Source organism: Pseudopodoces humilis, chromosome 8 (assembly GCF_049639895.1).
Source record: "Pseudopodoces humilis isolate 2021_Gansu_Grassland_sample_001 chromosome 8, ASM4963989v1, whole genome shotgun sequence".
Taxonomy (NCBI): domain Eukaryota; kingdom Metazoa; phylum Chordata; class Aves; order Passeriformes; family Paridae; genus Pseudopodoces; species Pseudopodoces humilis.
In genome coordinates, this window is record NC_142207.1 from 10,502,832 (window position 1) to 10,606,802 (window position 103,971).

The 103,971-nt window shown below is 41.9% G+C and overlaps 1 protein-coding gene across 2 annotated transcripts; it reads right to left on the bottom strand.

Moving 5' to 3' along the window:
• Positions 1-1,907: 1,907 nt before the first annotated feature.
• Positions 1,908-100,876, bottom strand: PDIA5 (protein disulfide isomerase family A member 5). 2 transcript variants are annotated; one of them, XM_088058508.1, is made up of 17 exons: positions 100,820-100,876; positions 88,308-88,434; positions 85,248-85,335; positions 71,784-71,867; positions 70,980-71,025; positions 65,295-65,387; positions 63,953-64,013; positions 60,340-60,407; positions 55,830-55,921; positions 55,654-55,725; positions 51,175-51,311; positions 34,229-34,299; positions 32,772-32,935; positions 29,505-29,635; positions 14,633-14,703; positions 5,623-5,757; positions 1,908-3,203 (listed from the first exon to the last, which is right to left on the bottom strand). In XM_088058508.1, exons 1-17 carry the CDS (start codon positions 100,859-100,861, stop codon positions 3,123-3,125), a joined length of 1,563 nt encoding a protein of 520 aa, XP_087914634.1. In that variant the 5' UTR covers positions 100,862-100,876; the 3' UTR covers positions 1,908-3,122. The 2 variants fall into 2 exon arrangements, with proteins under 2 accessions (XP_087914634.1, XP_005519706.1); XM_005519649.3 differs by lacking the exon at positions 100,820-100,876 and adding an exon at positions 99,901-100,024.
• Between the last annotated feature and the right edge of the window lie 3,095 nt (positions 100,877-103,971).

Consider the following 103,971-nt stretch of genomic DNA (forward strand, 5'->3'; position numbering starts at 1 on the left):
CGTTTTACTCTTCCTCGACAAGATTTAATCTTTTTAGGGTTAACTATGTAGCGGATGTCCAAGACCTTTGAATCACACCTTAAAAAGACTGAAAGAGCAAACGCGTAATTGCAAAAGCAGAATCTCTGATTCACTGCAAACCATTTGTTATCAGCAATTAAGTTTCTTGCTGATAAATGATTCATGACTTGAAAGCCCAGATTACTCACTTTTAACCACAGCAGAAATTCCTGTGTGATTATGAACGCCTGGGCTACGCATCTACTGTGACAGGCTAGGAAGTCTGGATGTGTGAAATGACCAACCATTTAAATACAGAAAATAAGAGCTCTTACATATATTTTCCATTCACAGTTTGTAGAAAATAACAACATACTTCAATTTCAAGGTAACTGATGTGAATATAAACATAAAGTGACTTCACTAGCAAATATAAACAGCAGCTTTTGCTTTACTGGAGGCAACAGAACTAAAACAGTGTGACTGATATCCAGACCTGGCCCACTAATTAAAAAGGCTTGAAAGCAGAGCTCCGAGCTCCTGGTACACTCTAGTTCACAGTAACTAAGGCTTTTGTCAGCCATTTGATGTAATCACTTATGGTGTTCAGAACTGCATTTTTCAAAAACCATTCAGACCATAAACCAGATGAGTCATGACCCTGTAACAGAAGGTAAATTATTCTCAAATATTTTATATTTGTGCATTAACACATGCACAACACATTTTTAATTTAGCCAAGAAAAAAACGAATGCCCAAGTCCAAGAAGTAACTGACAAAAGTTTGAAGGGAAAAATGAGAATTCCTAATTTTATTATGGTGTAACCAACTGTAAGGAATTACTGGTCTGAAGCACAGTGTGCAATTGTCTTATCCTAAACATTTACTAAAGCCTATAATTCAGAATGATCCTGACTAGTGAAGTCACCATTGGCAAGCTATCATTTTTTCTTTCTTATTTTTGAAGAAGTCTAGATTTCTCACCAATTAGCACAAACATAGGCACAGCCTATGCACAGAAATGCTCAACATTTTCTGGAGGCTGTATTCCATTAGTGCCAGCTGCTTTGACTCTGAGATCAAAAGAGATGCAGCAAGTTCTGGACTGATCATATTTGATAGTTTGCTAAAAGCAGAATTCCTGTTTGAGATCAAATGGCATCAATATGTATTGTTTCCTATAAGCAGGGCGGAGTGCCTGCTACTTACGTGAGGATAGCTTGAAATAAAGAATTATCATGATCTTCTGCAAAAGTGCTATACACAACCTAAGTAACCATGCTAAACGAAAGGGAAAAAAAGAGTAAGAGTCTTCATAAATTAAGCCACATTTGCTCTATGATATTATGTATTATTGGGCAGCTGATTTTTTTGGGTGAAGAGGCTCATCAGGTGCCTAATAAGAGAGGATACTTGGCACAGCTCCATGGCCATTCCAACTGATGTCCTGGTTAACAAGCTGGCTACCATACAAGGCCAATCAGGCTACTGGTATTCCACAATACTCACTAATGGCTTCAGCAACTTAACGCTGCCAAACATACAGTCCCATTAATTAGACAAGAGAGAGAAGGAAGAAAACCCAGGAAGGAGGTAAGATGCCATTCACCTCCTGAGAAGCCCCTGAGCACAGCCTGCATATCCAAACTAGAAGAAAACGAGACGGGCAGACTGAGGAGCAAGAGGAATGTTTCAGACCCAGGTCACAGCTCTCTACTGTGAGAAGCTGTTTCGGGCCCCTGGAATGCCAGGGCAGAGGGAATTTGACGCTCACACCACCACATACCTGCAATGCTGCCCAGCACTCCCAAGGCTGGGATGTGCCAGCCACGAGCGGTGGGAACTCATCCTGCGTGTGCTGGCTCTTCCCAAGTCACCACCAGCTGTGGTCATTCACCCAGTGGGGAAGAAGCTGAACAAGGCTCATTAATGATAAAAATACTTGTCCTTTTTAAAATTTATTTTTAGTTCAAAGTGAATCACAACTTCCTGCCCCTCCCTCTCCCCTCCTGTGAAGACAGAAGTACCTCCAGATCAACTTTTTTTGTTGTTTTAGGCATCAAAAGTGTAACACATTTCAGCTGCTGCTGATACAGGTTTTATAGGGATGACTGTCAGAGAGAGATTGTTTGTGCAACTCCTTATGGAGCAAAAAGGAAAAATCCCTTCTACAAATGCAGATAAACTTTTGGAATGTAAACAGGTAATACACACAATTACTGCATTACCAGAAGTATTATGCATTTAGTATTATGCATTTCTCAGAACAGTTGAACATAACACTTTACAACACATATTTGAAATGACCCAATTGTAACTTGAAGGGAAACTGTGTACCCTATAAGAGTAACCATGTACCCCTATAAGACAGTCATTCCTGCCATAACTTACAGATACATTGACAGTATTGATGCCAAAGGAGGGTTTCGTCTGATTTCACTCATGCTCTGCTGATTTTTAATGTGTGGCTTAATTAATTCAATACATTTTATAAAGGTATGTAAACAGTTCTGATTTAAAGACCAGAGAGGTTTAAATGAAATTAACAGATCTGGACTGGTCAATGTTAATGTCTTCATTAACTCAGATAACCTTATTTATCCCTGAGCACCTTAAAATTATTCCCCCCAAATCTCAGTCAAGAACATGTAACTATTTCACAAGAATGTAAAACTTCATTTGAATAAATCTGTGTCTTATAAATCCCATTTTCCTGCACTGATTTAAACAAAACATAACAAAGGAAACCCAAACCAAACCGTGTCCCCTCCCCTTCGTTTTTCACATGTACTGCAATACCGGAACAAAAATTCCACCCTAACAAACAACACCACCTACAGACACATTACAGACTACAAAAATATTGCATAGGAGTGTCAGTGGGCATAGTCTCCCAACATGAGAGAAAATGCTAAGTTTTCTTTAAAACATTATGGCAACATTCTAATTTATTTTCCTTTTAAAAATCAAGTGGTTTCACTTTATTTCAAAATTGTACAAAATGGCCATGGCTGTTTATAAAAAAAAGTCTCTGTCTTGAGAATACGTGAAGTCTCAGGTGCATCAACTAAAGACCTGGAACCATTCACAGTGCAGCGGAAAGCTTCTTTTGAGGCAGAAACTACAATTCATCCTTCTTCTTTCCTACTCTTTCATGATCTCTTTCTCTCAGGGTTCGCATGAAAGCAGTGAATCCAGACTCCTGGTTTTGAAGGAAGAAAAATATGGGTCATATTTTTACCAACAAAGCAAAACAATGCATCAAGAACACTTTGAGCTTCTGTTTCCCAGCAGAATATAAACTAGGGAGCAGTTATTTAGTTTCTGTACCCCACAGCAGAACAGAAACTACTGCTTCTGCATTGCCTCATCGTGCCATGCTCGGGTCCAGTGCTGCTCCACCGCAAGGGGAAAATATCCATGCACATCCCACATGTTAAACTTTGAAGAGATGGGACACAGAGAAGAAGGTCTCTAAAACTCAGAGGACAAGGTAAAATCTGTCACTAGAAGTGCCATTGATACCTTTTTGTTGGAAACACTCAAAAACCATTTTCAAGCTGCCTTTGTATGCTATTTGTGTCCTTTTAAAAGCTGCATTCTTTGTTGACTATACACACATTTGCCACCCTCTAATAGTTTTGATCACAATTGTCCTCCTCCAAACATTCCAAAGATGGAAATTACAGTTTTTTTCAAGTTACTATTAAAATTATTATCAAAAATTTCAAACCTAGTTGTCTAGATGCCAACCTCTGTATTTCAACAACTTATGATTTAAGGCTGTTGAATGCCAACAGTTTCCTTTTCCAAGAAAAGCTGTGAACAGAGCTCTCGGGCATTTCAGAAGGCTCAGATGGGTGGAGGTTGTTGGGATACCTGCGTACTGGTACCCTAACACTGATGTTTTTTGGGTGACTCTGCTCCCACCCAGTCTGAGCATTTTTGCATTTAAACAATCACAGAACACACCACTCAAAACTGGTGATGAAGACAGAAAATACCAAAGGTAGAGAGGAACTAACAGAAGTTAAAGACGAAAAACAATACTGTGGAACAACAAAACCAAATAAACCCAAATGAAACCACAAGGCTGGAAAGCTTTTAGGAGGCTGAACAACCAAAATCTTTTCTAAAACTATTTGCTATTCTTCCACTGAAAATAAATGAAATGGCAATCTTCAGCCGTTTGTCACCTGGAGACATCTGGCAATCAACAGCCCCCATGACAGACACTGTGCTAAGCACTGCCTCCAGCAGAACCATGATAAGAGGTAACAAACCCCAATTCAGTGCTGCACAAGCAGAAGACCCCAGGCCCTCAGAGAGGTGGAAGGGGAACAGAGCTGCCATCAGCAGAGAGACTGGGATGTTACCCAAGAAAGGGTTGGCTGCATAAAGGGGATTTGTTAGTCCACTTTCAACAATATGGATAAACATCTCCTAACTCCTGTGGCCTCAGAGCACTCCTGTGTTCGATATAAATTTTTTTAATCAGCCACCACAGATCCTTTCTTTCAGATATCATTTCTCTAGGAATGGGTTAGAGATGCAAAAACTGCGGCTGAAGTCTTACTTCAAGCGTTGGCTACTGCACCTATCTTAAGAAAAGATCCAGAATTCGAACTAAACACAGTATCCATAACAACAGCTGGATCAGCACCATGAAATGGTAATTACTGGAGTCCAAGGATGCTGAAGAAAAATGGAAGGCAAGGCTGCATGAAGACTTCCCCAAGATCCTGACTAACAGACAACCTCAAAACCTTGCTTTTTAATTCATGCTTTTATATAATTTTCTGAGCTCTAATGGCAGCAATAACTTTCAGGCAACAATCTTTTTTTCAAAATCACTGCATGGCTCAAAGACCCCAAGTTTTTCTTGCAGACCCCAGGCAATCAATGGCTGCTGAGAAGTAACCTCCCTCTAGGAGGTTACGACAAAGGTGGCCCACAAATAATTGAATTGCTTCCTTATTTTCAGGCACTTTACAACCACTGAAGGCATTATGCCATTTCTGCCCCCAATTCTTGCACTCATGGCATATAATTAGCTGGCCACAGCAGGACAAAAGAATGAAACTTCAGCCCAGGGGGTAGATGGCACGATTTGTCTTCCCATTCTGAGTGCCAGGAGTGAATCTGATTTAGGGCAAATGAGATATTTACTTTCCTCTAGTCTCCAAAGGACAGCTTTGTCCTGACTATAAAACCAATGGTCTGTCACCATTTGGCAGCCTGGCAGACCTGTAACACATTTGCAGAGTCCATGCGATCCAGAACTGACAGGAGTTAAGTCCTGTATATTCTGGCATTTCTGCCAGCAGCACATGCAATAAACCCTTCCCTTTCACTCAGTCCAAACTCACTCACAGACTTCAGCTTAAAGAATAAAATATACAAAGAGTATTACCAAATCTAATCCTTTTTCCCCTTCTCATGTTCCTAAAAATAGACCAAGAGTGTTCCTAATGCAGAGATGTACAGGGGTGTGGTACACTATGATTCATCCATGTAAGACAGCATGGTAAAAATTCACTCAGCAGTTTTCATTTGCCAGGCAGGACAGGCAAAGGAGACTTTCCTCCCAGTACCAGGTGATGACTCTTGCTTTCACTTACCCCTCGATCTCCAGTATATTTTTCCACAAATTTCCCGTAGTTGTAATAGTTGAAGGTGGGGTAGCCATCGACCCCCTCCTGCTTACACAGGTCGTGATTCTGTCCTTTGGCACAGTCCACTGCAGCGTAGGCAATCTGAAACACAAGAGATCACACTGAGGCAGGAGAAGAAGAAGAGATGAAGAGATGAAGCAAGAGCCCATTTCATGGTGATGCTGCTGCAGCTTAGCCTTAGCACTGAGAGAGAGCCAAGTCTTCTTGCATGCTTCTGAAATGGCTCAGCTGTGCAGGGAGAGCAGAGCACGGTCATCACCTGGGCTGTGCAGCTGCACAGCATGTTCAACTCACAGAGCAGAAAATCACCTTCACAGCATTCCCACTGAGCTCTGCGTTAGACTCCGAACGGGAATATCCACAGGCTGGATTAATAAAACCAAATCCAGGCACGGTGGTCACAGCTCTGTCAAGCTGCAAGATTTTTTTGTAGCTACAATGCTACAAGATTTTTCCTCTACTTTGGTTTTAAGTGATGAACAGTGACAGTGGCTTTGGTGACAGTAATGACCCACCTAACCCAACCTCATTCCTGTGGCACGGGTAACACTCGGAAAAGTTACCAAACGTGGCTGGTCACTTACACAGCCTATTCATAGATCAACGATTTCTACTCCAAATAGCTTTTCTAAACTCCATGCAGTTCTTCCAAGGTCAGATGGGGATGGGTGAGAGGCCAGAGCATCATCTATCAAGTACTGCACATAGAGGAAAAGGGTGCTTGCTTACAATCTCAGCCTGGGTTTGTATTTCCTTTCCTTTCTTCTTCCAGGACTGTACATTATATGCAGCCATTAGCAAAGTGGGCTTTAATTCCTTCTGAAACCTCTAGATGCTACTGTCACACAGACAAACCCTGAGTAGGAAAGAGCCTGCCACACTTGCAGCCTATTGACAGTGGAACAACACCCTCAGTCCCTGCCTGCTTCCACAGGCGAGGAAACACAGCCTCACAGCCCCAGAGCAGCACCTCCGAACATTCACATCCTCTGTGAAGTATTGAGGAGGGGCTGCCCTTAACAGTTCTGATGCTGAAACAAAATGTAATTCATAGGCTTTTAATCAAAGCAACTGAGCCCTGTGCTGTGATTTCATCCTGACTATTCCTGTGAGCAGCAGTTTTGGCCCTGAGTGCAGGCTGCTCACATGAGCTCTGCCTTCACAGCCCAAGCCAGGCCCTGCTGAAGGGCAAGCATGGTAAAGTACAACCTCTGTAAAGAAAACAGACAAATTAGAGGAACAACTTTTTGCAATTTTTTTGTGGATTACAATTTATCAAGTGCTAATTTCATAGCAGACACATCTTAATTTGAAATTTCCGTTCCACAAGCCTCCTTCAAACAACTGATCAAAATACCTTTTGCTTGCATGACTTTAGAGTTATGGTTGAACTGTTCTTCCATAATTAAAAGATCACTTAATATTCCACAAAGCCCTCCTGTTTCATGGTGACACTGTCAAAATGAGAAAACCTGATCTCATTATCCTAGCAGTAATTAAAGAGATTGGCAAAGCCAACTTCAGTTAATTTGCTTGTTTTGTTTTGGCTTTGAAAGCCTGACAAGACAACACTCGGTATGATCTCGCTTGGTCTTCAAGTGGGAAGTACTAGATAAAGTGAACAGTGTTCTTACCTTAAATATGTGGTTTCTGATTTTAAACATTAATAAGGCTATTACAGAGCCAGGACTCTTGAGAGCCATTAAAAACATATATGATGCCATTTTTTTTTCCTTTTTGTAAACACAAAGACTCCTACACATTCAGGGCAAATTTAAATAAAAGGTTAGGACTAATAAATTGCAAAAGAGTTTCATTTAAGTATTTCTGCCTTCCTGACCTTAGCAGCCAGCTAAAATTTAGGGCTCTATTGGCTACTTCTGTGTAAGGAAATGCTTAGAATGGAGACAAACATTTATTTCACGACACAGCATGAAGGTAGAAGTCCTGATTTCCTAAAAACTAGAAGAATAAATAAAATAATCTTTTTTCTCACTGCTCTAAATATCACACAGGGAGATATTACAGCCAGAAAAAAGGGAAGGTATGCATGTGCTCATCCAGATCTAAGTAGCTGGTTTGAGACATGAAACTGTTGTGACTGATGACCCATCTGGTCTTAGTGTCTTGGAGATTAAGAAAATTAGTTTTTAGTACACTGGAAGGAAAAGAGAAGAAGGAAGAGAAACTCTCTTTATCTGTACCTCTGGAAATATCTAAACTTGTACTGGCTGGAGCAAAGAGTCAAATTTAATTTGCAAAAGGCTTTTGTGAAAACAGCCCCCAGTGAGGAGAGAGTGCAGTGCAGGAATGCAATGCTGTAAGCTGCTGTTAACCTTGTTCAGAACATCTTCACCTGTTGCCTCGGAACAGACTGATGGATGTTAAAGAGATGCCTTCTGACAGAAATGCTCAGTAGTGTCCTTGAGACACAGCCCTCCTCTTCAGCACATAAGCTGGCACATCTGTGCATTAGTTGTGCACACAAAGATCCCAGTCTAAGTCTGTCCACAGCAGCCACATGAGCCCAGTGCTGTGTCTAATACAAGTCTAATGGTGCATCTGGAATAGCATTTGGGGGTCTGTCCTCCCTGCAATGCCCCTAAAGCAAGCTCCCACACAGTCCCGCCACTGCAAACACTATTTTGAGCCCAGCTCTTCAGAACACACACGTTTGGTTATTTTTACAGCCAGTGAGAGAAGAGGAACGGTGATTTTCAAAAGCCTTGTAACTCATACAGACGTGAGCAAAATTTCATAGAGGAACATCTAATTCCCAAGACTGTATCTGAGGCTGCATTTCAATGCCTGCTGCCAACAGTGGCTGAGTAAGAGTACTTAGGAGAGCTTGAGTGATTACTTTAGAGTGGAAATGTTAAGGCAGCCTAAATATAGAGGTTGCTACCATCTCTGTGCATTCATTATCATAGCATCACAGTCCTAATTGTCTTGCGTGTCTCACAGCGGAAGATCAAATATAGTGCACTGAGAGAAAAGTGATGCTAGAAAACACTTGTAGCAAAACACACTTTTGGACTGAGGACCAATTCTCATCTCCATTCCATCAACTCCAGACTGCTGAACTCTGAGACACACCAGAATTTCAGCAAATAGCACTGATGCCCTTCGCTTCTTTCTGTTTGCATTTTCATGGACTGTGAATAAGGAGCTCCATTGCTGACAGAGGTCTGTCCTACCAGAGTGAATTCCTGCATGGCTGTACTGAACAAAAAAAGATTCAGAATCCTGGCTCAAGAGAGCCACTGTACACTGTACACTATAGGTACACACTGTAGGGAAACGTCATTCTCAACCCTCTTAGCAACAGTCAGCTTTTCTCCTTCACTAAAGAAGGAAACTGAAAAAAACCCCAAAAAACTACTCCCAAAATGTGGTTAAAGGCTTCTGGAGAATATTCCTCTCAGAACTGATCTTCACATTCAACTACCAGCAACACAGAAGTGCACTGGAGGTTAGAAAGAACTACATGCTTTGACCTGAGAACCTACTAAGTTTATTCAATCCAAAACTGCAGACATATTAAGCATAAGACATCCATAATAGGTGCCCAGGAGCCAAGACACTTGGCATCATCTCTCACAAATTCCCTCTCATCAAGGGAGTAAAAACCTGTGAGAGAAAGTAACTCTGCTAACACTGGTCTAACATTTATTGTCTGTGTGTATATATATATACGTCCATTATGGAAAAATCCAGTGTAACAGCTTTCAGAAGGCAAGATTGATTTTACAGAGATTTTGATTGTTAGGGCTAAAATTTAATTTCTTGATCTTTCCTCTAACCAGAGGGGAAAATCCACTGAAAAAATATTTCAGGGAGAAAAAGCTGTAAGTGCTGTATCTGCAACATGCACAAAACTCCACGGGATTATGGATTCTGTATAACCCAAAGCTCTGCTGCCTTAGATATTGACAATACATCATTATATACACGTCCTTTCTTCAGAGCCAATGCTGCTCAGTAGCTGTAGCAGGAATAGAAATGTTATCAAATGAAAAGATAATCAGGGACTGTGAACCCCAAAGGAAGTTTCTTGGAGTACATCCAACTTTTTTAATTTTACAAGTAGTTCCTCACAAATGGTATGCACTCTATAATAATTAATAGTATCAGGTGAGGATGTACAGTAATGCACAATAATGATAACAGCAACAACAATAACCCACCAAATAAGTATGCATTTCTTCATAGTCAGCATAGGTTAATATGAGTCTAGAAACACCTGGGTCTGAAAAATATCTTTACTTGAAGAAGGAATCCCACATTTCATGGTTCTACCAAAAAATCAGGAGCATAACTACAGAGTTGCAAACTTAACTCAGCATGGCAATAGACTGTGAGCAGTGTACGAGCAGCTCGGGGGAAACAGAGCATGGCATATTTTTCAGATGAAGAGGACTGATGACAAAAGCTGAACAGTTGCAAAAACCAGAACTTTTCATTTAGGTGCTTCAGTAGAAGTGGAGCTATGCTGAAAATGTGATCACTGATCTCCAGGTGCCCCAACTGTAACAGAAGGGTGATGCCTTATTTTGTTAATAAGTGTTAGAAGGAAAAAGAAGTACTGGCAGTATAATCTAATCATACATCAGAAATCACTGTTCCCTTCCAACAGAATTATGAAACAACTTTTTGGTCTACAGGGATCTTACAGGTAAGAAACACAATTACATTCAACGGTTCAAAAAGATGTGTAGAAAATTGAAAGTGGGATCCCTTGACCTTCCAGGTAACTCCTCCTTTCTGTTCTTAAAGCTTTCTTTTTAACAGTTTGCCACCCAGTCACCACGTGATGATACAGTAAAAATAACCCCCTGCAATCCTAGCTGCTCTTCTGTTAAAATATGTACTGCCACACACTGGTTTATTGATTCAAGAAAATAAATCTCTGCTAGAGCTAATATTGACTTTTGTTATGAAAATGGAAGTGAACAGCTAACTGAATATTGATTTGAGAGAGGAATGATATTTGATAAGCTTAAAAAAAAAGTAAAAACAAAATTGCAGCATGGAAATAAATGCTTCCAAACAACATTTTAAAAATATAATCAATTCCAGATGACAATTACCTGATTACTAGTAAAAAAGTCTGTTCTTGCCAAATGTCTTAAAAGCACCTATAAATAAGACAGATGTGCATTCTTCCCTATGATTACTCCATAGGTTTCTATTTATATCACCTGTTCCGGATCCTAACAGCAGTTAGGGACTGGTCTGCTAAAACTTGTTGCAATTTAGCTACTGTTCTTGAAATGAAAGGCCTTGCAAATGGGAGATTCATTATTGCCCAGATGTGGCATGGCATCATTACAGGAGGTGCAGTTCATCAGCTGTTCTCAAAGCAGGCCTATTTACAAAGGGGACAAACATTAGTACAACATGATGGACAGTGCTAATATCACCATATTTAATGAGTCTAATTAAAAAGAAATTAAACACTTAATTTTTAAGCAAACAGGGATCAAATTCCTTGCCAAACTAAAATATTAACTCATTTGAATAATGCTGTACACTCATTTGGTTGGTATAGTAATTTTAAACTGTGATTCACAGTACACACTGAGGACCCAGCAGTTTCACTGCTGACTGACCCACTAACACCCCAGCTCACCCCATTTGCTGCACCCTTTCCAGCAATTGCTGCCACAGCTGTTTCTCTGGGAACTCACTAGAATCCAGCTGTGGTGCTCTGACTTGGGTCAATGCATTTGTACAGGAGCAGTCTCCTGTGAAAATAGGAAGATTGGTCAAAGTGCAGCCCCTTTGCAGGAGTGCCAGAGATTTGTTACTGAGAAGCCTTGAAGAGTCAAGAGCTTTCCTTCAGCAAATCCAACCTGGAACATCACAAATCAGTTCCCTCAAGCTGAGCTTTAGGATCAGCCAAAGGGCAGAATGCAGATTTTTTAAAAAGATTCAGTTTTCAAGAGAGACTGTGGAGAAGTTACTGAACATGCTTCCCTGCTCTTCAATCTGTTCAGCTAATTTGCATTTTCTGACGTTCACTGGTCACTGCCAGAACTCGAGCTGTGGGTCACTGGCCAAAGGCTTTCACCTGGCAGCTGTGTGCTAAGGCCAAGCACCCCAAGCTAAGAATGCTCTAGATGGCTTTCCTCCCCCACTTTTTTTCCCTTTTAAATAACAGAAACAATATGCTCACTGCCACTGGTGTAGCCTCTCTACTGATCTGGTCCTACTGGCACTGAATTTGTCTGGGAAGATGGAAAGACTGGAGGTTTGTGGGTCTCAGCCTGAGCCATGTTTTGCAGCAGCCACAGGACTGTCCCAGGCCAGTGAGCAGGTTGGGGATTCTGGCTAAAACCACCAGCAGTGACGTGGCCAACGAGAGCTGACATTTGGGACCAATGTTCTGAGCAGTGCATTTTTAAACTCCAACTCCAGCAGTGCAGATGATGAAAAAGTACAGAGCATTACACACAGCCCCAGGGGAGACGGGGGTTCTGCGCCAAAACCACCCCCTTGCAGTCAATCTGCAGAGCCAGAGACACGTATTTAACAGCTTCAAGCTCTGTTCATCTTCAAAATTCCAATGTAAAGACTCAAAGTCTCCCAAAGGATACCTTTTAAGATACCATTTATAACCAATTCAAGGCTGGAATGTTTTGGATTGTTCTTCAGCTTCTGCAGGATTAAATGTTTAATTAAAATAATTTTCTTTTAAGAAAAAGATACAGTTTAAATGCTAAAATACTCTGTTAAGTGAAAAACCTTTCTCCAGGGGAAAAAAAAAAAAAGGACACTAGTATAGAAATGAAGTAGTGAAAAGAATCTACTACCTAAAATGAAAATTTGTAATCTTGCCCTGTTCTTGAAGGAATAAATACTTCTTTCTCTTAAGCAGTGATTTTACCAAAGTTTGAAACCCTGCAGAACTACAAATTAGTTTGAAGGCTCAGTCTAGTTTGAAACATGGGAATATGACCTGTGCTGCTTGTGGGAACAGCGAAGTGCCCTTCTAAAGTCTATACTAGGTTTGTTTTCTTTTCCACAATGGCACAAACTGGCAGCTGGAAGCACCTTGGCAGGTTATAGCTGTACACAATTAAATAGGGGCTCCCAACATAATCAATCCCTGGCACTTTCATAAGTCATTGGGGTGGAATAACATCATTTTCCCTAACTGCACACACCTTTTTAAAACTGTACCAGCCTTAATATTCCCTACTGGCTCTCTTGTTCCAACTCATTACATTTTATATCTCCCCACTTCAGCCTTAAACTGAAGTCAAGAGTTACAACCGTCAATCACTGCTCTGCTCTTGGAGTCCTTTCATAACCTGCAGTCTGAAGGAAAAGCTTCCCAGGCCTGCATTTCCCACCAGCACCCTGTCCAACTAATTGTGCCATGATTCAGATTGCTTGTTAATACATCCTCGGGCTCTAATAAGCAAGTTTCACATTGTTTGGTACATTTGTTTCACATCCTCTGACTGAAATGTTAATGAGTTCAGGAAAGAGAGGCTTCTAGTTGGGAACTACCAGAGAAGTGGGAAAACAAGGATACTTTCTCAGAGATCTTGGAAACAAAGAAGTAACCAAAAGGCATCTGAGCAAACTAATTAACAGCAGGAGAACTAAAAGCTGCATGCCTGTGATCCTTCTGTGTGCCAGAAGGCAGAAGCGATGGACTCCTAATTTATGCAGTCCATGATACAAGAATGATTTGTTTCTTGTCAATCGGACACATTTTCTATAAGTTACAGAACAGATGAGAGGAAAAGAAAAAAAATTACAAAAATTCTTCTGTTACAGAGTACAACTGTTACAAAATTACCTCTTCATTTAGAACATGGAAGAGGATAAACCATTTCAGCTGTATGGAACCTACAAGGATTATCTAGTTCAGCTGCCTGACAAGTTCAGAGCTGATCAAAAGTTAAAGCCTGTTGTTAAGATGTTGTCCAAATGTCCCTTAAACACTGACAGGCTCAGGGCACTGACCACCTCTCTAAGGAAACTTGTACCAGGAACAGATCACTCTCTTGGTAAAGAAGTGTCTCCTACTGTACAGTCAGAACCTCCCCTGGCACAGCTTTGAATTATTCCCACATGTCCTGTCACCGGATTCCAAGGAGAAGAGCTCGGCATCTCCCGCTCTGTTTCCCCTCCTGAGGAAGGTGTAGAGAGCAATTTCCATATTAAATTGCCAAATCTTTTTCTTGGCACACCTAAACACAAAGCAGTTCTGAAGTTGGAATAAATTCAGAGATCAGAATGAAATACGTTCACTGAAAGATATCAAACAGGTTCCTAGCTAGTTATCTGGTTAAATGCAGGGAAATACAGGGGCTTAAGTGTTTTTTGTTGCTTTTTTTTGTTTTTGTTTTTGTTTTTTTAATCCTAGATCTGCATGTGCTCAGTTAAAAAATGGTTCAGCTGATGCAAGGAAATTACATAGTATGATTCAGCCATCAGATACATTTTCAAGGCCAAAGCACCAGGGTCCTAGAAGAGCATCTGGGGCTCAAGTCAGCCAGCTTACAGAAAGATATTATATTTTGTGCTATGCAAGCAAGGATTAGTTAGTTATATGATTAAGGTCTTCAGGACTATCACACAACTTGTGGTTTCTCTACATGCACTCCAACAGCTGACAAAAGTTGAAGGGGAATGGAGATTATATGAATTATCTTTATTTAATCCCTCGATGAGAAAGAATTGTGTTTTACTTCATACAAAGTAACTCTTACACAAAGACTTAAACATAAAAGACAGCAAATTAAGGAAAACAGAACAGGTTGGAAGTATAACTCAATTTGACCATAAAAGATACAACCCCTATGATACAGATACATTTCTTTTAGTCTAACAGCAATTTTATCTACAAATCTATTACCTTATCAATAAGCAAAGCCTAAAAAGTTCAAATTATGGAAAACATTCTTAAATATCACAGAAATAATTAACAGCAAGTTACCTTGCGATCTTCTTTAAAGACTTCAGCAGCAGTTGTGAAATGTGGAATGGCATTTTTACAGTGAGGACACCCTGTTTGACACAGAAAGAAAAAGACAAACTTAAGTTGTAGGAAAGATACTGGGACAAACTAAGACACAAGGTGAATCAGTGGAAAATTTGAATTAAAAATCGCTCTAGACAGGAGCTCTCCAATTCTGGAATGAGCAGGACAAAGCATGTGTAGACCACGTGTCAGCTACATGAAAGTAAGCACATGTTTTAAATCCCTGTGACTTCAAGGAGTTTAGGTGTACATTTACAGTACATGACATCCCATAATAGGGGGCCATAGTGCAGGGGGCTTTCCCCCATCACAAGCCCCCAAAGGGCACTTCAAGAGCACCAGTCACAGGCAGACCACTGCCCTGCTCTGTACCTCCTGGTATTGCCAGGTAGGTTGTTGCTGCTGTTGCCACAGATACCAGCTACATTTGGGCATGAGAATAAAGACAGCACAGCTGGGAACAGAAGGAGGTTGGAAGTTGGAAAGGAAATTCCTGGGAGCATTTATAAGTATTTGGGAATGGCCTGTGTTAAAGCCAAGCCACTAGGAACATAAGGGAGGGGAAGAGAAGCAAGTCCAATAGGCCAGACATCTTTCATGGATGGAGAGCAGATGTCCAGTCCCAGGTTAGGATGACTGCAGCTGGCTTCCCGGGGGACCTTCCTGCTGTTCACCACAACTGGGCAACCCCTGAAGAGTTTTACAGCACACAGGAACCCCAGAACTTTGTATGGGAGATACTTCTTTGTACCACTGCATCATTGAACAAAAGGCCAGCTGTTCCCTTGCTTAAATACACACTGATTTTACTCAAACATTTCACAAGGAGTCACAGAAGGGAAAGTAGAACTGTTCCCTTGATTCAAGGTTCAGATATGAGTGCTCTTAATTCAGAAGAAATGTCTACAAATTATTGTCTATGAATAATCTAAACTACTCTCAACTCATCATCACTATACTAAATAAGGCTTTGAAAAGGAAGGTACCTACATATGTGTAATAAATTACTTTTTTTCAAACCCAGCACAGAGATCCCAAGCAAAGACTCAGGACACTATTTTTTGTTTTGATGCACATTAAAAAAGCAATGGACGCACTTCAGTCAAGCCTGTGTAATGCTGGCAAAAGAGTTCATCTTGCTATTATTTCTGGATAGGAACCGAAAAATCACAAATTAGTTGCTCACAAGCACCAATTACAGCTTATGCTACTGTTGTTTACCAGTATTTTACATGATGAACAAGTGTCTGTGTTACTTTAGAATCAGGACTGAACAAATGCCCTTAGGAGACTTGCAGCCACCCTCCTAAGCTACTCTCACTCAGCTGACAAGAAAAATAGTGTCTGTGCATAAACACTGCACACCCCTTTCCATAAAGCAAAGGCTGAATACCCCTTCCAGCTTCACCAAAATGTAATTTCATTGCTTACATGCACTGCATTGAATTTTAGAGCATTTCTTTCTTCAGAGTAGGATTCTGAAAGCACTGCAGTGACACACCTGTGTAAATACACTGAGAGTCTATGCAGTAGCTGAGAATACCAGAAAGTCAAGGGGATGTTTCCTGCGAAACTGAGGCACTTCTGTAAATCCATCTTAATGGCTTCAAACTCTTTCTTTATGCAGCACGATGGCAGCTGTGTTTTAGTGGAAGATAGCACAGTGTCCTACAGTTTGCAAATTATTAACCTTGTTAAGTCTTCCAGCATTTGCCTGAAAGAAAATGGTTAAGAAAGAAAAGGAGGAAGAAGAAGAAGAGAAGAAAGAGGAGGAAGCTAGGGTTTCAGGCTGCTCCCATGTCCATCAGCCCACTTTGGTGACCCATTTTCTCTCTTACCACTTGTCTGGCTTGACACTGAAGAGCCTGCAGGTCAAGCCTGCCTCTTAACAAATCCTGGGTAGTTTCCTGTACTGTGGGGGGACTGCCTCGGTTGACTTGTTAACACTGCTCTACACAAATAAATCAGAACTGGTAACAACATCTAAAAAGAATTTCAGAAACAGAAAATGGATAAAAACCAGGCACCTCTAAAACAGGAACACTTGTTCTTAACTACATGCTGCAGTTTTTCTGGAAAGCACTTCCTTCCAACTGTAACACTAAAACATAAAGGCTCCTGAAAGCTTAAACATTTCAGGTTCCCTGTTTTGCTTATGATCTTGAGCTTGAAATTTAGATTTCACCAAAGAACATCTTTTAAACCCTCAATAAAAGATATTTCAGGACAGTAAGGCCTCTCTCAAAGCCCCTAGTGAAGTTGTAGCAGGTAAGAGCTCTTCATGAGCCACATTCCACAAGAAATTGAAAACACAAATAAGAAGCAAATTCTTCCACACAAAAATACCAAATCCATTACCAAATCACGAGAAGTTACCTTCATTTACCCATCTGAAGCTCCATCCCTCCTCCCTCTTCACTTCTCTCTTGGCCCAACGTTCTTTCTTTACTGCACCGTGCTCACAAAACTAAAACACAACCATATGGCTTTTGGCAGAGCTGCCTCCAAGTCCAGTAGGCATTTTGTTAGCCTTGGACATCCATCCACGGAACAGATGTGAATGCTACACTGAATTCCCAAGGAGTTTCAAGGAGTCACAGAAAAAGGGGGAAGGAGCACATCATATGGAACAGCAGAACTTCATCTGTTACAACTTAGAAGGATTGCCAAATGCAGCAAACACTTGGAAGTCACCCAATCCAGTCATTCTATTTAAAGCACACATGCCAAAAAAAATAAAAGCAGAGGTTGATGTCTTCATTTTGACAGACGGAAAACTTGTTCTCCTCATTCCCTCTTCACACCCACTATCACACGTTTATTTTAAGTGTTAACACTATCTTCTAGATTCGAAAGTGCAAGGAAAGGAAATGTACTGAGCACAGTACATGAGGATAGGAAGTGTGCAGCCTCCTTACAAAGGATTTTTCAGATGGGCTGCAATGGAAAGAGATTAAACCTGTGGCATATGAAGGTGTGGGTAAAGTGTAAAGAACCAAAAGGTCCTGCCCCTTCTCAGTCACTATGGACTAAACAAGTAGGAAAATTCATTTTAGTTGAATAATTTGGATCCTATGGTAATCACAGACTTCCTGCAAGGACAAGAAGTGAAGTTTTAACTAAGCAGCAGTGAAAGCAGCACTTCTGGGAGCAGAGCTTTCTAACACAGACGCAGGGCTTTGCTTTAACAATTTTCTTTTTTCATTTTTACAACAGTGTCAAATTTGATCTCAACAGGGTTAAGAGCAGATGTGAACTGAACAGTAATTTCCTGTGCCTGACTTGAGAAATGTGAAAGAAACCTGCTTCTGAAACATACAGCCTTACCACAGTATCCCAATACTGGCACTCAAAACCTTTATCATTCCTGCACATCTCAAGGATAACTCCATTTCCTAATGCAGAAACACAGTTGCATCACCTGGTAGGAAAACAAGAGAACTTGACATCTCAGGCATGTGCAGTAGCATGTGCTGAGGCCATTCCCTATTCACAATCAGCAAACAATACAGCTTTAATAGAGCTCTGGCCAGGCACCCAGCTTTGTGCTCAGAATTTGGCCCTCTGGAAGACCCGCCATACAGTCCATGGAGGCATCTGCTCCCCCTGACCTGCCAGGGCACAAGGGCTGCCTGCTTAAATCACAGGTCCCTGGATCCACGTGAAACACCTGCAACAGAGGAGTTCTGAAGTTCTCTTTGCCATTGTACTGCAAATTTAAAAATTTACACAAAACCAGTATTTTCTACAAGGTTTTTCTCCACCATTCATATTGTAAAGTTGGTAGGAGATGTGGTACAGTCACAGCAGGCACCATCACATTCCTCACCTTGAAAACCAAGTAGCTCTCAACTGAGCCAGTAGATGAGAAATATGGTTTCTGTGGGAAAAATTCAAGAGCAATGGCTGATGAACAGCAGATGAGGGAAATCAAGCAAGCAAGCAGGCTTCACTCAGAGCCATTATCACTGAGAGGAGAGAGAGTCAGATTAAATCTCCTCTAATTAGAGAGGCATTTAAAGGAAAGCTAGTGGGTCTTTAGGGAGATGAAGTGGCGGAAAATATATAACCCAGATTATTTTCCATGGACTGCATTTACTGATAGCAGGAACAATCTCAAGGTACATAACCTTTACAGGTTATCTTTGAGGAAAGACCCAAGGATTTGCATTGGTCAGCATTGGTTTGAGCACAGAAAGGGGCTGGAACTTCGTTCTCGTGGAAAAACTGCTTTGAAGACTGTGAAGAAGTAAAGAACTGCAGGGTTGAGCTGGATGTGATTTCCAAAATGATGCCACAACACATTTGTTACATGATGTACAATGAAGATAGTACACGGGGAAATAGAAAAACTTAAGTAAGTGTTCACATCACCTTGTAAACTGATTTGTTTTTTAAACAAAAAGCAAACTGAGGAAAAAAATAATATAAACACATCTTCCAAGTAAGGTTAAGAATGACACAAGACTGATATGATGTCATAGCATTTGATAAATTTTCAGACATAATAATACCCTGTGAAAACATTTTCCATAATTGCAGGATCCCATGGGATGCAGAAGGGATGCAAAGAGGATTCTGAAGCAGTGGAACAACCTCTTGAATAACCTACATGTCTTTATTACATTCAAATGGAGGATTTTTCATTGAACAGTGCTTCCTTTCTTTATCAATTGTTAAGAGGTAACAGCGAGTCAAAAGTAAAACTTAAGAGATTCTTAAAACTTCAGTGTACTAAGGTATTAGGACCAGATGGCAATTCTAAAGATGTCTTGAGAGTAGTGCATGAAACAGATGCACCCTGTTGTACAACAGTCACCTCATTACATTTAAAATAAAATTGTGGCAAATTTTCAAAACTGCCGAAAGGAATCAAGTCCTCTTTCCAAAAACATAGGTTTCTATTTGCTTAAATATGAAAAAAAGATCCTTTAAGTTACTTCATGCTTTGTTTAATTTGAAACTACAAAGCTCAACGATATAATATAACCTCTCTACAGCTGAACAGTATAAGGTTAATTCAGTTTCTTTAGAAGAGTGGAAGCTGTATTAGCATAGCACATAGAAGAAAGGTGAAGCTGTTTTTTAATGAATATAAATCAAAGGCTAACAATTTGTACAAAATAGATAAAGGAAGCAAATGGACATCAAAGCAGTATCTACAGTCAGCAGAGGTAATAATGATTTAAGTATAATTTAAGTTGATGTTTTAAGTATATAAGGGGCTTTAAATGTATTAGAAGCAAAAGAAATCCAAACAATGCTAGCAATATAGCTTTGAAAGAAAATGATGAAGTTGTCAAAAAGAACTTCACTGAATATATAAATTAAGATAGTAAGCAGATGTGGAGAGGGCCTCTATGCCTGGCACCTCTGAAATGCTCTTTGTAGTTCTGGGCTCACAAATCAACAGTGAGTTCAAACTGGAGGGGATTCAGAAGACCCATAAGAAAAACAATAGAACTGAAAGACGTGTTTCATGGCAAAGGGAGTCAGGAAGCTCAGTGTGTCAACAGGTTAAATCCAAAGATTAAGAAGTGGTAGAAATCGAGAAAAGTCAGTTTCTAAATTTCATTATAACGAGCTATTCAAGCTGGCAGCCAGAGGCTGAGTAAGCTCCAGAGCTGGCTGCATGCTGCAGCAAGTCAAATTTAGATGGAAATTCACATTCCCATCACTAGTGATTTTTAGTCTGAAAGGAAATGGTTTTCTAAAAGAGAAGCTTTCACACAGTGGCTCTCTACCTGATCAGAAGACAGCTGTCCTTGACTTGCATCGCTGAGCTGAGACTGCTACAGCAGTGACATGGTCTGGCTGTCCTCGTGTCACCATCTCCGAGCGGCCAGAGCTGCAGGAGCCCAGCACTGCCTGTGGGTCAGGCAAGGACAACAGCCCCTGCCACCCCTAACCTGAGCATCCCAACTAGAACACTACAGCAGCACAGATCAGGCATTTTGACTTCAGAAAGCACTACCTTATACCTTCTGCCCATCATTAATACATAATGATTTATAACCCTACTGTGTTGTTGCCGGGCATACATTTAGCATCTCGTACATAATAAAATCTTGATAAATAAAGTAACAAAGTCGTATGCATATATTTTACATGAGATTTTTTTTTCAAGGAGATGGTTTAAACACACACACATTTTAATGCAGACTGCTTTCATATTAAATACACTAACTTAAACTGTCAGTACTTTCATAATGAAGTCCTGGCCAAGTCCTTGGAGGAGATCTGAAAGCCCAGTGATTTGTGAGACTGTGGCATTTGTGCTGTCTGTACTCTACCCTCAGCATGAGAAAGGGCTCTGCTCCCCCCTCAGCCCCCAGCTTCCTTTAGTACCTCTCGATGGGTGATCTCAAATGCTTTAACTAATATCAATTAATTACGCTTCAAATTGCCCCTAAGAGAGACAGACATGATTATCCCCCTCTGTCATTACATCCAAGGTTAAATAGAGTCAGGAAGAGGTTAAGTGACTCACAGGGTTCACAATCCTGCCTGACAGGGAGCCGAGCTGCAAGGTGCTGACTCCATTTGTTCAGCTGTGAAACCATCAGGGCCTCAGAGGGCTCAGCACGTGGCAGGATGGAGCCCTCAGCGTGCAAAGTGCAGAGCAGAGAATGACTGTCCAATTCCCCATCTCTGCTTGAAATCATCACCGTTTAAATAACAGGGGTAGATAGTGCCCTCTGTTATTGGTTTTTAAATGACTGCAATTCTAAGCAAGTGCAAGCAGCAACTCTGCACAGCTATCAAAGCTCAGCTTGTACACTGCAGAGTCAAGCAAAGCCTGTTTCCACTTCAAAAAGTTCCAAGCTATTAACTAGAATTAAAACAAGAATATTACTTGGTCAATCAAGGAAAGACAGGCCACAGACATTAATTGCACAGATAAGAGCTGAAAAAGGGTATACTGCTTAAACCAATGCAATTTGTGTGGCTACAGGAGTTACTGAATCCACAGGCAGATTTGAGAAAGGCATTTGGAGATGTAAGTGAAAGGTTAATTCACTTTGTTTTACCAGTAGAGAACTGGAGAGCCTTTTTATTGCATATCTGGACCCAAAGCTCATTTGATGACATGACCTGACACTGTAGTATAATCATATCTGTAAGACATGAGATACTAGTAATTGAAAGATGGTGACGTGTCCTGTGATTTGAAAAATGTTATGAGGTTTTTAGTTAAGCATAAGGTCAACCAAGGCTTGTTTGACTACTCTTAACAACAGGCAAACTACTCCAGATTTTACAGCCTGCTGGTGGATTGTGATGAGTTTTTTCCCAAGCTATCTGAACTCTTATTTTGTAACACCTTGGAGGTACACAAATGAGACAAAACATACAAAACCCAAATTATTGGGAAAACATAGCCATGAGACATGAACAATTGCAACAGCAGCAACAAAGTCATCAGAATCAGGTCAATTTGCAAAGTGAGGAGAGTAAAAAGACTCAGCACAAAATTCCCGGACACTGTAGTGGATGATGTAGCTTCATCCACTACAAAAAGGAAAGATATGACTGACTGCACTGAATTACAAATGACATGCCAACACTTGGCATTTGGGAACAAGCAATCCTTTGAGATGGAAAGCTGCACAGCAAGTCACCTCTGGACACAAAGGGTATAAAGGTCAACAGATGCACCCAGAGCAAGCCTGGGTGCCAGTTCCAGCAGACCTGCATTTTCCACTGTCTCACTGGCCTGCGTAGCTCGAACAAAGCTGGCAGCAGCAGTTAACCAAGCCAGCATCAGCCCTGGTTAACTGCAAACATAGTTATAGAGCAAACAAAATAATTTGGCCATCTGACATGCCAGTGGACACTACTAATAGAAAACACACTGCTGAGTTAGCAACAGCCAGCAGAGCATTGGAATTTCAGCTGCACTGATGCTTAAAAGCAGCTCCTGTCAAGACAATGTTATACATCACCAAAAAAAAGCATTTGTCTTATTGGTAATGGGTTTTGTGACAATGCATAAGGATGGGTGGCATATTCATAATCTCTTAATGTACCCACAGTGACACTGCACCAACATAGCTGTGTGTCTGTGAGGAAAGAATTCCACAGGGCAAGAGCACACACTTTCCCTCCTCTTCCCTTCTCACAAGCTGGAGCTGTTTATATACAGGCAGTATTCTGCACACCACATCAAGCAGCTGTAGCATTTTAGGGTTACAAAACAAGAGGAGCTGGATCACCCCAACAACTTTTAGTTCAATGTCACCACTCCAACACAGCCACTGTGAGCACTGTGATGGTTGTGCACAGTCTGGGAAGTGCCTCAACTTCTGAGCTGAGAGCAGTTCAAACTGTTCTCTCAGCGCTAATTATTCTCCTCGGCACAAACACTGGGGCTAAGAGCAGTTCTGCCAGCCTGACTGCAGAGACCACTCTATAAATTCATCCTTTATCAAATGCAGCCTGTTAAGGGACTCTGTGGCATCAGCACTATTTACAGCGACAGGAACACACCTTGGTAATGCGCCCGTAACAAGAGCACCACTGATGCAGGAGAGAAAGCAGTTAGTGGCAGAGCTAACATATCAAAATTCTGCAGTGCCAGCCCACACAGGATTTAAAGCCTCATTATCAGAGGGTCCATACCTTGCCTCTGCCTCAGTCAACAACCAGAAAATCCTTCCTGCAAGGGTTTTTGCCTTGAAAGGGATTCTTTCTGTTCAGCATGTTTTTAATAATTTTTTGATAGCATAAGCTTCATTTACAAACATGCACATTTTGTTCAGGCTCTTTGATACAGCCATCTAATCAAAACTTAATAAGATGTGCTTGCAAGTGACAGGAAAACCTCTTGGTGGGAGCCAACCTGAGGCCATTGTGGGACACTAAATTAATCTCTGCTGCTGCTTTGCTCCACACATCTGAACTCATGAACTCAATTGTCGAGTATGTTCTCCCCCTCTGTGCATACTTCACACAGAATTATGTCACCCAAGTCTGCTGAGTGACCCAGCAGAGACCCAGACTGCTCATCTCAGGCCCAGTAGCCACAGGCTGAGGCCTCACAGCCAATAGAATTTGTCATGTTTTCCTACAGCAATGCAGCTTAACCAAAACACGGCATTAACTCCCCAAACCTGCCTACACAAAGGCTGAGGTATGGTGCAACCAGCTTTGTCCAAGCTTGCTCCAAAAAATAGGAATGATGAAAAGGAAACAGTAGTGCTTCCTTCAGAACATCCTTTTGATGACAGCTTGGGTCCCAGGGTGGGAGGAGCACACTGCCCTCCTGGCTGTCAGCATTTACAGCTAAAAGCCATGTGCACCTGTGTGTTCAGTGTGACCCAAGCTGGCCAGGACTCTCAGTCAAGTGCTTTTTGTCATTGGATATTCCTTGATGTGTAACTTGGACAGAAGAAACCAAGCAGTTTTTGTTGTGAAAACACAAAAAAGTAGCACACCAGGATACAGAATAATTAATATTTTGAACAAACTTTGTGAGTAAAATGAATGCAGGTTTGCTTAGCTCTCAGTATTTTATGCACTCCTGATGAAACACACAGGGATGGGCATGACTCATTTAGTCAGATCCCTGTCTGTTTTCTTACAGCTGAGGAAAGTCCTACCTGATTTCCCACTTACTTCTTAATGGTAGCCAGGAGTTGACTCATCAGACAGCAATGATGTCAATATTCCTGCTCCACTCTCTCTGTTTTACATCAGAACGATACCCAGCTACTATCTCCCACAAACACCTTAGATCAACACCCAGCCTTTTAATGGCTCCAAAAACATCCCAAAGTCGTCTGGGACTTTATCAGATGCAACACAGATTTGGCATCTGTATTCATTTCTTCCAGCCCTGAAAGAAAAACCCTACAACAAAGTTTAAGTGAAGAACCAAGGAAGTCCATGTCTCCAACTGCACATCCTCTTGCAGCAGTACAGCCACTTGCTCCATCCAAAAATACCTCATTAAAACCATCCTCAGGATGGTTTACTTCTGGTTGTTCTCTGGGTAACCCCTGTGGGTCAGGCTTCACCAGAAAGTAACTTTTTCCAGCTGATGAAGTTCATTTCCAGTGAAGTGAAAGTTTCAGTGCTGAACACAGAACAGGAAATCAGCTCCCAGCAAAGCATTTATTAAAAATACCCATTCTGTGAACCCTGTTGAGTCCCACAAATTAAGGCCATTTGGCAAGTCAATAACATTGGCAACTGCCCCCCTTATGAACCATTAAAAGGGAGCACTTTCCCCATTGCTGCTGAAAGTCTTAATTTTTTTAAAAGTGCTTATTAACCCATGTTTTGACACTAAAAGTAGAAACAGAATGAATTTTATAAGTGCTGAGTCCTGCCATTAAAAGTGACTGATCTAAAACCAGAGTGCCCTCCCCCCCATCATTTGGACCTGTTAATGACTGGTGTATTATATATAATTCCTTTCTGACACAGTTGATTCATTTGTAGTCTCCTTGGAAGCAGCAATCTCAACCAAAAAATGACATTCTTGTAACTCAAAAGAGGACATTTTCTGTTTCTGTGCAAGAATTAGCAGGGGCTGTTATTAAGCCTTTCCTGTTTAGGGAAAATCAGAACTGGATGAGAAGGGGAAAAAACAACCCAAACCAAAGTCAACAAAACCAAACCCCAAACCAAATAAAAACCCACTGTATCTCAAACTCCAGTATAACTATTCCTAGAAATACAGTATTGCTGTGTTGGAAGGAACTTCTGGAGATCATCTGGTCTAACTCCCTTGCTCAAAACAGGGTCAACTATAGCTAGTTGCCCAGCACTGTCTCCAGCTGGGTTTTGAATATCTCCAAGGATGGAGCTTCTTGGGTCAACTTGTTCAAGTATTCAACCACAACCACAGTAAAAAAAACACCACTTCCTCTAAATGTTTAATCAAACTTTCCTGTGTTTCAATTTGAGCCCTTTGCCTCTTGTCCTGTCCCTGGGCACTGCAGAGAAGAGTTTCACCTAGCTTCAATCATTCTTTTTTTACCTCTTAATTCTGTTTGAGTAACACAGAAAAACATCTCCAACCACAAAGACATTATTTACTGGAATTTTTGTTTCCCTTTGTGATTCTGACAACTAATCACAACCAACTGCTTCTATTTTGCACAGTTTTAAGTGCTACAGTAGTAGGAGGTTAAAATTTAATGCATTGTCAAAGTCAAATCTCAATTATCTGGAATAACGGAGTGGAGAGAGCACATAAAAGTAAAAATGCAAATAAAACACATCCAGATAAGCTATATGAATAGGGAGGACATAAGAGAAAGAAGAAAGAAAAGACAGGGCACTGATCCCAGAAGAGGCACCGATGCAAACGGGTCGGCCCAGGACACTTCGCTTTAGTGCTGCAAGTGTTGAACCAAGCTCTCGGTGTAGAGCACAGACCTACAGCCACTGCCCTCCCAACCCTGCCTGGTTCAGCACTGCAGTCCACCTGCTCTTGTGCATTTGGCTCACTTCCCAATACAGTCTGTAGCCCCCAAATCCTGATCATCCATGCACCAGGCTCCGTGTGCACACCAAACCATACTCAGACTAGTTGTCTCCTCCCCACATTTCTGGACAAAACCAAACAGTTATAAAAGTCAACCTGAAGCAGCTGATGGAACCCAGTACTCCAAGGACTGGAGGATGGAAAAAGTACCTTCACAACTCCCATAAACTCTCCCCAAAAGCTTCTCAAATGCTGGTGCATTAATCCTACTGCATTCAAATACTCCTCCAACCCCTCACAGTAGTTCCCACACACACCTGAGGCTTCATGCTTCCCTTCTGAAGATGGTATCATTTTCCCTTTATTTTAGGCATTTTGAACTTAAAGGTACATGAGTGGGATGACAATTACATCTTCACAAGAGCTGCACAAGAGTCCAGAGAAGAGCTGGGCCAGGAGCTGTGCAGTAGAAATGCCAGCAGTCTGCCCCAAGTCCTATCCCTGAGTAGCTCTAATACATGCCAGCCCACACTCCAGCCTGTGTCGCATGGTACAGACCTACCCAAGGGACATCTGGATTAAGATCTGGTCCCATTATTGTCTCAAGAAGCACTGGGTTTTCTGCAGCAGGCACTTTTTCCCACGTCAGTGTTTGGAACCTGCCTCCTGCCCTAAATCAGTCATTACAGCATACACAGATGCCACCAGGCAGGAATGTGAATGTGAAATCAAGTCCACAGGAGTGGACATTTTCCCTCAGTAATTTCCAGAGTCTTAATTCTGATTCTCAGTCCTTAAAATATTCCACAGGCATGAGGAATAACCTTTACGCTTCACCAATATTCCAGGAGACGGAGTAATGAGTTCCCTATCTTTTCCACGTGGATGTAGCAGTCTCCTCCAGAGTTAAATCACTGTGAAGCACTGTTCAGTACCACTAAGGCCCTGCTCAGCTTAGCCCTGAGTTATCGGCACAGCAGCAGATTGGTGGCTCTCCTATACATATTAAGTAATTTGGACTGGAAGCTGCCACAGGAAAGACAGATCTCATTTTAATTTGCATCTAAGATATATATCTGTGGCCTTTGCCTAAAGGTTTGTCACTCTAGCTGAAAGCTTGACAAAGGTCAGAATACTCCACTTTCTGCTTTAAATTCTAATGACAGATGAGAGATACATTTCTTAGCATAAATATTTATATATAAACATACTTTATATATGCATGTATACACACCCCCCCAATTCTAAAATATCTCAGCATATGTGTAAGTGTAACAAATACTGCCACGGAGTCACAAGTGAATTGAGTAGCATACTGTAAGTCTGCCCTGACCCAAGATGAGGATTTGAATAGAAAAAGAAAATTATTTGAGGTAATGGGACCTTGAAATTTTAGCAGTGTTCCTTCTGCACTAAAATAAACAAGATTAATTGGAAATGTAGGCTCCAAGAAGTCTCAAGACTGAGAAGATGGTAAACAAAAGCTAATCTATCAAATTTATCAGGAAGCACATTATCACTTCACAAAAGCCGAAAAAATATAGTGACTTGAGTCATTGTAATTATTCTACTGCATTAAAGTTTATTTCAGAGAAAACAGAGGTCTAGAATACTCATCTGGTACTTTCCCTTGCACTCAACAAAGTGCAGGCTCGTTGCACTCCCTATGTGTGCCTGCTTTGTGCTTTGCTCACAGACATTTCCACATTTAGAGAGAACAAATCTGACAAATCAGAAACTGTGCGTGACCCATGTCCTGACACCATAACAGCAATGCTGTCTGAGGAGTCACGAGAAGGCCAGACAGGATTCCAGTTAACACTTCTCTGGCCTGTATATAGGTGGTCTCATGCAGCACTGCGTCAAAAACAGTGCAAAAATGTGTCTGAAGTGCAACCTCAAAAGACCAAACAGTTTTACATCATGCAAGCCTTGCTTTTACAGCCTGCTTATACAGAAAGGGCCAGGCTGATCTTTACTCACCCCTTCTGAAGTAAAGGGTGGAAGTCAAACGGCAAAAAATTAGCCCATCAGGCAAGTTGCCTCACACTTTCAACTCTGGGAGCTGGATACTCATCACAAACAGAGTCTTTGCTTTAAATGTGGCCATAAAAAGAATCAAGAATCTAACTGCCTTAAAAAGATGCAGCTAAAAACCAAAAGTGAAATAAATCCCTCTTACGCAGGAAGTCACTAATCGGGTAAAGAGAACTCAAGAGACAGTGAACTCCTAAATCTCACCAATTCATGTGCAGTCATTTGATTTTAAAATTACAATTTGCTCTTAACCAGCTGAGGTCCATGAATCAGAAACTCCTGGCACACGGGCAATTTTTAGTCAATAGGTGGTGGGAGCTGGACTGGAAAAGGGATTACGTCCCCTTCTGTTTTCTTTTACAAGCTTCCAGAAATCTCCCTCCTGAACTGCACCCCTGCTTTCTCCCACATCCCTTCGTATGAGCCCCAAAGCATTCATGCTTAATTCTCTAACAGAAAAGCAAAATAAGGGGCTGCCTGATTAAACATTAGGGAACTTTTTCCTCTCTTTATGGAAAATACCTTTCATTTAACGGGAACAAGTTGGTAACTGTTTATCTGAAGGTTATCCACTAATTGCTGGCTATGTGATATGGAAGAAATATTTTTGCATCTGTGGGGGCTGAGTCATGGTACCATAAAGGCACATTAATGGTATATAATATTAAATTCCTGGATTATCTTCTCCCTTGGATAAACCCCTCAAAAGTTAAGAACTTGTACCTAGTCTGCTTGTCTCTGGGACAGCACAGGAAAACAGAAGAGGTCCCTCTCATTCACCTTATTTATAAAAGGCCTGATTCTAAACTTCTCCAGAAATACTCTCAGGAGCTTCAAATACAAAGTGATTATGTGATGCATGCAAAACAATCTGGGAGGAGGAAGCTATGCCCCTATTCCCAGTGGAGACATAAATGCAGATTTATTACAGACAGGATTTATTCCATCAAAATTTGTTCACCACCTCGTGGACTGATTCCTCCTACACTACTGCATTGATTTCACTACTGAAGTGTTGCACTAATGAATCAGACTCTCCATGTCCACTGTGCTACTATAAAGGATCACATTTTGTTATATGGACCATAAAATGCAGCAGAGGAAAATAAATCTGTTTTGTTTTTGTACTGCTGCCTGCTTTGGTGTCTGCATTAAATAATATAACCATTATATACTGCTTTGTTTCCATTTATAAAGTTACAAATTATGATCCCAATGATGCTCCCATGCACTTATATTCAGAATCAGCTCTTTATCCTTAAAAGTCTGAGGCCAGTGAGGGAATTAATTCAGGATTTCACAGTAAATGTAGGGCTTATAAAACCCATCCTTGTAGAGAGGTTATTTACTCACATGGTGCATAGAACATGACAAGGGTGTGCTTCTTCTTCTTCAAGGACTCCCTGAAGTCTTCTCCAGCAAGGTGGATAACACTGGTCTGTTTTTCTTCCCATGCAGGCTCAGGTGGAGGTGGTGCTTCGGGACTAGAAAAGACAGACAATTAAATTGGTTTGAAAATGTTTCTGGAAGCAGATAAAGGGACAGCATCATCCTGGTCATAATTAGCTTGAGAGAACTGATGTGAAAAATCCTTCAGGGTGCCTGTGCAGTAGAAAGACATACTTGGTATTTCCAACACCAGGCAACAGCAAAAAAGATGCAAGTTGATTTCTGGAACTCATTAAAAATATAATTTAAGTGACTGTAGTCAGGCATATGAGTAGAAATGTCAAATAAAGACTTCATACATTGCATCCAACATCTGGGTGGAAAAAACATTGATACAAACCACTGTATCATCCACAGGCATGAACTGAGAACAGCAAGCAGGTGGAATCAAAGGGCTACTGATACAGAACAGCATCTTCTATTCAAACATCCTTTTTATACTCTTTATCACTATCATTCAAACTTCTATAAAGAATTTCATGACCTTCTCTAGAATTCAGATATTAAAGCCAGGATGCAAAAATCAGCATCGTTCCACTTAGAATACTGGGGGTGACTGAACCGGAATATTTTACTTTGGTAAAGTGAATGTCAGGTTTCAATTATGACTGCACATACTGGCTAGATCAGAGCAATCCCGCACACCTAGAGCGCCTCTAAAAAAATTCTGCTATTCACTAGCTCACAGACCTCTCTCAGACTCATTAAATTCATTCCTGCTGTACCTTAAACAGTGATTACTTACATAAAATCATCAGAATGGTGCCACAGTATGAAGACCTTCATATGTCGCCTTGGTAATAAATTAGCTTTTCAGACTTTCCTGACACTTTGAATGACACCATTTTAAGTTGTATCAGGTACATAAAAACCAAATGGAGAAAAACTCAATTTTTAAAGTCCTTCTCAAGGTCACTTGGTGGACATTCATTGTATTTCCACCATTACTGATTTTCCAGTTTTTAGAGAAAGATGTGTTTCAGAAAAAGAGTTAGAATCTGAGTTACACAATGTGTCCTTTAGCTGAAACATGAACACTGTTGTTGTGAGTTATCATTGATTACAGTTACAGAGGTGTGCCTTACTGTCACACAAACTTTTCCACGCTGACCTGGAATAAGCTACCCTGCAACTGGTAACAACCCAGTGTGGCAGCACAATCACCAGAGAGGAACCACAGCCAAAACTTACATGGCTGCAACCACCCATTGAGACAGGTCTCCACAAGCTGTATTTTTATCACCAGCCTGCAGCCCAGATGCATCCCTATTTCCACCAGCTTCAGTGCATCTGTGTCAATTCTATCTCTGGTCAGAAAATAAGAATGTTATTGTACTGCATCTCTAGCTGGGAGAACATCCAGGAGCCAAGAGTAGGAGACAAACAGGTGGGCTTCACCTGTATTACTGACTAGCTGAGGCTGCAGACAGAAGTCTTCAAGATGCACAGCAGGATCCAGAAGAATTAACACCACTTCCCTGTTCCTCATTGCTAATTCACCTACCAGTATGTACAGGCAGCACCAGCCTGACTGTTTAACTCACTACAAATTACACAATGCTCAAAAGAGTCGAGCAAAGCAGTGAAATGAGGACAATGACTTCATGTACAATATGGATACAGCAGCCTGCGTGGGCAGGGAGGCCAAGGGAGTACCATGTCTCAAAGTAAAATACAGATAAATCTTCTCAAGATGCAACAACGATGCTGCCAGACCATATCTATTACCTGCTTCACGGCAGTCAGAGATGTATTGAGAAAAGGGAAGGTGCGGGAAGGTGCGGGAAGGTGCGGGAAGGTGCGGGAAGGGAAGGTGCGGGAAGGTGCGGGAAGGTGCGGGAAGGGAAGGTGCGGGAAGGGAAGGGAAGGTGCGGGAAGGGAAGGGAAGGTGCGGGAAGGTGCGGGAAGGTGCGGGAAGGTGCGGGAAGGGAAGGGAAGGTGCGGGAAGGGAAGGTGCGGGAAGGGAAGGGAAGGGAAGGGAAGGGAAGGGAAGGGAAGGTGCGGGAAGGTGCGGGAAGGTGCGGGAAGGTGCGGGAAGGGAAGGGAAGGGAAGGGAAGGGAAGGGAAGGGAAGGGAAGGGAAGGGAAGGGAAGAGAAGGGAAGGGAAGGGAAGGGAAGGGAAGGGAAGGGAAGGGAGGGGAAGAGAAGGGAAGGGAAGGGAAGGGGAGGGAAGGGAAGGGAAGGGAAGGGTAGGGAGGGGAAGGGAAGGGAAGGGAAGGGAAGGGAAGGGAAGGGAAGGGAAGGGAAGGAAGGGAAGGGAAGGGAAGGGAAGGGAAGGGAAGGAAGGGAAGGGAAGGGAAGGGAAGGGAAGGGAAGGGAAGGGAAGGGAAGGGAAGGGAGAAACCAAAAACCCACCACACAACCTCCTCCCCCACCCAATAAGAAGGGGAAAATAAAGATTAAATTCCTCATGCCAACTGCATGTAATAGTTAAATGATTAAAATATTCACAAAACTCTGGCAGGTTTTCTTCCCCTTGACTAATGCAGAAAATACATTAGGCTTACAGTACCTAAAGAAAATGCATATTTTATATATATATATGCATACTTTTACATATATGCATATATAATACAAACTTAAAGAGAGAATTGTACCACAAATTTAATTTGAAATGGAATTGCTGTAATAATTTTCATATCAAACTTAATTCTGCATATTTCAGCACACCACCCAAGAAATGTTTGTTAGTGCACTCAAAGGTGCTAGTTTTCTTGGTCTCACTGGCTTTCCTTCAGCCCCACGTGGGTGGAATTCTAGGCATTGGCTCTGAAATGTTGGAAAGAGAAAAGTACAACTGTAGAAATTCAGTTACTAACACTGAGATCTGTTGCTTTGTATAAAGAGGGAACAACAAATGCTCTGTTTATTTTTCAGAGCCATTGCTATTCCTTCTCCAGGGAAAAGCTTAAGGTGTATTTGAAAAATATTTATTTTGGGAAAGAAATAATGGGGCAGCCATGAAAAACCCCACACCAAATAAAGGATTTGGTGTATTAGAGGCCATAATTAACATACATGTTTCTGTGGGTTTGAATACTGGAATTCAATGTAATTTTGTTAGCAAAGGACTTAGGCAGTGTTGAAACTTCACTTAGTTCCTCACCAAAGCCATCTGAAGGAGTAACTAACCAGGAACCCAAATACTATCTTACAACCCCCAAACCTTACTTTTGCAGCCAGTCAATGATCTTCTTCTTTGTTCTGAGGTGCGGCAGAGTGTATTTCTCCTCTCCATCCTTAAAATACTTCAAAGTAGGAAACCCTGAGATGTGGTATCTTTCTGCCAGCACCTTGTTGACAGTAGCATCGACTGCCGCAAGGACCCCTGGACTCTGAAACAGAGATCACCTCCTGTAAATCCCAGCCTCATACACACACCCCTTCAGCAGGACACAGTGGGCCTGGGGGCAATCATTCGTGGTCTAGGTGTCTTTGCTGCCTCTAGGAACAAGAGGACATAGTCTTAAGCTGTCCCAGGGGAGGCTCAGGTTGGACATGAGTAAGAATTTTTTCACATAAAATGGAATGGGGTGCCCAGGGAGATGGTGGAGTCACCATCCCTGGAGGTGTTTAAGGTAAGACTGGATGTGGCACTTGGTGCCATGGTCTAGTTGACATGGTACTGCCCAGTCATGGGTTGGACTTGGTTTCAGTGTTCTTTTCCAACCTGATTAATTCCGTGATTTTGTGCACAGACATACAGAAAGACACAGAGGATTGACACAAAACCAGAAAGGGACATACTATGGACTAAATGTTACCAGAATTTTACCCGTTCCCCTCCCATTTCTGATGGATTCTCTTTATATAATCCACTTTATAATGCTTAAGAGCCATTCCCAGATATTGCATTTCCTCCCACAAATCCCTGTTTTTCCCAGAAGAAACAAGCACTGCTGAAGATAAGTTTACTTTAAGGCAAATTCATCTTTCCCTAACTTGTGGGCATCTTTTCATGGACCACCTTTAGACATACAGAAGAACAGGCATTTGTAGAGTGTGATTCATCGGATCTTTGTTCTTCTCATCTCCTCCCTCTCCAACAGCAACAAAGGAACTCTAGATGTCTCCACAGAAGATGCTTAAAGCATGGGGCAGACCAATTCCACTTCTCCTACACGGCATATACAGCATGAGACTGAATCAATAACACTAATACTTGTATTATTGGATCTCTCTTCTCCAGCCATGCTGATGGAGCACTTATGATGAAGCTAATGGAGTGGTGCAACCATTAAAAACAGGGTATTTGAAACAGGGATCAGCCCCTTTTGTTTTTTTCCAAATCTAATTCATAAATAAAAGCCTATGTTTCTTTCACATTCAATGCCTTTAAGTAAGGGGGAAAAAAATCCATTTTTGGATTTGATCATATTATGTATAAGGCCTACAGCAGAATACATAAACATTTTTCGATTTTGTTTTCGTTCAAGACAGAATGTTCTTTCTCAGACTTTGGCAGGGCTCATGCATTAGCGATGAGACTGTACTTTGGAAGCACATTTTGAAGGGTCCTGTGGGAGGATGAGAACAGCTGAATTTGTTGTAGGGAGAAAAGTCACTTTTATTACTCTAGTTATTTATTACTGATTATTTGAAGGATATAATAAAGGAAATTAGCTTACATCACTGGTCACATGGAGAAACTCTGCAGCCTTCTCATATTCTGGCTTCATTTTCTTACAATGCCCACACCCTGCCAAAAAAAAAAAAACAATTAACTTGTATACACCATGGTTATTCATTGACCCATCCAGCCATTATCAAAATCCAAAACCATGTGGTAAAGATTTACTAGAATTTTATATGCATTTTACTTCATATATTTGTAAAGCCTTAGTAAGATACAGGATTTTTTCCAAAATGGCCACAATAGTTTAAACAAAGAATTTAATCTATTAAAAATAGTAGTAATAATACAGCCCCACTTTCATATCCACACTTCTATCCTTACAAGAAGTATGGAAAGTATATACAAAATACAAATACAAATAGTATAAACATTTGTCAAGCCCATTGCTTCTAGCATACACTTGAGCAAGGCACAACCTCACCCATTTCAGTTTCCAAATCTTTATCTACTTTAGAAAGAAACAACACAGCTTCTCACGACTTTGTGACTTTCAGTGGAGGCTTACACTAGCACAGCTTCATAGAGTAATATAATTTGAATTCAACTGCACTAAGCCCCATTTTACAGTGGTGCAGCATGTCCCTCCAGCAAGGATTTGCACTGATTTAATCACATCAGTGTAATTACACCACCACATATGTTCCCAACATAAGCAGGATCTGTAAAACTGAGATAATGGTGCTTTCTCGCTTGTGCGAAGTTCTCCAGAGATATGCCATTACTTCACTGCTAAGTGCTGACATTACAATAAAGTAAAATGAATGCATGAGTGAGAAAAGCAGACTTAGAATAAATTATTTGGGTGTAAATTAAACTGCTTTCAGCTGGTGCAGTTGCTTGCAGGCAGGGCTTTCAGGCCCAAGCGAGGGTCCTGCACCTCTGGTGCGATGCTGGGCCTCAGTGACAGCCCCTTCCCTGTCCCCAAGGGCCTGGCACAACGGCAGCCCCTGTGGGACAGTGCACAGGGAGGAGAGGCTGGGGTGAACACCCAGCATGGGGAGGGTCAGGTCTGACTGACCTGAGGTGCAGGCAGCTGGGACAAGGCGCTGGCACGGTCCCGGCACCCCACAATCCCCGTGCAGTGCCTTACTGCACCTCTCCCTCGGTCTGCAGCAGCAGCCAGCTCGCTTTCCTGAGCTGTTATTGTTGGAATGGGCACTTGAAAGCCCAGACTTTGCTGAGCTTTTGAAAGCTGTATCAGAAGATACAGCTAGAAATGTGTTTCAATGCATGCCAGCAAAAGCTGACTATGAGGTGTTCGGGTAACAGGGCTGGGGCTATTTTTACACCATTGTCCAAAAGAAAATAAACCAAAGACTCTGAACCTCACTGCTGCTTTGTTTCCCTCTAATGGGATGACTGCTGAAGCCAGCAGACACAAACCTGGGCCTGAACTCAACCAGACAAGCATGTTTTATACAGCACAAGTCAAAGAGTGTTTGCAGCCAAGAAGCAATAAGACATCCAGGTATAAGTAACTTCACCAGAGCAAAAGAGCTTCAGCCACCACAGCACATCATGGAACACTTACAGGGCATGTTTATAGAACAGGCTGAATACATTTGAACAACTGCAAATCCCAGCTAAGAATTACAGCAAATACCAAAGCGGTTGATCTCAGACCAACTCCTGTTCAAACACCAGCTACAGTCCATACTGCTTAGTCATCTCCACAGAGACCACAGCACTGAACCGCCCCATGCCATTCTTTTAAGCAAAAAACAATAATGTGGTAGGAGCAGCAGAACAAGGGGAGCTCAGCTGGTGGAGAAAGCTTTGCCTGAATTTTACTCCGTGGTGTGACAATGCTGGGAACCTGATGCAACAGCTTCGCAGGTGAATTCAGGAAGAAGCTGGGACAGGCTGAGGAAGAATTACTGTCTCAGCACTGCTTATCTTGGTTAAAAGCACAAAAGAGGCTGGCAAAATGATTTATTTGCCACCCACAGAAAACTTGCAGGCATATGGCTTTGTGTAAGGGGCTGACAGATCCCTCTTACACCTGCCCAAGTTGATTTATTTCTCCTTTTAGAAGCAGGGAACTTTATTCATTTTGTGCTCTTCCTCACTTTTAACCAAAGGGCACCTCAACTCCCAGTTCAGATACCTGGGAACCCCTCTGAATTAGGTAGCTTAAATATGTACAAACAATGAATTTCTCCAGGGCTAACTTCACCTTGGTGGGCTTTACACAGTGTGTCCCTTAGCCACAGCAAGATTCATGCTGTGCTGTAGCTACAGTATCCACATAATCTACACTATATTCCAATTATATTACAATCATTAACGAGATCTGATCAACCAAAGGCATAAAAGAACCAGACTTTTCACAAAGCTATACAGAGGGGAAAAAAACCCAAACCAATAATGCAGGCACATTTTGCCCAGGAAATGAAAAAATATGCAAAGCATCTGAAATTCATGTAAGTAATATTTTGGATCAAGACATCCAGACCATGGAATGTCACTGTTCCAGGTTCTTTCATGAACATCACACATACATAGCACTACTGACTGCCACAAAGCTAACTCACTCAGGCTTAAAACAAAGGGAAGCAACATCAGATCCTTTAAAAGGCACTTAAATGCAAACTGAAGTCTTCAAATCTTTATCGTGAATGCTTGTTCTACCCCTGACAGAGGACAGCATGATGTATCAGTCTGGAAAAAAGTCACAATATTGAACTGAACCTGAGAGAAGAACAACAAATTTTAAGAGCTTCTCCCACAATAAACGATGCTTTTCTGGCTGTCTTCATGAGAATTTTGCTATTGTGAGCTACAGCCTGCTTTCACCTACCATTGCAGAAAAGGGAAGATACAAATTACAAGTCAGACCTACAAATTGCAAATCAATTAATCTCTCCTATGATTATTTATCCTATCTTTGAATAATCCTGTGAAGATTGCCATTAAATTTTTGAGGCCAACGAAAAGTTATTTAAATTAATTCCAAGGTCACTTCCTCTCCTTTGATTGCTACATTAGGTTGCTCAGCAGCAGCTTCATCCCTCTGTGCTAAGGTCCTCTAGTTTTAGATGCTTTCTGTTCCTAAAATGAGTGGGGAAAATAACAACAACCCGACAGGCCCTGAGCCCAGATGCTCCTGTGTGCTGCTGCAACAATGGAAGGAGCCCATAAGTCTGCAGTGGGCATCTGTGACAGATTGGCTTCTAGAAGATGCACTGTCCTGTTAAGTGTTTAATGACATTAAGAGACTAAGCAAGGGAAGAGACCTGTTCAATCCCAGGTGAGAAGAAAGGCTGCAGTCAACACAAGGATGTCTTGTGCCTACTCCCAAGCACTGCCATCCTCTGAGCCTTCAAGGGTCATGCCTGGTGGGAACACCCAAGGGTCTATCCAAGGGGACTTCCACAGGCTCAGTCTTTTCTTGCAGAAGACAAGAAGCTACTCTGGAGGTGCAAGACAGAGTTACTCTCCATCTGGCAGCAGAAACCAGTCCAAGTTCAGTGTCTGGTTCTGCTGATCAGTTCAGGACAACTCCTCTGACCTCTCACACCTCATCTTGCTCCTCTTGCACAAAAGAAGCCCCAGGCTGCTAGGGCCAAGGCTTGGATAAAAAGAGCACACAGGTAAACAAAAAGGAAGTGCTACAAGATGGGGAAAAGAAGTCAAAACTTACAACAATCAGTGCTAGGACATCTGGTATGCACCCTTGCTTTCGCACCATTGGTATGAAAGCAAGGTACGCACTGGACATCTGGTACGCACCATTTTTAAAACAGATGTCTAAATGAAGCAAGAATTCTGCTTTCACAGTTTATTTATAATCAATCTTCCCATTTGCACTGCACAGATGGGCAGATAAGCAGCTCCTTCCTTTGGTGCAATCATTGTCACACAGCTTAGCTGAGCTGCACCCCAGACAATGGTGATCAAAGGTCCCCATGTCACCTCGGTGCAGAAAAGTCACCTCCCTCCAGGATCCCACTGCAGGGCAGAGGACAACACTTGCTCAGCACTTTGTCCTCTGTAGAGTGTGACCATATGCAAATGTAGAGGCAAAGGCCGAGTGTGGCAGAGCAATGCTGAAGTGGAAGGGTGAGCAGCACATGGATAAAGGAAAGCCTAACAAACATACCAAACAACTTTTCCAAGGAAGTATCTGTATTTGTTTATAGCAGCCTGTTTGCCACCATGACAGAGACTTTCAACACAATTGCTCCAACCTTTTCAGAAATGAATTAATACAAGTACTTCTACTGTTGAAACCAAGCTTTATAAGCAGAAAATCAGTCAAGCAGCTCCTGCATATACTGTCTTAGTGATGTCCCAAGAATATAAATCTCAGTTTCTCTCTGTCATTCAGTTTGCTTCTTTCAGGTTATTATGACTATATAAATAGATGCCATGCTTTTGACCATGTCTCTCATTTCAAGACAACATTGTCTGAGGATCTGAAGTGTGCGTGACAAGCAAGAGATAAAAGACAACATCCAGGCAGTTGTGAAGAAGCAATTTCTGACATCAAGAACCCCAGAGGTAAACTAAATTGCAAATAAAGATTTTAAAGAATCATTACATTTCTGTCATCAACAGACTGCTCAAATACTGTTATCATGTACCAGCTATTTATTGTATCATGCCAGCTCTATATCCATCTATAGCTGCATACCAAAAATACCTCCATTAGCCTGATGAGAAAACAAATTTGAAGCACAAAACATGTCCTGCTTTCAGCAAGTGGGCCACTGGCAGTTCAGAATACACTCATAGAAGATTTACAGACAACTTCAGGAAGAGAAAAAGTAAGTCAAAAATTTCCAATGCGCCTTTGCTCCCTAAATATTTAACACATGTGGTAACACCATTGGTTTCTCCATTCTTAATCCCAGAGGAGTGGTGACCTCTGAAAAAAACACAATGGCCAGTTCTTACAAGTTAACATTGTTAACTTTGAGCTTGCATCCCTACATATAAAAGCAGGAGTTTCTACATGGAGCAGGAGAGACACAGTCCTTGCAGCCACAGGCAGGACACACAAATCCAAGCCAGCCCTCTTACCATCCATGCAATAACACAAATGTATTCTCTTCTGCCATGCAAGTCTGTAACATGCAAAGACTTCTCATGCATCACATAAAAGAGGATTTCTCAGGTCTGACATGAGGCAGTTTTCAGTTCCTTCACCGGTGTAGGAGAGCATAAACTACAACAGCTGCAGACTCCCTTGCATAATTTAGCCATCTGCATTGCAGACATCTGATGGAAAATCATCCACAAATTTGGCAGGGAGGGAGGATGACAAAAGCAGCTGTTTCTCTGTGTAATCACAGGTATGAATTTGCAATTGTGTTGGTTGCATGTTCACTTAATAGTCACAATGGTCAGAGCAGTCAGGCCATGCCACGATCTCCATGCATAAAAATCCTCCCCCCCCAAAAAAAATGAAACAAAACCCAAAAACATCTTAAGAAGGATCAGGACTACAAGGAATTTTGCACAACCTTTTCCCTCTGAGTACTTACTCCCTCCAAACTATGCATCTTCTCACCAGCAGCACTACACACCCAGGTAAAATTCCAGATACTTAAAAGACAATGATGTTTCAAGTCTTGATGCTTTCTTATAAGAGGCGCATCTTCAACATCTTTAACATGATATTGAATTCAGATTTCCAACAGCTAGAAATGTGTGCACACATACACAGATCCAGACACCTCACCCCCAATACTGTATTTGTAAAGGCAGGTTTGATTCCAGCAGGCATTACATTGCTTAGAGATCAGTGACAAGCAAACAGCTTTACGGAAGACAAAGCCTATGAAAGGTCAGTCTGGAAAAGACTCTGAGGAACTAGAAATACTGAATTAGAAGGAAAATACTTAAGCAGTTTGGATTATTGCAGTCATGCCATGCTGCTGCGGTTGCAGCTGAACATTGCGGCTGTGTGGGCTGCACAGTTCATCCCAGAGCACAGCAGAGACGGCCTCGCCACTATCACCATCTCACTGGCACTACCATGAACTCGGAGTGCAGGCAATCTGTGGGGGCAATGGGCTGTGCAAATCAAATCCCAGCATGGGCACACAGAAGAAAGTCCCCTCCTGCTTCCAGAAGCCCTTCAATGTGAAGTTGGGGCACAAAATCATTACAAATTGGTCACTCTTTCTCCTGTCTGTATGATCTGCTGAGGTGGTAGTGACCCAAACCCAGACACCATCTTGTCTTTTCTATGCTCTAACTGCTCAGGAGAGGAATCACAACAGTTTTAGACCATTGTAGTATGAGTTAAAACTATTTACTTTTTAAAAAGGATAGTCAGATGCATTACATAAATCAGATCAAACTGGAAAGAGAGCATAACTAAATGTATCCTCCAGGAACGCTGTCTGCACCCGTGCTATATTCACAGCTCCAGCAGAAGGGCCACCTTCAGCCAGAAACAGCCCTTGGCAGGGGAAGGCTCAGCACAGTGGGGCAAACATGGAGCAGGTCCTGCAGGCTGCCTCCACGGGATTTACAACAGCTCTGGTGAACTGCACAACACACACTTCTGCCTTTATTTCTGGTCACACTGGAACGTGTCTTCTTCTGACTCAGGCTCAGGAGAAAGGGTGAATATTCTCCAAGACTAATGTCAGCTGGAGGCTGCTGCCTCCCAGGGATTTCTGCTCTGTCTTGCCCTCAGTGTGCACTCTCTGCTTCTGAGCTCACAGGTGGCTGTGGCTGAGCTGGACTCCTGAAAGCAGCCTATGAAAAAAATATACCCCCCATCTGCACAGTACAGACTCCAGCACAAATCCAGGAACAACCTCAAAGTCAGTCACCATCTTTATGTAAAATAAACTAAAACAATCACATGGTTCCTTATTTTCATTCCAAAGCTAGTTTCAGCTTCCGGCTATTGGAGATTACACTGCACATATATACTAAAACTGCATATATATACCCTCTCACTCAAGACTGTGGTGCAAGTGGTAGAAATCTGTGCTTGGAGATGATGGTGCCTCCTACCATCTCTCTTGGGAGGGAAAAGAAGTGAAGGAAGGTGGATCAGCTGGCATTGGGAGATATGAATTACACTTCCTACACCAGCTCTGAGGAACATGGCCCTGAGTAGGTGTTGAAAATTAATCTTCCCCTATTGAAATGTGAGACAACAGCATGGTTGCCTTAAGGTGAAATTGTTGAGAGTTTATGAAAAATACCACCAGAAGGTTTCCTTCTCAATTAAGCCAGAATTATTTCACATCCAAAAAAGATCCCCCCCCTTCTTCTCTGCTGCCAGGTGAACAACTAAATTTTACCTTGAGGAGGGAAGAGATGTTGCACTGCTTTCTCTCACACTCTTCCCCCGCTACGGAAGACTTTATTGCTTTGGATTTAGCAATGAAAATGACAGAGAACACAGGTGAGATGAAAGAGCTTTGAGCATTCAGCTCACAAGAACAGCATAACCTGCGAATTATTTCCTAGAATGCAATTTGTGTAAGACATTGGCAAAATGGATGCCACGCAAAGAGATCTTCCTAAGAAAGGTACATCCCAATGAACTCAAGCTCATGGAGCAGGAGGGTTAAAAGGAATGGTGACATTGAATATTACTGTGAAGATACCTGGAAAAGTCAAGTAGCAAGAAGAAATATTATGCAGAACACAAGGGTTTTGTCCAAAGTCACAGCAGAAATGGCTACCAGCTGAGATCTGTTCACCTATCTAGGAGAAGGGTGCTGGCACGGTTGCCAACCACAAGCAGCCAGAACCCCAGAAGACACAGCTCCACCATCAGCACAATGCCTCAGTGTCCAAGCAATGGATTCATTTATTAGTAACCCAGAAAAATGGCATCACTTGCCAACTCACCAACTGAAAGGGCACAAGGAACAGACAGGCAGGTAAGCAATCTTTCACTCTAGGTGTCTCTGTTCACTATTTGCGCTTTATGTAAGTTCTCTACCTTTCACAGAACAAAAGTTGAAGCCATAAAGTATTTAGGAAGATAAACTCCACTGGTAATTACCCAAGTAGCAGAGATACTGTAAGGCACTTTCCAAATGAGAGCCCTGTACAGTATATTGAGCTTATCCAAGCAAGGAAATTGATTTATTTCAGAAAAAAAAAATCTGGAGTCTAATTTTTAAAGCTAATTCCTACTGTTACCCCATCATTAGAGGGAAGCAAAGTAAACCTATAAAAATAAATTTTGCTTCACTCCTATCAGAACCCACCACAAGAGCATTAAGTGTACACTGGGGTCAAGCTTGCCAGGACAGTCACCCAATTCACACACTCAAATGTGGATTTTTAACAGCTAAAATCACCTAAGTCCTCTAGAAGACCCCTCTGAACACCTAAATAACCTACAACAAATACCCAGAGCATGAAGCCAGTCTCTCTTCAGCTGTAGCATCTCAGCTGCTCCTTGGTGCTCCGGCATCTACTCCTATGTAATAGGCTGAGTCAGTCATAAGGACTCGTTAGGAGAGAGGGAAGGCAATAATAATGTGAGAAATGAGGCAGCAAATCCCCAAAGAAACTAATGTTCCCTTCACACCACCTGCCACACATTCACATGAAGCTTTTTTTCTGATCGGAATAGCCTTTGCAAATGTCTTCTTTAATAAAGAAAGTAATTGCTCCCAATTGGAGGTGAGCATACAGCAATGCATTTCAAACAAACCTCCCAAATTTCACAGCCCCCAAATATCCATATTTTGTCTCCTTTCCTTCTTTCTTTACTTCTAACCTGCATTCTACTCAAGACCCACAACTGCTACCAAGTCCATTATTCAATGTACACACCATGTCCCCAGAACAGCATCATGCCACAGAGCAAGTCGAGATCCAGCCCAAAGGTAGAGCAGCCCAAAACACCCCACGTTTGCCACTCTCCCTGCTGCGACGCTGAACCAGAGCAAGTCAAAGCTCCTCCCTTTTAGTCCTGGCATGAGCTGTAATCAGGTTGTGAGTCACCAGCTCCAGCCTTGATAATCTTGTCTGAGCTCTGCTCACTCAGTGGCAGATGGGGTTTCCTAAACTTAGGGGACAAAAAAGTGATGTCTGCCACAAGCTAGGCAACATCAAAGGCAAAATGCTACTTCCTTCACGTTAATCAAGACTTTGCAGTGCTCATATGCCTTCCATATCTCAATTTCTGCAATACTGGAGCAGCTTGCAGTCTGGCCATGGCTTGCTAGATAAAACTCCCACACAAGGTGAAATGTTATCTCCACTTCACAGGTTGGAAACCGAGACAAATATTTAGTGACTTGGGTTGTGACTGTACAAATCAAAGCAAGGCAAAGAACTAAACTTTTACATCTCCAGGCCAAGGCTATTGCTTTTATCACTGGATCCTTTTTTCTAACCATGCCCAAAGAGTACAAACTGCTTTAAAGAGACAATAATCCCATATGAACTGTGTGCTCCAGTATCAGAAGACTGACAAAAAAGAGACAATGGTATCAGTATCATATTACTGTTTTCGTCCCTTTCATTAGGTATCCTAGCAAGTTTTACTGCACAAGATAATTATCAGGATTCTTACACTCTTCACATTCCTGTTTATATTAAGTACCACTAACAACCCATATTGATTTTTATTTTTAGATCCTTGAGAAACATGAATGGTATTGTCATTAAAGGAAAAATCCATGCCAGATTCTTAATTTTCCTGGTTTGCTGTCTTTCCAAGAACTTCTGTTTTAATGTGTAACTAAATCTCCCCGAAAATAATTTCTGTAATTAGTTTAATGAGACAAGTCACTGCACTGGCAGGTCAGTACACTGAACTGTTTACGCTCCCTAATATTTTTAGTGATATTCAAATATATGTAGTATCAAGCAACATCTTGTTGTAGACTTCCATGCTTTTAAACAGCGAAGAACCCAGTCTAAGCGTCCCAGACCTCCTCTCTCTGAAATCAGCAGTCAGGACTTGCTCATCTCAGTGGAAGCAGATTCTGAAGCCAAGAACGTACCAATTTCTAACTGGTTTATGTGAAGAATGTCCCTGCTCCAGAAGCCTGCCAGGAATGTTCAGCTGAGAAGTACATACATACATTGCACAAAAAGTTGGCACAATTTATGCATGTACAGGGAAGCATTTTATTATACATCCCATTAAAAATACACTAAGGCAACATTAAAATTAGGAGCCTATGGGACACAGAGAGTCAGGAAACACAATTCTGAAATTGAAGCAGATCTTTTCTCTTCAACAGTCTGTCCAGACTCTTAAACAGCAACATTCATCAATGTGTCCTTACACAACAGTTCAGTTTTCAGTAATGCAGGCACTTCAACAGCCCACCCTGACATCTGCATCGCTCCTCCAAACTCCTACCAGAGCCAGGCACTGCCTGTGACCCACATAACAGTCCAGAAAGTTTGACTTGTTCAAAGCTTTCTGTAATTACTCTGAAACAAGAACATTTTCACAGGGTCTGGTATGAACAGGACTGAGCAAGCATCCTGCCACATAAATGTCTTTTTGTGTAGCTTCCTATGGGCTGGTATAGCACCTGCATCATGGGGATAAGGCATCTGACCAGATTCCAGATGCACAACCTGCCTTACACACTACAAACTTCCAGTAATCCAGACCTGCACAGGTGCACCAAAACCCTCTTCCAAGCACCCACTGTCTGCCTTTATCCCAGAGGCTTTACATCTGAAGGCAGATGCCAAAGGCTCTCTATGCAGCCACTGAACACAGCCAACATCTTATTTTGAAAATCACAAATGTCATATATGACAGGAACAAATTAAAATTAAAGGATGGTTCCATCCACATTCAGCACTGCTGGATGTCTGGATAACCTACAAGCCTTTAACCGCTACTGCAACAACTGTGTTAGCTGACATTCTAAAAAAGAAATAATCTTTGACTGAATCATGAATTAGCATGGAAAACTTCATTCATTTATAAATAATTTCTTTATTTATCACAGGTTGCCAATGTTAGGCTGCTGCTGACCTGTGCTAGAAAGGCACACTTTTTTTCAGGCTGCAGAGTAGATTATTCTTCAGCCTTTTCAACTCGTGGCCTTTCTGTTGATGCTACCAACATACATCCCAATTAGAGCCCACAGCAACATAGCTTGCTTTCAAAAGGAACCACTGGGGGTTCTGAAAGGGAGACTTATTTACTTATAGCTGTAAAAGATGGTTTGAAAAACTAAATTTGATTTTGTGCACATATTTTGGGTTCACTTTGCTTCATATTTAAAGTGAGCAATGGATTCCTACATCCCAATCACATGGAGCAGTAAGAAACAAAAACAAGGCCACTGAAACCAGTGATGGTGTGCTGGCAGGGAGGAGCCAAGTTCATGACTTGGTTAGAAGCTGAGACCTTCCTGTACTGCACTAATTGCTTGGGATTCTTAATAGTGAGTTCACAAAGTCGCTTAAAACCTTGGGTTTAAATGCACTGGAGGGAGGAGGGAAGAAGTGAAGGGTGTGAAAAGCTGTTTTTCAAAGCCAAATTGATAAAACCACTCCCTGTGCAATTAAAAACCTGAACAGCTGAATAGCTGACTTTGGAAAGCAGCAACTGCATAATTTATCGGGTTGGTTTATAAAGAGAGAGAAAATATCCGAGTACAGGAAAGGAATTTCATGGACATTTCAACAACACATGAAAACTGTGGTACACTTTATCATTTCAACGTTTATTTTTGCACTCCCTTCCACTGGGAGGAAGCAAGCAAAGGTCTGTTAGGCTACATTTTCCCTGCTTTCCCTCTTTATCAATGAAGGAAAAACCACAACAGCTCAAATATCCTACTAACGATACTGACATTTTTTCTAGCCTTAAGTCCTGCAATCAGCTTATATAGTCTCTGAAGAAGCCCTATGGAGTCTGGGAAGAACACAGATTTAACCTGAATTTAAACTCACATACAACGAAGAAATTGCAGGAAAACATTTTAATAGTTTAATCCTTTAAAAAGCAAATGCACACTCACTCTAACAGTATACATAAAGCACTTTTTTTCTCCTCTGTTTGTTACCCCTAGCATCAGTACTGGAGAACAAACTCTGCTCTGGCTGATGGGGTATGAGAGAGGGCAAAGCAGCCCCAAGCAAATGCCAGAGGTGACTGACTACAACCACCAGCCACTGTCACAGACTCCTCAGATCTGTGCTTGCTGAAGGTACAGGGGAAGGCTACAGCTCCCAGTGGCACCAGGACATTATTCTGCATGAGGCTGCAAGAACATGTATCCTTTAAAACGTTAGCAGTGTCACTTATATTAACAAAGCATAATGAAAACTAACTCCTGTGTGTGAACAGCAGAAGCTTCCAGAAACCATTTCTGAGTTGACTTGAATTTCAATCCTAGATGTTAAACACCTTTCAGTGACATTTGAATTGACTTATCAGTGACTTGGTTTGGTTTATTTTGTGACTGAGATGTGATTTGGAGAAAAATGCTGAGGAAAATGTAAAAAGGATAAATGTGTAGAGGGTTTATTCCTTCAACAAAACGGAGTCAGAAAGACTGCAATCCTCACTAATTTGGCAAATATTTTGGACAGAATTATTTTTAAAATTACATTGGACTCAGCAAACACTTTGATGAGGAAACTGAAAACACAAACAGGGCTTTTTTCGTGATCAAGGGACTCAGGAGCATTTTAAGTCCCAGCGAGTTCCCATGACACTAAAGCATTTAACAACACTTGAATGGCAGCATAACCCATATTTAGAGACATTCAGAATCCAGCTGTCATCTTGGGCATCTAAATAAATCTATCAGCTGTAGGCATAGATATCAAGAAGCATATACAGACATGGAGTCTTTCTTTTCACTGCTAGCAGAAGCTTATCATAAGCAGCAACAGTGCCTTTAGTTATGTTTAGTACAGAAATAACTTTGGTTGGTGCAATAAATCCTTTGTAATAAATCCAGAAATATGCCTGCTAACATAACTGCTATCTCATGTTACCAAATACAATCAATTCAAGGAAAAACTCCAAATCCTTTGGGAGGGAGGGCCCTTTCTTTATTCTTTTGTACAGTGCACGAGAATCCAGTTTTTGGGTACAACAACACATTGAAAATCACTTCAGATGTCTACAAGACTGCAGTCGGGATATATCCAGGATAACACTAAGTTCACCACCAGAAATTATGAAATTTCAGCAAAATGCTTAAGTAAGGAGCACAACACTGCACACCCTTCACAGATGGCTGGGGAGGAGAGTGCCTTCAGAGCCAGACTGGCTGGGCCACTGTTTACCTATGCTAAATATTCAGATTTATTGAACATCCTCTTAAGGGCTTTACAAAGGAGTTTCAGAAGGTTAGAAATCCTGCTCTGTGTCCCCAGTGACCTGTAAAACGAAAGCAGGATGAACTCATCCTGCCCACCCTCACTCATCCGTTGCTCAGGGCAGGCAGTAATGACCTGAAGCAGCACATCGTCTGTTTAATGGTTGTGATAAATTACTGCACAAAAGGTATGGTCTCTCTGATCCCAAGAGGCGCAAGCTGCATGCTGCAGACATTCCTGATGTGTTTAAAGCACACTACCTGCTCTCCTTGAACTTAGTTATGCCAGGCAGCACTTAAAATGCTGCCATGTCTTTGACTGGACTAGTAAGTGCAACTGATTGTAAATAATTACAGTGTGGTCCTCAGGGATGATGATTTCTAGCCAAAGACACGGAGACCCAACTGGCCACATCCATCACAGTGCCTAAGGGTGCAGTTCACAGGTATTTACCTGGGATGTGTTTGGTTCAGCTGTATCTTCAGCACTGAGGAGAGAGAGCAGATAAAAAGCTGCGAATTCCCTACACATCTTTTCATACAACATTCTATTAATGCATTGGCCCTCTGAATATGCAAAGCATCACTGAAATAACTGTCTTCTAGTAAAACAGCTGCTCATGTATGTGAGGTTGTTTGGGCTGGGACAGAGTTCATTGTCTTCACAGTAGCTGGTATTGAGCCATGGGCTGGATTTGTGCTGGGAACAGTGTAGATAACTCAGGATGTTTTAGTTATTGATGAGCAGTGCTTACAGAATCCAGACCTCTTCTGCTCCTCACTCCATCACAAGGAGGCTAAGGATGCACAAGAAGATGTCAGGGGACACAGCCAGGACAGCTGACCCCAAATAACCACAGGGATATCCCAGACCATATGGTGTCATGCTCAGCATAGAAAACTGGGCAAAGAGGGAGAGGGGAGACATTTGGAGTGATGGAGTTGTCTTCCCAAGTCAGCATTATGTGTGATAAATCTCTGCTTTCCTGGGAAGGGTCAAGCACCTGCCAGTCAATGCAAAGTAGTGAACAAATTCCTTGTTTTGGTTTGTCTGTACATGGCTTTTTCTCTTCTGATTAAACTACCTTTATCTCACAAACCCATGATTTTTCTTGGCTTTACTTTTCAAACTCTCCCCCATCCCACCATGATGCAGCAGCTGTGTGGGGCTGAGCTGGAGCTGAGGCTAAACCACAACAATGTGACAGAAAAACTCCAAGTCACATGTATGCTGCATGGTGACACAGAGTTTAAGCACTTGCTAATTCCAGGCCAGTGCTGAAATCCCCTTGATTATTCTTAGTTACACAGATGTATATCCTGTGTCATAAGCCTATTTTATAGATGTTTCAAGATTTTGTTTTTTATTAATACATAATTTTTAGGAAAAAAAAAAAAAACTTCCTCAGCCTGAGCTACCAAGGTTAAAACAAGTAAGATGCTCGCTGGATTTACCACTTCTTTTACTGGAATAATTTATCTCCTAATATTCATAAGGTGACACCATTAGCACATTTAAGAAGTGCTAAGAGAAGAGCTTTTAATCATGGAGATAACTGTTTATGATAATTGTCTGTCACAATAATTAGTTTGCAAGCCTCATTCTCTCTGCTGAGGATGTCCAGAGAGGATTCTTACCAACACAGATCTTTTACGATGTACGAGCTAGATTCTGCACATAGGCATACCATTACCACCCGAATGTAAATAAAATGCCCCAAATATTCAAACTGCATTTAAAATTGAATTGTTCTGTCAAGGAACACTCTTTATCTGAATTCTGAGCAGCTGGAAAATGTTGTCAGAAGACTGTGACAGCCCAATTAAGGCATTTGATTTAGTTTTAAAACAGCATTTACCGAAGTACTGCTGTATCTTAGTGCAGAATGTCCCTTAGTACAAAACATGCCTATCTGGAAGCACCTCTACTCTCAAAATAGGTAATGCAATATTGTTACTCCTAAAACTGTGTTACCTGTGTTCTTGAAAATACTAAAAAAAGCCACTAAAACTGAACAGAATCCTACTGAGATTTAAAACTAACTTGAACTTACTAAAAAAATTTGATTGCAGTTGTATGGATTCATCTGTTTTTAATCTGGCTTCCTAAAGGAATGAGTTTTGCAGGGGCAACTGTTGATTTCTTCCCCCTCTTCCTCCTCCTGAATACAAGACTAGATTCCTTTGTCCATTTACAAACTCAAAAAAAGGTAAAGCATTAAAGTACTATTAAATCTCTGTGAATATGCCGAGCGAGAAGAGACACTCCTCCCATGCATTTGTGCAGAGAGAGGGAAAGGAGGGAAATTTAGGAGTTTGATTTGTGCTTGGCAGCAGCCGCTCAGCAAGCATACAGCTGCCAAGGAGCAGCAGCCCATGCTGTCACTTGCACACCAGGGTGCAGGGAAATCTGGGGAAGGAAGTATTTGGGTAACGAAGGATAACTCCTGAGCAAACCAGGCCTCATCAGTTCTGCTACTTCTGTTTTGGGTTTCAGACCAGGCGCTCATCTCCGGTCCCACTTTCATTAGTACAAATAATCCAGGGAACACAGCGACAAAACAGCAGTCAGTCCCCTGCTTCAGTGGACCAAATTCTTAGACATTTCATCAGGCAGAGGAAATTCATTATGGTATGTTTTTCAAATGAGTCCTATGAGCAGAACTTCAAAAAAGGCATTTTGGAGCTAACTCCGGCTGGCTTAAAGGGAAACAGGATTTCAGCCTCTGTGCCAAGACCCTCAGCTGTCAGCACACAGTCTGCCTCCAGAGTCCTAACCTTTAAATCTATGCCCTTGAAAATGAACATCTCACCCAAGTACTGCTGCCAGCACAGCAGCAAGAGGAGACAGAAGCTGTGTGTCACACAGCGTAGCAGATTCAAGCCTGAACTGTCCATCACAGACATAAACAATTGGAAGAACCAGATATGTAGCTGAAACAAGTTATATCCACAGTGAACTAAGAGGTCAATTCACTCTTCTCTTCCATCCAACAGCTTACAGGAGGGCAGTGTGGCTGGAACAGCTTCCTGAAGGCAACCCACTGCGTTTTATTTGTCAAGCTAAAACCTCAAGTCATGAAAAAGATTAACTGAATTAATTCTCAGCAGAACAGTAAGTAGTATCACCACCAACTCTGCAATAGTTATCAAAAGTTCTGGGGTCTTTCTAAACTTAGGCCTAGTTTTGGAATAGTTCAGCACAATATATAGTGACAATCATCCCTTACATTGCCAGAGAAACTGCAGCAGAGGAGTGAAAATGTACAAAAATGACATAGCAGCAGCCATGGACAAGAATCCAGGAGCTCAGGGTTCTCAAGATGAGTAAGTTCTGGTTAGTTCAATCAACCAAAGTTCTGCTTTGAAAGCAAACAATACTGAAAAGAAGTTGAAAATGGGAAACCATGCTGTAAAGTGATGAGTACCCAGACTATTTAAGCATCATTACACTCCTCAGTTATGTTTTGACTCAGCTTACAAAGTGTCCCTCTTCCAGAGGCACATCTCCATCCTAAATGTGAAGTCAGCAACTTCACAAACATTTCATGCCTTGTATATTTAACAATCATCACAAACAAGAAAAGCCTGGAGTTTTGAGTTCATGGTTCTGTGAAACTTCCAGAGAAAAACATCACTGATTTCATTGGCAAGCATTTGGCTCAGAGTACAGAAGAGAAAACAAACTCACATGGTGCATGGAACATCACTAGCACAGATGAATGATCTTTTATAAACTTGTCGAAGTCCTCATCAGTCAGATGATAAACTACATTTTCTTCATCTGCCCAGGGAGTCTCTGGAGCCTGTGGCTGAGGTGCCTGTGGGCTACAAGACAAACAGACACAGCTTACAGGCAGCTCTCTGGTGCTAAGCAGTCATCTTGGCAAGTCAAACTGTAAGGAACCACTTTGTGCAGATGTTCACACATGTCTGACACATCAACCCTACTGAACAGCTTCCATAATTGTACCCATCCAGAACTCACAGGCACTGAAACACAGATAAAACTGGAGGAGGAACAAAAAAATCTGCAAGAAGCTCCTGAGGACAGACCAGCAATGGAAGGGGATGGAGCGAGGAGATAACTAGACTGCTTGGTTATTACATTATAGAAATCAAATGCATTTTCTATTACTCTTTCACCCTCCTCAGCAGGATGCTCCCTTTCTCACAGCATTCCTACTTTGTAGTTCACAGGAGTCATTGCAAATGAAAGAAAAAAGCAGTGAGCAGAAACAGCCAATTTAACCCGTCACCTTGGATACTGACAGCATGATTAGGGCCAGCAGAGAAAGGAGGAGCAGTGTTAGGACCATGAGCCAGCTACACACACCATTTCCTCAGGAATACATGATCTTACCCTGAACAGCTCTTGTGAGCCAGGGAAGCATCATTATGTCCTCACTCTGCAGTGGGCTTGTAGGCCTAACTCAGCTAAGATACTCAGCTGCATGCTTCACCTAAAAGACAAGTGATGTGTTCTACCAACTTCATTATGATTGCACCTGAGTTCAACTGTCTTGGACGGGTCAGAGCCACAGAGACTGCTCAGACACAGTGGCAAGTCTGGAAACTGAACCTAAGCTCCGCTGCAGCTCATCATCACAATAAACAATTTGTTTTGGCTTTTATTAATGTATATTAAAAAGAGAATTTGGCAGCTGTGAACTAAACTATGCTAATTAACATTTTATTTATTAAAGCAGTGTTCACAGAAAAGATACCCAAACATATGAACATTAGGAGCCAGACTTTGAAGCTGTTTTTGTCAGTTGCAGTAATGAGTTCCAAATGCCCTCCAAAATTCCCAAAATTCTTTGGCAAAGTACAGGTCTGGATGTGACCCCATCTTTGCTGAAAGCAGATTTGCTATTTGTGATTAAAATGTATTATTGTGTTAGATGCCTGGAACAAGGAATGGCAAACATGATAACTAATTTATCCTGCCTTACTCATTACTAGGCTGAAAGCCTAGTTTGATAAAAAAAAGCAGTGGAGATACACAGATGCAGATAGCAAGTTCTGTTGATGTAAGCAATAGGTGTAATCCAAGAACATTGAGCAATCCATGCAGAACTGTGATGCATACCTCTGCTGCTCCTTCTGCAATAAACAAACCAAGAAGCCAACATCAAAGTAAGAGGTCAGAGCTGCACCTGGCCAAGCAGCCCAGATAGCAGTTATCTCCAGGTAACGTGGCAGAGTGAAGGCTTTCCAGCAAACACCGTGACACTTAATGGATTTGGGAGCTGGGTTGAGTAGGCAGAGCACGATGAACATGGACACAGCACTGGGAGAACAAGGTGTTTAGCAGGGCCTGGCGTGACCTATTTCACTCAGGAATTAGCAAAGCAGGGCATGGGATATTTATTCAAATGGCCTAATTTAAAATGCTGTGCATGCTAATGAGCCTACACTGGAGGTGGTAAGAAACAGCTCAAGGCCTGGAGAAAGCAACAATCAAAATTTAAAAGGTCATTTAACACTGAGACAAGGCATACCCAATACCTGATTAGGATGATAGAAGTCCGGAAGTTATCAAAAGTTAATTCAATTGAGAGCACAGAACAAGTTCTTGATTTAACGGAGTAGCTGATGCTAAGGAAGGGCCTGAGGGGAATCCATAAAAACAGCAAGACAAACCAAACAGCTACTGAAGGCAGCGAGAAGCTGTTGGGATTGCCTACCACTCAGGCTGATACAGCTGTGTATCAGATTTAACAAAAAAGGTATGTACAAGATAGCATCTCTACTGTGTTGGATTAAGGCTGTATGATGGCTCATCTCTATCATCTCATGAAAACATCTGAATCTCCAAAACATAGTAGCCAGTGACTATTAGGAAGATAAGAAAGGTGAAGCATCTGTAAGACCAATGCCTTAGCAGCTTCAGCATGAGAAAGAAGCACCTTTAATATGTAGTAAAGAAAAAAATTAAAAAAAAAAAAAAAAAAAAAAAAAGGTGTTGGAGCCCTCCAAACTAGAGGAAAAAGCATGGATGATGATTTAAATAATTCTAACTTTCATTACGGTATATCATGTTCTCCCCCAAAAATAAGATCACCCACTTTCATCCCTTTACCAGTAATATTTAGATGGAAAAAAAACAAGAGGGAGAGGAAAAACAGCTGCTTTTCTGCAGAGTGTACTTATTGTCCACACAAAATGGGCCGTTTCATACAGCTCAATGTCTGCTGGATTTGCTTTCAAGCAAATGTCTACAATGATAGCACATGCATGCACAGTATAAAAATGCATTGGCTGTCCTTGCCATGGCCCTGCATACCCTGGTCCTTGCAGTAACATTCTGTACAAAAGCAACCTTTCAATATTTTAATACTGTGCTGCTCTGAAACACAGCCTGTACACCCTGCAGCTATCTCATTGCACTCCTTGGCTTTCCTAAAGCCCTTGCTATATCATTTTGACAAGCTGTACTGCAGATTCCTCAGATTAGTATAATATTATGTACGTAGCACGTTTACCCTATATGTGGTTTTATTAATAATTTAATTTATTATAATTTAAGCATCAATTACTGGCAAAATGTAAGTACACATAACTACTCAATGTGGTTTCCTTAAAAGTTGTACTTATTACACAAAACGGGCACAAGACTACTGCTCAGATCATCTTTTGGGCAACTAATAAGTATGCACTAAGTGAGGACAAACAGCTGTCTTTAGCTCTGGACTGCTGAAGTATCAGCCAAAGCCCACAGTGGCTTGTTAGCAGAGATTATCATTGGAAAGAGCTTGCAGCTGTTCTGCTTTGCCTCCAGTAGCTGTGTTCACTTGCTGTCACAGCACTGATATAAAGGTACTGCATATTGCAGGGATTATCTGGATATTATGTGGGCAGACAGGGGAAAAAACACCCCAAACAGCTAATGTTTCACATATGGTAGCCAAGAGATAACCACATCCTTGCAGAATTGAAAAGCATAACAAAGTGCAGGTGATGAAGCCATATCCTTGCTCCAAGGGCTGATCATCTCCTTCAAGTTGCTGGAGTTGCCATCTTGATCACTCACATTTGAAGGCTTAATTGACTACAGCAGGCTTAATGACTCTGGCTGAATTCCTCCTGTTTGAGCCACTGGGCACTACTCGCTTGCTGTGCTTGTAGCTCCTGATCCTAACACGATGCTGCTCTCACTTCATTCATGGGTTCCAAATCCTGAAGCACACAGTCTGCTGCTGCTGAAGACCCTGGGCTACCTGCAACCATATGCACATCCCCAGCACAGCCCCACGGTACAGAGAAATACATTTATTCTGAGCCAATTTTGCTAAACTGCACCATTACAATAGTTTGCTAGTCTGCTCCTTCCCGTGTGTTTGTTTCCTTTCATTAGCTTCACTTTAGTATTGCTTCCACGACTGCAGCAAACAAGGGAGGGTTACAAAGATGACACCATGCCCAAGAGCCTGGGCTCGCTGCAAATGGGATTTCTCCATCACCAGATGATCTCAGCTCTCTCCAGCTGCTCCATCAGCTTCACTGACCATGCAGGGATTTGCACCTGTTGAAGAGCAGCTATACACACACACTTTTCCTGTGTGTCTCTGAACTGTTAGTCCCATAGGCTCATTCAGCCCCCAAAATGTTTATGACTGCACATAGCTCTCTTTAGGTAGAACAAGGTGCTTTCTACACTTCCAGGTCATGACAGCAAACACAGATGTTGTAAAAGTGACTACCTATCCAGGGTGCTTTGATCTGCAGTTTGTTGCTGCGAGACACTTTAAAGGCTTCAGCTAAAAGCTGATGAATCAACAAGAACTGCACACTTGGTGTATACATTTTTAATGTATACACAACAGAAGTCAAACCTTTTGCAAGGTATTAAGTTCAAGCACCCAAATCATTGGAAATTTAAGCTGGTATTTTTAACGAAGCTAAGATCTGTGTATCTGCATTTATTTTAGTCCACAGTCAGTCTCCTATTACAGACAAAATGCAATTGTGAAATGCAAGGCATGCATGTTAAAAACAAAACATTAGTCAATCTCTCTGTATGAGTTTAGCTGATCTCAGCAGGGTAAGTTTTGTTTGCTCTTCTGAGCAGAGGGAAGGAGGGAGAGATGTCTGTTCCTAAACCATTACATTCTGTAAATAATGAAAAGTACATAAAAGGTGGAGTGCATGAAGTTCAGTGCCTTACTTTTTCAGCCACTCTGCGATATCTGCTGCAGTAGCACCAAAGTTCTCAAAGTTGAACAGGAACTTTCCTTTCCTGTTAAAGCAACAAAACAAAGTTCAGTCTTTGCCCTAAAAGATAAAAACACACAGTTATATAAGAGTGCATGATTTCTAAAATAGTAGCAAAATATAACCAACTCAAAATAGCAGATTGTAGGATATCCCCGGACATTGAATTCTTCCTTTATCCTTTCAAATTCAGCAGAGTAAACATTCATCCCCGCAAGAACCTGGAAAAACAGAGCATAATCTTACTGATTCTTACAATACAGCAGGAACATCACACCGTTTGTTTGAAGATTTAAGTAAAACCCACTTCAGTCTGGGGAGATTCTGATTTCATTCATATAGCTGTCAAGCAAGGGGCTCTCCGTAAAAGGCACTGAAGTTTTTCTGATTTTGTGCAAGGGGGAACAGAACAATATTTGAGTCTAATCCAGAGAAAACACACACCAGTCAGCATGTCACCTCCTCATTGTACTGGAAGCATCTCTGTTTCTTTTTATTCACCCACTAACAGAAATACCTAAAGGGAATCCTCTCAATTGCAGCACTTGCGCTCTTCTTTGCACATTTGGATTTTAAGCTACAACTAGATTTTTTTCTTCCTCTGCAAGTAGAAAAAAAAAAGGGTTCATCATTCATATCAAAACATTAAACAGGACACCAAAAATTCTACCCTCAGCTTTCTAGTTTCCATTACAGCAACGAACTTGTCTATGTCTAACCAACTTGTCAATGTCTAACCAACCACAAGCACTGGCATTACCCCAGTTCAAAAATGCACCTACTGAATGGAAAGGGGAAATCAGCATGACTTTGATGTGAAAATAAAACGTGCCCTATTTCCATGAGTTCAGGAAATAGCACATGGCATTTATATGCGTTAAATATGTTAACTTAGGTAGAGCAGAGTATAATGAGAGCTAGGAATCAATCTTGTCCTACCGTCTTCAAAAGAGAGGCACAGCAGGCACAGTACATTTTCAGACTAGCATGTAAAACAAAAACTCTCTCCTCCCCACTCCTCACCTCTATCCCAACCCATCCTCCATCCCAACAGTCCCTGAGCTTCAGGTTCAGGGCTCCTGTGACTTATACTGTGCCCTGCAACTTATTCTGTGCCCTGCCCAAGTGTCTTCCAAATATTTCTGACATGAAAATTGAAATATGGGATTGATTCCAAGTTTTTGTGGGTGTGCAATTCACACAGAGGTCATCCTGCTGTCAAACCTGGACCCAGCAAGTTGCTGAGATACCACTTCCTGATTAACTTAGTTTAATGACATTGATGCCTTAAATCATTTTAGCAGCAGGGTCTTAATCCAACCCCCTCCTCCTTCTCTCTCCAAAAACAGGATTTTCTCCTTCCAGCTGAAATACCACATCAGAATTTAATACCATGTTCCTGACTGCAGCAAACTGCACAGACCAACCAAATGTGCTCAGAGCCAGCATGAAATAAATCTTAAAGCAGAAAATCCTCATTTGAAGGTCAACCGTTCCTAAGAATGTGCTGGAAAGTCACAAAAAGATACTTTGTTTTCTCTTCCCTATGCTAAAAAAGGATAAATTCAACAGAGGAAAGTACAGAAGTAAGGTTTATACTTGCTGGCCTGGTCTTCCACTTGGAATTTTCCTTATAATTTGAACAACTGGATTGACTTAATTCATGTGAGATTATCTAGACTCAATTCTCCCCTTTCCTTATCCTCCATGTCACCACCTAAAGGCAGGTAAATGCAATAGGATCAAGATACAATGGCTGCTATATAAAGCAAGAATCAGGTTTGTTAACTAATTCCATAATTAACACCAGCCTACCGGATTCCACGTTTGCTATGAACTTTCAGATGATTTCCTATTATTTAAATGGGCATTCCTGGCCATGTCAGACAATTTCACTGTGTCCATCCAATGGTGATTGATAAAAGTCAATAACTTGGATTCATTCTGGTGTTCATTACATTACATGAAGCGTATTTAGCAAAACGCTTATTATAATGGGATTTGTTTTAATGACAAGAGTAACAGCTTTTGCTCGCCAATAATCACAGAATTATGAAATATCAGGCTGCCAGAGACTATCAAAACACACCTACTGCCCAAAGCCAGGGTTCTCCTGCCAGACATTTGGTGAATTTGCTTTTAGCAAATGACTGAATGACCCCAACCTCAATTTAGGTCCATTACCTCTTGTAATAGCCATTGCAGAAACAAAGATCAGTTTATTCCTTTCACCTCTGCAGTGACACTTGACGTATTTCAACACTTACCTGCTCTCCAACAAGCTACCTATAATCTAAACCAACAGTGAACCTTTTCTAGCTGCCCAAGAATTTGGAGCTTCTGACCATTCCTGTTTAGTTGTGACTCCCTACCTTGATTCTCAGTTTTCTTGATGGGATTTCTCCAAAACTGGTACCTTACCGCACCAAAAAAACTTTAAAAAGGAAAAAAAAAAAAAAAAAAAAAAAAAGGCAAGCACCAAAGGTAGAAAGCACTTAAGCACATTCTCAAGTTGGTCTTTACTGAGAAGAACATTCTGGCACACTCACAAAGTTCATGGGCATTAGGGAGATGATGAATGGTTTACTAATATCTAGGTCCCCCCTGCTCTGGGGCCACAGTGGCAGTCACTGACCAGAGCCCAGCCAACCCTCTAACCACAGGCATCTTTACTGCCAAGGATAAAGTAAGTCCACCTCTGATTTGGAGCACTTTTTTCTTCTGCACTGGGTGCAATGGAATTGCAAGCTATAACCACAATATAAACTAAAAATGCCACCCTGCCCTCCTCTCAGTAACAGCACTGGGACAAGAAACAACCATTCCCAAGGAAGACAGCAACCAGCAACAGGTACAGTTCACTCTTTCACTTTTATGACCTCTTCAGTAAGGATACTGTACTTAATTTTCCTGCAATATAACAGCCACAATCACTTTTGAGCCTGGCACATCCTGACAATTAACGACAGGTCAGATTAAAAGGCTAAACCCTCAGCTCATCCAAACCACTCATAAACTTTGCAGCGAAGTTTGATCTGGAGGTCAGCATCACTCTAAGGCACTCCATGAATAATTTATGATGGGTACAGCACAGTTAACTTTAGAAGTGGCAAGCTGTGTACACATCCCACTCAGGAAGCTAATTGGGTCAAATTTTGACAAACAGACTAATTTTTGTGAAAAACATGGGTGGCAGTGGCATAACTGGACTTTCCTGTGAACGGATCCTGCACTACAACACTCTGCTGCAAAAAATCTGCGTCTCAGTCCTGTCATTCAGCTGTGCAGGATTAGCCCGGATCTACAGAAACGATTTCCAAGTGAAGAAGGAAATAATCAAACCAGAATAGATCTAGAGTTTAAATTCTCTGGTCTGAATTTAATAAATGAGCTGCACATGGACAAGGAAGGGATAACTGCAGAAGTACAGCATGCTCTGCAACATACTCTCTGGCACTGTCTCTATAGGTGATGCTTTACATTCCTAATCCCTCTCACGCAAAAATGCGCTGCCATGCAGGGCAGGAGTGCCCTCCCAAAGGCTGCAGCACATGCTTCTCTGACTGGAGATTGCCTTAGGTGCTCCCTGGCTGGACAAAAAACACTCTTGAAAATATCTTCTAAGGTTTGTGCCATGTCCTAAAGAAATCTGAATAACTCCCACTCATTTCTGCCATAAGCAAACAAGGATTTAGAGAAAACACTTCTGAAAACAGCTAGTTTGGAGAGTGTTGGGCAGTCTGACAGCACTAAGTGGTCATGAGAAGGAATGGCCAGAGCTGCCCTTGCAATGAACTGCAGTGCTTCATCTTTCCCTCACAAGGAAACCTGTAAACACAGCAGTAAATGATCCTACAGGTAGAATCAGACCAAATCCTGCTACAGCCATGAAACAACAATCCCATTTCTTTGTCCTTTATGTATGACTGTCATTATATAAATCATACATTAAGCACATAATAAAACCTCAACTAGACAAGTGTCTTTGACTGGCTTACAGAGATCAAAACCCCTCATAGGTACAAAGGGACAACTAAATTATTGTGAATGCCTTACTTTATTAGTCAAAACTTACTTTCATATCAATGTGACATCAATGCTACCTTTGACAGAGCTACAGTTAAACTGTAGCTGAATGGCTGGGGCGTGACGGGTAGCTTATGGGAAGGGGATTTCATAACACTCCCATAACACTGTGATTCTCCACTACAGAAGTGGATTAATAACTGCAATAAGGGCATCCATCCCTGACCTTGCTATGAACAATCAGGTCAAAACTCTGATCAAACCCATTGAGGAAACATTTCTTTCTTTACCAAAATGAGCTCAAAAAGCCTACAAACCCACAAATTAGAGGCTAAACATAAATCTGCATAGTGTCAAAACCTGTATCTCCATGGGAAAAACTGCAGTGGATCTAAGGAGCAGGGGAGTTCACATCTCATTCTCTTAAGTTTTAGAAGAATAAAAACCAAGAGAGAATCCCAAAGAGATCTGGAACAGAGTCATTTATTTCTGTTTTGTTTCAGCTTGCTTAAAAAATTGATAATTTTGATTTTGATGAATGTTTGTTGAGTTTAAAAAAAATAATGTTAAAATGATTTTTGAAATGTCATATAAATCTCATTGTCTCACTTACATATTTACCCTTGAGTTCTGTGGCTGCCTGCTGATAAGATGGCATCATTCTCTTACAAACACCACACCCTGGTAAAAAATAAATTGTGTAAGTAATATGCCAAAAAGTCTATTTAGCCTCTTCTACAGTATCTATCTATATTCCAAAGCATATGAAGTAATATTTTATATAAAAGAAATTTAACAAAAATTCTTTATCTGCCTTACTAAATCATTATTAGATTATTAGTTTCTAAGGAAGTTACTTGTTACAAGACTCTATTTTTGCACATCTTTCATGCTTTTCATATTCATTTCTCATCCTAGTATGAAGAGAGTAAAACCATCTTATATTACTCAGGCTCTGAGTTGAGCCCAGAGGAGAATACATGATGAAACATACATATCAAAAGTCAACAGAAGATGTCATAATTCTGAACTCAAAACAAAAAGCTTTGTTTCTGGTCTTTGAAGGGATAGGGGGAGGTACTTCGGATTCATCCCAGCATAACAAGGCTTTGAAATTGAGACACATTTCCTAAACACCTAACACAGACATCAAGTGTTAAACAGTGCCCTGTTAATTGAAGAGACATAGCTGAGAAGCAACAGCCCTTGTAAGATACAATAACATGCTGTGGAAAAGACAAAGGGCGAGTGAGGAAGTCCACCAATGTATAGTTGGAGTGTGCTGAGAGAGAGCAGTTTGATGATCCTCTGCAGTGCTAAGTAGATTAGCAGTAAATCACCTTGTAAGCAGTAGTTTCACCCCTGCCAAGTAAAATCTGTGCATGCAGATGGGAAGGGGCAGGAGTACAGACAGCATGGAAGAAAGGTAGCTGGAGCCAAGCACGCCAGACACTTAGTGTGGAAACTCTCAGTCCACCACGGGACAGTAGTCAACACTTCTGTTCTGACTAACAGTTTTGAAAATATCTTCCAGAAAGGAGGAACAGCCATTCGTTTAGGATCACATCAGCATGCCTGGAAAAGAACATCTTTTAATCTGACAAAGGAGAGTTCTTGTTTCTGTGGTCTTTCCATCTTTGATCTCTCTGCTCAAATTGACAATGAAGTTGCTAAATTAGTGCTGGTCAAAATGACAATTTATTGGTGGGCACAGACCACTCATTTAAGGGCCATTGAGGTCTTGCAGCTTCATTCAAACCACTGGACAGACATCAAAAGTTGTGAGTTGACAGACATCATCTTCTGAATCCTCTATTTTTTCTCTCCTCAGGAGCTTCAGGCCCTTAAGTCCTCCAGCAGATTTCCCTATCTTCCCCTGTTCACTCTCTTACTCCTCCCTGGAGTACCTTCTAGAGCACAGGCACACACCAGCCTCCTCCACCCAGCCATCACCCCTATCACCCTCCTCTTCCCAGTTCTGCCTCTGCCTCAAACTTGCTACTCCAATCCCAAACCCACGTTTCAGTACACCCTCTCCTGTCCTCGTATTTCTGGGTTATATTGTTCAGGATGCTGCCAAGCCACATATACCCCTTGAGAGGCATAAAACGGGAACCTCAAAAATAAATTTTTTTTCTGTTCTTCTTGTATTTCGTCCCAAAAGGGGGAGCTTAATTAAATACAGATTAGCGTTTCCACTAGTTAACAGCTTCGTTTTTAAACCCTTGTTTTCAATCACATTTATAAACAGCTCCTTCTTGTTGCCAAATCCAGACAGTCTCCAGCAGGAGTCTTCTTTGACAGAGTTAACTACAAATAAATTTGAATGCCTTCAAGTATATCTAATACTTCATCTTTAGTGCTGCCTGACTTTCTAATATAGGCCCATAAGTACAGTGAAAGGTCTGCAAATGACAGGCAGTATCTTCTGAGGAAACCAAGCCTTTGCTTTGAGTTGTTTTACCCAGACCAAGCATTCCTGAAATATTAAAGTAACTACATCTAAGTCTGTAGTTGCTTTCATCTCCCTCTGCACCGGTACGTAATGAAAGAGCCCATTTCTTCTCAATTTTCCACAATGAATCTCAAGCCCCTGCTTCCAACAAAGCAGAGAAATAAGGCAGCTGTCTTCCCCACAGCCTCCCAGACAAAGCCTCTGATGTCCTCTCGTGCCAAAGACCTCCCTTACAAGTAATAAAAAGCAGAATTTCTTTCAGTGACCAGTCTTGATTTGCTGTTCCCAGTTATGAAAGGTAACACCTGTATGTAACCAATAATTTCAGCTGCTCAAAGCCTCTATTTTATTGCAACTGCTGGATGTATTCTGTCTCCAGTAAAAGGAGCAAGTAAATAAAATTTGAACAACTAATTCAGAAGGTCTTGTGTGTTAAATAAAAGATGAGGGAGTTACAAACAGAAATCAGAGGAAGAAAAAAAAAACTCACAAGTAGACTTCCTTCACAGCAGTTTGGAAAGCAGCACAAGTACTACAGTACTGAAAACTAGCAGGTGTTTTGCCACTTCAAAGAAGAGAAACTGGAAGGAGGAGAGTTTCTGGGGGAACGGTTCAAAGAGAACGAAGGGTTAAGATAAGGCACATTTCAGAAAGAGATTCGGTTGTGGAAAACAATTATTCCTGATACAGGTAAACTGTGAAAGCACTGTGCAGCCCAACTCTGCCCGAAGGGACGATTTACAGCAGAGCAGCCATATCGTCTCCTGCTGACCCAAAGCTACTGGGAACAGCCACACACCACTCTAGGCCACACAGAACCACACCACTGAGGAGTCTGAAGGCACAGAGCCACAACTGATTTAATTTAAAGAAAAATCATCCTCTTTGTGATGCATCAAACTAAGTCTTGGGCAATTTTGGCCATATTGGCAGTGCCCAGATGAGAATAAAAAGGTAGACTGGTGTTTCAGGAAGTAATTACAAGAGAAAATACACTGAGGAACACTAGATAATGCTGCCACGGGACACAAGTTTTAAAGAGAATCAGCCAGCAAATTGTGGTACCTAACATCAACTTCCCTACTAGGGCACTGCTGGGAGGCTTTCCTAGTTTAGGTCATACAATTACTCCCTTCTCACGGCCTCCCTGCTTCCTGAACTGAGCAACAACTCAAGTGCAACACAATCTTGCTTAGCAGAGCTGGAAAGCCTCTCACACAGCAGTCACCAGGAAGCTCAAAAAAGCATCTGTAAATCTGCAACATTAAGGAGCAAGCTGCCAATGCAATGACAAGATAGCAGCAATACAAGGTCAAGGTCACAAAAGAAATGGAGAGACTCCAATGTGCTCTCCTCTTCCTGAAACTCCACTCACATTTGAGTTAGCCCTGCCAATGTAGGAGGATGTCTCTGGGATGGAGCAGGAACAACAGTCCTACTCCTGACAACTGCACTGTTCCCTCTGCCTGCAGCACACAATGTTTCTGTTCTGTGCAGCATAAATCTAGAAAGGACAACAGGTAACAAAATTATAGAAAGCAGCTGCTTAAAAGAACATTGAGCAAGAGTCATCATCACAAGAGAAAGAGACAAGACTGGGATACAAGTGATGAAGAACCAGGAAAAAAACTGAGGACAAACAGGCAGAACAACACAAGGAGCTGAATGAGAAAGGTGGCATAAGATGGTATTATTAGTGAAGCTTCTAGTCAGACTTGGACATTCGTCAGAGAAGGGGGAAAGAGATGGCAGGACATGCTGGGCTACTTACATGGGGCATAGAACATCATCATTAGGGGCTTGTCTTCCTTCTTCAGAAGCCTTCTCAATTCCTAGTGAACAAATCAAAAAAAATAAAAAAACACACTTATACTCAATGACATCTCTTATTATTTGTACTACAACTTAAAAAAACTAATATATGTATTCATAGAACACAGGCTCATTTATCTGAGGGGAAAGGGCTCATCTTTCCTAACAGGACTAATTTTTTTTCCTTGCTCAATTTTAACTTGAAAGAAGATGGCAAAATTGATTATACATTCAGCTATCTGCTGAATATCCTAGACTAGTATCTTCACTATTAATATGTGGAAGTTCCAAGGTGTAGTTCATTCTCACTGCAGAATCTCTACCTGGAAACTCTTTCTTCGCTGACACATCCAAAATCCATACTGCAATTCAAAAAGTCAGACTCAATAATAACAAAACAAGTTCAGTTTTCACACTATGAAACCTTGCCAAACCTATGAGATGCCATGCGAAAAGGATTTTTCAGTACCAGCATGATAGAAAACTAGATGAAGTTTTCAAATTGAATGCAACCCTTGGAAACCTTGTAATAGAGTACAGAGGGTGAACATTAAAAATTAATCTTCCTACAAAAACTGAATGTCAGAATAACCATTTCTAATATTAAAAATGAAAGCCAGAAAATTGAAAAAGCCTTTTACAAAATACCAGCTAGAGTCCAATCAATTAAAGTTTAAAAAATCTATAGAGTAGAAAAATAATATAAAAGACCAAGCTGATTACATTAGAAAGAATATAATGAGTAACTGTGGTGGCACTGGCTTTTTAAGGTAGTTTCATCACATTTTCTGCTTTCCCACTTAACACTGAAAGGACAGTTACTGTACCAAGTTAAATCCCTCAAGATCTGGATCTCAAGCTGGATCTTTCTTCCTGCTTCACACTTCCTAACCTGAGGCACATGAGGGAACCCAAGGTTTAATGACAACCTGGAGTTTGAAGAGCAGCAATTTGCCTTGCAAGCTGCTCTACTTCCCTGAGACAAAGAGGGAGGGCTGTGCCCCCACAGCACCCACAAGCTCTGACACTTGCTGCGTAGCTAGCTGAGGTCCAGACCGCAGGCAGGGCCAGGACCCTGAGGTCATGACCACATGCAGGGCAGAGGAAGGTAGGAAGCACAAGACTTTACAGTTATCACAACCCACAAAAGTTGTCAAATCACTTCAAACAGGCTGAGTGCTTTAAACTTCCCTCCCAAAGAAACGAAATAATGGTGTTTCACTAAGAGTTAATACAAACATACACACTCCCTTCATCCCATATATTTATAAAAGAACAGGATGCCTATCCAGGTAATGTACCTTTTCACTGTCCACATGCACAATATCTTTGGCTTCAGGATCTTCTTCCCACAGTGGAGCACCTTCTGGATCCTTGAGAAAGGCCACCATAGACTGTAATGAACAGGGGAAAAAAGCTTTCAAAAAATCATGGAAATCATGAGACATCCAATCTCAAATCCATGCTGTGATGTAAACCCCATCCAATTAGTGCCTTTGCACTTCTGCTCATATTCATTTGCTCTAATGCAGATTAGCACAAATCTCCTGTTTCAGAACCAAGTGATTCATGGGTGTGTACCTTCATCATAACTGGTATTCCAACTTATCAGTTCCAACTCCCACTATAAAACTGGGGAAAACAGAGTGAAGTGGACCAGCACAGAAAGAACAGCTTCAAGGATTCTTCAGAGAGCTCTTTCAATGGTACTAGACTTTCCACAGTGAGTCCCTGGATTACCAGGAAAGACTTCTCTATATGGAGGTCAGGCTCCCGTGCCCTTCACTGTATCTGAGTAACAGGACTAGCTGAAGGGCACACTGATACTTCCTGTGAGCAAAAGCAAATGAACACACAGATCAAACAGGTCAAAGGAAGAATAATCCACCAGCAGCTCCCTGTGGGACCCACCTACCTAAAAAAATCTGTTGAACGCAATTTCAAGTATGAGAATAAGAAGCAAATGTGACCGAAGTGGGAAACACAAAACCCCAGGATTCTGCAGCTCCCACATTCAGCAAACCAAGTACACCTACTTTGTAACTGCTTTACCTGACTCGTATGCAACCAAAAATCCCTTTCAGCAGACCAGAGATACGCTCTCTTTACCATAAGGAAATATACTCTGATAGCTCTAATTTCAACCTGAACCTGAAGGAAACTCCAGCCCTCCTAAATCAATAAGATACTTTCCATGGATTCTGGCAGTCACACTACTCCCTGTTTCCAGCTGTACATGCAAACACAGGCCTTTTATCCTCACAGATCACTTTTATCCTCAGATGTCTGTGCTCTAGAAAACATAGTACCTGGTATTCCATGTTTATTCACTGCTCAGAATGACCCCACTGCTTTCTCTATGGCATTGCTTGTATGTTTGTGTCCATACCCGTACAGGATCTCTGCCACACCAGGAACACAGGTCCCTGAGGAGCTTCCTTCAGTGTGAGTTGTGAGTGGATGAAGCTGCCACAGCACTGAGATATACTAATACACACCAAGACTACTTATCTAAAACCCTGGGTGTGTACTCCACTTTCTCAGGAGCAGGCTGGCAGCACTGCACGTCCCATCACTGGAATGGTCTCGGAGACATTTCTGCTGCCTTTCTACCTTTGGTGGGGCTGCTGTGGTACAACATCCCAACAGTATATCAACAGAGAGGGGAGTTCAGCTCATTTTCCTGCCTCTCAGTTGGCACTGTAAGGCTCAGGAGGATTCAGAGCTTACAGCAGGATCCATTTATTGCATTTATGTTTCTGTCTGCTTGCACAGCTAATATTGAAAAGATCTGTCTTATCACAAGAGGCAGCATGTATCATTCACCAGACAGCAACCAAAACACAGTATAAAGGATCTAACGGGTGAAGATGACAAATGCTTCCAGAAGAAATTTGTTTTACCGTGGCATTATCAGGGAAAGGAGCTAGTTAGGGAAAAAAAAATTAAATCAAGTAATTTACAATGGAGTTACAATATAAAAAGCTGTAGACTTAGAGGCATTAACATCCCAAATGACATCCTAAGAAGACTAATAATATATGGAGAAAAGGAAGATGAGGACAAAACAGCAGAGATGTTCTACCTTTAGGACAGCTGCATCAAGTTCTGCTCACCCTCAGCATGCACAGACCTGAACTATACACTGGAGAGGAGGAAAGGGGGTCAAGATTTTGAATGGCTAATGAGTGTAATTGACTCTGCTAGTTTCAAGAATTCCTGCATGGCAAATTCAGCCATGTAGAAACAGATGTGGTTAGAGAATGGGGGATTAAAGAGATTTAATTTGTCCAGCCTCTCCCTCTCAGCCGAGACAAAAAAAAATTAGACATGTAATGTCTTCTGGCAGGAGTAGGCTGTACATAGCCTTGCTCTCAATTCTTCATGCAGCAAAGAGAGCTTCCCCTCTTACTTGAAACAGGGAAGAACAACACCCAAACAAACCACAGCATTCTCTAATCACAGAAAAGCAGTTGTCTCCAGGCTGCTGTGCTAGGGGGCACAGCAAGGTCCAGGGCACAGCAGCCCCGGTTTTGTAGAACCCAGTCCTGCCGTAGTACGGTCAGGACCTGTCTGACCCCACGGCATGGACAGAGGCACCATGGGCTGTAGCCAGCTGTGCCAGCTTTGAACCTTAAACCTTGATTCAGCAGAGTACAGGACATGCTTCATCCAGCACATGCTGCTAAAAACAAGCAATTTTTAACAGGAGAGATGATCCATAATCATATACATGGTCCTAGGTTTTAACCTGAAAGAAAATATACACAAACACATCCTTGTGCTTTTCACTCCTTTGAAGTATCATGCAGTAAGGATGCTAATAACAAGACCTGCCTCAATTTCACACATACACGCTTTACAACAGCCAGCTTGAAAAGGATTCAAGGTTTAGAGCAGGACCAATTTATTGAGTTGGTCTATTCCCTTTGCTAGTACTAAGCAGATTTGTACTTCAGTGAGTTTTCTCCATTTTAGAAGAAAGGTAAAACTCTCCCTGTACTTTATACTCCAGAAAAGGCTTCACCATGTAATAAACACAGCCCGGATACTGGCACTGTGGCTCTCTTGACAATTAGACATCATGTGGCTAAAGCAACAGGTGAACAGACATTTCAGGTAAGATCAAAGACTGATCTAAGCTTAGGTCTTCAACAGCAGATGACTACAGCTACTTGAGGAGAGGACAGACTAGTACTTATAGCTCTGATATAGCTTACACTGGCACATATTCTCAATTTCTGGTAAAAAGAAATTAAGTTTATGGACTCTGCACCAGCTGTTGTATATGGACCTCTGTGCTTTCTAACTATCAATGGATCCATCTCTTATAACTATCTAAAACTGTTTTTCAGACTTTTAAATTCTTGGCTTTCACAATATGTAGCTACTAGTTCCAATTCTTTTTTTTAACACTGTGGTTATTTGTTTCAAAGCAGCCATCCCAAAATGCCACTGTTTGCCCTCAAATTTGCAAAAAAAAAAAACCCAAAACTAATCACTCCCTTTTTTAAGCTACTCACAGTTACAGAAATATCTACTGGAATTTCCTCCAGCTGTCCTTTTTAGTAAGCTCTTCTGCAAAGAATTTGAAACATATTTTTTAAACGATTCCTAATAATTTTGCATCACTGAATTTTATTCTCTTGCCTTCCATCTCCCTTTCCTAGATACCCCAAACTGCTCAGATCTTAACACAGGTCTCAGCAGCAGGAGGTTCTGACTGCCAAGTAACTTCCCCCTACTGTGAACACTGAGCTATTCTTTATTCCTCCTTTTTCTAACAGTGAAACCACAAGGGCATTTCTGCTAATTACATAAGGATTTAGTTACTTTAAGAAATGAAAAGCTTTTCTAAAAACCTGAGTACAGTATCAGCTGGATCAGCCACATCTATGGAACTGCTGATTACTCCAGAAAGAATCCTTTTACAGTTCTTCAGAGCTGTGTGTCCATCATTCTCCAAAATGTCATACATATATTAATATGTCCGCTAGATGTCTGGAAAGAAGATCCGAGTTTTATTGCCACAAGTTTGCTGAATGATGCGAAACAAATCCTTTAATCTCCCTGTTCTTCAGTGTGTCCACCTGTCCATAAAATGAGTATGATACCCTATGTAATGGTGTTGCTCTGCTCCTCTCTGTTTGTGTGTACTGGGAAACTCCTGACAAACACAGCTAAGAGACAGAAACAAAGGTCACTGGCTCAACAGAAGAAAACAGGGAGAAGTGGAACAGAGGGAGAAATACAGAAAATATCCAGGCAGCTGTGAGCAGCAGAACAAGCAAACAGCTGAATTATTTGATCACTGCCCAGATCTGATCCACTGCCCCACCTGTAAATCATTACTGGCTCATTTCACAGGGTCAGTTAATTGAGGACTGGAGCCTCTAGAGTGAGGGAGCCTCAAAATCCCTCTTCCACACACAATGAAATCCCACATCCCTGTTCATGGGATGCTGCTTTCTTCTTCCCAGCAGGGAGGGCAAAAGGGAAGGGTGAAATGCTCATCACAAAACAGCTGAAGGAATAAACGATCTGGTTCCTGTTGTGCCATGATTGCCTCTCCACCCAATGCTCCCTGGAGCACTGCAGGTGCTTTCCACTTGATCTGATCTGTAAGGAAGAGTCACAGCACTAATTCCTGGTTGCAGCACTTTATGGAGGGCAGGACAGACACCTCATGTATTGTTCAAATCACCCAAATTTAGACAACTAGCAAATCTCCCTTAACCCATCACCCACCACAAAGGAAAAAATAATCACCAGCTGTAATTCCTCCCTAAGTACAGAAGCTGGTTTAGGCAGCTGCTGACTGAGCTGGGTATTTAACACTGCTCTTCCTAATTCCAGGCAAGATTTCTGCTACAGGAGATGGGAAGATAAATGGCCCTACCTTCTCCATCTCAGACAAATCTGCATCACAGCCTTAAGTGAAGACTGAACGAATTCAAGTCAGAGCACACTTCCAAGACAGTCCCTCATGAGATACTCTCTAACTCTGGCTGCAAAAGCAAGGTCCAGAGCAAGTGCATTTAGGAACAGGTACTCTGGCAGACTCAGGTTCATGCAGCATCTCACACAGGCTTTCCTCCATTCCAGGGCGATCCCCTGAACAAGTCAGAAAGGAGGAGTACATGGAATTATATAAACCTGGGATGATGTCATTAAGCCTTCAAAAGACCAATGACTATGCAGAGCTTGGGTTTGCTGGAGGAGGAAGAGGAACTGGGCATCAAAGCTGGACAGAAGTGATTTCTGGAAGCCAAGTCATTGCAGGGCTCCTCAGGTCAGGATACTCCCAGCACTTCACCAGGGCTTTGCAAAGGAAAGCTGCACACTTTTGGCCTGTGTACTGTGCTTTTAGTCCACCATTTCTTTCCACAATCATCTGGATCTACACATTCGTATCATGCCTCATGCCTTCGCTTCCCAATGTTCCCACAGAACGTTGCCTTCCGTTGCTTTATGTCAAGATTTGCCAGGAAAGAAGAAAGGTCATTTTATACCTGATACACTCAAAGCACTTTCATAGGAGCTGTGGTTCCACAATCTGATAAAAGATAAGGCCACTCAGCTCTCTTTAAAGTTTATAAATACACAATCTAAGAACCTCGGAGAACTCCTTATCAAAATGCAGTATCAGCTAATACTTTTAGTTATACTACCACAAAGAGCACCTTGTAATCAAAACAAGAAAACCCTTATTTGCTACCAGTGTGTAAGTTAACTTGCAATTTACTTTCCAATTCAACATAGAGTCAATCATTTAAATAATGAACTATTTTCCTGGATCTGTGGTTGACAGACACGTAGGCACACAAAAACCTTTAGGCCATTCTGACAGCTGTTTATGAAGATTAATCCCCTCCCTTTCATGCCTTCAGCATGAAAAAATATCAAAACCTGTTTTTAATCCACAAATGTCTCACCCACATCTAGCAAAACCAAAAGAATAATAATAATGGAATATTTGAATTTACCTTCAATGTGACCGCTCTGTTATATGCAGTATGAAATGCACCGTCCCTGTTAAACGAGGAGTGGGGAATAGAGTTAACTTACAGTAACATTACTGGAATTCATACAGCTGCTCTTCCTGACTTCTCGCTAACCAGAATAACATTATCCTCCTGAAGTCACAAAACTAAGCAGAATTTACAGTACAGTAATTTAAGGGGGTTGGGGTGGGGAAGAACAAGAGGCAGAAAAAAGGGAGGGTGCAAACCAGTGTAAAGAAAACAGTTTCCCAGTAAACAATTTCCTCCCTGACACTTTAACAAGATTATTTACTAAAGCATGATCTTTGGAGATGGAGATGCAGCTACTTGGTGTACCTAACAGTACTCCCGCTCCTATTATTTTCAGGAAGAAAAATCTCTTGCTGTCTCACAACACTTGCCTTTCTCCACTCACATTATGAAGCACTATCTCAAGTCAGAAAGGCAAGAGAGGTGAAGCAACTCATCCAAGGCACATGCCAGCAGGCAGGTGACAGAAAGCAAGAGAACTCAAATCTCAGGCATCAGCCCTATGCACTAGACAGTTTTAGTACACTGGACATCTCTCCCTGGCCCTGCTTATGCTTTTAGTGTTCTCTGTTCAAGAGCAGAATAAATTTAACTCAACTTCTGTCATAACACATGCTTGCAAATTGAAGAAACAGCAATTAATTTCATAGGATAAAAAATCACCTTAATGCTACAGCAGCATAGGGCTGAAAGAATAAGCACTCTTAATGGGGAGCATCAACAATCATGAACTACAAATCCCAGCCCAGCACTCACTTATAATGGAGTAAATCCACTCCCTTCTCCTTTGAATTAGGATCTACCTTCATCTTCTTGCATAATTTTCGGCTTTCAGTATCACTGCAAAAAACACATATTGGAAGAAAGGTTACCAAAAAAGAAAATCAAATGCATTCAGTTCTGAGAACTCATTGCTGTGCTTCCTCACCAGTAATTAATTCAAACTAACAGTAATTTGGAAGCTGTTTGGCTAAGTTTGTGAAAAGCATTGTGAAAAGCTCCATTAGTCAATTTAATTTCTCTGTTTGCTTGGTCAGGACACAGTGAACTGTGTTAAATTTACATTCCAAAGCCAAGCCCTGACCAGTAGAGAAGCAGCTCATTTCAGCATGTCCAAGGACCTGAGCTGATCTTGTCCATGAGATTAACATAAAATTTAGTAAGTCAAATTTCAGTAAGATCATGCTACTGTTAGGGTGGTGGTCAAAGAACACTGTTTGTGAAAAGATTCAAAAGGAAAGAGCAGGTCAGCTTTTTGGCAGAAGATAATAAAAACCCCAAAAAACCCCACGTTCATGGTATGTCCAAGTCCAAATCACATGTGTTTAGCCTTAAAAAGGTCCTGCAGAAAACAAAAAAAGCCCTGAAATTTTGGAGCCCCAAACCCAGCAACCCCATTCATTCTAGGTATGAAAGATGTGTCCTGGAGCCACATCTGGAAAGTAGAGGTTAAAAACAGCCCTTAAAGAAGGAGGGAGGTATCAGCAGACAGACCTGCTGGAGGTGGTCTTCCAGTGGAAGAAGACTGAATTGCCTCCAGCACCAGATCAGGCTGACTTGAAGAAGAGAGAAGGGTCATGGGAGAGAACTGCAAATACATTTGTTTCAGTGGGCAGGTAAAGGGTCTTCATGGCCTAACTGCTCTCCTAAACAGTGCAGGAGTGAGCCATAAGGAGACTTCAAGCTGAAGTGAATATGAAGTTGGTCAAAGATCTGGGGAGATGAGCGAAACAGAAAAGAGGATGATTCACATTGACAAGGCTGTTCATCTGCATTGACAAACAGCAAGATTAAACAGCTCGGAAACTTGTTCCCAGCAAAGGACAACTTGTAGCTTTTACGCAGAAAAATCAATTTAGAAAATGAAAACACTGAAAACCTATCAAGTTTAAACTGATTAGAGTCAACAAGATGCAAGGCTTGCAAGAGCCCCACCAAATTAAGTGTCATTGCCAGCACTGGTGCTAATTCTCCCAATGTTCTCCAGCTGTCTTTCTACAAATGTGAAGAACAACAAACACCAGGTTCACAGTGAGCTGCAAGTGAGAATGCACCTTAGTGGAAACTTCCCAAATGTTTATGGTACATGGAAATAAGGAGGAATGTGCCATGGGCACATGCAGCAAAATCAGAGTATTATGCTGAAGATAGAAATGAGCATTTTAAGGAACTAACAAAGCACACAACTACCACACCAGGAAGGAGCACTTGTAATCTCAATTGAACAGAAGTGTATTTATCTGAAGAGTCTTACTGAATTCATGTCAATTTTGCATTTTCACATCACTGTAACTCATAAACACTCTTTTTGCATCTCTGGGAGGCTGGAGAGCTGAGCTTGAGAACTGAATAGTGTGGACACGTCTCCTTGTTACAAAATCAGACTATGGAACAAATGCCCTGGATTTGGAGTTATGCCAAAAAACTGTGTTTGCCACATGGAGTTCATACAAAAAGCCTGCAGCAACATCAAACCCAGGGGTCAGAAACATTCTGTCTGCTCTCCTCTGCAGTTCTCCAGTGTTCCCATGGGCTAAACCTAAATGACTCGAAAGTTAAGGGATCTCCAGAGAGGATACCAGTTTCGAATCATCCTTGTGTCTTACCCCAGACAGACTCAGAGGCTCAGAGGTTTTGTGGCCCTGCTGCAGCTGAGTCTGGGCAGTTAACTACAGTCATGACAATCAACATTTATAAGTGCTCTTCTAGACACTCCCAAATGTTTCCAGTGTGCAGGTGTCTCTGTGGCTATCTCAGCTTTGCCAAGACAAATGTTAGGTGCTTGATGTGAACAAGTGTAATGCTGAAACCTCAGCAACAGGATCTGTGAAACCCCAAGATGTGCAGACAATTGTTCTGGCACAGAGGACTAAACTGGGTATCAAGAGAATCCTGTGCCTGTTCTACCACTTATTTGGTGCAATTTCTAACTATATGGGGAAGAAAGTGTAATTTTCCCTTATGTGTCATTTAGAGATCTGAATGTATACTAATATTCTGCAAGGTTTATGGTGGAAAAAAAGCTACAAAGCATTACTACTGAGCTATACCTGTGAGTAAGCAGCTAGCAACTCCTAGCAATTCATTTTCTGTTTGCATGAGTTTCTATAAGAAAAAAAAAAAAGAAAGATAAGAATAGCTATTTCACTGGATCTAAGTGTGCCCTGCTTTCAGGATTTCTCCATTTGCAGAGATTCACACAGCTGCCCGAATGCACAGACATTATCACAGGAAAGAAAGCAGCAGTTTGCTCCAGTATGTCTCCTACCATTTAGTGGGCAAATTCTCTGCACCACTGCATTGAGAGTTAAGCCTGTTTATGCAGGTTATCTGCACTGATGCACAGGATACAAGAGGAGCAAATTCCAAGAGTAGGCAATGTGTAAATATGTATCAGTAATTTTTTCATGCATCAGTGCAGATTTTTGCACATGCCAGACCCACCAGCTTAGATGCTATGCTAACAATTATTTGGAAAAAGCAAAAAAGGAGATGTACAGAAATGGCAGAGATGGACCTGTCTGCTTTTCCTTTTGCCTTCACTTACAAACAACAACAACCTGCAAGAGAGCAACCTGCTCTGATATCACTTGGTAATGACCATTATTCTTAATAACAGTAAATATCAGCACACATGCAGCCTGCTCTAAGATTTGTCTCTTTTGAATCTCAGCCAGCAGCCTCTCTCTGAAGATGAGCTCCTCAACTCTCACATGGGAGAGGGTAATTAAGACTCCAGTTCTTGCAATTTAATTATATCACTTGAAGAGGCAGTGTAAGAGTTTGTTATAATGACTAAAAGTTTAAAAAAAACCCAACAAAACCAAAACAGGAAATAAAAGTAATAGAAAAAAACCCAACAAACCACAACCTAAGAAGCCAGAAACTACCCCCAAAATCAGCACTCCACCAACCCAGGTCAAGCCACTCCAGAAAAGGCATTAGGCTTGGGAAATACTGTTCTGAGGATGAGATCAGTAATGTGTCCCCAGCAGCCATCCTTGGCTGCCTCTTGACACTTCTGTCCAGAGCAATTTGAACCCTGGCAGGTCCCCGCTGTGCTACTGACAAAGGAACCCTTGCAGGCAGTCCTACAATAATCCAGCACTATCTCCCTGGAAAATCATCCAAAACATCAACCTACTTTCAATACCACAAGGACCTAACCAACAGCTGTCTATGTGGGAATAAGGTCAAACTTTAAGTGGCACAACGGCACAGCTTCCTTCCACTCCCACAGGCATGTCCTCTACTCTTTCCCTTCCACAGAACCAAACCAGGGCTCCAAAATATGCCTTTGCTGGAGAAGTGAAGACATATGACAGCTTGGTAAAAAGAAGAATGAAATGAACTTGCTGACCTAAGCAAGAAGTCTAAATAACAATAAAGGTAGCGTGCGTTGCAAAGATTGCGTGCAAACTTCACCCCTTCCCATTCACATCCCCATCTCCTCTACCTGGATGTGTTTCTGCCATTGGGGGTTACGATGGAGCTGGCAGGAAGCCCAACTGGAGCACTCCCTGTAAACCTCTGAGGTCCCTCATCAGCATTAGCATGCATGAATAATCCCTCAGCACAGGCAGCCAGCTGTTACCAGGGCAGGAGGGCAGCGAGGGACCCATGAAGGAGATCTGGCCTCCTTTGTCTCACTCCCAGTGCAGCCAGCTCCTGAGGGGGACGTGTCACAGCCATTCCTTAGGAGTGGCACAAGATGCTCTGCCTGTCCAGGAGTGCCCATAGGTCTGGGCACTCATGGCAGTCCCCAGTGGCAGGAGGAGCAACACAGAGAAAGGGTTTTGCAGCAATGTGTCAAGGTAATTTGCAGAGAAAGAACAGAAGGTAAAGCTGGACAGAAGGAACACAAAATAAGACCCAGGAGTTTTGCTGCAGTTAAGTCCACATAGTTTCTAAATCTAAAACAAGTCCAAGATGGATGGATCCCAAGAATGGTGCTTGGAGGTGGAAGTGCAAAACCCCCTCCTTGGGGCAAATACAAATATTGTCCAGTCAGGTCCCAAAGGAACATGGTAAGACCAAACATCCTCAGCACCATTCTCTTTCATGAGTACAAATAACATCTTTTGCAGCTTCCTAATTGTTTCCATTATTATGTAATGCTGCCCATTGGCCTCTCATGAAGATGGGAGAACAGCCATCTCTGGGGAGGAAGGATCTGAAATGACTGTCAAATCCCCTCTTCAGCAATGACAAAAATGCCATCCCAAAACGTTCATGTTTCCAGTTGCCAATGAACCAGCAGAGTGTGCACGTGCTGTGTGGCCACATTACTTCCATGGCACTGCCCTGCCGTCCCCTAACACTTTGCAATGAAGAGTGCACCCTTGCTTTCTTTTTTGCCCATACTATAGGGTTTCCAGGCACAAGAAAAGTAATTAATAAAAATGCTGACAGAACCAATTTAAGTAACCAGGTCAGTAAATGCGCCTGCACAAAAACTATCTCATTCCTCTATCAGCATATGATGTAACCACATGCAAACCACAAACCTCACAATTTCTAAATAGATTTGCTTTTATCTGTACATCTCACCATCTGAAACAGGGCTCAACAATCCACATAAATTATGCTTCAGCAGTCCCTTATATCACAGTTGTGCCTGTAGACTAATGCAATGGAGGCTCTGTTGTATCAGTGAGTGTACAAACACTGTCACTGCCCCAACAGCTGGTAAGGAGAAAGAGCAGGCTCCAAGAGCAAGGGAATGCAGCAAAGACAAAGCAAGACTGACTATAAAGAAAGTCTCCCAACACTAGAAAAGCTTTGGAAGGTACCAGTCAAAGCTGTCTTCTTGTTACCAGCATGTTCTCTCATTCTTGCCTCTATTGTTCAGGTACTTTCATTCTTTTATGTTATAGTGAAAATGATCACAGAGAACTCCAGTTACAACTTCAGGGAAGTTCAACTGCAATTTCAGTCCAGCTATCAGAAGTGAATTATCATACAGCGTTTCCCAGCCCAATGCACAGCCTTTGCAATACCCTCTGGCTACCTTCCATAGAATACACTCTCCAGTCAACAGACTGATGAACATCCTGGGAAAGCATGGAGTTGAGATCCTGCCAAACAACTAATTGAGCTTGTGACCCCAAAAAAACAGCAAAAGAAGTGTTAGTAGCAAAAATTTCCTCAAGCCTCCTAAAAATATGAAACACATTTGCACTTGTTAACCTAGTCTGAAAGAGGAAGTCATTAACAGTTATAGTTGGATGTGCTCCTATGAGGTTTTGAAATTAAAAAAGGGAATTTATTAGCCATTGTTGGGGACCATATGGGATTTTGACTTATGCTTCTTGTAGTTATTGATTCCACCCTCCAACAAAGACTGTGTGATCCATTTACAGTACAGAAGTTTGTGTACTTTGCTGACCAAACGAAAACAGATTGATTCTAGCAAAACTCTCCTCATACCGCAGGCACTGCCTTACCTCCCCATCATCCTCACTTCTCCCTCCTATCCCAGGCCAGCAGCTGCCACAACCACTGCTGCTAACAGTGTGTCATTTGTAAGGCTCCTCATATTCTATAATGATCCCACACCCTCCTACATAACTCTCTTGAGACTGATCTGAAATCAGAAACAAAAAAAATAAATCATAGGGAAAAAATCACTTCTCAAATCATCACGCTGGCTTGCACTTCTCCAAAGAGCTGGATTGTAATGGCTTACACCTACTTGAACAGAAAACCCATACTCAGCCATCAGTGCAGAAAGGCACTTAGATACTCTGCTCCTGAGTGGGGTTTAAGGACCTACAGGCACCAAAATAGGAAAAGGACGCAGGAGAAACGGATGCAGAAGTAATAAGCACAGGAAGCTTAAACACAAGATTTGCCTTGAAAACAAAGCAATGTTTTGCACCCATTCTGGGCTCCTGATGGAAATTATCTTCTAGAACAAGTAACAAAAGCAACAGGTTTCCACAGCACGGAACAAATGAACCAGTCAAACAGTGCGGCACATGAAAAGCTTGAATCTTTTAAGGGATGGGGGAGAGTGAAAACCAAAACCTGAAAATGTACTGCTGGAAAGACTTAAGGATTAGCAGATGAACAGGACAGAGTCCCACGTGAATTTAGGGCCTGATTTTACCCCCTAGAATGCAGCAAAAATCCCCCTTCAAGGGGGGATTGCAATCACCTTGCAGATGATTGCAGCCTTCTGCTCCAAACGTTCCCCTGGAACGTGCCAAGAATGCAAACAGAATAATCCATGTGCTGGGGAGACCCAGCACCACTTGTCACCCAATATAAACGACTCCCTGTGCCCATTAGTCAATTAGAGAGGCCAAGGATCTAGAGGAATAAGATTAAAAAGAAGTATTTTTTGAAAATTAAAACCCATGAGATGAATTCTTACGGCAAGGAGAAGCAAGCCGAAAAGCAGAAAGAAAACCAAGACAAAGAGGTAACATGTATGTATCATCATATCGTTAAGCTAAAACAATTAAGGGAAAAAATTATAAGCTCCAGCCCCTGCAGTAAGTCAAGAAATTATAATGAACAGTACTTTCCATGGAAATATAAATTAGCAAGAGGCACTTGGCAGCCCACATACCTGCACAGAAATAAGGTAAACACATTCACAAGAACTACCAAAGGCTTTGCATGAACTTCTAAAACCACCGAGCACTCAAATTTCTTTGCAAAGCAGCAGCTTCTCTCATCCCACACCATGGCACAGCGGAGCACTGTCCTAACCTGGGACAAAAGATGACTACTACTCCGTCTTTGAGTTCATACAAATCTAGAACCCCAAAATGCAGGTTTTGAACATGTCACCCATGAGCACACAGATGCTGCAGCCCTTTGTACACCCATTTACAACCTTTAGCTGGACCACAGGCATGGAGAGGATGGATGCTAGAGGATGCTTTAAATTAATTACTGGATGCAGGAAAATGAAGTTGGCTTCATTTACATTAAATCTGAACTCGCTTACTCCTGCTGAAAAGCAGCAACGTTGAAGATTGGCTAATGAGCAACTCCAGGCAAAACCCACAGAACACTCAAGTTTAGGATGAAACAGACATGAGCTCAGGCTCATACACCCAATCATTACTGTGGATTTAGTTAATTGCTCTGTGTTTCTGAATTAATGCAATACACCAAACTAAATGGGTTTAAGTTAGGAACTGAGAGCTTACTTAAAAAAGGATTTTTTTCAGATTGGCATAGCACTTCCTGCATGGTCACTCTTACAGTAAAATAAAAAGGCTTTAATGTGAATGAGCATTAACCACACAGACAGGTTACGACAGAGACACAAGGAAGGCATCGAAAATCTATGTTGTAAATGCAGTTTGCCCTTATAAATGGCACTTACACAAGGACCACACTGGCAGTATAACTCACTTGCAAAGCGTTCCTGAGGGACACCTGCCTTACCTCCCCTGGACCAGCTGCAGACAGAGCCCCTGCAACCTCCCACAGGCTGGAACTATGAGCCATCCTCCCCTGAGCTGCCCTTCATCTTCAAGGGTATTGTAGAAAAATGCAGAAATCCCAGACACCACAAATCTGCTTGGATGGAAAGGGCTGCACCAGGGCAAAAGCAGCACTCCTCCTTTCTTTTTTCTCTCTCTATTAGATCTGGTCAGTTTTATTTGCAATTTCAAAGCTTTTCATCAGCTTTAAAATTCAGCTACAGGTAAGAAAGATGAGTAGACTTATTCTCTTAAATAAATCCTACTTCTGAGTGGCTTTATCAGATGAAAGTAAAAACTAGAGAGCAAAATTACTCTAACACCATCTGTACTGCCAGTCTTATTTCTGAAATTTCTCCCTGCTATGTCAAGGCATTAAGCACATTCATTTCTGACGGTGTGGATAGGTAAAGTCTTTCTGTATCTAAGCATTAAGAAATTAGAAATTTGGGAAGACCTCATCTAAAAGACAGAAAAACAGGGATATTAAGGAAAACCCCAGAAAAGACAAATACTCCTTAGATTTGGCTCTCTTGTGAACCAGCATGTTTAGCTGTGTAGGTTTGAATGTACTGCTTTGCCAGCCAAATTATGGTCTCACCTTTATGCTAAGTGTCATGGGACTGCTATAATAAGTAATTATTGGGGATGGGGACTGCAAGAATGATGCACATGACACACAAAAAGGACTAAAAGAAAGACACTTAAAAGCAGAAAAAATGGGATTAAAACCAAACAAAAATTAGTCAGACACTTTAACCAGATGGCATTTCCTCTTCCTAGCAGTCTGATGTGCTAAAGCCAAGCACACGCGCTATGACAGCAGATGGAAATCACACAGCTTTGTTTATGTTTGGGACCTACAGTAAAGAGAACCATGCAAGTTACAGCAGAGAATAATTACCCACAGCCAAAGAAACGGGTGTTTTTTTAAAAAATATCAATCTACAATTGGGCAGGAGTTATAGACAATAAAAACTCGAGACAATTCAGCAACTGGAAAACCCAGGAGTGTTCCCTAAATCATACTCATGATGGAGAGAGCTACTTTCAACCTCTTCAAAGCTGCACCTGATCACAAGGTGCTTTATTACCTGCCAAACACATTTTCTTCTGGTCAACAAAGCCATTTTACTTTCTTTCCACTTCACCCAAACTAGTTACACTCTTCCAAGTAAAGTCAGTCCTTGGCCACACTGTGGTCTATCACAAAATCCACTTAAGAAGACTAGAGAATAACTTTGTAATGACTATTCTTCAAAACCACACCTTGGGACATCACAAATTGAGACTAGAGCTTTGAGTGCTTTAAATACAAACGGCAACAATTTTGTCTTTCACTCAAAAGGTAATTCCATCTTACTGTGTTCCCAGCCACATCACCTTCTACCTTTTACTTGCCACCACAAGGATTTTACAGGAGTTCCCATTTTTAACAAAACTCCTCTTTTACTTGGCCATATCAGTGCTTACCTCCACTTGTACCAGCCTTAAAAAAATGGAGGTTTTGGGAGATCAGGGGGACGCAGAGGCTCTACAGCACAAACCCCAACTTGCTGTCAGAGTTAGCAGCCGCCAGTCTCTGAGACAGAAAATGTCACATCCTTTTGTGCTTTTTTTGCAGATATCCTAAGCTTTCAGCTCCCCATGATGCCCTTCAATTTTCCAAATTTCTATCAGCCTATATCTAAAAAAATAATTCAATAAATAGCCCAACCTCCTGCTTTCTTACATGCCCATTCCAATTTCACCTGAATGCCCTAAAGAGTACCCATTCATGCTGCTGCAGCATTTTTCCCTTTCAAAGTTCTCCACACTTTTTATAAACACTGACTAATGAATCAGGCAGTATTTACCCAGTTGCTTGGAAAACAGATATACCTTTTGTAACTGCACAAAGTAACAAGAAGTGACTCATTAGCAGTGTCGGGAACAGAAGCTGTGACTCCCAGCTCCTATTAACGTGACATCTCCCCAGACACCAGTCCCAGAACAGTTGCTCCCAAGATGCCTGATGCAGCTCTCTGGAACACTGAAGATTTAGCAACCTGCAGTGTTGTGCTCCACCCTCAATACCATGCCTCTCACCAGGCATAATTAGTTCATATCAGTATTCTCCTGTCTCACACCACCATTACCACCATTCATTCAATGTCAAATGCCTCAGCAAGGACTTCTTAATTAAAACATGTAAAGGCTAAAATAAAACATATTTTTGTCACAGCACTGCTAGGTCTTTTATTCACAATTGAAACAGCTTCATGTTTAACTATGTACGGAGCCACATATGCTATCTCAGCACACAGCAGCAAACAGTGACCACTTCAATGCAGTGAGCAATTCTCAAGCTGCCCCTTCATCTCTAGGAGAAGGCGTCGATCTGCCTGCAGGAACTGACTGAGCTCTCCTGAACAGGACCTTATCTGCAGTGCCACATGCAGGGGGTCACAACACTCCAGCACAGCACTTGGCACAAGTGAGCCCAGCTGTGCAAGAAAGCCAGGTACATGGCATTCCCAGCCCTACACTTCCCAAGCCCCAGCACTCTAGGGATCTCTGCTACCCTGCCTCAAAGTGACAAACTAAGTGGCAACCTCCTCTACTTGACACTGTCTCAGAAAGAAAGCTAGTATTTCCCTACATCATGCTGAAAAACTAACTTCCCTCTCTCCCCGAGACCACTCAACCTGGAACTGAAAGCTCAAAGCTGATCTCTGCCTTATACCACAGACACAACAGAAGCCAAGGCCAAGGAGCACGGTTTCCATGCAAACCAGCATTCAGTCCTGAATGCCACACTTCAGCCACAAACCTGCACTCCACTGCATGAAATACAGAACATGCTGCTGAGACTTAGCCATCCACACTGATCTCGGTCTGTGCAGCACAATGTTCTCTCCTGAAGATGAGGGGAAGGAGAATGACAAGAAACAAAAAAAGCACCGCCAGTAAAGAAAAAGGAAAGAAAAGGACTGCCGTCATCGCCACAGGGAAGCAGAGGCACAAACCACAACTCTGCATGTATGCCAGCCTTGCTAACGCTTGGATCTGAAGGCAAAGAAGCCCAGTACAGCAGGATGTGAAAAGCAAAGCCAAAATTCCCCACTAAATATTGCTGCCAAACAAGACATTTCTTGTCAGTATTTGTAAAACAAATTGAGCCTGTGCTGTAAATATCCCAGCATCTGTCTGCTGTTTGTTTCAGCATGAAGACTTGCAAATAAGCCTCCCAGCATACTTGCTGCAGGAGAGCAGCTTGAGCCACTCTGGAAGGACTCAGCTGTCCAGGCCCTACAACTGGTGCTCTGTGACCTGGGGCAGACCGCACTACTGCAGCCTCTGGTACTGTTACTGCAGCAAGGTGGGTGATGGTTTACAGACACTTGTATACAATTTTTTAAAAAGCAATAAGCAAAGGACAAAACCTTACATTGAAAAAAAAAAAAAAGTTTAAAAGTTACCTCAACACTACTAGATTGATTTCAGAATGCTTCAAAAGCTTAATAAGCAAATCAACCACAAAACTTGGTTTAGACTCAAACTATTTGTTTAGGCTTTCTTTTTGCATCCACCAAGACCTCCTTTACCACAAGCCAGACTTCCAGCTCACTTTGCCCCATGAAGCAAGTTCACAAACACTGTTATAGTATCCCTTAGCAGGAGTGATAAAAGGGATAGAAGTCCATGTCTGAAAGATGCCCAGCTATTTTTTCCAGGTTCTTCCCAAACAAGACATGAAAGACAGCTCTACTTTACCCACAAAGAGAAAATTACCCCTATTGCCATGTTACAGCATCCTGGTCACTGCCTGCCACTCAGCAAGTGGTAATCTGATTGCAGCATTACTGGTGTCAAAGAAAATTTTGGGAACCTACCAATCTATTCCCAATCTCTTACAGGATGACTTTCACCATGCTGCGTCACTGTCTGAGATTAACTCACCTTTCAATATATCCCCATCACAGTGAGAGGAAAGGCACTGCAAGTACTAAGCTTCCTATGAGAAGTATTAAAGCACTGAATGGGAGAGACTTGAAAATACATTTCTTGCAAGTAACTTCCACAACAAAGTTTGGTCTAGATGTCAACATTTGGAAAATGAGAATATAGTAGGGTTTGATGAATTGAAGTTTATTTTACAACAAAACCAAACAATACATTTCCCTAACCATCACCATTACTTACAAACTCAGGAGCAGAGACTGACGTGTCGAACTAAGTGCCAAAACTTCCCTGGACTTCAAACTGAAGTCCTAAACACAGAATCCTTCTTTCTCCAACCCATAACTAAAATCCTGAAGGGAGTTATTGTTTAGATGTATTACAGCAGCATTTTAAAGGACCAGCTGAACAGCCTCATCATCCAGCATTTATATATACCACATACACATACACAGAGTAAGCAGTATATCCCCCAACACAGAGGTAGCCTAAAACAAGACACAAAGGTAGCAACCAGTCCATAACCAGAAACTGAAGCTGATTAGAAACTGAAGCCAATAAGCTGGCTCAGTATCCTATCTGCTAGCCCTCATTGCTGACAACAAAAAATTACCTATCAGTGCTTATGTTAGAAATGGAGACTGGTTTTCATGGATTTCAGAGGTATGCCTGAACTCCTCACAACCTTCACCTTGTCAGAGTCACTACAATTTACTGACTGGCTTTTCAGCAGGTGGCAAGTGGTACAGGCTTCACTGACCTCTGAGGAACAGCCCTGCTTTCTGCCAGCAGATGACTTGGAACTCTGTCCCTACCAGTTGGGCAGAGATGAAAGTCTGTGTGCACTTGGACGAGGCCAGCAGAATGCAAACAGAAGGCAGAGGACTCCACAGGAGAGATACCTGCCTGGTGGCAGGTGGGGAGCAGGGCAGGTTAACAAAAACAAACCCACGTTAATTTGCATTTAGCAATGACTTATTCTGGGTCACTGTTTGATGGATGAAGGTTAGTTTAAAAAGTCTAATTTTAAGGGAGCCACATGACGTGCAGAGCTTGTGCACTGTGTACAATCTGTTCATACCATGGCAATCCACCCAAACACACAGGTATGCAGCAAGCTGCTCCTCTGCATTGCAGGAAGGGGAACTTGCCACCTGCAGGCAAAGCTCTCAAATCTGCAGAGGTACTACAAAACACAAGCTAAAACCACAAGCAAACAACTACTGAGTTGAACCGCAGTGGAGATTTTCACATCTGCAAACCAGAAAGTACACACCTGTTCATTCCTCCCCACACACACAACCACTTACAAAAACAAGTTTCTCTGCCTTCACATTAAAAATTGACAGGAACTTTGTCAGCACAGAGGAAGGTCTTTAAAAGAAAGCACATTTTATTGAGAAACCCAAATGGGTGGATGCTTCAAAACCAAGCAAACAGCCTTACTGCTCATACAACATTTGCTGTCAGAGCAGAATTACATTGCCCTCCAGCTGAGGCACAACATGTGAGATTCTCCTCCCCTGGCTTGTGGAAAAAAAGCTTGCACCCTGTGTGTCCCCTCTGAAAGGCCATATTAGCTGGGGTCTCAGCTTCAGGCTGAAAAACATGCTGTCAGAGAAGTAACAACAGCCATAAGGAGAAAAATTATTCCCCTCCACTCGTTCAAAGGAAGAGAAGATGGTAAGATACAAGTTCCCTACAGAAGAAACTGCACAGAATTATGTGGGTCCAGTTACAGGCAAAAAGTTTCAGAGCCATCAAAAAAGCTAAGGTAGTAATAAAAGCCAAAAGAGGAAAGGGAAAATAAGAAGGAAGAGAGCGTAACACATACCCACAGTCTATCCAGCTTATAGTACCTCGTCCTTTCACCTCCTGGGCCACGCTGGACAGTAATCTGAGTGAGCTTTCAGCAGCAGCGGCTGGAAGACAAAATTAAATAATAAAACTAAATGAACAACATCATTACTACTCCACACAAAACAAAACAATGTTTCATTTCTATGTTCCGAAACACCAGAAGAACATGTTGTCTCATTTGAAGAAACCAGTGTAGCAGGGATCAGTAAAATCTGTAAACTAGAAGGAAAGTTGGCTGCAGCTGAAGCTGGGTGGCCCCTTCCCTCGATCCCCTTAAACAAGACACTGAAATTGGTATTTCCAGATACGCTCCCTGAGCTGCATTTATGGAGCTATACTGTGTCCTCTCCATCAGCTTCCATCCCAACACTGCTTTTTTCCCTGTGGCTGGGTATGAACCAGTTTACCACAGCCTGCTAATTAGTGCAATTTCATTTAGGACTTTCATCAGCTGTAAGGGCAAGTCATTCATCATCTCTGCCTCCCTAATTCTACCCCAGCCATACACAGAAAATAACAGATTTTATTCTCATAATAACCCTGGGAGATACCCAAACCAACAGTCATGAGCAGTACCCAGAAAAGGTCCATCCAAGTACTGGCTGTATTATAAATAGCCAACAGAGATTTTTATAATGCCATGCCACATGTATAGATTTTGCAAAACACTACAATTCCAAAAGAGTCTTATAAATGGTATTAAAAATAAACTGAAGAGAGAAAAATATAGCAGTAAAAGTAAGTATCCATTCCCCCCAAAAAAAATCTTAACAGGAACTGTTTCCTTCCTCAGTAAACAGAAAATAGAAACCCAGAACCTCTTCCAGATCTCCACAACTACTTCAAGTAATTGGATGTAAGAATGAGATATTGGGACAGACAGAATGCTTCTGCAGACCAGTATCTTGTCTCCAGTATTTGAGGAAGTGAGGGCCTGTAGATGTCAGAGCAGACAAGTAGAGCCAGCATGTAGGGATAGCCCCTCAAATAATCTCTAAACTTTCACGATTTTTACCTCAACAGTCTCCGAGCCAGAAACAGCCTCTGTATTTGGCAGACTTTACTTGGGCCTGATGCCATCAGAGACACCAACCCACACTATCAGCTTTCAAGAAACTCTCATACCCCCAATACCATGCAATTGCCACTTCTCACCAACACAAAGACTTAGGTGGGGGAATTCTTTGCATGTACTTAGAGTGGGAACAGTTTGAGAAATACACTTTTAAAAATAAGCATTCAGGGGACACTTGTCCCCTGAATAGCTGAATACTCAGTAGCTGAGTACTCCTGGTAGGATATCCAGCTGGTAGGCAGAACTAAACATCTACAAATTATGACACCTCCCAAAACCGATGAATTTTCTGATTGCAATAGAAAGTGACATCTAATTCTGCTCAGCTGGGAAGTAAAACCTTTGTTCCAGCAGTATGACCAGATGCCAACATCTCATCACAGCTGGGGGATATATATCTCGGATTGAAATTGCACATCCAAATTCCCATCTCCTTTTTCCCCTCCCCTCTTTCTGGGTGACTGTTGAGCAAGAGATTTCTAATTGTGTAAGGATCACTGTTGCAGGAAGAAACATTAATTCCACAGTGAGCTCTGTATGCAATGCTTTAGACTGCTAAAACCAATCAATTAAACAACAAAAACAGAAAAAAAGAAATCTCCATAACATGGCTTTTGAACAATGCCCATAGGGCAACATTTATTAGATGAGTGTCACAGCTGAAGTGCTCTGGTTGTGCTGCTAAAAATGAAAGTAACCACCACTTATAATATTAAGCGTAAAAAGAAAATTTTCCCTTTAAGAAGCTGAATAATACAGATGTCTTTTTATCTAAAGTGTTCCTTTCAAAAATCAAAAAGCATTAGAAACTCTTTTATGATTTTCACTTTGAACCTGTTACTACAAAACCATTTGGCCAAGTTCAAGTGCTCAAAGTTCCCCACTACAGCAAAACACAAGTATCTTAACACAAAAATAAGCCATGTATATAATTTTAACTGTTTCAGAATAAGCATAGCTATAGGAAATAAAGTTAATTAATCCAGCATCTGCACATCTGTGTCTGCAAAATTCCCTGATACTGAGGGGCAGGGGGAGGTGGATATTGGTCACCATATACTTCTCCAATTTGATACACTATGAACCCAGAGCAACTGTACCATCATTGCGTTTAATTGACACAAGAACTTTGCAACAGGTCAGAAAAGGAGGACCCAACACCCAAATAAGGCATCATCTTGTCCCATCTGCCTACAGGAAGAAGGATGAAGTAACAATAAAAACAATACAGCACTAAGGAAAATTATCTTAATTACACATTTTACTTCTTGCTGTCCAACGACTTCCACATTCATAAAAGCATTCTGTGCTTGTGTATGGAGTTCAGTTTCTTGATTTCACATGGCATTACACAAAACAACCCCAAAAAAAACAAGGCAAGAAAGGAGAAAAGGTACAGCAGGAGCCAAACAGAGCAAAGGAAGAGCAAACAGGTAAGTACACAGCCAGAATGGTGAGCCTGAATGACAGAGGAAACAACAAAAAGATTCAAGGGGACAGGTGGCATAATGTGAAATGAGTCATTTTCCATCTTACACAACAGTTCTTCTTTTATTTTTATATTTTGTTAATTAAAGCTGAAAGACAACCATGGGACACTCAAAACTGTCAGAAGCAAAGATGGATTGATTTCAGTACTGTAACTATTCATTACGCCTTTCAGTGTCACCAGGAAATCGAAACTTGCAAACTACTGTGATAAAAACACCAGAAAGCTCTTATTACAGGGAGCCAATTCTGGAGGCAAAGTCAGAATTAAGTACATTTTTGCCAATGTCAAAGGGTGATTAGAAGGCTGAATTAAGATGACTTCAATCTTGAAACATCAGGAGCCTCTGAATTAAAACAAAGAACGCTGGTTCCAAAGAAGCCCTTGCCGTCACATAGAAGCCCCTTGGTACACACCTTGTTGGGTACAAAGAGCTGTGACATAAAAGAAAAAAAAAAAAAAATACTTACCAGATTTCGAATAGAGCACTAGTACATTATTCCGTGTCCTGAGAAGCTTCTTAAAATCCTTGTGATCACTTATTTTTTCTATGAGCGGAGACACCTTCAATGAGTATGCGAATGCTGGCAAGAATGCCTAGGGAAACAGAGAGCCAAAAACATCAGTCATAAATACAAAGACAATCTGCTTTTGCAAATTGCCGTGATGTTTTTTTTATAATCTTCAGACATGCTGCCTTAAATAGGCTATCACACTGATTTCATCAGCAAAACCAAAAGAAGAAATGCCAGGCACGTGATTTATTGAAACCGGGCCAAGACATTCCTATCAAGTACCTTTAAATGTAAAGATGAACACAACATCAAGAAATATGGTTTTAGTTAAGATGCCTCCCCCTTTAAAAGTTTGATCCCAAATCAGATAATCAGATAACAATTCTTATGTAAATTTAATATACTTTACCAAGAGAAGCAGCAAATTGCCACTTTGAGCTTGCACTCTTGTCCCTACATCTCTGAATATGCTGCAAACTCAATTCAGTACTTTGATACCCTACAGAAGACAGCAAGAGCCATGAAGTTAAAATAACCCACACTGACAGGGAGCAGATGTAGGAAATGAGAACAGAAAATGCAAGTAATCCAGTATCCGCATTACAGCACTAAGCACAACCCTCTCCCACCCACTCCTCCAAAGTGGAGCTGGGCTCATGTTTCCCAGTGCCCACACCGTGTCAAACAGACACACAGCAGTGTCTTGTTCAGTTTCCACTGGCCACATGGAAGACACAGCATTTAATCTCTCTGCATCTCAGTTCTGGATCTGTACAAACAAGTTATTTTCCACTGCATCTTTTAGTCTATTTAAATCGTGACAGTTCCAGAGCAGAGTTTGTCTGTCATAAAGTAAAACTTCTATCAAATTATGACCATAACCTCAGCTGGAGCCTTTACTGCTTATTCTTACTGCAGTAATCTTCAATAATAATATAATGATAATCTTATCCATCAGGCTATGCTGCTTCCCTTCTGCACTGTACTGAATTTGTGCTAATGGAATGATTAAGGGAAGCTTAGCTGGAAAAATTATCTAGTTTCTATTCACCTTACAGTAAAACCTTAACACTTAATTGCTTGGCTAAAAGCTTTAGCTCATTTGCCTAACACACACAAGAGGTTCAACATTTCCTTAATTACAGAACTGATTTTGATCGTGCCTTACTCCAACCAGGCTGGAAAATACATCCACCGTGGATGTGAAGAAGTAAAAAAAGGCTGCTCTTGCATCCCATGTGTTACATCCTGCAGCATTTAAAGGAGAGACTAAGCCAATGAAGTCAGAACACACAGCCCCAGGCACGCACTTCATTCAAATTCAGCTATTTCCAAGCACCACAGGCACTGAGGCTCAGAAACAAAATCTGCACCAACCATGCAGACTGTATAAATGCCAGAAGTCTTTACATGTGGAAAAGAGAGGCCATGAAGGGAATCCTGGGACACATGAGATAATGGAGAGAAGCTGAGCTGAGATGGAGATCATCCTCAGAACAACCAGGATGTCTGAGAAGTTAGAAGTTACTAGAAAATATACCTAATAACATAAAATCTAAGAGTGAACAAGTTACCCCACTCTGCAGGCAGGAATCCCACCACTGGGCCCTGCTGACCAGGCGGTCAGACTGTGAGAAGGAAGTGAGCACATTTGTGAATCAACCTCTACCTTCAGCATAAATGTCCTTGATGCTTTAATTCAACCAAAAGACTCATAGTCTTCTAAACCCAGATGTCCAGAGGTCAACCTTCCCACTCCAGGCTGATGTATGTGAATCATCTGTGTATTTTCTGAGATGGATGCATGGTGTTGCCAATGAAAGCTGGCAAATATAGTTGGGCTAAGTGAGGTGACACAGACATGAACAGTGCTTCCCAAAACCACCACAATCAGGAGCTGCACAGGAGAAATTAATCCAATATTACGGGCAGATCTTTTTAATGCTAAGCATTTTTTTAAAAACTCTTCCCTTCACCTCAATTTTTGTAACTATTCAAGTGTCTTACAGTTTTATTTCTGCCTTGAGTTACAGAAGCCAAAAAATAAGCTTAATTGAAACTAAGGCTGAGCACAGGGAAAAAGTGAAACTACAGATTTTGATTTAAAAAACTGGACTCAATTAAGGATACTCTAGTCTATGAACTCTCTATCAAAAAGAAGCAATTGGACTAAAAAACCCCACAGAAGCCACTTTCAACATGACACCAAATGATACTGTAAAGTTTGTTCAAAGTGTTTACCAATAGCTCAGAAGAGGGGTGTTAGAATGAGATGATCTTTGAGCTCTCTTCCAACCCATACCATTTCATGGTTTTAAGCAGAGGCATACCATGTCTTTTCCAGCTAGAAAGGCTGTTTTGCCAATTTCAGGAATTCTCTTTTTTTTTTTTCCCTTTCTTTATAATGGCAGAGCTGTAAACCTCTTGAAAAATTGGATTCTGAAAACAATGACAGCTTTAACTACTGCCTTGTCAGTGTTGCCAGTAGCAGAAAACTCACTGTGCTGGTGGAACAGCAGGCATTTAGAGGGAGACGCATGTCACATTGCATATATCCACTCCTCCTTTGCCCAGTTCCTCTCCAGGTATCAAATCAATATATGTTGCTCATTTTCCTGAAGTTTTAGTACAGTAGCTCTCTCTGTTCCTATGGTTTAGACCAAAACCCACTGGGAAAGGTATTGTGCATACAAGCACACCAGTCAGCCTAGCTGAATAAATCATCATCTCCCTTTAATTAAGATTAATGTTGCAACCTTTCCCGGTTATAAAACCCAAAAGGTCCAAGCCAAAGGCATCGAGCTGGACAGAAATGCCCTGCCTGCACATCTAAGGCAGCTGCAGCAACACTGAGGTTATCAGCTAAGCAGAGAAGTTCACCAGCCCCAATTCCTGTTTGCGCTATATGATGTTTGCAAACTGATAAGAATTCAGTAGTTCTGCACTCTCCAGCTTTCTCTTGCTGAAATTAATCAAGACCCTACCCAGGAATAAACGAGAGGATGGTTTATGGTTAAACCTACAGAAGAACTTCGGCTTTCCCTACCAGCTCTGTTGAAGGCAAGGGATATCAAGGAGTCAATTCCACCAGACGCCAATCCCACACACGGGGCTGCTTTGCCCTGCTCTAGAGTCACAGCAGTGATGACGGTACCAGCAACCACAGCCTCAGCAGGGCTACAGCCACTAGCTCTGGCAACAATGTAAAATTAAGAGGATGGGTGAAAATAATTCTATGGGAGCAGTTACACTCTTCCACAGAAAACCAAACTCATGTTCCTGCACATAGGTAAAGCAGCAGCAAAGATGAAGCTAATTTGCATGTACTGTACTATATAAATTCATTTCTAAGACATGACTCAGGTAGATTTACTCCAGACATTTTGCAGGAGAGCTCATCAGCCAGGCACTGCCCAATCAAGCACACTGCTTCTTGTTTAAATCCAGGGCACAAGAGGAGATGAGCACATATTAAAAAAAGAAGAGGTCAAGAAAGGTGACAGTCCCTCCTGGGCAGGAAGCCTCTTTTCATATGCGTCAGGAAGTGCTACATTCACACATATGGAAATCTATAAATAAGAAACAAGCTAAACTTTCTTGTCACTTGAGCATCCTAAAGCTTTAAAACCTATTCAGGACCACCACTGAAAAGTTGAAAAATGCTCCAAGTGTTTTTCTCAAGAAGCTGCCCACCTCCATACCTGCTAAAGTAAAAGGCATTATAGGACCAACACGTGCAACATCTCTGCCACCCCTGCCAGTTATGGCAGTGAGAAACTACAACAAAACTGGGGGAAGGTCTATTTTATTTCATGCTGTGTTTGCACAGTTGTCTATCATAACAGGTCCTCATCCATGGCTGCCTTGGTGACATGACTGTCACCTGGTGTTCTCAGATGCACGAAACTTTGATGGAGACTTTCAAAAAAAGACAGACTACACATGGCAGACTATGAAATGCAAATCTCATAGCAATTCTAGTCTGCAGACTCTCCCCAGCTCAAGATCACAATCTGAATTTGTTTTCACAGAATTTTTATGGCGTAGGTCACACATCAGTCATGTGACTGTAGTGTCTGAGATGCATGAAAGACACTCAAGGAAAACATAAGTGAACCCAAATCAAAACTGCTGAGACATGGCTATTCAAGTACAAGGTACAAAACCCCCCATGTGTTCTAGCTGTCTCTGTTCTTCAAAGTATGTATTTAAATATATGATCTTCCAAGCTTAGTGGCAGAAGTCTGATCAGTCAAAAAGGTTTAATTTTCTTATTTCCCCACTCTCTAGGAATTCCATGCAGAGCTGCCAAGTATATGCATGTGCTGAAGAGCAGTAAACACTCCACTACCCCACTCCCTTAGAATTGGTACCCGAGGAAGATCTGAGCTTCCAGAAACCCAGAGGCAAAGAGTTACAGGCAAATAACTATTTGCTAATTATACTTCTAGGACTGAGCTATTGAAAAATGTGGTCATCCCTCAGGCCATGTTTTCTCAAAATCATCAAGGATCTGAGAAAGCAGAGTTTATTTCTCAATTTTTTACTCTTCTCTGAATCTCATTTTAAAATGAAAAAAAAAAAAGTATCTTTCAAACGGCCACAAGAATGTATTTTCATATTTTACATTTATTATTCAAATTAAATGTGATAAACGCTTAACTACTGGTCCCACAGAACACAGTTCAATTTATGAGTTGCTCCCCACAAAAGCTTCATGACAGCATGGTCTTTTGCTAAGGATAAGCAGCATATCTGGAGAATTACTTATGTATCTATTTTACATCAAGGGCAATGAAAACACACAGTTTTAAAAACAAGAAAATAGATACTCCTTATTTAATTTTGATTTCCATCAGAAGAGTAGATTGTACACTGGACAGAAAATCTATTCCCTATTTCTCCTATTTCCAGCACAAGAGCCTGAAATATACACTTCCCTGGACACAAATAATACATAGAAAGTATAAATGGATATGCAGATGAAACAGTGCTTAGGTGCCTGAATCCATATGTCAACATGCAATTTTTATGCACACACTAACACATGTATAATCAGGCAGCCAATTTGCACACTATTCATCAAGAATAGCTGGGGATGTGACAACAGACTCTAGCACAACTGCTGCTTGGCAGGGACACAGCCTTACACTCGACCACAATTTCTAAACTCCACTTTTTCAGGAAGACATTGACTCAGATTTCTGCTTTAGCTTTGCCACCCACTGGTGTCATTCTCATTTTGGGACAACAGCACTCAACCCACTGTAAATATGATCAATCAGCAACCCTGTGCATATGAAACAGATTGTGTCTGACAAGGAATTTTATAGGAGTCTAGCTGAAGAGGAAACCTGCCTCAAAATTCCAAGCAGTAATGGAGATGACTGAATTTAATTTCACTATTAACTTCTTTAGGAGGGGAGTAGCTCACATTCTGAACAAAGGTCTCATCTGCCACATTAAAATGGGGAGGGGGGGAACAGGCAAGAAATCTGAACAAGACAATCTCACCTTTCCTTTCCCATGGATCTCCCAAAATGAGCCCTGTGATGGACTGTGCATTTAACCTCAGAAAGCTGACTTGAAGGGACACCTCTGCAACGTGGAGACAGAGGTGTGTAAATCTGCATCAGATCAGCTGGTGACACAGCCATGTCCCGTGGTGCAGGCAATGTGTACCCACTGACAATACCAAGTGTAAGTCATCCCCAGGCAAGCACAAGGGAGAAACTGACCCATTGCTTCCTTCCCCCCAATTCCTTCCCACTCAAAAATACAAGATGTTCAAATCCAAAGCCCCCTTGTTTACAGTTTGACTGCAGATGTTTTATCTTTCCTGTTCATCATACAAACCACTCTTGACCTTGTGCAATAATTGCTTGCTTTTCACTCAGGAGCCCTCCCTCTGCTGCTATTTACATTCAGGGTTGTGCTGCTTTGATCACTGAGCCATTTGTAACAAATGCCTTCCAAGATGGATAGTGATAAGTAGGACAGTCCCGTTTTTCCGTTCATGATTAATATCTAAAATAGCGGTAAAAACATTTTAATCAAATCAGATGGGAGGAGACAGGTTAGCTCTGTTATCCAAAGGTACATCAAGGAAGCCTGGTAAAAAATTACTTTGTGGAGTGGGGAAGAGAAAGGGTAGTAGCTCTTGGGTCTCAGACTTCAGGGGTCACAGCTGAAGTGGCCCCTGCAGTAGTCACAGAAATCCCACTGGAATCACAAAACCATCTTCTGCCAATTGCCCCTGCAGGGGTTCACAAAACACAGCCTGCAGAGGACTCCCAGCACAAAGGCTACTCAGTGACGTCTGTGACCAATCCAAAAAGCCACCTATGGTCTAAGTGGGGAGCAGACTCCCACACCTACAGCAGCATGGGATGGCCAGGTGAGGAGTGCTCCAGCAGACACATGGGAAAATCAGCAACTTCTGCACTGCAAGACCCACAGCATTTGAAAATTGTGGGTTTGCCCAACAGATTTACATTTGCAGATATGCCCATTGGACACTTCCTCTGTGGAAGAGCATAATACTGCATGCATAATCCAGATCAGTTAAGTCTCACAACAAGCCGTTCCAGAAATTATAAAACTGAAGCACTCCTGACATTTGTTGGGGGGGGGGGGGGAGGGGGTCATATCTGCAAAGAGGCAAGTGTTACATTTTCTTTTGTTTTCAAAGGAAGGCAAATTAAAATCCTGACACAGCGTGTCTTAGTACTCTTTAACTTAGGCTGAAGAATGCCACAAATAAGACATTCCACTTAACGTGGTGCTTGCTATGTTCACTTTCCAAATATAGAAGGTAGCAAAAAATACCATGGAGACGTCAAGATTTGACTAGACTCTACTGTTCATATTGTTCTTAAATGGTGGGGTTTAAACTACAGGCATAATAGTCTATACTAAAGAATGTTCTTAAGGGCTCTGAGTACCAAATCAATTGTATGGTTTATCACTGTGTTTTGAATGCTCTGTGATGGAAAACCCAACCCTTGCAACTATTTACTAATTAACAACTGACTTTAATAGGGTCAATTACTAACCCTGACAAAGAACTTTCCCCTTGTGAATGTGAAGTTCTCTCTCTTCAAGCCAGACACTGGCACCATACATATATTAAACAAGCTGCTGATGAAATATTTCAGATATCACTTCTGAACGAGCACATTTGCCTACAGAAGTTAAGGGCATGAGCAAAGCATATGCCACATAATCCCCCACTAAAAATTAGGTTTTCAAGAAGTTTAAAGAAATACCACCTACTCAAGAAGCACGTAGGAGGTACTATAAAAAGAAGACAAAAACACTATTAATGGGATTTTTAAGGAAGAGAGGGCAAAAAATGACACCTGAAAATCTCTAGCACTTTATATGACACTTGTTATCTTCAAAGCATTGCACAAATGTTAGCTAATTAATCCTCACATTTTTCTGCCAGGTGATAGGGGACAAAGTTTAATTTTAATAGCTGGAGCAAGATTCACAGAGAAAGGAAGTGATCTGCAAGAGGTGAAAGGAAGGCAGCACCAGAACAAACGAGCATACAACTGATCCTAGAGCAGCACAACCACACAGTCATGGTGTGCCATATCCAGGAAAAGTGAGGAGGGGGAGAGAAAGAGTCTATTTGCAGTCACCCAGCAAACAGGTTATATGACTCTAAACCCAAAGATAACAGACAGGACATCAAGACAGTCACAAATTAAATTACCTTTGTTATCTGTGTTCTGCAAGCATGCCACTCACAGCACCCTTCACCAATGCTACCAGCCACTCACATCTAGCACAGTGCCAAAACTAAAGACTTGTTTTGCTATCACAATTTTTTGCCATTCACAAGCTTGAAAAGATGGCAGGAACAAGGTAAAAAACAATTTACTTCCAAAGTGACCCTGCCTGCATTAAGAAATTTGAGGCAATGCTAGTTAGCGCAATGCAATTTGCGACCAGAATCAGAGTTTTTCCATTCATGGATCTCCAGCCTCAGCTCTGAAGAAATACCTCACTTTTACTGAAACAGGAATTCAAGGTATTCCATCACCAAAATGCAAAAGAAGTGGTCAACAACAGAGCAAGCACCTCTTCCATCACCATGGAACCATGTCCTGTCCATCCACTCAGGACACCATGAACTCACCTCTGGGCAGAAACACCACTTCTGATGACTACACCAAGCTTGCAACAACATCCCAAGGCCCCTGAGGTAAACAGGTGCTGTGGCACCAAAACCAATGGATTGAAAACATCCGTCCATAAGGCATGGAGCAGAGTAATGAAGCCAAGGTTTGATTTGAGAGGTGCATCTGAGGACACACCACCCACATGAGACTTTTACAAATCCATATATTGAAGAGGGTATGGACAAAGTATGAATAAAGTGGGAAGACAGCAGGTAAGGAATTTGCCTCTGTAATACCCTCCCTATGACTGCCAGGAAACACTGTCCCAAAGATGCTTCTGTAATACAAACAGTAACTGGATGGGAAGAGGCATTCCTGAATTCAAGCCCAAATGACACAATAGGAAACAGCACCTGAACACTGCAGTGGTGTAGCTCACACCCTGCTGCAAACTCACCAGAGGCAAGCCACTGCTGCCATGCTGCAGGGCTACCTGCAACACAGAGGGAATCATGCATCACCAGACCCTCCCTGCAGGCCTGGATTCACAAGTCAGCGTCAGTGCTCACCAGTGCATTCCCGTGACCCTACTGGCAAGGATTAAGAAAGTACTTGAGGAGCTGGAAGCCTGAAATGTTCCTTTGAAGCCTGTCCTTAAAGGCACTGGGTTTGAGTGGCACCAGGTCACAGAGCCTGCTTCCCAACGGTGCTCAGTCAGCTGGACTCTTGACTCAGTTTCTCTGTCATTAAGCCAACACTCGGAAAACAAACTGATCTTTGCCATACCGGTATGAGATAATATTCACTGGTGTTTGCAAAGCAAATGGACCCAGATGCGTAATCCTGTTGGAAGCAGTGGCTGCCTTCTGCTAGGGAAAGCACAGCACCTGATGCATCAGAGGAAATGCTAATCCACATTGGTGTGAAACTCCTTCCCCGTGCTTTGAACAGTAAATTCTGTCCTTTGAGCATGAAATACAGTCAACCACTTGATAAACCAAAAAGGGAACACACAACTTCCTCATGGCTCTCCAACTCATTCAAGAAATAAAACTTCACAGCAGGCAGAGATCACTCCACCATCTTCCTCATGTGTGTCACACACCCACAGTGATGCTGAAGGTAACAAATTAACAGCTTACATCAGAAAATACAGAAACGTTTTCTTAATCCAGTTTTGTAGGTTCCCTTTTACATATGTAGGAAGTCTTACAGAGATAAGGATTTCAATTCTCAAAAGCCATCTTCAATTTTGGGTCAAAAAATGAGCCCTATTTTTCAGAAGTGCTATGCATGCACAACTCTAGCTGCTGTTCCAGGTGCACTGCAAGCAGTCAGCACTTCCAGAAAAACTAACAAACAGAATAAAACCCAAAAAACCAAAACACATTCAGGTACATGAAAATGGACTGGCTGGAAAAAACGTTTCTCATTAACCCGCCAAGCAGCTGGTATTACCTTTAGTTTAACTTTACACACCGAGACTCACCTGATTTAACAGCCTCACATCGACTCAAAAAAAATTAAAAGCAGGTTTTGCTATGTCACAGCTGTAGGCTAGTTTTTCAGTCCTGGAGTACAGCGAGTTACATATTTCAAGATGAAAAATCACACCTTCGAGTGCAAGATAATGCAAATTGGAAGAAATAATTTAAACTACTTGTACACAGAAAAGGGGAAAGAATTAGCTGAATCAACAGCTCAATGAAGACATCTGCTCAGCATGAAGCATCACAGAGCAAATAAACTGCTGTGGCAAATTAAGAAAGGTAAGAAAGAATAATGTGGATAAATTAAAATGGCTTTGTATAATTTCACTGACAACAGCAGGCCCTCTCTGCTCATCTCAAAGATGCCAGCTCTGAAACACAAAAGGTCAAAGAGGGAAACCAGAACAATTAGGAACTACAGATTCATATGAAGAAAGATGGGGGAAATATATTTTAATCTACAAAGAAAAATCACAGGAAAGTATTTACATTAACATAAAATGAATGTTACAGTCAGATAAGGTCTGACAGTCACAGCGGACATAGTAGGAAATACCAGAAATTACTCCATGTGTTTAGCTATTTTGAAGGCAGGGAAAATTCAGTCCACTTGTTACTCCACTTGAACCATAGTATATCCTCAACCTGAGGAATGCACTGACACAAGTATCACTGAGAAAACTACTGTGTATATTAAAGATGAGCCACAAAGGAAAAAAATCTACATTAACACCTCTCCAGCATTTAGGGAGAGTTCAGCCTGACTTCAGTTTCACTTGAAATCAATAAAGTACAGATAGCAGAAGTCTGTGACTCCAAACCAAGCTTAAAACAAAGCAAAAAATTGTTCAGAATGCACAGCATTTCTTTTCCCTCCTGAATGAGCCAAGAGCTATGGCCCTGCCAGGGGGAAAAGGCTACATGAGACAGGGCCGAATCTTTCTGTCCCACAAAGGCAATTCTAATATTAATACAGAATAAGCATAGGGCTATTAGCAATTCCACACTTGATTTGTATGAATTAGATGAGCACTCCATGGTCATGCAATTCCAAATACATTTCAGATCACCCATGCATAAAAAAATTAACGTAATTTTTCATTAATTATTAGCTTCATTTGTCCAGGCAGAAGGATGAACTGTAATTCATGACAATAAAGTGAATAAAGTACTATTTTAAAGCATGCCTTTGTCAATTTTTTGAGCCATTTATGCCAAATTCTGTGGATAAAAAAAAAAAAAAAAATAAAAATCAGACTTTAAAATATTTCTGTAAGTCTAGGGGCCTCCCTGAGGTAAGCAGTGCTCTCCTCAGTGTAATGTCAAAGAAGCACACCCCGATACTCCGGAGCGCACCAGGATGGACAGCGCCACATGCGAGGGGCGCAGGGGCGGGAGTGCCCGGGGTGGGGGTGCCGCACACAGGTGCACAAAGCCGAGCGCGTCTGCTCCGCTGTGGCACAGCCGCCACCGGGGGAAACCCTCTGGAAACCCTCTGCCACCGCACCGCTTTTCACACCAAACTTGGGAGCGAAGCGCCGCCGGTCGCAGCCGCCGGGGCAGCCGGGGGCCTCAGCCCGCTGCCGCTCGGGGAGCCGCCGCCGCACGCCGGGGGTGCACTTTCTCCGGGCGGTGCTTTAGGAGAGAGAGAGAAAGGGAAAGGGGAAGGAGAGCAGCACACGGGCTGAGCGCTGGGAAGACACCCGGGAGCAGCGCTACCGGAGCCCGGCCATGCCGGGCTGTGCCGAGCCGAGCCCGCCCGCGGCGGCGGCGGCGGCGGGCGGCGGGGGAGCCGCCACGCCCGGCCCCAGGGGCCCGTCCCGCTCCCAACTTTCGCCCAACTCCGTCGGCCGCGCCGCCCCCCCCCCCCGGCCCGCGGACGGGGGACACCTCACGCCGCCCCCTCCGCCCCCCGCCGCCACTCACCGCCAGGCCGAGCAGCAGCAGCGGGAGCGGCGGGAGCCGCCCGCGGCGCCGCGCAGCCCCCGCGCCCTGCCCCGGCACTGCCATCCCGCCGCCGCGCCGGACCCGCTCCCGACCCGCCGCCGCTGCGGCTGCTGCCACGTCTGGCGGCGCAGGCGCGCTCGCCGCCACCGCCCGCCCGCGCCGCGGCATGACGGGGGCTGTAGTCCGGCCCGCGCCGGGGATGCTCAGCACCCCAGGGACGGTGCAGCTCCCGCAGCCGTCCCGCGCAGGGAAATAAAAGCCCGACCCCCGCCGAAATGCTGTGGGGATCACACAGCAATCCCCGTCTCGTTTGCTTCAGCAGAGGGTAAAAAGTTCCCGCTCTTCTCTCACGTCCCTCTGGCCTCCCGTCCGGGGTTCTTTGTGCCTCCACCTCTCTCCCGGTGTGTGCCTTTCTCCAAAGAGGCTTCTGGTACACAGCCTCTTTCGTGGTACTTGTTTCTAAGGGGTTTTAAAAGCTTTAGCTGATCTTAGATCTGGAATAAGAGGTGAAAAAGGGAACAAAAATAATGACAAGGGAGAGACAGTTAACTGGTAGAGAGGGTTAGAAATTAGGACCTGTTGTCCTTGTAGGTTGTTCCCACTCATTAAATTCTAAAGGTGAACCCTCTTTATCCTCACACGTCGGCGATGATGCCAGAGTGCAAGCAAATAAATAAATACACTGAGTCTGACCAGGATCAATTTGTGCAGCCTCCATTATAATCACTGTATAACACTGGTTGCTACATCCAGACGAACAAATTGGTCTATGCCCCGAGTTTGTGAGCTAGCTCTGCCTCGCAAGGACATCCCAGATGTCCTGCCAGTAATCTTAAGGTCAAGGCGGGTCAGCCACGTTATAATTGGCTTCCCACAAACAGAAGGGATCTTCACCTACCGCCCAGTGGCTGTGTGAAATTCTTCGTTGGCTTAGAAACATCAAAGGAAAATCAAAGGCATCTTTGAGTCTGATCCTTACAGCTGACTGTCACCCGAGCATTAGACTAAGAGACTGGCTGCAAGGGAGCAATTTGTAGATCCACACAGCTGACTGATCACTTCAAGTGGTGATCATGAAAACTGAATGACGTTGACATTAACAAGTCCCCTGGTGGAGATATAATTTTGCAAAGCAGAAACACACATAGAGAATGTTATTACTATTAACATTTACACTTTTGTGGCATCTTTTGCAGAAGAATCAGAGCACACTTTCTCAGTCACAGCTGGGTAACCTTTAGCAAATCATTTCACAGTGCTATGCCTCGTTTCCCATCTGCAAAAGGCCTCTGTTAGCCTGCCTTAAAACAAGGTTAGCAATCCTCAGCTCTCACTAAAATGCCAGTGAAAGCACACATGAGGCACAGCCCAGGAGCCATCAGAAGGAGTTTGGGATTAGAAGGGAAGGATGGCGGGAGGGAGACTTAGGGAAGGAAAAAATGTGAATCTTTTCACTTCACAGTTGAAGCACCCAAAACAAAACATCCTTTATGTCAAATACTGTACCCCTATATATATAACATATATGCTAGCCACACTGCCACCTGTCACCTGCAGTCCTTACTGATTGCACTGGGATGGACAGATGGGTGTGCTGCAGTAGTTACCACCACTGCTGGTGCCAGCTTCCCAGTCTGTGATAATCAGCCTGCTAGTAAAAGGGTCTGGATCTCCAGCTGAATCCCCATTCAAATAAGCTATCAAAACTTCCAGGAATAGGTAACCTCTTCTAGATCTTGTTCATCTTCAAATCCCTAGCCTACAGCTGACAAGCTTCTGCATGCAACTACCCTGACACATCCAGACCTCTAATCTCAGCTGGATATCCAGATCCTCAAAGACTGTTTGAGTCCTCCTGTGACTCCTTTGTGTAAAAAAATATTATATCTTCTGATGCTTCACATCACAGTTACCATTATCAGGCAATGTAAAAGTAACCTCAGTGTGGAAGAATTTTCTGTGTTGTGTCATAACCATACAGGATGTGCTGCCATTGTGAGAGGAAAGGATAAAATCATGGGAACATGGTTGTTTTGTCACAGCAGTACATTTTTATCATGATGGCAAGAGGAAACATTCTCGGGAAGAAAGAAAAAAAGTAGACAAGCTATTTCAAACTGAGCTTCTGAAAGGTTATATAAAAAATCCAGTTTGGGAAGCTGCAGTTTTTATATACAGGAGAATATAAAAAAGGTATCCATGTGGCAACTACAGCTTCTTTCGTTCAGTTCAGCTCGATAATTTGTATTGACATGACAGGCACTGCCAAAACTTAAGAGAGAAGATCATTGAGCATCTGTCGCAGGTCAAAATAATATATCAAGTACCAGCTCTAGACAAGGCTTTACACAGTGGCAACTACTTAATCAGTCCTGTCGTGCATTACTAATGAACTCATTACAGTTGTATCTCAGTGCACTGCTATCCAGCATCCCAAATTTACCCTGTATCTATTTGACATTAATATCATATATTCCTTGCTTCTCTGTAATTGTAATATTTGTATATGGCACTGCAAAACACTGTGAAAGCATTCATTAATTCACCACTGAGAAGAAAGCATTACTACCCTTGGATTATAGATCAGAAAACAGTAGCAGAGAGATTATATGATTTGCTCAAGGCTATAAAACCAGACGGTTTCAGTCATGTTCATTTCCAAAGCCTGCACTGGGTCTGCTAATCCTTACTTGACTATCTACATTCAAACACCTCTTTTACCAAGAAAAAAAATACAAAACTGGACTGACAGTAAGTATGTCTGTAAGGAATTACACCTTCCACATTTCCTCTATGTTTCTGCTTTTTTTGACGAGCTTTATTCTTTGTTCTCTTTTTAACCTGAACAAGTCTCTGTCGGCTTCTCACAAAAGGTAAAATGAGTCACCTTTACCACAAAAAGTGATAGCAGAGCAGACAGAAAGAGATACAAATCAAATTTCAAGCCATACGGAATCCAGGGGCAACACAGACTCTGCTGGGACCCAAAACTACATGTCATTTGCCCAGAATGGAAGCAGGATTTGCTCACTGCCTTAGCTACAAAGTTCTCTTCCTTCATTCCAGCAACATCTCTTCCTTCTTTAGTTCAGCTTCAGCCAACTGATTTTGATCTGCAGGCTTATCTACTGTAAGTTTTGTGACATCTGTGTTGTGGCACTGATTGCATCAGCTGAAAAGAGACATACGAGCTGGTTGCCATCAACAGATTGATGGTATCATAGCCCTGGGCTCCTCATGACCTTTCCTACAGCTCTTCAGCACATGATGAAAAGGAAAAGAGACAGGACCAACCCCTGTAGGACTTTACGTGGGAGTGGTCTCAGAGAAGAGGCACAGCTGTACACTGCTTTTCTCCAGCTGATGTCTGTCAGAGGGGAAAGCCTGAAGGCAGCTTTCCACTCCTGCAGCCTCCTCAGCACCTGACAGCAGGGCTGCAAGATGCAGCATAGCCATACACATCAACTAGCAAGTTCCATGGAATACCATTAGCACACCATAATCATGGATACAAAGGTGCAGCTGTTACATAAAGGATTGTTTCTTAGGTCACACATTCTAGTTTTATACTATTGCATGAACTCTTTTTAACACTATTTTAAAATGCATCATGAGTCTCAAGAGATTGCTGTTATTCAAGCTATGACATATTTGTGCCTTTCACCTGGTTCACTCACTGAGGTCAATGGGAATGGCATGGAGACAAGTTGGGGTAGAGTTTAGTTGGAATGCTTCAATAGCAATGCTCTGCAATGGTGTTCTGTGCAGCATTGAACTCTGGGCCTCCATTTGCTACATCATATCCTTTTACATTTTGGAGACCTAGAAGGCCTCTGGACTTTTTGTACAGACGTTGAACAGCACAAGGGAAAAACACATGTGCAGTGGGCTTTCATGGGAATTTTACTTTTTGTACTTTATGGTTGTTGCTTCCTTCATTCTAGAATAAAAGTACTTTTGGACCACAGGTAGACAGATGCTCCTTATATATGAGAGGAAATAAACAATTGGTACTGCAGAGTCAGTTAAAAGTTGAGTACAGATATTTTC

Bases quoted from the DNA above. Each gene is read 5' to 3' on its own strand.
- PDIA5 (XM_005519649.3), bottom strand. From the start codon at position 99,984: ATGGCAGTGCCGGGGCAGGGCGCGGGGGCTGCGCGGCGCCGCGGGCGG. The intron at 85,336-88,307 runs GTAAGTATTTTT...TTTGTCTTCCAG, and splicing joins AGTGCTCTATTCGAAATCTG to CCGCTGCTGCTGAAAGCTCA. The intron at 55,726-55,829 runs GTTGGTTATATT...TTGCTTTAACAG, and splicing joins CCTACAATCTGCTATTTTGA to GAAAGGAAAGTTCCTGTTCA.